The sequence below is a fragment of the Rhinopithecus roxellana genome, chromosome 6, assembly GCF_007565055.1.
Source record: "Rhinopithecus roxellana isolate Shanxi Qingling chromosome 6, ASM756505v1, whole genome shotgun sequence".
NCBI lineage: Eukaryota > Metazoa > Chordata > Mammalia > Primates > Cercopithecidae > Rhinopithecus > Rhinopithecus roxellana.
The window spans coordinates 69,575,247-69,719,425 of NC_044554.1; the positions used below are offsets into that span (position 1 = coordinate 69,575,247).

At 38.7% G+C, this 144,179-nt stretch overlaps 2 protein-coding genes across 2 annotated transcripts; both read right to left on the minus strand.

Moving 5' to 3' along the window:
- Positions 1 to 29,331: 29,331 nt before the first annotated feature.
- HYAL4 (hyaluronidase 4) lies at positions 29,332 to 70,859 on the minus strand. The gene is made up of 5 exons (XM_010367989.2): positions 70,334 to 70,859; positions 67,903 to 67,972; positions 46,592 to 47,596; positions 31,969 to 32,058; positions 29,332 to 30,060 (listed from the first exon to the last, which is right to left on the minus strand). Exons 3-5 carry the CDS (start codon positions 47,543 to 47,545, stop codon positions 29,659 to 29,661), a joined length of 1,446 nt encoding a protein of 481 aa, XP_010366291.2. The 5' UTR covers positions 47,546 to 47,596; positions 67,903 to 67,972; positions 70,334 to 70,859; the 3' UTR covers positions 29,332 to 29,658.
- Positions 70,860 to 80,095: 9,236 nt separating this feature from the next.
- LOC104666017 (hyaluronidase-4-like) lies at positions 80,096 to 100,301 on the minus strand. The gene is made up of 3 exons (XM_010367994.1): positions 99,381 to 100,301; positions 94,698 to 94,787; positions 80,096 to 80,536 (listed from the first exon to the last, which is right to left on the minus strand). The coding sequence occupies exons 1-3, from the start codon at positions 100,299 to 100,301 to the stop codon at positions 80,096 to 80,098; spliced, it is 1,452 nt and encodes a 483-aa protein (XP_010366296.1).
- Positions 100,302 to 144,179: the final 43,878 nt, after the last annotated feature.

Below are 144,179 nucleotides of genomic sequence, written 5' to 3' on the forward strand. Positions count from 1 at the left end.
GGGAGATAGCACCATCGCACTCCAGCCTGAGCGACAGAGCAAGACTCCATCTCAAAAAGCAAGACTCCGTCTCAAAAAAAAAAAAAAAAAAAAAAAAAAAAAAAAAAAAAGCACAAATGAGGAACCAGGATAACGGGCACCAGCTTTGATCTAGCTCAAGTCCTAAATCTAAAGAGAGAGTTGAATAGTCACCACCATTTTTACTTTTCTTTCTTTCCTTCCCTCTCTTATTTTTCTCTCTCTCACTCTACATATATCAACACATTTAATTCTAATACTACTCCATCAGGTAGGCACACTTATTATCCCCATTTAACAGATACCACTCAACTTTTTACCCCCAGACAAAGCAACTTTCAGTCTCATCCCTTGGATTCAGATATCAGAGCCATATCTACTCCATTGGCAAAGTCCTAGAGAGCCTTAGTTCAGCAGTTCCGGTGAGGAAAATAAACCAGTGGGGATGAGGCCATGTGAGTTCTTCAGTTCAAGACACGTGTTCCATCAAAATGCTGGCTTGAGAGATGTTTCTGGCCATCTTCAAAGATACAAAGTTTCAGAATCTGAGGAAAAGAAAATTCTAGAATGTGCCACAAGGGGTGTGGCTGGAACCAAGGACCCATACCATAGGTTTGATTAAAACCAATCTGTGCCCAGGACCCTCAGTCTCCTGTGGCGTCGCCGTCCACAGTCAAGGGCAGCCCTGGCCGCCCCTGAGAAATGGAAAACGGTGTTACCAGAAGGAACAGAGGTTGTTACCCACATCAACTCTGCCGCCTTCTATATTCCTAATGGCAACATTGGGTATATCCATTATTTTTGTCATATGCCCGTTTAAATCTGCTGCTACCTTCATTGCCTCCCTTCCTCATCCAGCAATAATGCCGTGAACTTCCCATCGTCCCTCGTGCGCCTGCGCCGCGGGGTTTGCTGGTATCCTGGTTCCTGCTGCAACCTGCTGCTTCTCAGTGCTCGGACTGCTCTGATGCCTTCAGTTCTGCTCTGTGTTTTCACTTCTCTGCTTTTTCGCTTCTCTATACTACACTTGCAAGTACTCTGCCTGCTTTGATTTTGATTCTGGTTTCGCCTCTGTGCTTAAGAATCTTAATTTTAGGAATCCTCTAGACTATAATCTCTACAACCTATTTAAGGCTCTTCACTCTATAGCCAAGGTCTAGCATCCATCCATTAAATTAAGTTGATGAATTAAATTACTTGTTAGCAATTAATTAAATTCTACCAAATTATTTGATCTTTCCTGGTCCAAAACCGCAGTTAAAATGTACTTCTCTTTTGCTCCAGTTCCTTAGCTAATTTACTTCTATGAGGATTGTCATGCTGTAATAGCTTATATTACATATTTATACTTATATAAGCATATAAATATATTTGTTATATATTACCATGATCATGTTAGTGCATTTTAATAGACTGTCTCTGTTTTCATTGATTGCCTAAGTGAGAATGTCAGACATTTTTTAGGGTCATGGAGCATCTCAAATTATGCCATAGGTGCCAACTACTTAATTTATTGATGTGGCAATTTAACAAATGTTAATGGAGCATTAATTCCATGCTAAGCCCTGGGCTTGAAGGATACTGTAATAAGCCACACGGAACTAGTCCTATTCTCATGGAGCCTGTGTTCTAGTGGGAGGACACAGACAAACAAGTAATAAACAATTTCAGGGTGACAGCTGATATTGCAGAATTTGTTTTAATGACAGAGAAAGCAATTAGGGTGGAAAAGGTATATAATGTCCATTTTATAGAGTAATAGATGATGCTGACTCTTAAAGAGATTGCATCCAGTTAGCACTTCCTTCAAAAATTGAGTACTTACTTTCCTACACTCAAGCAAACACTGTATTACAATACTTTGTAAAGTCTCTGTCAACCTGAGTAATGTAAAAATGGTATCTCATTGTCAATTTAATCATAATTTATTTTCAGAAAATTTGAGTCATTCATGTTGTCTTTGCTGATTTTTGGTCATTTTGAATTGGTTGCTTAAGAGCTCTTTACATAATAGAAGAAATTAGTACTTTGTTACAGGTTCCAAATGTGTTTTTCTAGTTTGTATTTTGATTTGCCCATGATATCATTTCCATGCAAAAGTCAACCTCCTTTATTTTTTATATACAATTTGTTTCTAAATATTTGGAGAGTAAATTGGACTTAGGTCAGTTTCCCCAAGAGCAGATCCTTCTATGAGATTTCATGTGCAAATGATTTATTATGAAAGTTTTCTCAGGAAAAAATTCAAGAGAATGAGAAAAATAGGACAGAGAAGGAGATGAAGACAAGAAAATGTGTAATTGTATGTAAAGGCCTTCAGAAGGCAGCTTTAACTTCATCATTCAGGGCATCCAATTAAGTGCTGCAGGAGGCAAAACCACACTGAATGGGAGGGAGGGAGAAAGGGAAGCACCCTGAACCTGGGGAAAGGAATTTACAACAAGCAGTAAAAGGGGACTTCGGGGATCTGCCTGGGCACTAAAGTGTCCCTTAATGAGGGGTGGGACAAGCGTCAATGTAAGGAAAGAATAGGGAAGTTCAAACTTAGCAGTTGATTTTAATGTGGAAATCTCTTCCTATTTGTTTGGGCTTTATTATTAAACTAAGCAGAAGAAGGAATCCACCCAGTTAGGAAAATTTAGTCTACCCTAACCTAGTCACTTATGATTAGTCATGTATAATTGTTTTCTTCTCTCCCTCAACTCTTTCTGGATATTCATAGTCAGGCCTGAGGGTACTAAAGTCATTGAGAAAGTCAGTTTTCAGTAAGTTGAAGGCCAAGTCAGTAACTGTAGATGTAGATCTTGGGGACCTATGAAAAGAAGTAACGGACTGAAAAGGGAACACTTGGTTTTGGTTAAGGAACACAGAATTTAGTCTTGCACTATTAACAATAAAGACTATCCTTGCCCTATTTCTGGTGTAACTAGAAAAGAATCCCTGATACTGACTTTTTAGCATTTCAGAGTATTATCTTCTTGGAGAATACACAGGTTCCACTAAATACATTTTTAATTTTATTTCTTTCTTAATCTTCTTGTGAAGTAAAATTTGTATCTAGTAAGGTAAATATCAGGCTGAAAAAAATCGATTCAATACATGTTTGCTAACACTTGAAGAGACAGTTTGCACAGGCTGTGGGCTTCTAGAATCTTCCATGAAGGGTACATGGAGCTTATCTGGTCTGGTACTAGGGCAACTAGAAGCAGTAATTGCTATGGCACTGTGGCTTCTATCAGCAGCATAAACACGTCAGGTTACCAATGTCCAATGATGAAGGGTCATTTAGTATGAAAGGTAGCTTAGCTCAGTGACTTTTGGGTTGTTGCTTTTCTTAAGTGAAGTTTATGTATGTTCATGTGACTTTCATTGGGCCTTCTTGTGGAGAAGTTTTAAGAAATGACTTGGTAAATGCCATTATCTTTCTAAGGTAGTATAGTCACCTTGAAATTGTTGTCCCCTAGGTTTGAAAAACATAAATCAAACATAAGGCATATGGCTGAACTATGTGTTCACATCAGTTGGAGATTACCACCAAATGTTCCCTGACATCATATTTGTCAGACACTTTTAAAAGTCCATGCCGGCCAGGTGCAGTGGCTCACGCCTGTAATCCCAGCACTTTGGGAGGCCGAGGCAGGTGGATCACCTGAGGTCGGGAGTACAAGATCAGCCTGACCAACATGGAGAAACCCCGTCTCTACTAAAAATACAAAATTAGCCAGGGTGGTGGCGCATGGCTGTAATCCCAAATCTCAGCTACTTGGGAGGCTGAGGCAGGAGAATCGCTTGAACCCGGGAGGCAGAGGTTGCAGTGAGCCAAGATCGGGCCATTGCACTACAGCCTGGACAAAAAGAGCGAAACTCCGTCTCAAAAAGAAAAAAGGGAAAAAAAAAAGTCCATGCCAAGTCTATATTACTTTCTGATAAATCACAACTTAGTAAATAATATACTTGTGACTGGCACCAGAAAGCAAAAAAAATATTTTGTGGTCACTAGTTTTAGTTCACCAGTGCTTGTCACTTCATTGGAATTCAACAAATATCTAGATGACACTGGATAGGAACATATTGGCAGAAGAATGGCATAATTGATTATATAATTATATGCAAAAATGTTGTTATAAAACAGACATTGGTAGACTGATGTTCTAACATTTGAATTGTCCGAAGGTAATATTCTAAGACTATATATTTCTATGTGTAATTGTCATGGGACTGTTCTATATTTTCTTTCAGGGATGTCAAATATATAAAAAAACCAAAATGAACTATCACATCGTATCTGATTATTTAACTTTAATAATAAAAATACAATCATGTAAAACTTTACATAAAAACAACATGACCTACCATGGATTTTCCCTTCCAATTCCTTTTTTTTTTTTTTTTTTTTTTTTTTGAGGCAGAATTTTGCTCTGTCACCCAGGCTGTAGTACAGCAGCATGATCATCTTGGCTCACTACAACCTCTGCCTCCTGGGTTCAAGCAATTCTCCTGCCTTAGCCTCCTGAGTAGCTGGGATTACAGGTGCACACCACCATACCAGCTAATTTTTGTATTTTTAGTAGAGATGGGATTTCACCATGTTGGTCAGGCTGGTCTCGAACTCCCGACCTTGTGATCTGCCCGCCTCAGCCTCCCAAAATGCTGAGATTACAGGCGTGAGCCACTGTGTCCAGCTCATTCCCTTCCATTTCCTATAAATCAGTTCCTAAACTTACATTAAAAAAAAATTTAATCACCCTTTCACCTCTGCTCACATAATATTTCATTCATACTTCTTTTATAGAACTTTTCATAATAATCTATTTTGAATTACCTGTCTTTTTGCATGATGATAGAATCCTTTAGAGAAGAGATGAAATCTTATTAATCTTTGTAACCTTCACAATACTAAATATATTCCACATAGTCAATTCTTCACAATGTTTGTTGAATTAAACTGATTAGTCTTCTATTACATTAAACAAATATTTATTAGAGCGTTGGTTAAGTGTAACTCTTTGGGCAGTGGGAGGCAAACAAGATGAATGACATTCTCTGCATACTTGAGTATTGTTGGGTTCTTAGAACACATATGAAAAATAGAGAACAAGACAAAATTTGATTTTTAAATAAAACTATAAAATAACATTAAGCAATATGCTAAATAAATCCCCGATTGAAGAGATGGCATACAAATCAAACAGTAAATAAATGTTTGAAGGAAAAAAAATAGCAAGTTTGATTTCAACAGAGATGGAAGTGGTGTTGGGGATTAGGAAGGGGTAGTCCTGGGAAACATTTTATTGGAGTCCAGGAAAATAGTGTAGTATTTGAATAGTGAAACATAAGGCTGGAAAGATAGCTGGAATCAAATTATGGAGGCTTTGGACAATAAGATAAAGAGTTTTTCCTTTATCTAGCATGCAAGTGGCATTATAAACCAAAAAAACACACTGAATGAAATTAACCTTTAGGGAAACTAATTTGATATCAGTATGTAGTATCTTTGGTACAGTCAAGAGCCAACCCACTCCAACAACCTGGGGTTCTTATCCCTCAAAGAGGAAGTGACAGGATTTTTAAAAACGACAACCGCAAATAATAGAGTAGAAACTCATTTTTATTTCATATATTAAGAGACATTCACTGTTACTGACTGAAATCATAAGGAGAGTTTTGAATTATAAAAATCAAATGCTGATAAAGACAGTGACTAAAAATCGAAAACAGCAAAGAAATAATGGGATCTGAAACAGAAAGGAAAAATAGAAAGCCTGCCTCACCTTTTTATAAAAAGAAGCCACATTGTACTTCTCAGAAGGTGGATCCTAATTTCATGAATGAAATGCTAATGACAAGAAATCCTAAATGACATAAAAGAGACAGTCAAATGGTAAAAGATCTATCTACAAAACAGTTTAAGTTGTAATCTATAATGACTCCAAGGAGCTACTAAATCTTACCGTTGTGTTGTTTATTTCTGTAAATGTCAAAACGTTGTGCATTAAGTGCATTTTTTCATATTATAATATTTGTGATGTGGTTAACTATGGGTAATATTCCAGCTAGGAGCAGGCTGTGAGGTAATTTATCAAACTAAATACCTAAACTCAATATTAGTGTTATCATGATTCTGGACTTCATTAATAAAGCCTATTTTTGGGGAATTGGGATCTCAGCCTAACAACTCCTCTAGTGCTCTGCCCACCCCCCACAAAAAGGTGTCTTTAGTCTGGCATTACATTTTCACTTGGATGGGCTTCAGGAGGATCTATTCATACCTTCACATTACATGCATAGATGTGCGTTTTTCTAGGAAGAGTGTGTCATATGTTAGATATGTCTGGCAGAAGAATAGTTAAGAATTCTTGACATAGAAGTAAGCTGGAAGATAGAGACATCTCACAGCCAACTCCAGTGTTAGATTACTTTAGAAAAAAATGATTTCCCTTGTATTCTTGCATTGCTTTTGAACTTCATTCCCGAACAGACTTGTTTTTCTGAAAAATAAAATACCCTGGGCTGGGCATGGTGGTTCATACCTGTAAATCCCAGCACTTTTTGAGGCTGAGGCAGGAGGATTTATTTAGCCCAGGAATTTGAGGCCAGCCTGGGTCACATGGCGAGACCTCATGTCTACTAAAAGTAAATAAAATTAGCTGGGGATGGATTGTGGCAGGCACCTGTGGTCCCAGCTACTTGGGAGGCTGAGATGGGAGGATGGCTTGAATTCAGGAGGTTGAAGCTGTAGTGAACTGTAATTGGGCCACTCTACTCCAGCCTGGGTGACAGAGGAGATTCTATCAAAGAGTGGGACATTGCTGTAAAGATACCTGAAAATGTGGAAGTGACTTTAGAACTGGGTAACAGGCAGAGGTTCGAACAGTGTGGAGGGCTCAGAAGAAGATAGGAAGATGAGGGGAAGTTTAGAACCTCCTAGAGATTTGTTGAATGGTTTTGACCAAAATGCTGATAGTGATATGAACAGTAAAGTCCAGGCTGAGGAATTCTCAGATGAAAATGAGGAACTTATTGGGAACTGGCGCAAAGATTACTTTTGTTATGTGTTAGCAGAGAACATGGTGGCATTGTGCCCCTGCTATAGGGATCTGTGAAACTTTGAACTTGACAGTGATGATTTAGGGAATCTGGTAGAAGAAATTTCTAAGCAGCAAAGCATTCAAGATGCTGTTTCTAACAACATATGTTCATATGTGTGAGCAAAGAAATAACCTGAAACTGGAAGTTATATTTAAAAGAGAAGCAGAGTGTAAAAGTTTGGAAAATTTGCAGCCTGGCCATGTGGTAGAAAAGAAAAGCCCATTTTCAGGAGAGGAAGTCAAGCAGGCTGTAGAAATCTGCATAACTAAAAGGAAGGCAAGTGCTAATTGCCAAGACAATGGGGAGAAGACCCAGAAGGCATCTCAGAGAATTTTGAGGTAGCCACTGCCATCACAGACCCAGAGGCCTAGGAGGGAAGAATGGTTTTATGGGCCAAGCCTAAGGCCCCACTACCTACCCTATGCAGGTTCAGGACACCACTCTGCATCTGGCTGCTCCAGTTCCAGCCATGGCTCAAAGGGGATCAGGTACAGTTGGGCCACTGCTTCAGAGGGTGCAAGCCGTAAACCTTGGCAGCTTCTACATGGTGTTAAGCCTGTGGGTACACAGTGCAAGAGTTAAGGCTTGGGAGCTTCTGCCTACATTTCAGAGGATGTATAAAAAAGCCTGGGTGTTCAGACAGAAGCCTGCTGCAGGGATGGAGCCCTTATGAAGAACGTCTACTAGGGTGTGTGGAGGGAAAATGAGTGGTTGGAGCTGTGAGAAGAGGGCCACCACAGCCTCGAGACCCCAGAATGTTAGATCCACTGGCAGCTTGCACCCTGTGCCCAGAAAAGCCACAGGTGCTCAACACTAGCCTTTGAGAGCAGCCATGGGGGCTGAACCCTGCAAAGCTACAGGGGCAGAGCTGCCCAAGACCTTGGAAGCCCACCCCTTGCATCTGTGTGCCCTGAATACGGGATGTGGAGTCAAAGGAAATTACTCTGAACCTTTAAAATTTAATGACTGCCCTGCTGAGTTGTGGACTTGCATGAGGCCTGTAGCCCCCTTTGTTTGGTCAGTTTCTCCCTTTTGGAATGAGATTACTTACCCAATGCCTATACCCCCATTCTATCTTGGGAGTAACTAACTTGTTTTTTATTTTACTGGCTCATCAGCAGAAGGGACTAACCTTGGCTCAGATGAAACTTTGGACTTTTGAGTTAATGCCGAAATGAGTTATGACTTTGGGGGATGTTGGGACGGCATGATTGGATTTTACAAAATGAAAAGGACATGAGATTTGGGAGCAGCCAAAGTGGAAGGATATGGTTTGGATCTGTGTCTCCACCCAAATCTCATGTGAAATTGTAATCCCCAGTGTTGGAGGTGGAACCTGGTGGGAGCTGATTAGATCATGGTGGTGCATCCTTCATGAATGGTTTAGCACCATCCCTTTGGTGCTATTCTCATGATGGAGTTCTCATGAAATCTGGTTGTTTAAAAGTGTGTGGCACCTCCCTATCTTTCCTTCCTCCTGCTCTGGCCACGTGAAGTGTGGCCTCCTTTTCACCTTTCACCATTATTGTAAGTTTGCTGAAGCCTCCTCAGAAGCCAAGCAGATGTCAGCATCATGTTTCCTGTATAGCCTGTGGAGCTGTGAGTCGATCAAACCTATTTTTCTTTATAAATTACCCAGTCTCAGGTATTTCTTTATAGCAATGCAAGAATGAACTAATAAAGCCTAACACAGAAAATTGATACTGAGGAGTGGGGAATTGTTACAAACATACCTAAAAATATGGAAGCATCTTTGAGACTGGGTAATAAATGGTGGTTGGCAGAGTTTGGAGAGCTCAGAGAAGACAGGAACATGATGGGAAGTTTGGAACTTCTTAGAGACTGGTTAAATGGTTTTGACCAAAATGCTGATGTTGATATGGACAGTAAAGTCCAGGATGACAAGGTCTCAGATGAAAATGAGGGACTTACTGGGAACTGTAGCAAAGGTCAGCCATGTTGCATCTTAGCAAAAAGTTTTGCTGCATTCTACTCATGCCTCGGGATCTGTAGAAGTTTGAACTTAAGAATGATGACTTAGGGTATCCAGTGGAAGAAATTTCCAAACAGAAAAGCATTCAAGATATGGCCTGGCTACTTCTAACAACATATGCTCAGATGCAGGAGCAAAGAAATGCCTAAAAGCTTGAATTGATATTTAAAGGGGAAGCAGAGTGTAAAAGTTTGGAAAATTTGCTGGCTGGCCATGTGGCAGAGTAAAACGAAAAGCATTATCAGGAGAGGAAATCGAGCAAGCTTTGGAGCAACCAGTTGCTAGAGATTTGCATGACTAAAAGAAGCCAAGTGTTAACAGACAAGACAATGGGAAAAAGGCCTTGAAGGTATTTCAGAGCTCTTCTAGGCAGCCCCTCCCATCACAGTCTCAGAGGCTTAGGAGGACTGAATGGTTTTGTGGGCTGGGCCTGGGGTACTACCACCCTGCACCACCCCAGCAGGCTGCTTCTTGCATCCAGTCCCCTCCAGAAGCCTTGGTTCAAAGGGTCCCAAGTATAGCATGGACCACAGCTCTGGAAGGTACAAGCTGTCAGCCTTCACAGTTTTCACATGGTGGTAATAGAAACTCAGAATACAAGAGTGAAGGAGCATTGGCAGCCTCCACTTAGATTTCAGAGGGTGTAAAAAAACAAACAAAAACAAAAAAACAAAAACAAAAAAAACCCTGGGTTTCCGGGAAGAAACCTGTTGCAGGGGCATAGCCTCCATAGAAGTACTCTACAAGGGTGGTGCCAAGGGGAAAGATGGGGTTGCAGCCCCACACAGAGTCCCCAGTGGGGCACTGGCTAGTGGAGCTATGGGAGGTGGGCTGTCATCTTCCAGACCCTAGAATAATACATCCACCAGCAGCTTGCATCCTGAACCTAAAAAAGCCAAGGGTTAGAGCTGCCCAAGGCATTGGGAGCCCACTTCTTGCACCACTGTGCACTGGATGTGAGACATGGAGTCATAGAAGGCAATTTTGGACCTTTAAGATTTAATGATTGCTCTGCTGGGTTTCAGACTTGTGTGGAGCCTGTAGCTCCTTTCTTTTGGCCAATTTCTTCCTTTTAGAATGGTAATGTTTACTCAAGGCCCATATCGCCATTGTATCTCGAAAGTAAAGTAGTCAATTTTTTTTTTTTTTTTTTTTTTACAGATTCACAGGTGGAAGGAACATGCCTTGAGTCTCAGATGAGACTTTGGACTTTAGACTTTTGAGTTAATGCTGGGATGAGTTAAGACTCTGGGGGACTATTGAGAAGGAATGATTGTATTTTAAAATGTCATAAAGACATGAGGTTTGGGGCCCCAGGCAGAATGATATAGTTTGGATGTTATCCTTTCTAAATCTCATATTGGATTATAATCACCAGTGTTGGAGGTAGAGCCTTTTGGAAAGTGATTGGATCACTGGGGCAGATTTCTCATTATTAGCTCAGCACCATCCACTTGGTTCTGTGCTTGCAGTACTGAGTGAGTTCTCATGAGATCTCGATGTTTAAAAGAGTGTGGCATCTTTCCCCTTACTCTCTTGTTCCTTCTCTTGCCCTGTGATGTGCCTGCTCCTGCTTCACCTTCTGCCATAAGTAAAAACTCCCTCAGCCTCCTCAGAAGCCAAGGAGATGCCAGTGCCTTGTACAACGTGCAACACTGTTAGCCAAATAAACCTATTTTCTTTATAAATTACCCAATCTCAGATATTCCTTTAAGCCAATGCAAAAACACTCTAGCACAAGGGAGACAATATAGAACCAGTTGAAAGAACAAATTGAAGTATATGATCTAAGATCTTGAATCAGTCTCTTAGTTCTGAGTTCTGAGAATAATTTTCTTAAACAGTTGTGTCTCATTTTAGATGATGATGTTATAGGTAGGTTTCTATTAAAGTAAGGCCTCTATATTGTCTAGGCAAACAAGTATTAAGTTCAGAGACATTTTTATAAATGCAAAAGGTAAAGATAGGTATCTGAGTGGTTTATAAGCTAGTTTTTGTTTTTGTTTTTTTTTTTTTTTTTAATCTGAAGCATTTTTAGTTAAAGTTGCAATCTGGCAGAGTTATTTAAATTGTAGTTTGAATCAGGTGTGTCAGTGAAACTCTTTAGTAGTCCATATTTTATAGGCATGAAGGCCATCTGTCTATATAGGTTACTAGAGTGATTTCTCCCAAAGTTCATATCAAGTTGTCCAGCTTTAGTTTGTAGGGCTTTAACCAAAACACATTTTTAAATTTCTAGTGATTTTAGGTCAGAAAGGTGGAAGAAAAATTGGAAATGTAGGTCTGGAGAGTCACAACCAAATATAAGAAAGAACTAAAAATCTAGAATTTAGACCAGACTGTAGGTAAATAATAAAAACTTAGAAATGACAGACAGGGCTAGAAGCTAATAACAGATGTATGATAGTTTTATTTATTTATTTATTTAATTATTTATTTATTTATTTATTTATTTATTTTGAGATGGAGTTTCGCTCTTGTCACCCAGGCTGGAGTACAATGGCACGATCTTGGCTCACTGCAACCTCCACCTCCATGATTCAAGTGATTCTCTTGCCTCAGCCTCTCCAGTAGCTGGGATTATAGGCATCCACCACCATACCCAGCTAATTTTTGTATTTTTAGTAGAGACACAGTTTCACCATGTTTTCCAGGCTGGTCTCAAACTCCTGACCTCAGGTGATCCACTCACCTTGGCCTTGTAGTTTTATTTTGAAATATAATTTTTCTCACTCTAGTTTCCCATTTCTACAAAACATAAACCATAGTAGAACCAATTTATTTGTAAAATAAATTTTAGTCTTATTACACTTGCCTTGATTATTTGCATAAAGTGTAGTAATGATAATATTTGGCAAATTGGCTCTTTGTACATTGGCTTTACTGAAACTTTCATAAAGAATCTCAGATTAGGCTGGGCGCGGTGGCTCAAGCCTGTAATCCCAGCACTTTGGGAGTCCGAGACGGGCGCATCACGAGGTCAGGAAATCGAGACCATCCTGGCTAACACGGTGAAACCCCGTCTCTACTAAAAAAATACAAAAAGTTAGCCGAGCGAGATGGCAGGCGCCTGTAGTCCCAGCTACTCGGGAGGCTGAGGCGAGAGAATGGCGTAAACCCGGGAGGCGGAGCTTGCAGTGAGCTGAGATCCGGCCACCTACACTCCAGCCTGGGCGACAGAGCGAGGCTCCGTCTCAAAAAAAAAAAAAGAATCTCAGATTAGACTTTTAAAAGCCTCTCAAGGTTATGAAGCTAAGCCAAGAATTTACCATCAGACTATGCATATAATACCTGTATCAATTGAATGAATTCCTCTCTTCTTCCAGTCTCCGAAATAGCTTGGGTTTTCTGGGCCTGTCAGAAAACATTCTTTATTCAGCAAGGATAAGAACTCTATAAAGAAACTGTGTACACAAGCTACCCGCCCAGTATTTTTCTAAGTATATAGGCTTTATAAAGTCAACCTCAATCCCTAAAAGCATTCTGATCATATCTAAAAATATGACCTTCCAGTCAAAGCCTCAGTAAAATAGCTAGTGTATTCAATGTGTCCTGTTACAAAATAAAACAAATTCTTACTGAATTTTTTTTGCCAATAACTATATTTCCACAAATAAGAGTACTCATGAATACTGAATTCTAGAAAAATCAGATAAAAAGTTAAATATTTTAACATTTCTCATAAAAGTATACTTTATTTACCCAGTTGCTGTAAGGTATAAATAGCTTAAGAGAAAAAAAGTTTTCTTGACCCTGGAAAACAAAACAAAAAGAATCAGCATGTTTTAAATAAAAGGAAGTCATCAAAATTATTTTAGTCTATCATCAGTTCATTTTCATGTTCTCTATTATTGTTCTGCTTGATGTTGAGTTAGCAATCTTCATGAACCTTTCAATCAGTATTTTTTAAATTCAAGTTTTTAAGTAGTCCAATGGTATGATTTCCAATGTTATCAGAAACCTGTAAACAAAAATACTTGTCAGGGTTCTTTCCATAAATTCCCTTGAAGAAAAAGTAAATAGTAAACTGTATCTATTTATAAACCACTTTTCTTAGAATAATCAAAGTAAGATAATAATTTCCTGTGGATTACAAAAGACCTAGTATAGCCATGGTTAAAGATACAATTGGCAAATAAATTTGATTACTTTTTCTGTGATCTACAGTAATTTAACATAGTAATCATGGTTATGACTGATAATATATAGCAAGACATATCAGACTTTTAGATATCTTATATAATTTTAGAGCACATATTAATAACACCCACTCAAAAACAAGTTAAACATCTTTTCTTGTTTGACAATGTCTCTCATATGCAACAAGTAAACCTAATATGTCTCTCTTGGACTTCCAGGGTATATTACTCCATTCTCACACTGCTATAAAGAAATACTAGAGACTGGGTAATTTGTAAAGGAAAAGGTTTTAATTGACTTACAGTTCCACATTGCTGGGCAGACCTCAGGAAATTTATAATCATGGCAGAAGGGAAAGGAGAAGCAGGAACCTTCTTCACAGTGTGGCAGGATGGAGTGAGTGCAAGCAGGGGAAATGCCAGATCCTTATAAAACCATCAGATCTCATGAGACTCACTCCTTCCCACAACAACAGCATGCAGGAAGCTGCCCCCAGGATCCAATTACCTCCACCCTGTCTGGACCTTGAAACATGTGGATTATGGGGATTAAAATTCAAGGTGAGATTTAGGTGGAGACACAGAGCCAAACCATATCATGGGGTCACCTTTTGAAATGTTCAAAAGTTGGCTCAAGGTCAAAAAGACAATATAGAATTTGAAATTTGAGTTTGAGAAACTTGTCAAATATAAAAAGTTTAATAAACTTGATGAAAAATAGGATCGCAGGTCACCGTAAAATAAGTCATTTATTGAGTTAAGTGATCATTAAAAATTTTCAAAAAGAAAAGACAAAATAAAACAAACAAACAAAAAACACTTTACTCATTGATAGGGAGGTATATTAGTCCATTCTCATGCTGCTAATAAAGACATACTCAATACTGGCTAATTTATAAAGGAAAAAGGTTTAACTGACTCACAGTTCAGCATGGCTAGGGAGGCTTCTGGAAACTTACAATCATGGTGGAAAGGGAAGCAAACATGTCCTTTTTCACACGGCTGCAGGAAGGAGAAGTGCCGAGCAAAGGGGAGAAAAGACCCTTATAAAACCATCAGCTCTCATGAGAACTCATTTACTATCACTAGAATAGCATGGGGGTAACCCATCTCATGATTCGATTACTTACCACCAGTTCCCTCCCACGATATGTGGAGATTATGGGAACTACAAGTCAAGACGAGATTTGGGTGGGGACACAGAGAAACCATATCAGGAGGAGACTCAGTTTTCCAAACAACCAATCAAAAGAATAAAGACAACATGAGGCAAACTTTCCCCACTTATTGCCATTTTTGTCTTTATAATCAAAAGGCTTCCAAAAGTAATTACTATTTTTATTACTATTACATGACAATCTTATTTAAAAGAGAAAGCCAAATTTTACCTTTTCACTAGTACATTATTAATACTAAAGCTAATTTTAACAAAACCTTATAAACAGATGTATCCTATCTGAATCATCTTGGAATCTGCATGATTTTATACACATTTTATAATTTTACAAATTTTAATTCTTTTTCTTTTATCAATTTATACACATATTCAGTTTTATCTATCGCTTTTTATTTATTTGATTTAAAACAACCTTTAAATAACCTCTAAATGAAAGAAAATTACTTTTTAAAGAAAAATCACATTTTTATATCTTTTTATAACGTTTCTTATCAAAAACATCTTACATCTTTGTGTATTTTGTATACAGAATTGTTTTCTCTATATCTAGTAATTGTAATTACATATAGTAACTTCAATGTTAACTCTTAGTAAGGCTAATTTTTATTGAAAAACCAAAGAAGTAATTTTAATTTTTTATTTATTTTTTATTTTTATTTTATTTTATCTTTTTCGAGACAGAGTATTGCTCTTGTTGCCCAGCCTGGAGTGCAATGGTGCAATCTCAGCTCGCTGCAACCTCTGCCTCCTGGGTTCGAACAATTTTCCGCCTCAGCCTCCCGAGTAGCTGGGATTACAGCCATGTTCCACCACACCCAGCTATTTTGTATTTCTAGTAGAGTCAGGGTTCCTGCATGTTGGTCAGGTTGGTCTCGAGCTTCCAACCTCAGGTGATCCACCTGCCTTGGCCTCCCAAAGTGCAGGGATTGCAAGTGTGAACAACTGTGCCTGGCTAGTAATTTTGATGTTTAAGTATCAAGTGCAGAGCTTAGAACAGAGGACAGAGCTCTAAAGACAATGCCTGGAGGATCCAATCCCTCTGAAAGTGGTCAGAAGGCACAGCTGGATCAGGAAATACAGGGCCATATTAGAGTTGGCTATGCCCTGCAGCTAGTGACCCAGGCACTGTAGACACACATATATTTCCAAGTCTAACTATAGTCTCCTGTCTATACCCCAGAATCTAAAGACTTAAAACCAAAGACATAAGCTTATAGACAAATTAAGCAAGTATCAAAAATATCTCATAAACAATAAATTTATGATGTTAAAAATCTAGCAGAGACAGAATAAATTAGTCTGACCAGTAGGCTCAGGCAAAAGTGTGTAAATTTTTAAAAACATTTTAATCTAAATAATTTAAAAACTAGCTTTATATATGAAAGATTACTAAAGTTACATGAACTTACAAAACATTTGGGTTTATTTACTTAATTTATGAGTACTGATTTATCTATGTCAATGTGGTACTATATATATACAGACAGACACGTAAACATGTATACATAGAAATAAAGACAGACAAATGTAAAAATGTTAGTGCTTCCATTTTAAATTTTTATCCATGAAACAAGTGAAACAGAGTAGGTTAAAAGGACAGTGGATTTAAACTGTACCTTTATAAATGGAACTGGTTAAAGTTGATCTGTCCTACAGGAATGAAGTCCTTACCAAGTACTGGAGAAAAACGAGTGGTAAATTTATATCTCAAAGCACACAGAGAGAATTTAAGTTGTTTTTAAGAGGGAATTTGGGTGTGTTAGAGACAATTAAAAATGGATATCAAGGTAACAAAATCATAGGAATTTACTACAGTATTTTACAAATAAATATAGATTAACCTAGAGAAAGTTTAGAAACCTTTTCAAAATAACCAGTTGAGTGGCAGGAAAGTCATATTTTGGAGACCAATCTAGTTATATAGGTGGATTTTAAGATTAGCTTCCATTTACTGACTGAATCACTAAGCTCATGAAGTCCATTAACAAATAAGACCAACAAAGCATTTGCAGTTTTTAGGGTCTAACACTTATATATGTGAAAAGCAGGTACAGCTGGAAAGCAGAACATCCAGATCTCCAGAAATCAAGAATCTCATGTTTACACTGAATCCTGGGTCCCCACAAAAAGAAAACACCACGGGACTGGACTGTGTAATGCTTCCATAGTGCACCTCAACTGGAAGGACAACTTCATGCCAGTCAGCACACTCTAATCAGCTCGTCCCTCATGGGAGTCTTATAGCTTGGTGGCAAGTGTTTCAACAGTCTTCAAGTGTACAAACCTCACTTTTCTCATCTAAATGTACAGAGAAATGAGTAGTCAGCTACAGGAATAACCACTCACTGCAGCCACTATCAGTCCACTCCAAAACTGCAGCTTTGCCAGGGACTTGCCAGCCACCACATGCCCAAAATTCAAGTGCTCTCACAATACATATTAGCCCCTGCTATGCTCAAAAGTGAAAGAGATGCTCAATGTGAGAGAGAGCACAGTTTTCAGACCTGAGAGAGACCTGCCCATAATGCTTGGAACTGCACTGAAGAAGATAAAAGACCCTGAAAAGGGGATGTGTGGTGGCTTTTACTGTGTTCTTCAAGGATCTCAGGGTCACTAAATGTAACATAGATTTATGTAATATAAATGGTGGCAAAAAAAGGAGGAGTAGAAATAAATGAGAGAACAAGTCTTAGAGGAGCCAATTTGAGAAGATATTAAGCTTTCCAGAAGACCAATGAAGCTTTACATTTTTTCTCAGTAAAAATTACATCAACAAGAAAAGAAATAAACAAGGATCAAACATAATTGAAAAGGGGTTTAGTTGACTGAAAAAAAAAGTTCCCAGGGAAGAAACGTAATCCAAAAGAGAAAGAGTAGAAAGGCATATCTAGCTAGCTGGCTATCTCCTGAATATCAGCTTTTGATTGTTCGTTTGTTTGTTTTTTCTGAGATGGAGTTTCATTCTTGTTGCCTAGGCTGGAGTGCAATGGTGTGGTCCCGGCTCACTGCAACTTCCACCTCCCGGGTTCAAGCAGTTGCCCTACCTCAGCCTTCTGAGTAGCTGGGATTACAGGCCTATGCTATCATGCCCAGCTAATTTTTTTGTATTTTTGGTAGAGACGGGGTTTCGCCATGTTGGCCAGGCTCGTCTCGAACTCCTGACCTCAGGGGATCTGCCCGCCAGGGCCTCCCAAATGCTGGGATTACAGATGTGAGCCACCACACCCAGCTGAATGTCAGCATTCAGTTACGCTGACTGACCACAGAGCTCTTAAAAAAATATTTTCAAATATCTTATCAGATTTTAGCCAGGAAAAACAGCCAATATTACTAGCTTTTGAACCTTTTTCTTTTAAACCATAGATGACTTTCCAAGTGACTCACCAAAACCAATAAGTCTTAACCAAAGTTTTAAATTAACCAAGAACCACACGGCATCTCCAAAGAGGTGCAGAACGATCCTCACAAGAGGCAGAACCACCCCAAAGACAGCTAAACAACCAAGGATATGTGAGGTGTGTCCAAGGCGGTGCAATGCCATTCTCAAAAGACCCAGACCCACCTCCAAAGACAGCTCAAATAAAGAAACTTTTTGCTGGTCACAAAGTGGGTACAAACCGCATTTTTGTCCAGCCATATTCGCTAAGGTCCTAGCTTTTCATCTGATCTACACACAAAGGCCTGGAAGTCTTATGTGCCTCATAGAGACAGAAGACAGGAAATCAAAAACTATTAATGAAAGGGAAAAGGATTAATAATAAATGGGTACCCCAAAAGTCAAGAGTAGCACAAACATCAAACCAATTTTTAAATAAATATTTCTTATCCCAAGTTAAAGCACTTACATTTCCAAGTGACAGATTCCTTTACGGGCAATCAAACCCAGGCCATTGTGGTAAAAACATAGCATTTTAACAACAAGAATACAAGATGGAATGTCCTTCACTGCAAACTTTTCAGGGAATTCAAGGAAGTCAGTTTGAGTGTGCAAAATATTTTAACTTTGTTTTAAATCTGATTTCTGCTTTGTTTCTCTTTTTTATCAACCCTGCCAAGGGAATTTTTTAGGCCATATTCCTTTTCTATCTTTTCATAGGTACCAATAGGATAACTGTTTAAGACAAGCGTCCTCTAAAATGTTTTCTCTTAAATATAGACAATTTACTTATTTCATAAGTGAGCTAGTTCTCATACTCCCTTCCCCAAACCCCACCTGTTAACCCAATTTTGGGAGAGAGAGAGACAAATACTCTTACCACCGTTGTTTAATCTGGCACCACAGGTAGCTATGTGAGATAACTTACCTGGTTTAAAAAAAAAAAAAATTCTTACCTTTCTTTTCTGGCTTTTTGTCAGTTGTTCCAAGATCCCATTCATAGCCTTCAGAATGAACAGAGTGATTTGTTACTCCGTGTACAGTACCAAACTGTAAGGATGAAAGGCAAACTCCCCCTTTGCCCTCTGAAAGTTTACTGAAAATTACCTGACAAAAGACAGGAGAAAAGGCATACACATTTTATTAACATGCAGGGGGTGGGAGGGGTGGTCAGAGTGATTACCCTAACCCCCAAATGGGGTACAGAAGTTTATTTACCTTTTTCATAAGGGAGAAAGGAAGTGGGAAATGTAGACAATTCTTTTGAGGGGTAGTACATGATAATTAGGGAGAATGAATGAACTAGGGAGACAAATTAATTTCTAATGATTCTCTTTGGAATCTGAATGAGTCCAAGAGGCAGAAATTATCTTGTGAAAAAGTCCATTCAGTTGTGGTTGCATTCCTCAGTCTTCTTTTCTGCAATAGATAATGAGATTTCAGGGAGAGGATAGAAGGTAATTGTGTTTCTTTTGGTAATAAGCTTTCTTGGTCAGATAAGGAAATTTCAGTCAAGAATTCTTCCTTGTACTTGGGGTTGGGGGAGGAACAAGACAATGTTAGAAGGATCTTAATTCTGAGGCTTATTTCTGAGGCCTTTTAATTTGCAAAAGCATTCAATATGCCCAAACACCATATTTTGAGGAATTGTTTTCTGCACCCCAATGGTAGCATGTTTCTATATGTGTCATTCCTTTTTGGGCAAACAATATTCCATTGTATGAAGATATTACATTTTCTTTATCCATTCATCAGTTGATGAGCATTTGAGTTGTTCTCACCTTTTCATTATTATGAATAATGCTACTATAAGCATTTCTTCTTCTTTTTTTTTTTTTTTTTTTTTTTTTGAGACAGAGGTGCAGTGGCGCCATCTCAGCTCACTGCAAGCTCTGCCTCCTGGGGTTTACGCCATTCTCCTGCCTCAGCCTCCGAGTAGCTGGGACTACAGGCGCCCGCCACCTCGCCCGGCTAGTTTTTTTTGTATTTTTTAGTAGAGACGGGGTTTCACTGTGGTAGCCAGGATGGTCTCGATCTCCTGACCTCGTGATCCGCCCGTCTCGGCCTCCCAAAGTGCTGGGATTACAGGCTTGAGCTACCGCGCCCGGCCTACTATAAGCATTTATGTACAAATTTCTGTATGGACATGTATTTTCATTTACCTTGGGTATATACATAAGGGTGGAAAGGCTAGTGATGCAGGATTTTTTTGCTCCTCAGTTCAGCTAAAATCCAGGCTCTTGACTCACGACCAGGAAAAATTAGACATAAAGACACGTCGAAGGGTGAGGAGGGCAGATGTATTAAGCGAACAGAAAGCCCACAGCAAAGAAAGAAGGGGTCCTGCTAACAGGCTCCCAACTTACAGAGTGAATACTAGGCCACCACCCCATTTTTCCAGGGTGCATGCAGGCCCCTAGTCTGTTGCGGGCATGCCCAGGTAAGACCCTGTGTAGGTTCCTTTAACTGCCTCTTGCATCTATCACTAGGTTATATGGCAACTCTATGTTTAACTATTAAAGGAGCTACCAGGAAGTTCAACCAAGCAGCTGTGCCATTTTACATTCAACCAGCAGCGTATGAAGATTCTCATTTCTCCATATCTTTGTCAACACTTTTTATCTGACTTTCGAATTATAGCCAATCTAGTGGATATGAAATGGTGTGTCACTGTATAATAGAAGGTTTTTTAAATTGACACATAATAGAGGTACATGTGATATTTTCCTGCATATAATGTGTAAAAATCAAATCAAAGTAATTGGGGTATCCATCATCTTGAACATTTATCTTTTCTTTATGCTGGAAACATTCGAATTCTTCTCTTCTATCTACTTTGAAATATACAATAGGTTATTGTTAACTGAAGTCTTTCTTTTTAATTCCCTAAGAACTAATGATATTTAGTATTTTTTAATGTATTTATTGGTAATTTATTTATTTTCTTTGGAAAAATGTTGATTCAACTCCTTGACCCATTTTTTAATTGGGTTTGTTTTATTGAGATTTAAGTATGCTTTATATTCTAGACACAACTCTCTTGTTAGATACAAGATTTTGCAAAAATTTTCTCCCATTCTGTGGATTGTCTTCACTTTCTTCATGGTGCCCTTTGAAGCACAAACATTTTAAATCGATGAAGTTCAGTCTATCTATTTGTAGTTGTTGTTCTTCATGGTTTTGGTGTCATGTTTATGAATCCATTGCCAAATACAAGGTCATGGAGATTTATCCCAATGTTTTATTCTAAGAGTTTTATAATTTTGCTCTTACATTTAGGTCTTTGATCTGTTTTGAGTAACTTTTTATATAAGGTGTGAGGTAGGAGTTCAAATTCCTTCTTCTGCATGTGGCTATCCAGTTCTTCCAAGACCATTTATAGAAAAGACTATGCTTTTCTTCACCTAATGGTCTTGATACTCAACAAAAATCAGTTAACCATAGACACATGGGTTTATTTCTGAACTCTCAATAGAAACTTCATAATTCTATTCCATTGATTTATATATTTATCCTTAGGCTTCACTTACTTGATTGAAGTTTCTTGGTAGTAAGTTTTGAAATTCAGAAGTTTGAGACCTCAAACTTTATTCTTTTTTGTCAAGATTGTTTCAGCTATTCTGTATTCCTTGAAATTTCATCTGAATCTTAGAGTCAGTTTGTCAATTTCTGCGGAAAATCCAGGGATGATTCTGAATAGGGATTCTGTTGAATCTCTAGGTCAATTTGAAAAGTATTGTGATCTTATCAATACTAAACCTTTAGATCCATGAACAGATGTTTTTCCATTTATTTATCTTCGTTAATTTTTTCAACAATGTTTTGTAGTTTTCACAATATAATTTTAGCATTCATTTTGCTAAATTTATTTCTAAATATTTTATTTGTTTTGATGCTATTAGAAATAAAATTGGCTTTTTAGTATTATTTCAGATGGCTCACAATTTATCTTTAAATATTGACCTTTATCCTGAAGCCCTACTATAATTGTTTATTAATTCTAATAGCTTCTAAATTCCTTAGGATTTTCTGTACATAAAATCATGTCATCTGCAAATAGAGATCGTTTTACTTCTTCCTTTTCAATCTGAATGTCATTTACTTGTTTTCCTTGCCCTGGCTAGAACTTCCAATATCATGTCAAATACAAGGGCAAAAGCAGACATCTTGGTGGGTTTTTTTCCTCCTCTTAGTGGGATGGCAACCAGTCTTTCACCACTAAATATGACACTAGCTATGGGTTTTTGTTGGTGCCTTTTATCAGATTGAGGGAGTTCTATCCTTTTTCTTGTCTTTGAGTGTTCTTATCAGGAAAGGGAGTTGGATTTTGTTAAATGCCTTTTCTGCATCTATTGAAATTATCATATCGTTTTTGTCCTTTGTTCTATTGATATGATGTACTATATTAACAATTGATTTTTAAATGACAAACCACTTGCATTCCTGTGATAAACTCCACTTGATCATGTTGTGTAATTCTTTTTAAATGTTGCTAGGTGTAGTTGGCTAGTATTTTCTTGAGGAGTATTCCATGTATATTCACAAAATATATTGGTCTATAATTATTTTGTAATGCTTGTGTCTGGTTTTTGTATTAGTGTTATATTGGTCTTACAGAATAAGTTGAAAAGTGGTCCTCCCTCATATATTTTAAAAGATTTTCTTTTTAAATGGTATTAATTTTTCTTTAAATGTTTGGTAGAATTCACCAGTGAAAACATCTGGGCATGAGCTTTTCTTTCTATACAGTTTTGTTTGTTTGTTTTGCTTTATTTTGCTTTTACATATTCAATCTCTTACTTATTCCATGTCTATGGAGATTGCCTTATTAAGTGTGTTTTATAATAATAGCTTGTGTCTTTCTAGGCATTTGTCCATTTCATCTAAGTTATCTAACTTATTAGCATACAAATATTCATAATATTCCTTCATAATTCTTTATTTTTCGGTAAGAGACGTGGTAATATCTTCTCTTTCATTTATTTTCTTTTTCTTTCCTTTTCTTTCTTTCTTTTTTTTTTTTTTTTTTTTTTTTTTCTGAAACAGGGTCTCACTCTTTCACCCAGATGGGAGTGCAGTGATGTGATCATGTTTCACTGCAGCCTCCACCTCCCAGGCTCAAGCAATCAATCCTCCCACCTCAACCTCCTAAGTAGTTCAGACTACAGATGTGCATACCATGCCTGGTTAATTTTTTTATTTTTTGTAGAGATGGGACCTCCCTATGTTACCCAGCTTCATCTTGAACTCCTGAGCTCAAGTGATCCTCACACCTCGGCCTTCCGAAATTCTGAAATTACAGGCATAAGTCACTGTGCTGGCCCTTCTTTCATTTCTAATTCTTGTAATTTGAGTCTTCTTTTTCCCATGTCAATCTGGTTAAAGGTTTCTCTGTTTTAACTTTTCAAAGAACTAGCTTTTGTTTTCCTTGATTTTCTCTATTTTTTTTTTAAATTCTCTATTTCATTAAGTTCCACTCTGATCTTTATTATTTTTTTCCTTTTATTAATACTTGCTTTAAGTTTAGCTTACTTTCCTTTTTCCATTGTCTTATAGTGAAAAGTTAGATTATTCATTTGAGATGTTGTTTATAAAATATGAATATTTATAGCTATAAATTTTCCTCTCAGCACTACTTAAGCAGCATTGCACAAGTTTTCATATGTTGTGTCTTGATTTTTATTTGTCTTGAAGTATTTTCCAATTTCTCTTGGGATATATCTTTGACCCATTGATTATTTAGGAGTGTGTTGTTCGATTTTCACATATTTGTGAGTTTCCCAAATTAATTTATGCTATTTATTTCTAACATCATTCCATTGTGACTGAACATACTTTAGATTACTTCTATACTTTTAAATTTATTGAGATTTGTTTTACAGTCTAGTATTCGGTTTGGTTTTGAGAATGTTCTATGTGTACTTGAGAAGAATGAATATTCTTTTTTTATTTTTCTATAGATGGCTGTTACATCAATATTGTTTATAATGTTGAAGTATTTTGTTTTCTAGTTATCTTCCACCTAGCCATTCTGTTCATTATTTAAGTCTCCAACTATGATTGTTGAATTGTATATTTCTCCCTTCATTTCTGTGAGTATTGCTTCATATATTCTGGTTATCTGATGTTAGGTGTACATATGCTTATAATTGTTATATCTTTCTGATAGATTGACTATTTTTGAGGACTTTGGCCTATGAGGGTATAGCAAAATTTATAGTATTATCCTGTCTGCAGTGGTCTTATTCAACTTTTTCATTATTTAGTTCCTTAAGAGGAAGTAAACATCTATTTTCATTCAAACATGCAATCTCCTTTGAAACTGAAGCCATTATAAGGAATAAATTGGCATTTTGTTCCGCAAAGAAAACTAAAAAATAAGACAATGCTTTGATCTTGAATATAGAAAGCAATAAAGTCAATTATTTTGGTATACTGATTACGATCGTTTTAGTAATAAATGAGTCTGGTTTTTCTGTGCAAATCTGTGATACATTAATATCTTATTAAATGGTAAAGTCAACTGAAAATGCTAGTTAACAATCATAACATTAGGAAAAAATAGAAGCAGAAAATCTCTGCTGATGTGGTACCATTAGACGAAGTTTTATATCTTAAAAAAAAAAAAAATATGGTTGATCAGAACTATCTCTTACATCAGGAAACAAAGTAAATGCTTGATAATATGCTCAACTCAATTATCCAGTTTTTCTAATTCCTGCACATATTTCAATAATGAACGTCACATTTATAAATCATTTTGGAAAGTACATATTCTGAGTAATGAGAAGTTGATAGTTTAAGGTTATCTCCACATATTGTCTATTGTAAATAGTACTTCAATGAACACAGGAAGACTTTTATCTCTTTGAGATCCTGATTTCAATTCTTTTAGGTAACTACTCAGAAGTAGTATTGCTAGATCATATGGTAGTTCTATTTTTAATTTTTTTAGGAACTTCCATACTGTTTACTCTAGTGGCTGCCCCGTTTTTCGTTCTCACCAACAATAAGCAAGGGCCCCAATTTCTCCACATTCTTGGCAACACTTGTTGTCTTTTCTGGATAGCAATAAATTTGACAGCAGAAAATTAATTTTCTTGGTGGATTAGTCTGCATTCTCCAGAGAAACAAAACCAATATGATGTGTGCATGTGTGTGTGTGTTTATCAGAGAGAAAGAAAGAGAGAGAGAGAAATTGACTCTAATAAATTGGTTCACAGTTATGGAGGCTGAGAAGTTCCAAGGTCTATAGTTGGAAAGCTGGAGGTTCAGGAGACTCGATTATATAGCTTAAGTCTGACTCTAACGGACTGAGGATGAGGTGGGCTGATGGCATAATTTCAGTTTGTGTCTGAGTCTGAAAACAGGAAAAGACCAACGTCCCAGCTCAAACACAGGGCATAAGTCTCCCTTACACTGCCTTTATTTGGGCCTTCAACAGATTGGATGAGGCCCACCACACTGGGGAGGACAATCTGCTTTACTCAGTCTTCTGGTTCAAATGTTAACCTCATTCCAAAATGCCCTCATAGACACACTCAGAATAAACACAGTCTATGGCTCAGTCAAGTTGACACATACAATTAACCACTATACTAGGTGTCTTAGTGGAACAGAATGCAGAATGCACTAAGTAGTCCCAATGATAACCTAGGAACTTTTATTTTCCAGAAACAGAGAACAAAATCCCCCATTTTAAGTTTGTACAATTAAAGTGATACTAGAAATAAAAGATTGATAGCTCCTGGGCCCTCAGAAGGGAACAAAGTGTCTAGTTCATATATGAATTTTCAGTAACATTCAAATTTTTCCAAGTTCTTAAGATCGGCATTAAATACAAAAGTGACAGTGTCTGTATGTATTTAGTTCTCTGGTAGGAACAAAAACCATAATACTAACATTCACTTTCATACAAAATTAATTTTTCCAGTTATTAATTCTTTATTATATAAGTTTATAATTATAATACTGTAACAGATCTGTTGTTCAAGGTTTAGAATAAGCAAAATCTCAAAAACAATGACAGTACCATATATTATTTTATATTTGTTGTGTGTGGCTTCAAATGGCATTTCCTGGTTTCCTTTACTTGATGAAATTATCATTTCCTTGAATCATTTATGGCTTTTTATCTGTAATAGAATTTCAAACTCAGTACATTCATAAGATCCTTAGAATTTCAGGCCCAGTACATGTTTAAGAAACTTTAGTTTAGCTATCTCCAGGAAGTCTTTCTAAATTGTGACCGAAAATACATTCCTAATATCTGAGATCATGAGTTTTTCTCAATATGATTAGAAGGCGGTCAAAATAAAGTCTAAACAAGATAACTTTTAGACATCTTTTGAGATCGGCATATAGATGTTATTCCTCATTTCTTTGTAAAATTGAATACTACCCCAATATGCAGATGTACTATAATTTAGCAAGCTCCATGTTGACATACATATGGATTCCTTCTCCATTTTTTTTTTCCTCTTTGTTGATAAATTCAAGTTGTTTGTCCTATGGAGTTCCCTAGGATCTAAATTTTGATGATGTCATCTCTAACTTCTTGTTTAGCATTTTCCCTTATTCTTTATGTTTCTTGAGTTAGTAGATGGATTTTTTTTCCCCAAACCATACTGAAAACGTTGGAAGTAGCTATATTTTAAAGGTCTGATCAAATTTCAGCTTGATTTCTGGAAGGATTATTCTTAGTTAATGTTTCATACTCAACTAGGTGGTTTATAATTGTCTGGTTGACTCTTTTTTGTGATTTCAGCAACTATTGAGGATCAATGCTTCTATCCATTAATTAGAAGTTACAAAATTGTTCTATTCTAATTACATCATACTTTCCCCATTTATTGGCTTGAATAAAAAGAAACTTACTCTCCTTCACTATTTGGTTATGCTCAGGTATAGATTATGTAGGAAATGCAGAATAAATGATTGATTATCAGTTTTCAGAGTAATGAGTTGTTCAAAAGTGGACAATGAAAAATTTGGGGTTTTTTTTTAGTATCATTTTGACTTCATGGATTTAAATATATCTGATGTATTTCAACTCGTTGCAGTTAATATTTCTTCAGTGATTTTTCAAATTTCACATGTTTGACAGTGGGAGGCTGTTTAAGTTGACTCAAGGGTGCTTTTGATACAATCCTAGTAATCCTTGATAGCTTCTTTGTTTTATGTTATAACAAGAGATTCCAGACTCATCTTGAGCAATTCCTGTCTTAGATAGGCCTGGAATCAGACATTTTCCTAGGAGGCCCTGGTTTCTTTATGAATAAATAAAATTTAGACACTTAGAGTATGTCAGATGGGTGCATTGCTAGTAGACCAGTTAATTTAACAGTTTTTCTTCCACAGGGTCAAAAAAAGCACTGACTGCCTGATATCAGAATCACTATATTTGTGAATTATATTTCTCTGTAAATTGGTTTTTAAAAAGTACAAATAAGTCTTCTATAGTTTCTGCTAAGATCTGATGGAAAGAAAACTAGTTGAAGTTTCAAAAGTAAAGGTTTAAAGCCTGGGAACTTCTGTGTGATATTAAGTAAGTCATTTCACTATTCTGAGTCACACATAATTTCTTGTACTTCAAAATAGAAATATTACCTATCACAGCTTTTTTGAGAACCGGTATTGAAAGTACTTCATAATAACAGCTAACATTTCCTAGAATGTTTTACATGCCAGCTTTTGTGCTATGTTACCTAGTTTATATCATTAAATCTGTATAAAAGGACAAAAATTATTTATTATTATTATTATTAGTTATCTCCCTTTTATAAGGGAGAGCACCAAAGATTACAGTGACTGGTATCTTGCTGTTTCTATAAAGGAAATTTACAATGATCCCAAGAACCCGAGGTCATCAAGCAGAGTAGGAGGTAGATTTCCTATCCAGGAGCAGTGAGCCAAATTAAATACACAGGTAATCTACAGCTGCAAAATGTGAGAAATGATTGAATATAACCAGTAGTAGCAGACTAAATTAAGAAAAATGTTTAAATGCATTAAATTTATGCTTAAAATTAGAACAAGTATATTTGGATTCAATTACAAGAAGAGGAAGACAAAGTTATGATAGAAAGAAAACTCAGCAACTGGGATAACAAACTGGGCTCTTTTACAAATTCGCCATTTGAATTTGTCAAGAGATTTATTCTCTCCAGGTCTCAATTCTTCACAGGGGAATGAGGATATATGATTGTACAAGCTAATCTGTTAGGATAAAAATAGAACAGTAATGCTTGCGGAGAACTTTGCAATAACTCACTTTTGATGTGCAGAGTTAAAAAAAATTACAACGTATTTATAGGTTCTACTGATTCAGGTTTCTGAATCACTCGTTAATTCCTTCATTTAACGATACTTGTTGAAGACCTACTGAGGTCTGAGCAGAGACTCAGAGTTGAAAAGAACGCACCTGGATTTCAAATGTTTCACAGAAAAACAGAGGTGAAGAAGGAGGTTGAATCAACTATAATTCCTTCTACAGCAGCGTCATATTTATTTTGAGTTTACCTTTCAAGTAGATTGTCTCCAGAAGAAGGAAGTCCTATCAATTAAGCATGACTCTCAAGAGAACAACACAATGTGTATAAGTGATTTTAAACAGAACATAGCATCAAGAAGTGAAAATTGCCCAAGACCCTATTTTATCCTGCACTTTTCCGTTACTTTGGTAGTCAAGAGTTGGTTGAGGCTGGGTGCAGTGGCTCACACTTACAATCCCGGAACTTGGGAGGCTGAGCAAGAGGATCTCTTGAGCCTAGAAGTCTGAGACTGGTCTGAATAACAAAACAAGACCCCATCACTACAAAAAAATAAAATAAAATAAAATCAGTTGAGGATCAACAGCAGAGTCCAAGTACATAAGGGGTATGTTATTCCATTTACTCCTCAGAATAATTAATTGAGGTAGGAGTTATATTACTGAATTTCAGATAACAAAACAGGGACTGTAGGTAACTTTCCCAAGATCACACAATCAGATACGTAGTGAAACCATGATTCAAATTAGATGCAAAATGACTCTGAATTCACTATTCAAAATCATATATGGGAAGGGGAAAGCAAAAATATCTGACATTTCGCATAGGCCTCCTTTTCAATAGCACTTCTGGGCACCTTAAATGTCACTTTTTCTACATAATGATTTTTGCTAATATGGCTCCAGCTTCCAGATCTACAGCAGTGTCAGCGTAGGTCAACATGAATATTATCACAAAGCCTTCACAGTATTCAGACTGCCACGGTCTGTGAAGGAAGGACTCAAAGTGCCATCTTAGAATTGGTGCTTTGCAAGTTGGGAGTGACTCCCCCTTACCTCAGTCTCTGGCCCCTCATGAGAAGCCATGCCAGGAATGGTTCTGCACTCAATGAGTCCAGGTGGGAAATAGAAACCTAGTGTGAACCCGAGGCTAGAATAGAAACTGCAGTTAGCCCTCCTCAGTCGACCAGTTGACCAGGTGACCCCTTCTGTTAAATCAGATGATTACTTAGTAATGTGTCCTTGAATAAATTGCCACCTTGAAAAAAAGTCTTTGAAATGAATAATTTAATATTTTGTATATAATTTTATGTATGTACATTCATGTAAAGACTAAATTATACTAGTTTTAGTTTAAATGCAACTTAAATATTCCAATAAAGAGGAAGTGTACATTGACTTTACTCCAGATCTGATTTCCTAGCCAGATTGGAGGCAAATAAAATAATACGTTTCTGTTTATGTTAAGTGACATACATAATGTCTACTTACAACACCTCTCAATAGAATTCATAAGAGAAAAAAATTGTCGTAAGTTACATCCTTCTTTAAATGACTACGCTAGAGACCACAAAATTTCCTTTAAACTCAATTGTCTCACAAATGAATGCTTCGATAACTTGCTAAAAGCAGTAGACAAAGTGTCATTAGTGAACCAGGAGAAGGGGAAACCCCAGAACAGCCATCAGCCATCTTTACTTCTCTGCAATCAGCTCCTTCATATCCCTGATAACAATGACAGGAAAATGTATCTGCCATCACTGCCAGGTCTGTATCAGATGCTCTTCCTTTCACAGTAAATTCCCCATCCTCAGAGGCCTCTATGTGGTAACTTGCGGGGTTCAAGTGAAGGTAAGTGGGTGAGTTCCACATCTTCCTTATGCACCTCCCATTGTTCCTGCAGAGGTGAAAGCTGCATACCTCAGCAGCTCTGGTCACATTGGCTATGTAGCTCCCTAAATCAGAACTCACAAACTGCTTCACCTTTGTACAGTTGGCCTAGAAATGTGGAAAGAAATTGATTTTAGTGTTTCTCCCTGATAGAAATGTAGAAAGAAATCAATTTTAGTGTTTCTCGCTGGTACTGATAGAATTAGAGCTTCTAGAACAGTTCTTTGGTCTTGATTAAAACATAATGGCTTGGTTCCAGTTGTTGAACTTGTAGGCTCCTGGGCACTATAACAAGGATCCCAAATCAGAAAGGGGAGAGGTCTGAGGGGTGGGAGATGTATACTATGTTACAGTCAGGTTAAGCAACTGGACTTGCAAATGGCCCCCAGAATCAGCACATGGGACCTTGCCTTTCTCCAATTTACATTCTTTTTCTCTTCCTTCTAGCTCCCAAGTTAATGGGTATAAAAGGAAAAGGAACAAACCCAAATTAGGAATGTACCAGAACTGCTGCCCTCAGGCTACCATTCAGGTATGTGGGGCCTTCTGTGGTTGTGTTACAGCCTGAATCACAGTCCTATCATTTATTGTCAAATCATCTTATTCCACCATTCTACCGAGTATTATAGCCTTCTGGACTTTCCTGTTAATTTCCATCAACTGTCCTGGGTTCTGTACTTCTAATACAATTCAAACACAGAAAAGTCTATATGGCTGACTAGGTAACTTTTGTGTATATGGTTCCTATTACCTGTTCTAAACAGAGGCCACCTGTGTCCGCCCACCTTCCTGATGAAGCTCTTCTGAGGAGCCACCAAGGGGCTGTGGTGGAAATATCACACCTGAGAAGTCAGGAATTAATCCTCTGGGTTTCTTTCTAATTCTCATATGTGGGCATAGGCATAAACAGTTTCATGAACATTATCTCAGTAGCAACAAACTGAGACTGTGAAATTCTAAGAATAATATCAGATCATCATGGACTTGCAAAAACCTCAATTTAGCAAAAAGTGTCAAGGGTACCAGTATTCAAGTTAAAATGCATTACACTATAGAAATATAAACAAACCACATCTGGAAATATGGAAGAAATTGTAATTAATATGGATTGGGGAAAACTAAGAATCTTTCCTGAAGTAAAAAAATATCTCAGCTGAGAGAAATTTGAAAAGCCATATAAATCTTTTTATTTTTCTTTTTTTTTTTGAAATGGAGTCTCACTCTTTCATCCAGGCTCAAGTGCGATGTCATCATCTTGGCTCACTGCAACCTCTGCCTCCCGGCTTCAAGCCATTCTCCTGCCTCAGCCTCCCAAGCAGCTGGGATTACAGGCATATGTCATCACACTCGCCTAATTTTTATATTTCTAGTAGAGCTTGGCTTTCTCCACGTCAATCAGGCTGGTCTCGAACTCCTGGCCTGAAGTGATCCCACCTCCCAAAGTGCAGGAATTACAGGTCTGAGACACCGTGCCCAGCCATAAATGTTATTTTAAATGCTGTTAATTTTTAGCTCATTTCTCTGTAGAGAAAAAATAACTTCATTGTGGAGAATTAAAAAGTTACCACCTGTTTCTACCTCTCAAAATAGTACATAACACATTTTCTATAGTCGTTAAAATGCAAGGTGTCCATCATCAAACTGTGGCTAATGCCAACTTTACCACTAACTATCCTAAATAGCTGTTAACCTAGTTGGTTTCCTCTCTAGTTTCACCATCTGTAAATGAGGACGATGGTCACTACCTCATATGACCAGGAAGTGAGCAAATCCGACTCAAAAAATCTCTTAGCACAACCTTAGTGTATCATAAATATTCATCAAATGTCAGTGTTATTATTACTATCTTTATAAAAGTTAACAATATTTTTTAGCCTTTTCTATGTATCAGGCACTGATGTGGAATATTTATTCTAAAGCTGGTTTGCTATGGAAGTCATGAGAGTAAGTTCTCCAAGAAAGCAGAGAAATACTTTTTAAAAAAACATTAAATATACCTTCAAGATACTGACTTACCTTGGATGAAGTTAAATTCATGTCTCCCCAAATAACAATGCCTGCAGCTCCCAAGGCAGCACTTTCTCCTATGGTGCTGACTAGATCTTGCTAGATTGAAGAGAGTAGAGCTCATTATTAATTTGAATGTAAAACAACCCACCGGGGGCCAGGCGCGGTGGTGCACGCCTGTAATCCCAGCACTTTGGGAGGCCGAGGCGGGTGGATCACAAGGGCAAGAGTTTGAGACCAGCATGGTCAACATGGTGAAACCCCGTCTCTACTAAAAATCAAACAAAAAAATTAGCCAGGCATGGTGGTGGGTGCCTGTAATCCCAGCTACTCAGAGGCTGAGGCAGGAGAATCGTTTGAACCCAGGAGGTGGAGGTTGCAGTGAGCCGAGATCACACCTTTGCACTCCAGCCTGGATGACAGGGCGAGACTCTGCCTCAAAAACAAAAAGCAAAAAACCCACCAGGGATTAGGATTAGAGTCTGAGTTCAGTATAATAGGTCTGGTACTGAGCTCATATACTCCTTAGATACTATTTTCTATTTTCTTAGAGTGACACAAATGCTGAATAAACCAATGCTCAAAAATCACACTCTGTAACCATATGCAAAAACATAAAAATATTTTTAAAGAAAAACATATTTTGCCATGCAGGATGTTATTTTGAAGACAATGAGTCTGTAAATGCTTATCAGAAATTATTTAATTGAAATAAATCAGGGGCACATACCCACATACCAGGTCATGTGTATGTGTTCCGGGAAAAGAATCCAGAAGTTTTCCTTCTCCAAATGGGATCCTCTTAACCAGGTTCCTTTTCCATTTTGCAACATGCCTCAGTAACACTTCATCCTCATAGTTATTTGGATGGGTTTATATCATTTCAATTCCAAGGCCAGGCAAAGAAGCAACGTTAAGGGCTTGCAGGCTCTGATTTGGTCCAGTTTTTATATTTGTCCCTGAAATTATGTGTGTTTAATTTCTAAGTATCTGGCCTAATGGGCTTTATTTATGATTCATCCAGTCATGGTAAAGTCGCTGGAATTTTCTGCAATACGGTTAAGATAGACAAAGGTAAGGTTTTAGCAGAGAGAATTTTGATTTTATAATCTTAAAGGGTTATTGTTTTAGTGTTTAAAGATTAACATGGATCTAGGCCGTTTTCTGGAGGAAATTAAGATTGGAATATATGTAGTTGGTTTCCTAGTTTGTTAAATTATAACACATTCCCCCAATCTTTAGGATACTAAGCATTCACCTTTTACTCCAAGGGTGAATTTCTACCAATTAAATGCTAGAAAATGTTATTAGGTGATTTGGTGGAAAACAAAAGCAGAACTGTAAATGCTATTTTGCCATTGGGCACTTAATATTAATACTTGAGAGATAAATCTCTTTACCTGACACTCTTATTGTCTAACACTCAAATTAAAGGTTTTACAAGATCAGTTTTTAAAGCTTTTATTTGTTTGTTTGTTTGTTTGTTTCTGGGCAATTGTCTTGTGACTTTCAACAAGGAAAGAGATTTTGGTTTAAACTAATTTCCCTTTCAGGTTAACATCCATTTTCATTTCGTACGATTATAATATCTGCTGAACAGGTCATAGCTGACATGACAGGAAGGAGAGGCTCAAATGAGATAATATAAATGAAAGAATTTTGAAAATTGTCAATGGCACGATGAACAGGGACAGAGAAGGGGCCATCCCTGCAGTACCAAGACTGAAGACTCTACTGAGTCTGTGTCCACTCCCTCTTTGGGCAAAGACATAAGGGAGCAGAACTCCTCACTCCCCTCACTTTGAAACTTCCCTGAAAATGGTGTCATACAGTCACATGGTGTGATCAGGGCAGAAACCCCCAACAGCTCTCCTTTTGATTAAGGCATTGTCATCAAAGGAGAATAAAGACATAACATTTACATTTTATATTTATAGGTTATTGATCTATAGTAAGTATGTAAGTGGCAGATGTTTCTGGTGAAAAGCCACACACACCTTCTGAGGCTGCTGTTAGTTTCTTCCAAATTAGTTTTCAAATCAGTTTCTCACCAAATTAGTTCACTGTCACCTCACAGAGAGCAGGGTGTTGAATGAATCACAAAGTAGCTATGTTTTGGGGATCAGAAAAGCAAGGGCACTACCCAGCGAGGAAAGTCACAGATAAAAGTGCTTCTGGGTGCAGATTGGGACACCTGAAAGCTTGAGCCACAGGGGTGTTGTCACATTAAGGAGAAAGAAAGGAACAAAGAAGATGAACTGAAAAGGAGCCTCCCAGGACCCACTGTGGCACAGGGTGCTTTGTGCCTACACAGGATCCTCCGACCTGAATCATGGTTTCAGAAGCAGAGGGTAGGGCTACTCAGGGGATTCACTCAACACTTCCATGTCAGTCCCTGACGCTTACCAGAGTGCATGTAAGCAAGGTGCCCACTGTGGGGAGCTGGAGCATTACTAATGAGCTGCCTTTGTGCCGTACCAGAGACAGAATGAATTAATGACAAGGATAAACATCTTTAAATCTATAGGCAAGGAAACTCCTCTTGTTAATTTTTAAAAGCATATCTCACAAATGGAACAGGAGGTCATTATCTTAAGTGAAATAACTCAGAAACAGAAAGTAAAATATCACATGTTTTTACTGGTAAGTAGGAGCTAAACGATGAGTAAATATGGACATACAGAGTACAATAATAGACATTGGAGACTCCAAAAGATAAAAGGGTGGAGGAGAGTGAGGGATAAGAAATGACCTGTCGGGTAAAATGTACACTTTTCAGGTGATGGGTACACTAGAAGCCCAGACTTCACTACCACTCAATATATCCATGTAACAAAACTGCACTTGTACCCCCTAAATGTTTACAAATGGAAAACTAATAATAAATAATAAATATTTTAAAAGCACAGCATCAGATTATATCTAGGTTGCATTCATATGTAAATAATATAGGCAATCTTCTGGGTGAAATGAGGTTTGACTGCCTCTGTATTCCCCAAGCTATAGCTACTGCCTGAGATTCCACTCTTAAATATCCCATGTGTAAGTTTAAGGCTTTGATGGCTGTTAAAAAAGTAATAGCCATACCACATAGGTTTCTGTAGAACTTCAGTTTTCATATGCATGTTCTCATTTGATTTTCATCATACTTTTGCTAGGTCAGTAGGGCAGGTAATATTGTCTCATTTTGTACATGAAGACACCAAATCCAGGGATTTTAAGAGATTTGCTACTTACTAGTGAATCTTCTTTGTAATCTTAACTGTATGTATGTGCATTTTAAAATTCAGAGACTGTTGGAAAAATCAGAAGTGGAAGCCATTAATGGTCATTAAGAGTTTGGTACAAATGAATATCAGGCTTTTTAAAAATTATAGGCAGGATTCTTCTAGGACTCGCCCTTTTCATTCAACTGTCTCTAAGATTCACACATACTGAGATATGTTGTTGTAATTCATTCATTTTTACTACTTTGTTTAATTGAATTAAATATGTAAAAGTTCAAAAAAAAGTTAAAAAATAAAAATAAATAAAAGTTAGATGTTGAACTTACAAAAAAAAAAAATTATAGGCAGGGCCAGGCGCCGTGGCTCATGCCTGTAATCCTAGCACTTTGGGAGGCCAAGGTGGGTGGATCGCTTGAGATCAGGAGTTCGAAACCAGCCTGGCCAACACGGCAAAACCCCATCTCTACTAAAAACCCCAAAATTAGCTGGGCATAGCGGTGCATGCATGTGATCCCAGCTACTCGGAGGCTGAGGCAGGAGAATCACTTAAACCCAGGAGGCAGAGATCACAGTGAGCCGAGATCATGCCACTGCACTCCAACCTGGACGACAGAGGGAAACTCAACTAAAAATAAATAAATAAATAAAAATAAAAATTATGGGCAGATTTTTAAAGTCAATAGGGTACAATGGTGGGTACACTTATAGTTTAAAACACTTGGAAATAGCTTGTCACTTGGAAAAAAAAGAGTGCAGAATGAGATGAAACCCAAACTGTTGCTCCTTTTTTCCTGAGAGGGAAAAGAGCATTTCCAAGGCTACAGCTACTAGAAAAAGAAGCTTACCCAGGTTCACAGAATGTGCAGAATGTCCCAGTAGTCTAAATTCATCTTTTGAAATGAACATTTTGTCCCATAGAGTTTATTGTTTCTTCTAAAAGTCAATTTATTATCACTAAAGAAAGGAACTTGGTTGAGTCAAATATAGAAAAGATGTTTTATAAAAGAAGCTGGTATTTAGATTTTGATTCAATTCCAGAGTCAACATTATTTTGTAAAGATTTAGATTACTTTCTTTCTTTTTTTTTTTTTTGAGATTGAGTTTCACTCTGTTGCTCAGGCTGGAGTGCAGTGGCACAATCTCAGCTCACTACAACCTCTGCCTCCCAGATTCAAGCAATTCTGTGTCTCAGACTCCCCAGTAGCTGGGATTACAGGCACCTGCCACCACACCTGGCTAATTTTTCTATTTTTAGTAGAGATGGGGTTTCAATATCTTGGTCAGGCTGGTCTTGAACTCCTGACCTCATGATCCACCCGCCTCAGCCTCCCAAAGTGCTGGGATTACAGGCATGAGCCACTGCACCCAGCCTAGGTAACTTTTTAAAACCTTTCAGACTGTACTGACTTCCTATTCTTCTTCATAAATTATTTATCACTGATTTTCTAGGTGGTATGAAGAGAAGTTCACAGTAGAGACTTTATTTCCTTCCTCCTTCACCTCATGAATGACCTCGGAGGTATGGCACTTAGCATATTTCATACATATGCATCATTCCTCCCTCTGATGAATACACTCCATTTATGTTCCAAAGATACCTGGTCACTGTAAAATACCTCACCTGGGTATTTTCTATGCCTCCTCCTTAGGATGCCTAGAAGTCAGTATCAGGCCTCTGAGCCCCAAGCTAAGCCATGTATCCCCTGTGACCTGCACATATAGGTCCAGATGGCCCAAAGCAAGTGAAGAATCACAAAAGAAGTGAAAATGGCTGGTTCTTGCCTTAACTGATGACATTCCACCACAAAAGAAGTGAAAATGGCTGGTCTCTGCCTTAACTGATGACATTACCTTGTGGAATTCCTTCTCCTGGCTCATCCTGGCTCCAAAGCTCCCCCACTGAGCACCTTGTGATCCCTACCCCTGCCCGCCAGAGAACAACCCCCTTTGACTATAATTTTCCACTACCCACCCAAATCTTATAAAATGGCCCACCCTTATCTCCCTTTGCTGACTATCTTTTCAGACTCAGCCCACCTGCACCCAGGTGATTAAAAAGCTTTATTGCTCACATAAAGCCTATTTGGTGGTCTCTTCACACAGACATGCATGAAATTTGGTGCCATGACTCGAATCAGGGGACCTCCCTTGGGAGATCAATCCCATCCTCCTGCTCTTTGCTCCACGAGAAATATCCACCTACGACCTCGGGTCCTCAGACTGACCAGCCCAAGGAACATCTCACCAATTTTAAATTGGGTAAGCGGCCTCTTTTTACTCTCTTATCCAACCTCTCTCACTATCCCTCAAACTCTTTCTCCTTTCACTCCTGGTGCCATCTTTCAATCTCTCCCTTCTCTTAATTTCAGTTCCTTTCTTTTTCTTGTAGAGACAGAGGAGACACGTTTTATCTGTGAACCCAAAACTCTGGCACCAGTCATGGACTCGGGAAGACAGTCTTCCCTTGGTGTTTAATCACTGCGGGGACCCCTGCTTGATTATTCACCCACGTTTCAGAGGTGTCCGATCACCATGGGGACGCCTGCCTTGGTCCTTCACCCTTAGTGGCAAGCACCACTTTTTTGAGAGGCAAGTACCCCCTTCCCCTTCTCTCCATGTCTCTATCCTTTCTTTTCTCTCCACTTTTCTGGGGGACAAGCACCCCCCCACCCCTTCTCTCTGTGTCTCTACCCTCTCATTTCTCTGGGCTTACCTCCTTAACTATGAGCAACCTTCCACTCTCTATTCCTCCCTCTTCTCCCTTAGCCTGTGTTCTCAAAAATTTAAAACCTCTTCAACTCACACCTGACCTAATACGTGAATGCCTTATTTTCTTCTGCAATGTCGCTTGACCCCAGTGCAAATTGGATAATGGCTCTAAATGGCCAGAAAATGGCACTTTCAATTTCTCCATCCTACAAGATCTAGATAATTTTTGTCAAAAAGTGAGCAAATGGTCTGAGGTGCCCTACATCCAGGCATTTTTCACACTTCATTCCCTCCCTAGTCTCTGTTCCCAATGTGATTCCTCCTAAATCCTTTTTCTGTCCCTTGCGCCTGTACCCTCAGTTCCAACCCCAAGTGCCGTTGAGTCTTTCCAATCTTCCTTTTCTACAGACCCATCTGACCTCTCCCCTCCTCCCCAGTCTGCTCGTCACCAGGCTGAGCTAGGTCCCAATTCTTCCTCAGCCTCTGCTCCTCCACCCTATAATCCTTCTATCACCTCCCTTCCTGACACCTGGTCCTGCTTACGGTTTAGTTCCATGACTAGCTCTCCCCCACCTGCCCAACAATTTCCTCTTAGAGAGGTGGCTGGAGCTGAAGGCATAGTCAGGGTACATGTGCCTTTTTCTCATCAGACCTCTTTCAGATATGTCAGCATTTAGGTTCTTTCTCATCAGACCCCACTAAATATATACAAGAATTCCAATATCTAACTCTGTCCTACAATTTAACCTGGAGTGACTTAAATGTCATCCTAACTTCTACCCTCTCCCCAGATGAATAGGAAAGCATTTTTTCTCTGGCCCAATCTCACACTGACAACCATTGGCTCCACGAGCCAGACCTCCAGGAAGGCATTAGAGCAGTTCCCTGAGAGGATCCCCAGTGGAACTATCAGGCAGATTCCCCAGGTATAGCTAGGAGAGATTACACGATTTCCTACCTAGTTGAAGGGCTTAAAAGGGCAGCTTACAAAGCTGTTAATTATGACAAGCTTAAACTACCCAAGGTAAAGATGAAAACCCAGCCCAGTTCATGGCTTGTTTGGCAGCAACCCTGAGCTTTACAGCCCTAGACCCTGAAGGGTCAGAATCCCATCTCATTCTAAATATGCATTTTATCACCCAGTCAGCTCCTGACATTAGAAAAAAGCTTCAAAAATTAGAATCCAGCCCTCAAACCCCACAACAGGAATTAATTAACCTAGCCTTCAAGGTGTACAATAATAGAGAGAAGGCAGCCAGATGGCAACGCATTTCTGAGTTACAATTACCTGCCTCTGCTGTGAGACAAAACCCATCCGCACCTCCAGCACACGGGAACTTCTATTGCCTAAGCTGCACATCCCTAAGCCGCAGCAGTCAAGCATTCCTACAGGACTTCCTCCATCAGGATCTTGCTTCAAGTGCCAGAAATCTGGCCACTGGGCCAAGGAATGCCCACAGCCCAGGATTCCTCCCAAGCCATGTCCCATCTGTGGAGGGACCCACTGGAAATCAGACTGCCTAGCTCGCCCAGAGCAGCCACTCCTAGAGCTCCTAAAGCTCTAGTACAAGGCTCTCTGACTGACCCTTTCCCAGATCTGCTCAGCTTGGCGGCTGAAGACTGACGCTGCCCGATCGCCTCTTAAGCCCCCTGGACCATCACGGACGCCAAGCCTCGGGTAACTCTCACAGTGGAGGGTAAGTCCATCCCCTGTGTAATCAATACAGGGGCTACCCACTCCACATTATCTTCTTTTCAAGGGCCTGTTTCCCTTGCCCCCATAACTGTTGTGGGTATTGACGGCCAAGCTTCAAAACCCCTTAAAACTCCCCTACTCTGGTGCCAACTTGGACAACATTCTTTTATGCACTCTTTTTTAGCTATCCCCACCTGCCCAGTTCCCTTATTACGCTGAGACACTTTAACCAAATTATCTGCTTCCCTGACTATTCCTGGACTACAACCACATCTCATTGCCGCCCTTCTTCCCAATCCAAAGCTTCCTTTGCATCTTCCTCTCATATCCCCCCATCTTAACCCACAAGTATGGGGCACCTCTACTCCCTCCCTGGCAACCAATCACACGCCCATTACTATCCCATTAAAACCTAATCACCCTTACCCTGCTCAACACCAATATCCCATCCCGCAGCATGCTTTAAAAGGATTAAAACCTGTTATCACTCGCCCGCTACAGCATGGGCTTCTAAAACCTATAAATTCTCCTTACAATTCCCCCATTTACCTGTCTGAAAATTGGACAAGTCTTACAGGTTAGTTCAGGATCTGCACCTTATCAACCAAATTGTTTTGCCTTTCCACCCTGTACTGTCCAACCTGTACACTCTTTTGTCCTCAATATCTTCCTCCACAACTCATTATTCCATTTTTGATCTTAAAGATGCTTTTTTCACTATTTTCCTGCACCCCTCATTCCAGCCTCTCTTTGCTTTTACCTGGACTGACCCTGACACCCATCAGTCCCAGCAGTGACTACCTGTGCTGTGCTGCCACAAGGTTTCAGGGACAGCCCTCATTACTTCAGCCAAGCTCTTTCTCATGATTTACTTTCTTTCTACCCCTCTGCTTCTCACCTTATTCAATATATTGATGATCTTCTACTTTGTAGCTCCTCCTTTGAATCTTCTCAACAAGACACCCCCCTGCTCCTTCAACATTTATTCCCCAAAGGATATCAGGTATTCCCCTCCAAAGCTCAAATTTCTTCTCCATCCGTTTCCTACCTCAGCATAATTCTTCATAAAAACACACATGCTCTCCCTGCCGATCATCTCCAACTGATCTCTCAAACCCCAACACCTTCTACAAAACAATAACTCCTTTCCTTCCTAGACATGGTTCGATACTTTTTCCTTCAGATACCTGGTTTTGCCATCCTAACAAAACCATTATATAAACTCACAAAAGGAAACCTAGCTGACCCCATAGATCCTAAATCCTTTTCCCACTCCTCTTCCCATTCCTTGAAGACAGCTTTAGAGACTGCTCCCACACTAGCTCTCCCTGACTTATCCCAACCCTTTTCATTACACACAGCTGAAGTGCAGGGCTGTGCAGTCGGAATTCTTACACAAGGACTGGAACCGTGCCCTGTAGACTTTTTGTCCAAACAACTTAACCTTACTGTTTTAGGCTGGACATCATGCCTCCGTGCAGTGGCTGCTGCCACCCTAATACTTTTAGAGGCCCTCAAAATCACAAACTATGCTCTCATAACTTCCAAAATCTATTTTCTTCCCCACACCTGATGCATATACTTTCTGCTCCCTGGCTTCTTCAGCTATATTCACCCTTTGTTGAGTCTCCTACAATTGCCATTGTTCCTGGCCCTGACTTCAATGCAGCCTCCCACATTATTCCAGATACCACACCTGACACCCATGACTGTATCTCTCTGATCCACCTGACATTCACCCCATTTTCCCATATTTCCTTCTTTCCTGTTCCTCACCCTGATCACATTTGGTTTATTGATGGCAGTTCCACCAGGCCTAATCACCACTCACCAGCAGAGGCAGGCTATGCTATAGTATCTTCCACATCTATCATTGAGGCTACCACTCTGCCCCTCTCCACTACCTCTCAGCAAGCCGAACTCATTGCCTTAACTTGGGCCCTCACTCTTGCAAAGGGACTACGCGTCAATATTTATACTGACTCTAAATATGCCTTTCATACCCTGCACCACCATGGGCAGAAAGAGGTTTCCTCACTACACAAGGGTCCTCCATCATTAATGCCTCTTTGATAAAAACTCTTGTCAGGGCCACTTTACTTCCAAAGGAAGCTGTAGTCATTCACTGCAAAGGCCATCAAAAGGTGTCAGATCCCATTGCTGTAGGCAATGCTTGTGCTGATAAGTTAGCTAAAGAAACAGCTAGCATTCCAGCTTCTGTCCCTCATGGTCAGTTTTTCTCCTTCTCATCGGTCACTCTCATGTATTCCCCCACTGAAACTTCCACCTATCAATCTCTTCCCACACAAGGCAAATGGTTCTTAGACCAAGGAAAATATCTCCTTCCAGCCTCACAGGCCCACTCTGTTCTGTCATCATTTCATAACCTCTTCCATGTAGGTTATAAGCCACTAGTCAGTCTCTTACAACCTCTCATTTCCTTTCCATCGTGGAAATCTATCCTCAAGGAAATCACTTCTCAGTGTTCTGTCTGCTATTCTACTCCCCCTCAGGGATTGTTCAGGCCTCCTCCCTTCCCTGCACATCAAGCTCGAGAATTTACCCCTGCCCAGGACTGGCAAATTGACTTTACTCACCTGCCCCGAGTCAGGAAACTAAATACCTCTTGGTCTGGGTAGACACTTTCACTGGATGGGTAGAGGCCTTTCCCACAGAGTCTGAGAAGGCCACTGTGGTCATTTCTTCCATTCTGTTAGAGATAATTCCTCAGTTTGGCCTTCCCACCTCTATACAGTCTGATAACGGACCGGCTTTTACTAGTCAAATCACTCAAGCAGTTTCTCAGGCTCTTGGTATTCTGTGGAAACTTCATATCCCTTACCATCCTCAATCTTCAGGAAAGGTAGAACAGACTAATCGTCTTTTAAAGACACACCTCACTAAGCTCAGCCTCCAACTTAAAAAGGACTGGACAGTACTTTCACCTCTTGCCCTTCTCAGAATTAGAGCCTGTCCTCGAGATGTTATAGGGTACAGTCCATTTGAAATTTTATATGGATGCACTTTCTTGCTCAGCCCAACCTTGTCCCAGACACCAGCCCTCTAGGCGACTATCTTCTCGTCCTCCAGCAGGCTAGACAGGAAATTAGCCAGGCTGCTAATCTTCTCTTGCCTACTCCAGATTCCCAGCCATATGAAGACACCCTAGCTGGACGATCAGTTCTTGTTAAGAATCTGACCCCTCAAACTCTACAACCTTGATGGACCAGACCCTACTTAGTCATCTATAGTACCCCAACTGCCGTTTGTCTGCAGGATCCTGCCCACTGGGCTCATTATTCCAGAATAAAGCTGTGTTCATCAGACAACCAGCCTAATACCTCCTCTTTCTCCTGGAAGTTGCAAGTACTCTCCCCTACTTCCCTTAAACTCACTCGCATTTCTGAAGAACAGTAATACCCTTATGAGCCTAATACATCCCTTCATTCTATTAGGTCTGTTCATCCTTACCCTACTTATTCCAACAGGGCTTTACGCAGTCACCCCCACTACTTGGACTGAGCCCCAAAAACTAGTCATCCCTGCTATCTTCTGTCTAGTCATATTCCTATTTATCGTCCTCAACTACTCATAAATGCCCTACTCTTGTTTACACTGCTGGTTTACACTGTTTCTTCAAGACATCACAGCTGATATCTCCTGGTGCTATCCCTAAACGGCCACTCTTAACTCCCTCTTAGAGTGGATAGATGATCTTTGCTGGCAGGGCACCCTCCAATACTTTCACCCTGATGAAGTTCTATTCTTTACTTTTATACTCACTCTGATTCTCATTCCCATCCTTATGCCACCCTCTACCTCTCCCCAGCTATCTCCACCACCCTATCAACGTTACTCACTCTCTCCTAGCTGTTTCTAATCCCTCCTTAGCAAACAATTGCTGGCTTTGCATTTCCCTTTCTTCCAGCACCTACACAGCTGTCCCTGCCTTACATACAGACTGGGCACCTGTCTCCCTACACCTCCGAACTTCCTTTAACAGCCCTCACCTTTATCCTCCTGAAGAACTTCTTTACTTTCTAGACAGGTCCAGCAAGATCTCCCCAGACATTTCACATCAGCAAGCTGCCACCCTCCTCTGCACTTACTCAAAAAACCTTTCTCTTTATATCAACTCTACTCCCCCCATATTTGGACCCGTCACAACACAAACTACTATTCCTGTGGCTGCTCCTTTATGTATCTCTCGGCAAAGACCCACTGGAATTCCCCTGGGTAGCCTTTCACCTTTTCGTTCATCTCCACAGCCCAACTACACACATCACTGAAAGCAATTGGAGCCTTCCAGCTCCATATTACAGACAAGCCCTCTATCAATACTGGCAAACTTAGAAACATTAGCAGTAATTATTGCTTAGGAAGACACTTACCCTGTATTTCACTCCATCCTTGTCTACCTTCCCCTTTGTCATCAGACTCTCCTCCCAGGCCCTCTTCTTGTTTACTCATACCAAGCCCCATAAATAACAGTGAAAGTTTGCTCATAGACACTCAATGTTTTCTCATACACCATGAAAATCAAATCTCCCCCTCTACACAGTTACCCCATCAGTCCCCTTTACAACCTCTGACAGCTGCCACCCTAGCTGGATCCCTAGGAGTCTGGGTAGAAGACACCACTTTCAATACTCCTTTTCATCTTTTTACTTTGCATTTCCAGCTTTGCCTCATACAAGTCTCTTCTTCCTCTGTGGCGTTCTACCTACATGTGTCTACCCACTAATTGGACAGGCACGTGCACACTAGTTTCCCTTACTCCAAAACTTCAATTTGCAAATGGGACTGAAGAGCTCCCTGTTCCCCTCATGACACCAACACGACAAAAAAGAGTTATTTCACTAATTCCTTTGCTTGTCAGTTTAGGACTTTCTGCCTCCACTATTGCTCTTGGTACTGGAACAGCAGGCATTTCAACCTCTGTCACGACATTCCATAGCCTCTCTAATGACTTCTCTGCTAGCAACACAGACATATTACAAACTTTATCAGTCCTCCAGGCCCAAGTTGACTCTTTAGCTGCAGTTGTCCTCCAGAACCGCCAAGACCTTGACTTAGTCACTGCTGAAAAAGGAGGACTCTGTATATTTTTAAGTGAATAGTGTTATTTTTACCTAAATCAATCTGACCTGGTGTATGACAACATAAAAAAACTCAAGGATAGAACCCAAAAACCCACCAATCAAGCAACTAATTACGCTGAACCCCCTTGGGCACTCTTTAATTGGATGTCCTGGGTCCTCCCAATTATTAGTCCTTTAATACCTGTTTTCTCCTTCTTTTATTCGGACCTTGTATCTTCCATTTAGTTTCTCAATTCATCCAAAATCATATCCAGGCCATCACCAATCATTCTACATGAAAAATGCTCCTTCTAACAACCCCACAGTATCACCCCTTACCACAAAATCCTCCTTCAACTTGACCTCTCCCACTCTAGGTTCCCACATGACCCCTAATCCTGCTCAAAGCAGCCCTGAGAAACATTGCCCATTATCTCTCCATGCCACCCCCCAAAACTTTTCACTGCCCCAACACTTCAATACTATTTTATGGTATTTTTCTTATTAATATAAGAAGGCAGGAATGTCAGGCCTCTGAGCCCAAGCTAAGCCATCGTATCCCCTGTGACCTGCATGTATATATACATCCAGATGGCCTGAAACAAGTAAAGAATCACAAAAGAAGTGAAAATGGCTAATTCCTGCCTTAACTGATGACATTCCACCACAAAAGAAGTGAAAATGGCTGGTCCCTGCCTTAACTGATGACATTATCTTGTGAAATTCCTTCTCCTGGCTCATCCTGGCTCAAAAGCTCCCCCACTGATCACCTTGTGACCCCCATCCCTGCCCACCAGAGAACAACCCCCTTTGACTGTAATTTTCCACTACCCACCCAAATGCTATAAAATGGCCCCACCCCATCTCCCTTTGCTGACTCTCTTTTTGGACTCAGCCCGCCTGCACCCAGGTGATTAAAAAGCTTTATTGCTCACACAAAGCATGTTTGGTGGTCTCTTCAAACAGATGCATGTGAAACTCAGAACATCTTTAACAGATATTGGTGAGTTGAGATTTGCAATGGTGCAGAAAGGAAAAATGCCTCTGTTAAAATATATTAAACCACTGGTGTCCAGCAATACCTGAAAACATCACTGCATCACACGTGAAGCCCTCCACAAGTCCCAAGGCTTCTCAATGTAGAAAAGTTACACAAAATTATCCAAATCCAAAGATTAGGCTGGGCACGGTGGCTCATGCCTGTAATCCCAGCACTTTGGGAGGCCAAGGCTGGTGGATCACCTGAAATCAGGAGTTCAAGATCAACCTGTCCAACGTGGTGAAACCCCATCTTTACTAAAAGTACAAAAATTAGCTGGGCATGGTGGTGGGTGCCTGTAAACCCAGCTACTTGGGAGACTGAGGCAGAAGAATCACTTGAACGCCAGAGGTGGAGGTTGCAGTGAGCCAAGACTGCATCATTGCACTCCAGCCTGGGTGACAAGAGCAAAAAACTCCATCTTGAAGAAAAAAAAAATTAGGATACCCACTACTTTCCCCAGAATTTTTCGTTTAAGTGGCTAGACAATTCTGCTTCCACATGTATGAGCAAACACTCCATTTCAAAACATCCTTTTTGATTATCTACCTGCTCACTGTTGATCATTTTGATAACCTTCCAAAATGCCCAATTGTGAATATAGTTAAAGTTGGTGTGCAGGAAATGTAATAGTTGCTGGTATCTACTTTAACCCTTTCTCACCTTACTTTGTTCCTTAAGAGAATAATAATGAATAAGATAATCAAAATTCAGTTGTCATAAATGAAGAGTCTAAATGCATGACTAGTCAAGGAAGAATTATGCTCCTATATAGCAGACCATTAATTGAAATCAATTCTTCAAAGAACATAATTAACAAAGAAATGTCCTTTTAGAGATAAGGAGGAGATCCCCCACCATTGGACAAGAAGTTTCTTACCTTAGAAAGAAAAAATAAAGGTTCATCTCTGTACCCTAGCCTTGTGTAGACAAATACAGGCAGAGCATAATCGTGAGATGTCATGGTAGAGATCCTCATGGATTCATGCACCCGAAATTGGGAGAAGCGCAAAATGTTTTCACTGTCTCCAAGGGATTTCCAGACACCGATAGAAGGATATAAAGCAGCACTGCTGTTCCAGAGCCAAGAGAGCTCATTGTTCCTCAAGACTTCCTCTTCCGGGCATGACCCAGTATAGTTTGGGGCATAAACATTGTAATTGTGACAATCAGGATATAAATAATAACCCCAAAGACCTTTGGGTCGACTCTTAATTCCCAATTTGAGGGTTTCCTTCATGAAAGCTTTTGCGCTTTCTTCAAAGGTCACTTTAGCTAAGTATTCAATATCCGTAGCTGATACATTCTTTCCCATATCAGAAATAAGCTTTCTTGACTTCTTTCTGTAGACATCTTTTGCGTTCCAGTTCCGGGCCCACTGTGGTCGCCAATATTCCCAATCTATAACAGCAAGTCCACTGAAATCTTCAGCAGGGATGTAATAATTAATATCTTGGTCAGCTTTTTCCAGATGTACTTGTAAACTTATGTTCTGTGGGAGACCTCCATTAATGGGGACCCCTTGTGATGTATACCACGGATAGTATCCCAATCTGTTGACATAAAATATAGTGACATTTTGCCCCCTGGCCTTGGCCAGTGGGCTTCCAATCACTGGAAACATTTTCAAATTTAGTCTTAAATTATATTTTATCAAACACTGATCTGTTGGAGCATTCCAAGCAGCTATAAAAGGTTTTCTTTGATAAATTGGAAGTCGAGCAGGTTTTAGACAAGAGATAGACTTTAGAATAAAAAATATAAGGAGCCATGAAGTGAGATGTACTGGTTGAACAACACAAAGCCTTAGCTGTCCTTCAGATAACACTTTCATGGTAAGATAAAAATCTTATGTTATCTTCTGCTTTAGTGCACTCTGGAAGACCTGTGGAGAGATTTAATTTCCTGTTAGGCATAGTTTTGAGGAACAAGACTCAAATAGGCCTATAAATAAATGGAGATATAGAAGCAGATGTAGAGACCTAGCTTCTATTCAGGGGCAGGAAATGCAATTCAACAGACATTCATGGAGCACCAGAACCTATGTCCAGAAAATAAAATAAATAAGATGTGGTCCTTGCCTTTAAGGAGTTCATGATCAGATAAAGATGTGAAGTAATATTCACTATCATTTTGGAAAACTCATCAAATCCCAGGCATTGTGCTTAAGTGCTTTGTAAATATTTTAAAAACTTGTAATAACTATGTAAGGCTTATAATTACATTTCCATTTTACAAATGGGGAAACTGAGGCTTAGAGAGATGAAAAGGCTTGCCTGATGTCACATTATATGGAAGACAAGGTGATGTAAAATTTAAATAATAAAAATGCATAATAAGTACTACATGATAATTTATTGGAGCAATTACTTCTGGGAGTAAGCAGTAGGTAGGAATGGAGAGGAAAGTGATTGAGTGGCAAGAAATTAAAACCAGCCCAACTGTTCTAAAGAATAGATGTTTTGGGTTTCTTTTGACTAAACTTAGAAATTGACCCTCCCAGGGTAAAACTTAAGAAAGTTACATTTGTCTTATCAGTGTTCCTTTCTTGGTAAACCAACCATCAAGCCTCCCAGAAAGCTTCAAGGAACTGAAACTTACCGGTTTATCACATCTAAACAATGAGACACCAGACACCTCACTGACCTAACTGACCACTTGCTTGTTGACCAACTCCTCTTTCTTACCCCTCCTTAATTCCTGTTTTCCCACACATAGTTACTTTTCTTCCCTACTTTATAGACCCCAGATTTTAGTAGCTTGAGGAGATGAATTCGAGACTGATCCTTTATTCTGCTTGGCCGCAGCACCCAAATAAGGCCTTCTTTCCAAGCAATACTCCTTGACTCAGTGATTGGCTTTCTGTGCAGCAAGCAACAGGACCTAGACCAAACCCCTGGTGTAACAGAATGTCTCAGGGAAGACACTGGGAAAGAGAAGATAGGGCCAGGCAGGGTGGCTCACACCTATAATCCCAGCACTTTGGGAGGCTGAGGTGGGTGGATCACAAGGTCAAGAGATCAAGACCATCCTGGCTAACATGGTGAAACTCCATCTCTACTAAAAATACAAAAATTAGCTTGGTGTGGTGGCATGCACCTGTAGTCCCAGCTACTCAGGAGGCTGAGGCAGGAGAGTCGCTTCAACCTAGGAAGTGGAAGTTGCAGTGAACTGAGATCACACCACTGCCCTCCAGCCTGGCAACAGAGCGAGACTCAATCTAAAAAAAAAAAAAAGAAAAAAGAGAGAGAAAGAGAAAGATAGGTAGGTGTTTGGATAGTACGAGAGGGAATAGATAGTGGCTACTTTGTCAAGTTATTTTTTAGTCATCTCTTTGTAAAACTACTACAAAATTATTTTTGTAAAAGCTCATCAAAGGGTTTGATGGCATAAAACATTTGCAGTCTTGTGTGTCATTAAAAGGGAAGTGCATTGTGATTATGCCTGATGCCTAGTGAGATTAAGGTGTCCAGTAGACATTTGTCCTTTGGCTGTGTGCTCAGGATACAGACCCCTTTCCTTAGTAGTTAATTCTGTACCATTAATACCTTGGAAGGCAAAGTCCATATTTCATTAAATAAGCCAAAATGTCCCAGCATTCCTTGCAGGTTTGGTATTCGTCTATGACTGTGGTCAGCCCAATTAGATGCATCCTAATCTAGGCTTTGAATTGGGATATTGAGATTCAAGGAGGCTGAGGTGACATTGACAGTGGTGACATAAATTCCAGTGTCAAGGAGCAGCAAGCTGGGGCATCCAGAACCTGAACCTGATGCCCATAATGTTACTGTTAAGTGGAGACATTGTCCTCATGAGACACCGCCTTTCTGCTCAAGTAAGCAAGGTTTGTTTTGGTTACTTACCACCAGGAACTCTGACTGATGGAGAAGTGATATGGTTTGGCTGTGTCTCCACCAAAATCTCATCTTGAATTGCAGCTCCCATAATCTCCCTGTCATAGGAGGGACGTGGTGGGAGGTAATTGAATCATGGGGGCAGATTTCCCTTGCTGTTCTTGTGATAATGAATAAGTCTCACGAGATCTGATGGTTTTATAAAGGGTCCTTCCCCTGCGCATGCTCTCTTGCCTGCCTCCATGTAAGACGTGACTTTGCTCCTCCTTCGCTTACTGCCATGATTGTGAGGGATCCCCAACCATGTGAAACTGTGAGTCCATTAACTCTCTTTTTCTTTATAAATTACCCAGTCTCGGGTATGTTTTCATTAACAGTGTGAGAACGGACCAATACAAGGCGCTTCTGTGCTTGGTAGTAAAGCCTGTGCTACATGTTGTGTGTAATTATCATGTTTAACCACCAGGTGTCACCAGCCAAACTTTATAGTATTTCTCAGGCCTCAGACACTGCTGTAAAAAAATGTTTAAGTAGGCCCAGAGCGGTGGCTCAAGCCTGTAATCCCAGCACTTTGGGAGGCCGAGACGGGTGGATCACGAGGTCAGGAGATCGAGACCATCCTGGCTAACACCGTGAAACCCCGTCTCTACTAAAAAATACAAAAAACTAGCCGGGCGAGGTGGCGGGCGCCTGTAGTCCCAGCTACTCGGGAGGCTGAGGCAGGAGAATGGCGTAAACCCGGGAGGCGGAGCTTGCAGTGAGCTGAGATCCGGCCACTGCACTCCAGCCTGGTCGATAGAGCGAGACTCCGTCTCAAAAAAAAAAAAAAAAATGTTTAAGTCATTCACAAAACTTCCTCCAAAGACATTTAAGAAGTCCTAAGTAAATGGATAAACACAAAACACCAGTTTTTAAGAGCTATAGAGGTAGATATTTTCATTTATTGAATAAATATACTCCTCCATGCACAAAACTGAATAAAATTACCCCACTTAGCATGAAATATATCCTACTGCAGCTCTAAATTATGATTTGAAGAGAATAATATTTTCAAGGGAATCTAATTTTATGAGTAAGAAAAATTGTGGTACTCAAAACTTCTCCTTTTCTTTGATTTTTTTTATTATATTTTGCCTCCAGGTAAGAAAAATAGATTTGCATATGCAGTCATTAATAGAAGGGGGAAGAAGCTTTCCTTTAAAATTAAAATTCATTTCTATTAGAAAGGACTATATTTGTGTACCAAAAAAAGAAAAAATCTACTCTGCCAGACACTTCCTGCTTTGGTCTCGTACAAAACATAGTTTTCCACTGACTATTGTTTCTCCTTTGGTCGGCTCCCTCATCACCACTATAGAACATCCTGGTTCATTTATGACAAAGTTACCAAGTGATTCTCTTCTCCTATCCTGGAATGTTATTATTCTCTTTGTTCTGGTGAACTGAAGGTGCACCTTACATGGCAGATGGCAGACATAGCTCCTGATAAAATGTGTGGGTACACGACCAAAGAAGGAAAATATAAGTAAAATCCTGTGCCCGTGTCTTCTGCTTGCTATATGTCAGGTTTCTGCTTCCTTTGCAGCCAGGTCAGGGCACCGGTGTGCCCTCCTCGTTAAATATGGCTTGTTGGGAGGAGATCCCCTCACGTGATCCCTCTCAGACACTGTTTTCCCTTCCCTGTCCCACCATGCAATCTCTGTTTCTCCTGTCCTTCCTTCACCAAGGAAACTCCCTGAACCTGCCCTTCCAAAAGCGCCCTTTGCTTCAGAGCTTCTCTAGACCTTATTCCCTCACCCCACCTATGCCATTAAAATCCCTACCGCTGAGCTCTGCCTTATCTTGACTAGTTCGTGTAGCATAGCAACCTGTGTCATTATCCACAGTTAACCATGTGTCACCAGCGATAGCAACCTTCCTTTTCTTTCTCCCTTCCCCCTTCCATAATCTGCCTAGGAAAATGTGCTCCTGTAAACAAACCTCTAAATGACAGAATGTTTAGAAAGAGTTAGCAAGATATTGGAGGTAGAGGTGAATGAGGAATTTAACCTGGACTTGGCTGTTAAATTGTATCGCCCAGTTTTCTCTTCTTAGAAGTAAGGTCTGTTCTGGGAACATATATGAAGGACTAATTCCCTTCCTTCAACAAGGAAACTTCTGTGAAGACATTTTAAAGGCCCCTGGACAAATGATTTTCAGTGAAAATGACATACTCATTAAAGCCATAAGTAAAGGGAAGTAGCTTTCTCCTGACTCCTCCTCTGGTGAAAGAAAGTGAGGAAGGTTAAGCTGCTACTAGGTTGACCTTGGCTTCATAGTTCTAATCTTCTTGCCCTGACCAGAGACAAATGTGGCAAAAGCAGCAAACAGACAGGGCCTATTTCAAGTCGGCTCAAGGACCTCACCTCATCACTGCCCCTTCCTCCTGACAGTGAATGAGACAGTGAAGAAGGTGGCAGGAGTGGTGTTCTTGTGGGAAGACAGGACCACCACGTACAGCTACAAGAGTCTGTGAAAAAGCCTCTAACCCCTGTCCCCTGCTTATTCCTAAGTCCCTTCTCACTCCTTCCCCAAAGAAGCTTACTTGCTTGTGATAAATTAAAAGAAAAAAAAGAGCAACCCCTGGCATTCAGAAACTGTGAGTACTGCACTCACAGCTAGGCTGCATAATGCTTCTCTTAAACACTGTCACAGAATACCAGTCTGGACACGTTTACTCTCAGACCACAACAAAATGAGACAAAGCCAGGCCACTTTTAAATTTTTTCTAAGATCAGAAAAGAAGGTCACTGTGCAACCCACAAAATACCAAACATCCCTCTCTCTTGCTGAATGAATGACTGCTATTCTTTACCCAGTCACAGGAACGCCTCTGCTTTCTGACAACATCTAATCTAGAGAAAATCCCTGCCTTCTTAGACTCTCCCCCAAATCACCCAACCAAAACCTAAATAATATGATAGTTTCCTCCTAATACCCTCTTACTGAGACACCCCATGGTTTCCCATGGTGTGCACCCTTTCTTCCCACAATAAGTAAGACAGCCAACTAATTTAACTGCAGGTGTGTTCCTGGTGGTCTTTGGAGCACTGACACTGTATGAAGGCAGAGGCACTTAGAGTTTATTCTTATAAGAATTCAGAAAATTTTTATTGAGTATTTTCTATGTACCAGGCTTCCGTCTAAGTACCAACAATAAAATAGTGAGCAAAACAAACAAAAGCCTCTGCCCTCACTGAGTTTAAATTCTTGTAGAGGAGGGAGATAATAAATAAGAAGAGGAAATAAAATATTCAGTATGTTGCATAGTGATGATAACAAAGAAAAATAAATAAGGCAGGGATTTGTTTCTAGATGGTAACAAGCCTCACTGATCCCAAGGATAAGAGGAGTCAACCTGGAGGATGTCGGGGGAAGTATGAGGGAAAGCAGGTGCAAAGGCCCTGTGGCAGAGCATGCCTGCTGTCTCCAAAGACCTTTGAAGAGGTCAGCGACTAGGTAAAAGGAGCCAGAGAGGAACGAGTGAGGGTCTTGTGGGGGCTTATAGGTACTCAGGCTTTTACTCTAAATGAGATGGGAAAGACGTGGTAGGCTTTGAAAGAAGAATGACATTATCTGCCTTGGGCTTAACTGGATTCCTCTGGCTGCTGTGTTGAGGCAAGCCTGAAAGGGAAAAGACACAAGAGAGAAGCAGGAAGAGTGTAAGAAGCTCTTGCAATAATCTAAGACAGAAATGAGAGCAGTTCAGACCAGTTATTTATGAGACCATAATATTTTAAACAATCACCGCAAAGGAAAAGGATGTTATAAATCAATAAATTAATTGCACTAATTTGTTTTCATTTTGATTGCAACTCTAAGTGCTTGTTCTCAAACACCCAGTGCAATGTTTTTTAACTTCACACAGCGTGATGATCCATACTGATCTTTACAATCAGAGTGAATGCTCTGGAAAAGTTTTTCAAAGCATATACTCCTTTCTTAATATTCATGTATTAGTGAAACGAATTGATTTTCCGAATCTACAAGTCTTCTATTTCTTTTTTCATGATATTGGGGTTCTGTTTTAAAAACCTATAAGATGCCAAGTGTCTGCTCCTAAAACCATGAGAGTTTGAAAAGATATCCTGAAGGTCATGGTCCCTAAGGAATTTAATAAATGCACTGTTTTATTTCCAAGCCCCTAAGGAAAGTACTGACCAAAGTGATATTTTGTTGCCAATGAGGAAAAATATATATACTCATATACATTTATCAGCCTGAGAGACAGAGCAGAACTATCAAGTTCAAAGCTATGTGCTCAATTTTGCAGAACTAATTGCTAACCTATTTTCTAATAAAAGCTTATTAGAGCAGCAGTCAATAATAGGCTTCTATTTTTTTCTCTGATGAAGTTTTTCTCTTTTGAAACATCAATGCTCTGCAAGCTGACTCTTTAGTATTCCAGCAGAAAAAGCAAAATATTTTAATGTTAGAGGTTTCTCAATTAAGTATTTTTCACTACATTTTTCTTAAAAACTTGTTGCCTATGGGTTTACAATATAATCAACTTTATAACAGTATTTCTTAAGGCACATAATTCATCATTAGACACTGAGTTTTATGATAACTCTATTTTATGTTATTATCAAAGAACACAGTGTCCCTCCATCTGAACAAATTTTAGAACTCCTATACTATCTTGATTGTATAAAATTGTTTCCTTTCCAGTCTTCTTAAATATAGGCTTAAGTTTTGTAAATATGTGAAAATGACTATTTCAGTGTCACTTTTGCTAATGGCAAATTCACTATATTATTCAATCTCAAAGGCCTTGTTTTTTTATGAAGCAAGCAAATTTTGCAGTTTTAAGAAATACAACCCAAAAGAGATTAAAATTGTCTTTGTATAAAAGTACACACTTAGTCTTTGTCTAAAAGTATTACTTCTCTTTTAGGACTTGAAATTTCTTACAGCCAAGATCAACAGATTTCTCGGAAAAGCACACTGAGTCTTAGATCACATTTTGAATAAAATGTTCCCTCTGTCAACCTGTTTTTAACCAAGTTCCTTAAGATAACATTAAGTTGATTTATGTCTTCAGGTTTTTAATTAAAGTTGTTGAACTAAAAAGTCATCCAGTGGTCTGTGAAATGTTATTTAAGTCTTTCCAATGTCCATAGTCAAGATTACAACTTAAAATACTTCCCTCCCCATAAAAATGACCCAAGTCATTGATTAGGAGTGCTGAGATACGAGTCAGGGTTATCAGACAGAAACTAGGGATGGGGAGCTGAGGCCCCAACCTCAGGCCTGAGGACCAGAACAATATTTAAACAGGAAAGTGCTGGATCCCAGTTCCTCAGATCCTAGCTCTCAGTGTTAAGAGTACAAGACTGGAGAGGAAAGGCAAACATTTGAGAGGTGAAAAACTATAGCCATATCCATTGTCTTGTCTCTGGTAAACATGGCTTAATTTCAAATTTTGCTTCAGTCCTGACTGGAGTGGCTTGAAAACTAGGGTTCCCCTGGCTTTACAAATGGCAACCCATCATCTATCTCTCTGTACAAGCATATATATTTCAGCAGGATAAGAAATTTGAGCAAGGTGAAATGTGCAGAGATTGACTCCAACCTGAATGAAGAAAGAGTACATTCCTAGTGAAAACAGAAGACTGGAAATTTCTATCTGAATTATCAATGAATAAAATATTTCACCAAGAAATTCTGCTTCTATGTAATTCATTGTAGCACTTCTTATAATTAGGAAGACAAAATTAATGTCTTCCTAATTCTTATAATTAGGACAACAAAATAAATGTCTACCATAAGGCAAAGGCCACATAAGGGATGGCCTTGTATACAGTGGAATGCTATGAACCTACAACAAAGAATGAGGTTTCTTCTATATATTGATAAGGACATTCACTAGATATTAAAATATTCTTTAAAATATATATTTGTTTTGCACGTGTGTCTGTACACAAGCTACACATTCTAATAAAGTGTGTATAGACTGTTGCCATTTTTCAAAGAAAGGAATGTATACATATATAATATATACACACATACACATACACCACAAATTACATATGTACACAGTATAATAATTTGTGTACTGAGGAATATCTCTGGAGCTGTATTTGTCCGTTCTCACACTGCTATAAAGAAATACCTGAGACTGGGTAATTTATAAAGGAAAGAGGTTTAATTTACTCACAGTTCCCTATGGCAGGGGAAGCCTCAGGAAACTTACAATCATGGCAGAAGGCAAAGGGGAAGTAAGTGCCTTCTTCACAAGGTGGCAGGAAAGGAAAGTGCTATGAAGGAGGAAGTTCCAAACACTTAAAAAGCCATCAGATCTCACGAGAACTCACGCACTATCAGGAGAGCAGCATGGGGGAAACCACCTGCATAATCCTATCACTTCCCTCACTCCACACATGGGGATTACGGGTCCCTCCCGCAACATATGGAATGATAATTTGAGATGAGATTTGGGTGGGGATACAGAGCCAAACCATATCAGGAGGGATACTCATGAAAGGTTACGTTGTTTGCTTCCAGGGAGGAAAACAGTGTGGCTAAGTGAGAGAAGTGAGCAGGGGCGAGATTTATTTGAGAAGGAAGTTCTGTTGGGATTTTGTACTACGTTTTTGTAACAGCTAATTCAAAACCATCAATCTGATTTTAAAAACTCAAAGTTCTTTGGATATATAAGAGAAGATTCAAATTGATTCTGACTATAGTATAAGGAATCCAGTTTTCCTAAAGAAAGTTACATCTCACTTGGATTTTGTTATGAAGATGATTTTTATAATTTTATTTGAGAAATTGTATGTTTATCCGCAATCTGACAAGAACATCCCTTTTCAGGAAATAATAATGATTTTTTTTAACTGAAGTGAACACTATCAGCCAAAGCTTTAAGTTAAGGCTCTATTCTGACATGTGATTATTAAAAGCTAATTGTTGATTGGTTACTATCTATGGTAAAAGAAAACTAACAGTGGTTAATGGTTTAGGAAATGGTTTAGGAGGTGTTTGGTGGGAACACTGATTATAAGCTTGAAGAAACTGATTAGTATTATTATTCTCCACAAAATGTAATGCACAATACCAGTGAATTATTTAATACTAGTGGAAAATATACTTTAGAGTAATAGGCTTTCTCTGATTGTAAACAAGGCAAAACTCTGGTTACAACAGATAAACGTATGCAGAGAAACTGGGTATGAAAAAATGATTGTTCTTTCTTATTTCTTTGACTATATATTAGTTTTGGTGATTTATTCATCATAATGTTAAATAACTCAGGAAGCTAGATTGTTTGTTACTTCTTCAGCATCAGATAACTTTCTTCCTTGGAGTTTCTTAAAGACTTCAATTCAATTTTATTTCATCACCCATACCTTTTTGATGAAGACTAACTTCTGATATTATTTTTTATTCTTCAATGTCTATGGCATTATTCTTATTTCTTTTTATTCTTCCCCACACTTTTCTTTTCTAAATCCTTCTCAAATCTGATTGCTTTATTTGAATTACGTCCAGCTACCCTGGTGTGTTTACAACACAAAATATCTCAGTGCAATTTAACAGAAGCCAGTAAAGAGTGCAGGTTAAAATCTTACACTCTGGAGCCAGTTACCATAAACAGCACACTAGAAAAGGTTTCATTGTTTTTCCTATTCAATTTTTATTTCTATTGTTTTAACTTGCCTTCCCAGCATATCACAATACTGTCTTTTTGGGCAGAGAAGTGCAATGATAATAGCAATGGCCTTTTATTTATCTAAATATAGTATTGATGTCTATTCTCTTCTTATAAACTAAAGTCTCAACTTTTGAAAATTATATTTCTGAACTAGAACTTAAATTCTAATTTATAAATATGGGACAGGATCTTGCACACTCCCTTTTCCCCATGCGTCTCTGCACCCTTGCCTTTCTCTGGTTGACATTTTCACATAAGACAGATCTTCTAACCTAGACAGCAATCCCACTATACGGCTCAATGGACGTAAGATGTCCATATGTGGCGCTGACTGCCACATAGTTGATTAAGTCATGCCTGAGTTTGCAATGTCTTTTGGCATTGCACTTAATGTTTTCTACCTAAAATATCTCTGTCAATCTTCATTAAACTTGACTATGAGATTTCAAGCCCATCAAATTAAGCAATCTGAGAAGATTTTGGCTTATAAAGAGCTGGTTGGATTATGTCTGTATATAATTTTCTTCACTTTTTGGTTTACATCTTACATGATTAGCTACATATACATTTCTTTTCTTTTCTTTTCTTTTCCTTTTGAGACAGAAATAGGCTGAAGTGTAGTGGCACAATATCAGCTCACTACAGCCTCGACCTCCTGGGCTCAAGCAATTCTCCCACCTCAGCCGCCTGAGTAGCTGGGACTACAGGTCTGTGCCACCATGCCAAAGCTAACTTTTATATTTTTGCAGAGACAGGATTTCACCATGTTGCTCAGGCTGGTCTCGAACTCCTGAGTTCAAGTGATTCACCTGCCTCACCCTCCCAAAGTTCTGGGATTACAGGAGTGAGCCACCACACCCGATCTATATAGACATTCTATATCTCCATTTAAGAGCCTAGTCTTCCACTTCAGGTACACCCTCTGGATAAATGATGATGTTCTTGATGTTGCAACTGAATGTGCTAATTAGCCTGATCATTACCAAGTTTTAATAACAAATAGTATATGTTTTCATGTGACCAACTGAATTCTGTTTTGTTTCTATGAAAGAAAGAAAGAAAAAAGAAAGAAAGAAAGAAAGAAAGAAAGAAAGAAAGAAAGAAAGAAAGAAAGAAAGAAAGAAAGAAAGAAAGAAAGAAAGAAAGAAAGGAAAGAAAGGAAGGAAGGCAGCTGGCAAGATGGCCCAATAGGAATAGCTCTGGTCTGCGGCTCCCAGTGAGATCAATGCAGAAGGAGGGTGATTTCTGCATTTCCAACTGAGGTACCTGGCTCATCTCATTGGGACTTGTTAGACAGGGGTTCAGCCCATAGAGGGCAAGCAGAAGCAGGGTAGAGCATCACCTCACTCAGGAAGCACAACGGGTTAGGGAATCCCCTCCCCTAGCCAGGAGAAGCCATGAGGGACTATGCAGTGAGAGACAGTGCTATCCGGCCCAGATACTATACTTTTCCCATGGTCTTCACAACCTGCAGACCAGGAGATTCCCTCAGGTGCCTACACCACCAGGGCCCTGGGTTTCAAGCACAAAACTGGGCAGCCATTTCAGCAGACACCAAGCTAGCTCCAGGATATTTTTTTTTTGTACCCCAGTGGCACGTGGAACACCAACGAGACAGAACCATTCACTCCCCTGGAAAAAGGGCTGAAGCCAGGGAGCCAAGTGTTCTAACTCAATGGATCCCACCTCCATGGAGCCCAGCAAGCTAAGATTCACTGGCTTGAAATTCTTGCTGCCAGCACAGCAATCTGAAGTCAACCTGGGATGCCCGAGCTTGGTAGGGGAAAGGGCGTCTACCATTACCCAGGCTTGAGTAGGCGGTTTTCCCCTCAAAGTGTAAACAAAGCCACTGGGAATTTTGAACTGGGTGGAACCCACCACAGCTTGGCAAAGCCACTGTAGCCAGACTGCCTCTCTAGATTCCTCCTCTCTGGGCAGGACATCACTGAAAGAAAGGCAGCAGTCCCAGTCAGGGGCTTATAGATAAAACTCCCATTGCCCTAGGACAGAGCAACTGAGGGAAGGGGTGGCTGTGGGTGCAGCTTCAGCAGATTTAAATGTTCCTGCCTGCTGGCTCTGAAGAGAGCAATGGATCTCCCAGCACAGTGCTCAAGCTCTGCTAAGGGACTGACTGCCTCCTCAAATGGGTCCCTGACCCCTGTGCCTCCTAACAGGGACACCTCCCAGCAAGGTTCAGCAGACATCTCATACAGGAGAGCTCTGGCTGGCATCTGGCAGGTGCCCTCTGGGATGAAATTTCCAGAGGAAGGAGCAGGCAGCAATCTTTGCTGTTATGCAGCCTCCTGGTGATACAAGGCTAACAGGGTCTGGAATGGACCTCCAGGAAGCTCCAGCAGACCTGCAGAAGAGAGGCCTGACTGTTAGAAGGAAAACTAAAAAACAGAAAACAATAACATCAACATCAACAAAAAGGACGCCCATGCAAAAACCCCATCCAAAGGTCACCAACATCAAAGATCAAAGGTAGATAAATCCATTAAGATGAGGAAAAAACAGTGCAAAAGTGCTGAAAATTACAAAAAACAAAATGCCTCTTCTACCCCAAAGTATAACAACTCCACACCAGCAAGGGAACAAAACTGGAAGGAGAGGGAGTCTGATGAATTGACAGAAGTAGGCTTCAGAAAGTGGGTAATAACTAACTCCTCTGAGCTAAAGGAGCATGTTCTAATCTAATGCAAGGAACCTAAGAACCTTAATAAAAGGTTAAGGAACTGCTAAATAGAATAACGAGTTTACAGAAGAACATAAATGACTTGATGGAGCTGAAAAACACAGCATAAGAACTTCATGAAGCATACACAAGTATCAATAGTCAAATCAATCAAGCGAAAGAAAGGATATCAGAGATTGAAGATCAACTTAATGAAATAAAGTGTGAAGACAAGATTAGAGAAAAAAGAATGAAAAGAAACAAACAAAGCCTCCAACAAATATGGGACTATGTGAAAAGACCAAACCTATGTTTGATTGGTGTACCTGAAAGTGATGGACAGAAGGGAACCAAGCTGGAAAACATATTCAGGATATTATCCAGGAGAAATTCCCCAACCTAGCAAGGCAGGCCAACATCCCAATTCAGGAAATATGGAGAACGCCACAAAGATACTTCTCGAGAAGAGCAATCCCAAGACACATAATTGTCAGGTTACCCAAGGTTAAAATGAAGGAAAAAATGTTAAGGGCAGCCAGAGAGAAAGGTCAGGTTACCTACATGGGGAAGCCCATCAGACTAACAGCAGATCTCTCTGCAGAAACTCTGCAAGCCAGAAGACAGTGGGGGCAATATCAACATTCTTAAGAAAAGAATTTTCAACCCAGAATTTTATATCCAGCCAAACTAAGCTTCATAGAGAAGGAGAAATAAAATCCTTTAAAGACAGGCAAATGCTGAGGGATTTTGTTACCATCAGGCCTGCCTTACAAGAGCTCCTGAAGGAAGCAAAATACATGGAAAGGAAAAATGGTACTAGCCATTGCAAAAACATACCAAAATGTAAAGACCATCAACACTATGAAGAAACCACATTGATCAACAGGCAAAATAACCAGCTATCATCATAATAATGGAATCAAATTCACACATAACAATATTAACCTTAAATGTAAATGGGCTAAATGCCCCAATTGAAAAACACAGTCTGGCAAATTGGATAAAGAGTCAAGACCCATCGGTGTGCTGTGCTGTATTCAGGAGACATATCACACATGCAAAGACACACATAAGTTCAAAATAAAGGGATGGAGGAATAAACAAAAAAGGCAGGGGTTGCATTCCTAGTCTCTGATAAAACAGACTCTGATAAAACCAACAAAAATCAAAAGAGACAAAGAAGGCCATTACATAATGGTAAAGGGATCAATTCAACAAGAAGAGCTAACTGTCCTAAATATATATGCACCCAATACTGGAGCACCTAGATTCATAAAGCAAGTTCTTAGAGACTTACAAAGAGACATGGACTCCCACACAATAATAGTGGGATACTTTAACACCCCAATGTCAATATTAGACAGATCAGCGAGATAGAAAATTAACAAGGATATTCAGGACTTAAATGCAGCTCTGGACCAAGTAGACCTAATAGACATCTATAAAACTCTCCACCCAAAATCAACAGAATATACATTCTTCTCAGTACCACATAGCACTTATTCTTAAATTGACCACATAATTGGAAGTAAAACACTCCTCAGCAAATGCAAAAGAACATAAATCATAAGAAACAGTCTCTCAGACCACAGTTCAATCAAATTAGAACTCAGGATTAAGAAACGCATTCAAAATCACACAACTACGTGAGAACTGAACAACCTCCTCCTGAATGAATACTGGGTAAATAACGAAATTAAGGCAGAAATAAATAAGTTCTTTGAAACCAATGAGAACAAAGATACAATGTACCAGATCTCTGGGACACAGAGAAAGCAGTGTTTGGAGGGAAATTTATAGCACTAAATGTCCACATCAGAAAGCAGTAAGGATCTAAAATCAACACCCTAACATCACAATTAAAAGAACTAGAGAAACAAGAACAAACAAATTCAAAAGCTAGAAGAAGACAAGAAATAATTAAGATTAGAACAGAACTGATGGAAATAGAGACATGAAAAACCTTTCAAAAACTCAATGAATCCAGGAGTTGGTTTTTTGAAAAAGTTAGCAAAATAGACCACTAGCCAGACTAATAAAGAAGAAAAGAGAGAAGAATCAAATAGACACAATAAAAAATGATAAAGGGGATATCACCACTGATCCCACAGAAATACAAACTACCATCAGAAAATACTATAAACACTTCTACGCAAATAAAATAGAAAATCTAGAAGAAACAGCTACATTCCTGGACACATACACCCTCCCAAGACTAAACCTGGAAGAAGTCAAATCCCTGAATACACCAATAACAAGGTCTGAAATGGAGGCAGAAATTACTAGCCTACCAACCAAAAAAGCCTAGGACCAAAAGGATTCACAGTCGAATTCTACCAGAGGTACAAAGAGGAGCTGGTACCATTCCTTCAGAAATTATTCCAAACAATAGAAAAGGAGGGAATCCTCCCTAACTCATTTTATGAGGCCAGCATCATCCTGATATGAAAACCTGGCAGAGACACAGCAACAACAACAAATTTCAGGCCAATATCCCTGATGAGCATTAATGCAAAAACTCTCAGTAAAATATTTCCAAACCGAATCCAGCAGCACATCAAAAAAACCTATCTACCACAATCAAGTTGGCTTCATCCCTGAGATGCAAGAGTGGTTCAACATATGCAAATCAGTAAATGTAACCCATCACATAAACAGAACCAATGACAAAAACCACATGATTATCTCAATAGATGCAGAAAAGGCCTTTGACAAACTTCAACAGCCTTTCATGTTAAAATTCTCAATAAACTAGGTATTGATGGAATGTATCTCAAAATAACAAAAGCTATTTATGACAAACCCACAGCCAGTATCTTACTAAATGGGCAAAAACTGGAAGCATTCCCTTTGAAAACTGCCACAAGACAATGATGACCTCTCTCACCACTTCTATTCAACATAGTATTGGAAGTTCTGGACAGGGAAATCAGGCAAGAGAAAGAAATAAAGGATATTCAATTAGGAAAAGAGGAAGTCAAATTGTCCCTGTTTGTAGATGACATGATTGTATATTTAGAAAACCCCATCGTCTCATCCCCAAATATCCTTAAGTTGATAAGTAACTTCAGCAAAGTCTCAGGATACAAAATCAATGTGCAAAAATCACAAGCATTCCTATACACCAATAATAGATCAACGGAGAGCCAAATCATGAATGAGCTCCTATTCACAATTGCTACAAAGAGAATAAAATACCTAGGAATCCAACTTACAAGAGATGTGAAGGACCTCTTCAAGGAGAGCTACAAACCACTGCTCAACGAAATAATGGAGGACACAAACTAATGGAAAAATATTCCATGCTCGTGGATAAGAAGAATCAATATCGTGAAAATGGCCATACTGCCCGAGGTAATTGATAGATTCAAGGCCATCCCCATCAAGCTACCATTGACTTTCTTCACAGAATTAGAAAAAACTACTTTAAATTTCTTATGGAACCAAAAAAGAGCCTGTATAGCCAAGACAATCCTAAGCAAAAAGAACAAAGCTGGAAGCATCACACTACCTGACTTCAAACTATACTACAAGGCTACAGTAACCAAAACAGCATGGTACTGGTACCAAAACAAATATATAGACCAATGGAACAGAACAGAGGCCTCAGAAATAACACCATATGTACAACCATCTGATCTTTGACAACCCTGACAAAAACAATCAATGAGGAAAGGATTCCCTATTTAATGAATGGTACTGGGAAAACTGGCTAGCCATACACAGAAAACTGAAACTAGACCCCTTCCTTACACCTTATACAAAAAAATAACTCAAGATGAATTAAAAACTTAAACCTAAGACCTAAAACCATAAAAACCCTAGAAGAAACCCTAGGCAATACCATTCAGGACATAGGCATGAGCAAAGACTTCATGGCTAAAACACCAAAAGCAATGGCAACAAAAACCAAAATTGACAAATGAGACCTAACTAAACTAAAGAGCTTCTGCACAGCAAAAGAAACTACCATCAGAGTGAACAGGCAACCTACAGAATGAGAGAAAATTTTTGCAATCTATCCATCTGACAAAGGGCTAATATCCAGAATCTACAAAGAACTCAAACAAATGTATAAGATAAAAAGAAACAACCCCATCAAAAAGTGGGCAAAGGATATAAACAGAAACTTCTCAAAAGGTGACATTTATGCGGTCAACAAACATGAAAAAAAGCTCATCATCACCGGTCATTAGAGAAATGTAAATCAAAACCACAATGAATTACCATCTCACACCAGTTAGAATGGCAATCATTAAAAAGTCAGGAAACAACAGATGCTGCATAGAATGTGGGGAAATAGGAACACTTTTACACTGTTGGTGGGAGCGTAAATTAGTTTAATCATTGTGGAAGACAGTGTGGAGATTCCTCAAGGATCTAGAACCAGAAACACCAATTGACCCAGCAATCCCATTACTGGGTATATACCCAAAGGATTATAAATCATTCTACTATAAAGACACATCAACATGTATTTATTGCAGCACTATTCACAACCGTGAAGACTTGGAACCAACCCAAATGCCTATCAATGATAGACTGGATAAAGAAAATGTGGCACATATACACCATGGAATACTATGCAGCCATAAAAAGGAATGAGTTCATGTCCTTTGCAGGGACATGAATGAAGTTGGAAACCATCATTCTCAGCAAACTAACACAGGAAGAGAAAACCAAACACCGCATGTTCTCACTCCCAAGTGGGAGTCAAACAATGAGAACACATAGACACAGGGAGGGGAACATCACACACAGGGGCCTGTAAGGGGGCAGAGGGCTGGGGGAGGTACAGCATTGGGAGAAATACCTAATGTAGATGACGGGTTGATTGGTGCAGCATACCACCATGACACATGTACACCTATGTAACAAATCCGCACATTCTGCAGACGTATCTGCAGAACTTAAAATATAATTTTAAAAAACTTTGTTGAAACATCAAATGTAGTATTTAACTAATCATTAATTTGCATGTATTTTTTAAAAGATCATTAGATAATTTGTTGTCTGCTTTGTTTTTCTATTCACATGGTGTGAGAACTGTGTTGCACTTGGATCTTAGTAAAGTAAGTTGAGTTCCTGCATTAATTCATAGCAACATATGTTAACCATAAATGTGAAGAAATACTTTTTCATACAAATACTTTTTAATTCTTTAAAAATAAGTTTATTTGTCCAAGACTGCTAATTGCATGCAGTCTAATTACACAAACCTTGTAACTTCAAAATGTTTCACAATAGGTTTTAATTTCCAGATGTAATCTTGAGAGAATTTCCTAATACAATAAGGAAATTTGGAAATGTTCCAATCATAGATTTTGGGTTAGACTAAGGATGCAATAAGGTCGTTCTGGAATTCTCTTGACAAAGGCAGAGGAACTCCAGCCTAGGATTGTAGCCAGTTCTTGAACCACCCAGTATATTGTATCAGAGAAATATTGCTCCTTGGAGAATGAGATTTAGATTTTTCACATATTCATGAAAAGACAGAGCACGGGATTCATGCATTTGGGCCTATCATGAACATTAGGCCCATGCTTAGTACTTAGGTAAAGAGACTTCAGTCTATGAACAAGACAACTAGAGGTTGTTCTTGTTAGAAGTTCATAGTATCTGTAATTCTATTATAAGTAGAGTGGCGCGGTGGCTCACGCCTGTAATCCCAGTACTTTGGAAGGCCGAGGCCGAGGACTGCTTGATTCCAGGAGTTAGAGACCAGCTTGAGCAACATGGCAAAAACCTGTCTTTACAAAAAAATTAGCCAGTGGGTGGTGCGTTCCTGTGGTTCCAGATACTTGGGAGGCTGAAGTGGGAGGATCATCTGAGCCCACAAGTTCAAGGCTGCATTGAGCAGTGATCGTGCCACTGCACTCCATCCTGAGTGACAGAGTGAGACCCTGTCTCAACAACAACAACAAAAATCTAAGTATTCATATTTCAACAAGAGCTCTTCTTTCCATCATCAAACTAATTCTAATTTACAAGCAAGGCTGAAATAAATCATGTGACTAAGCTCTCTTAGATATTACTACAATTGTATTGCATTTATCAGTACAATAAGTATCTCAAGTAACAATGATTCTAACATGTGTCACATCCGTTGGAAGAATTCCCAAAGCTTTGAAACAAACGGGTAAATCCAGTGTCACTCTAATTCTACCTGACTGGTATGTAAGAGGGTTGCATGCTACTACGTAAGATAAAACGTATGAGAAATATAGAAAGGAAAGTTTTGTATAAACAGGTGAAATAGAGAATCAAGTTTTTTGTCTGTTTGTTTGTTTATTTGTGATAGAGTCTGGCTCCATCGCCCAGATTGGAATGCAGTAGCAAGATCTCAGTCCACTGCAGTCTCCGCCTCCTGTGTTCAAGCAATTCTCCTGCCTCAGCCTCCTGAGTAGCTGGGACTACAAGAACGTTCCACCACACCCTGCAGCAAACCAAGTATTATGAAGATGATTCAAGTCAGCATGTCTATGAAGGAACAAAAGTTTTGTCTTAAAAGGTTTCCCTTTTGTTTTGTTTATGTACATTGTTTTAAAAAAGAAAGCCTGGACCAGTTGCCATGGCTCACACCTGTAATCCCAGCACTTTGGGAGGCCAAAACGGGCCAATCACTTGAGGCCAGGAGTTCAAGACCAGGCTGGCCAACATGGTGAAACCCTGTTTGTACCAAAAAATACAAAAATTAGCCTGGCGTGGTAGTGGGTGCCTGTAATCCCAGCTACTTAGGAGCTAAGACAGGAGAATCACTTGAACCCGGGAGGCAGAAGTTGCAGTGAGCCAAGATCATGCCACTGCACTCCAGCTTGGGTGACAGAGAGACCCTGTCTCAAAGAGAGAGAGAAAGAGAGAGAGAGAGAGAGACTGTACATTAGTTATTCAGGTACTCAGGATCTAGAGATAACAAGTTTTATTAGCTCATAATTTTTCAAATTTTCACTTTATATACCTACATACAGTCATATACATAGTCACTAAACAGCATTTTCCGCATCATTATTACATTTCTCAACTTTAAGATTTCTCTTTAATAGGTTGAATGATTTAAGATTTACCTTTCTTGTACTGTTTTGGTACTTGTTCTTTCTTTTCTGGAAAATCTAAATCTATCCATATGTACATATATGTATATGTTTATTTATCTTCTCTCCAATTACTAAGATCTTTTTTGAAATGCCAGATGATTGTTATCTCTAAATATTCAGTCACTTTAACAATATTTGGAAAGAAAATGTACAACCCAGTTTTACAATAAAAAATCATCCACTTTTTGAGCCCTTTTAAATGTTGCATGCTTCCTAAAATCTGCAATACTTATTCCAACAAACAGTCCTCTTGTATTGACCATCATGGTACATACAACTATAAAATTAGGTATGAAAAACATGCTTCATTAAAGATGTTGTGAAAGTAAAATCTTTGTCAAAATATGCACTTATACTTTAATGGAAAACATTTATGTTTATACAGTTAGCTTGAGGAATGCTTCACATCTATTGATTCAAAAAAATATTAAAGTTGTGGCTCTCTCATAAAGTCATGTGTTCTTATGGCTTATTTGTAGTTAATTGACTAACCTGCTTCAAGGAATACATTTTGATGTGATCACAAGTTCAGGTTAGTAATGCAATCACAGAAACTATGCACACACAAAAAAAATGAAGAAAGCCTTGAGTAGTCATTAAAGTGGGAATTATCTTCAAAGGTAGATTTATAATAAATAAAAAGTTAACTGAAATTTAGCTCATAACTATCAGTGACAAATGTGTATTTTAGGCTGCTTGGTTCATAGAAACAAACTCACATTTCAAAAGGTACTGCATTTGAAAATTAAGTAAAGTTAGGTTACAAAAGAAATTGAGCATTCCAAGAAATTAATATTGGCTTTTTTCTAACTCTTCAAATTTCTAAAAACAATTAAAAAAATTTTTACAAACAGGAAAAAAAGTCTATTTTACCTTTGCTTTTGTTTGTTGCTGGTCCTTTAGTCACCTTGTGCAAATCAGAGGTTGAATGGCAAAGGATGCCCTGTCCGCGGTTCAAACATGTTATTACAGGGGTGACTCAGTCCTCCAAGTTAAACTGGAGGCTTGCATTAAATCTCTTTATAACCAAAGTCAGTTCTCTTAAAAGCATCTTGGTATACATGCCCATTGCTTTCTGAAAATACCCAGTTTAAATTCACTAACTTAAGACGTAAGAAAAAAACTTTGACTCTTTAGTTCGAAAATAAGGAAGAAAAGAAAACTGTATACGTAAGACTTCCAGAATAAAGAGAAAAAAGGGGGTCAAGTGCTTTGTGTACTAAAGCATGTATTATCATTATCATTATTATTTTTTAGACAAAGTCTCACTCTGTCGCCTAGGTGGAGTGGAGTTGTGCAATCTCAGCTCACTGCAACCTCCATCTGCCGGGTTCAAGCGATTCTCCTGCCTCAGCCTCCCGAGTGGGACTACAGGCGCGTGCCACCATACCCGGCTAATTTTTTTGTATTTTTAATAGAGACAGGGTTTCACCATGTTATCCAGGATGGTCTTGATCTCCTGATCTTGTGATCTGCCTGCCTTGGCCTCCCAAAGTGCGGGGATTACAGGCGTGATGATAATGGAATCATTGACTCTTATTAGAGTATTAGGTATCATCCTGAGTAAATACAACATGAATTTACTAGACCTAATGGCTCAAGATGGTGAACTGAACATGTGCATTTATTTACTGTGTCATTTTCAGCACCTATGATTAGAAAAAAGTACACTATAAAGCTGAAAATGAAAAGGGAACATGACTCAAAGACTGAAAACAACTAGAAGTATACCTCAGAAATTTTTTTAAAAGTAGAAAGACAAAAACAAACAAAACTCATAGTAGAAATTTATTCTAGGAGATCATGGCAGACAAGAGGCAGGACTAGACTGCAGCTCTCACTTGGACAGATAGAGCAGTGTGTGGAGACTTGCATCGTGAACCTTTGCTCCAGAACAACTGCAGAAATTAACCAGGAAAGCTGAGAGACCCCACAGACCCTCTGAAGGAAGCAGATTGCTCCTGGAGGACCCAGGAGACACCCCAAATACAGCCCAAGCTGTGGAAGTATGAAATGGAGATTGTCCGCCCCCAAACACACACCCTCAGTGGGGAACCTTAAGGTCTAGATCACGGGAGAAGATTCTGACCTTACCTGGAGCTGGGTCAATTTAGAGAGCTGAGTGAAATACAGAGGTAGAGGAAGCAGCAGGAAAAGTCCTATGGGCTCTCTGAGTCCCCTGGAAAGCTAGTTCTGCCTTGTCTCATAGGGGTCCTTAGGGAGAGCTGCCAGAGGTATTTGGAACAGACTACAGGGAAAAGTAAACTTCCAGCTGAACTTTGTAACAATTCCAATGAAATGTGAAGTCTTCTGTCCAGACCTAGGGAGAGAGTGTGAATCTGGTGTGCAGACTCCACAGACAGGGAGGCACGAAAGTCCGGTTTGCTTTCACAGCTATGAGGCTGGTAGTCTGGGGCAAGTTCTCAGCCCTGCTTGCCCACTGCTTGGAAACAGACTCGGTGCTGTTTGAGAGGGCAAGGTGGGAGTGAGACTGGCCTTTTGGGTTATGTGAGAGCTGGGTGAGGCCTATGACTGCCAGTTTTCCCCCACTCCCCTGACAACCTGCATGACACAGCAGAGGCCAGCCTAATCCTCCTGGGACTATAACACCATTGGCCTGGGAACCATAACCCCATCCCCCACAGCAGCTGCCATAAGACCCACCCAAGGAGAGTCTGAGCTCACACACGCCTAGCCCTGCCCCCACCTGATGGTCCTTCCCTACCCACCCTGGCAGCTGAAGACAAAGGGCATATACTCTTGGGAGTTCTAGGGCCCTGCCCACTGCCTGATGCCCCTATGCTACTACAGCTGATATTCTCTTCAAAGTGCCACCTCCCGGCAGGAGGCCAATACAAAAATAGTGCATTAAGCAACCAAAACTAAGAACCCTCACAGAGTCCATTTCACCCCTCTGCCACCTCCACCAGAGCAGGTGCTGGTATCCACGGCTCAGAGACCTGCAGATGGTTTACATCACAGGACTCTGTGCAGACAACCCTCAGTGCCAGCCTGAAGCCTGGTAGACCACCTAGGTGGCTATATCCAGAAGAGGGATAACAATCACTACTATAACAATCACTACTAGCTCTCTGGAAACCACATCCACAGGAAAAGGGGGAGAATACTACAGCAAGAGAACATGCCATGCATCAAAAAAATCTGAACAGCAGCCTTGAGCCTTATACCATCCCTCTGACATAGCCAACCCAAGTGAGAAGGAACCAGAAAAACAATTCTGCTAATATGACAAAACAACTTTCTTTAACACCCCCTCCCCCAAAAAAAAATTACACTAGCTCACCAGCAATGGCTCCAAACCAAGAAGAAATTCCTGATTTTCCTGAAAAAGAATTCAGAAGGTCAGCTAATCAAGGAGGCATCAGAGAAAGGTGAAGTCCAATGTAAGGAAATTTTAAAAAATGATACAAGAAATGATGGGAGAAATCTTCAGTGAAATAGATGGCATAAATAGCCAGGCACGGTGGCTCACCCCTGTAATCCCAAAACTTTGGGAGACTGAGGCAGGCGGATCACTTGAGGTCAGGAATGCAAAACCAGTCTGGCCAATATGATGAAATCCCATCTCTACTAAAATTATAAAAATTAGCTGGGCGTGATGGCATGCTCCTATAGTCCCAGCTTCACAGGAAGTTGAGGCAGGAGAATCACTTGAACCCAGGAGGTAGAGGTTGCAGTGAGCTGAGATCACACCACTATACTCTAGCCTGGGCAACAGAGCAAGACTTCATCTCAAAAAAGCAAAACAAAACAAAACAAAGCAAAACAAAAAGGAGGGGGGAAGAAATAGATAGCATAAATAAAATAAAAAACTATCGAAACTGGAAGATGGCCAAATAGGAACAGCTCCAGTCTGCAGCTCCCAGCGTGATTGACACAGAAGATAGGTGATTTCTGCATTTCCAACTGAGGTACCTGGTTCATCTCACTGGGACTGGTTGGACAGTGGGTGCAGTCCACAAAGGGTGAGCTGAAGCAGGGTAAGGCTTTGCCTCACCAGGAAAGCACAAAGGATTGGGGGATTTCCCTTTCCTAGCCAAGGGAAGCTGTGACATCTGGAAAAACAGGCCACTCCTGCCCAAATACTGTGCTTTTCCCAAGGTCTTAGCTGTTAGGCCTCTGAGTCCAAGCTAAGCCATCATATCCCCCATATCCCCTGTGACCTGCACGTATACATCTAGATGGCCTGAAGCAATTGAAGATCCACAAAGGAAGTGAAAATAGCCTTAACTGATGACATTCCACCATTGTGATTTGTTTCTGCCCCAGGTTAACTGATAAATGTACTTTGTAATCTCCCGCATCCTTAAGAAGCTTTTTGAAATTCTCCCCACCCTTGAGAATGTACTTTGTGGGATCCACCCCCTGCCCACAAAACATTGCTCCTAACTCCACCGCCTATCCCAAAACCTGTAAGAACTAATGATAATCCCACCACCCTTTGCAGACTCTCTTTTCGGACTCAGCCTGCCTGCACCCTGGTGAAACAAACAGCCTTGTTGCTCACACAGAGCCTGTTTGGTGGTCTCTTCACATGGACGCATGAGACATTAGCAACCTGCAGACAAGGTGATTCTCTCCCATGCCTGGCTCAGTGTGTCCAACGTCCACAGAGCCTTGCTCACTGCTAGTGCAGCAGTCTGAGATTGACCTGTGAGAAGGCAGCCTGGCTGGGGGAGGGGCATCTGCCACTGCTGAGGCTTGAGTAGGTAAACAAAGCAGCCAGGAAACATGAACTGGGTGGAGCCCACTGCAGCGCAACAAGGCCTGCTGCCTCTAGACTCCGCCTCTGTGGGCAGGACATAGCTCAAAAAAAGGCAGCAGACAACTTCCGCAGACTTAAATGTCCCTATCTGACAGCTCTGAAGAGAGCAGTGGTTCTCCCAGCACTGTGTTTGAGCTCTGAACACAGATTGCCTCCTCAAGTGGGTCCCTGACCCCCGTGTAGCCTATCTGGGAGACACCTCCCAGTAGAAGTGGACAGACACCTCATATAGGCAGCTGCCCCTCTGGGACGAAGCTTCCAGAGAAAGGATCAGGCAGCAATATTTGCTGTTCTGCAGCCCCTGCTGGTAATATCCAGGCAAACAAGGTCTGGAGTGAAACTTCAGCAAACTCCAACAGACCTGCAGCTGAGGGACCTGTTAGAAGGAAAACAAACAGAAAGGAATAACATCAACATCAAGAAAAAGGTCATCTACACCAAAACCCCATCTGTAGGTCACCAACATCAAAGACCAAAGGTAGATAAAACCACAAAGATGGGGAGAAACCAGAGCAGAAAAGCTGAAAATTCTAAAAATCAGAGCACCTCTTCTCCTCTAAAGGATCGCAGCTCCTCGCCAGCAACGGAACAAAGCTGGATGGAGAATAACTTTGGCGAGTTGACAAAAGTAGGCGTCAGAAGGTCAGTAATAACAAACGTCTCCGAGCTAAAGGAGGGTGTTCGAACCCATCGCAAGGAAGCTAAAAACCTTGAAAAAAGACTAGATGAATGGCTAACTACAATAAACAGTGTGGAGAAGACCTTAAATGACCTGATGGAGCTGAAAACCATGGCACGAGAACTTTGCAACACATGCACAAGCTTCGATAGCCAATTTGATCAAGTGAAAGAAAGGGTATCAGTAATTGAAGATCAAATTAGTGAAATAAAGTGAGAAGACAAGGTTAGAGAAAAAAGAATAAAAAGAAATGAACAAAGCCTCCAATAAATATGGAACTATGTGAAAAAAAACAAACCTAAGTTTATTTGGTGTACCTGAAAGTGATGGGGAGAATGGAACCAAGCTGGAAAACAGTCTTCAGGATATTATCCAGGAGAACTTCCCCAACCTAGCAAGGCAGGCCAATATTCAAATTCAGGAAATACAGAGAACAGCACAAAGATACTCCTCGAGAAGAGCAATCCCAAGACACATAATTGTCAGATTCACCAAGGTTGAAATGAAGGAAAAAGTGTTAAGGACAGCCAGAGAGAAAGGTCGAGTTTCCAACAAAGGGAAGCCCATCAGACTAACAGTGGATCTCTCAGCAGAAACGCTACAAGCCAGAAGAGAGTGGGGGCCAATAGTCAACATTCTTAAAGAAAAGAATTTTCAACCCAGAATTTCATATCCAGCCAAACTAAGCTTCATAAGTGAAGGAGAAATAAAATCCTTTACAGACAAGCAAATGTTAAAAGATTTTGTCACAACCAGCCTGCCTTACAAGAGCTCTTGAAGGAAGCACTAAACATGAAAAGAAACAAGTACCAGCCACTGCAAAAACACGCCAAATTGTAAAGACCATTGATGCTATGAAGAAACTGCATCAATCAATGGGCAAAATAACCAGCTAACATCATAATGACAGGCTCAAATTCACTCATAACAATATTAACCTTAAATGTAAATGGGCTAAATGGTCCAATTAAAAGACACAGACTGGCAAATTTGATAAAGAGTCAAAACCCAACCGTATGCTGTATTCAGGAGATCCATCTCATGTGCAAAGATGCACATAAGCTCAAAATAAAGGGATGGAGGAAGATCTACCAAACAAATGAAAAGCAAAAAAAAAAAAAAAGTAGGGGTTTCAATCCTAGTCTCTGATAAAACAGACTTTAAACCAACAAAGATCAAAAGAGACAAAGAATGCCATTACATAGTAGTAAAGGGATCAATTCAACAATAAGAGCTAACTATCCTAAATATATATGCATCCAATAAAGGAGCACCCAGATTCATAAAGCAAGTCCTTAGAGACCTACAAAGAGACTTAGACTCCCACACAATAATAATGGTATGATTGCATGCCTAGAAAACCCTAAAGAATCCTCCAAAAAGCTCCTAGAGCTGTTAAAAGAATTCAGCAAAGTTTCTGGATACAAAATTAATGTACACAAATCAGTAGCTCTCCTATAAACCAACAGCAACCAAGCTGAGAATCAAATCAAGAACTCAACCCCTTTTAAAATAGCTGCAAAAAAAAAAAAATTAAAATACTTAGAAATATACCTAAGGAGGTGAAAGACCTCTACAAGGAAAATTACAGAACACTGCTGAAAGAAATCATAGATGCCACAAACAAAAAGAAACGCATTCCGTGCTCATGGATGGGTAGAATCAATATTGTGGAAATGACCACACTGCCAAAAGCAATCTACAAATTCAATGCAATTCCCATCAAAATACCACCATCATTCTTCATAGAACTATAAAAAAGAATCCTAAAATTCATACGGAACCAAAAAAGAGCCCACATAGCCAAAGAAAGACTAAGCAAAAAGAATGAACCTGGAGCATTACATTACCTGATTTCAAACTATACTATAAGGCCATAGTCACCAAAACAGCATAATACTGATATAAAAATAGGCACATAGACCAATGAAACAGAATAGAGAACTCAGAAATAAACCCAAATACTTATAGTCAGTTTATATTTGACAAAGCAAACAAAAACATGAAGTGGGGAAAGGACACCCTTTTCAACAAATGATCCTGGGAAAATTGGCAAGTCACAAGTAGGAAAATAAAACTGTATCCTCATCTCTCACTTTATACAAAAATCAACTCAAGATGAATCAAGGACTTAAATCTAAGATGTGAAACTATCAAAATTCCAGAAGATAACATTGGAAAAATCCTCCTAGACATTGACTTAAGCAAGGATTTCATGACCAAGAACCCAAAAGCAAATGCATGAAAAAAACAAAGATAAATAGGTGGAACTTAATTAAACTAAAGATCTTTTGCGTGGCAAAAGGAACAGTCAGCAGAGTAAACAGACAACCCACAGAGTGGGAGAAAATCTTAAAAATCTATACGTCAGAGAAAGGACTAATATCCAGAATCTACAACAAACACAAAAAAATTAGCAAGAAAAAAAATCTCATCAAAAAGTGGACTAACGACATGAATAAACAATTATCAAAAGAAGATATACACGGGCCATCAAACATATGAAAAAATGTTCAATATCACTAATGATGAGGGAAATGCAAATCAAACCCACTATGTGATACCACCTTACTCCTGCAAGAATGGCCAAAATCAAAAAATAATGGAGGTCCGTGTGAATGTGGTGAAAGGGAACACTTCTACCCTGCTGATGGGAATGTAACCTAGTATAACCACTATGGAAAGCAGTGTGGAGATTCCTTAAAGAACAAAAGTAGAACTACCATTTGATCCAGCAACCCCAACACTGGGGATCTACCCAGAGGAAAAGAAGTCATTGCACGTGTATACTTACAGGAGCACAATTCACAGTTGCAAATATGTGGAACCAACTCAAAAGCCCATCAATCAACAAGTGTATAAAGAAATTGTGGTATTTATATATGATGGAATACTCAGTCTTGAAAAGGAATGAACTAATGGCATTCGCAACAACCTGGATGGGATTAGAGACTATTACTCTAAGTGAAATAACTCAGGAATGGAAAGACAAACATGTATGTTCTCATTCATAAGTGGGAACTGAGCTATGAGTATGCAAAGGTATAAGAATGACATAATAGGCTTGGTGCGGTGGCTCACACCTGTAATCCCAGCACTTTGGGAGGCCGAGGCAGTCAGATCACCAGGTCAGTAGATTGAGACCATCCTGGCTAACACGATGAAACCCCATCTCTACTAAAACTACAAAAAAATTAGCTGGGCACTGTGGCGGGCGCCCGTAGTCCCAGCTACTCCGGAGGCTGAGGCAAGAGAATGATGTGATCCCGGGAGGTGAGCTTGCAGTGAGCCTAGATGGTGCCACTGCACTCCAGCCTGAGAGACAGAGCCAGACTCCGTCTCAAAAAAAAAAAAAAAAAAAAAAAAAAGAATACAAATTGGGTTCAGTGATTACAGCTCGGGTGATGGGAGCACCAAAATCTCACAAATCACCACTAAAGAACTTAACTCATGTAACCAAATACCACCTGTTCCTCAAAAACATATGGAAATTTTAAAAAAATAAGAAAGAAAAAGAAAGTTACTTTAGATGTATGAGCTGCTCCCTCCATTAGAAAGAGAAACTCTAATATTCAAAAAATGGAAATGGGTGGAGGCCAAATTATCAGATCAAGGAAAATATTTATTTCAACATAGCAGAACCAGTTCGACCATTTAACTTACCAGAACATGTAGAGTGGCAAGCAGTAGAGACATTTGACCCCAAGACATTTAAGTAAAGAGAAAGTTCTTCCTATACAGGTTCAGAGTTTGTATGTTGAACCAAATATAAAAGCAGACCTAAATGAATATATCTGGATCTTTCCAGTGGGCATGGAAGGGAAAAAAAAAAAAGGATAGGCTGCTCAACCCAGGAAAGAATTACACTCCTTTTCCATGATAATTTTCTACTTATTTTGATCATAATTACGGGGGGGTTCTACTAACCTGCCTGGTTTCTACTCATCTGCTACAGATGCACTCTTACTTGTCAGTATGTCCCAACCACTTTCAGAATCTACAGTCCATCCTTTCATTCAATGAAATAATCTGTTGAGTAAATATGCCCAACAAATGTATGGGTGGTGGGGGTTGCAAAAATCCCTGTGACAGATTTTTCAATTACTCTGGTCCTTTATAAATATAAACAGATGACCAAAGATCACAAACATTTGATACAGACCAAAAGTATAAAGGAAATTAACAAAGGGAACATTCTATTCTCAAAGGAAATGGAATAGAATAAAATGTAAAACAATAGAAACAATTTTCAAAAATCTAATTAATAGCCTCAGAGAGATTTAAGAAGCTGTTGAACCAAACCAAAATAAGAGTACTGTAACAAAGGAGCAATCATATTACACACACAAAAAAGGGTTCTTTGAAATTAAAACAAATATCAAAATATGGTGGTGTCTCAGTTCATTTAGCATTGCTACAGTCAAATACCCGAGGCTGGGTAATTTATAAAGAAAAGATGCAGGCTGGGAAGTTCAAGATCATGGCCCTGGTTTCTGGTGAGGGCTTTCATGCTGCATTATAACATGGCAGAGAAGGTCAAAGGGGAAGCAGACATGTATGAAGAGGCAAAACTCAAGGGGTAGCCTGGCTTTAAAACAACCCATAGTCAAGGGAACTCATTCACTCCCATGAGAACTAATCCAGTCTTGCCAGAGCAAGAACTCAGTACCACAACAATGCCACTAAGCCCTTTATGAGGGATCCATTTCCATGATCCAAACACCTCCCATTAGGCGTCACCTCCCAATACCACCACATTTGGGATCAAATTTCAACGTGAGTTTTGGTGGGGACTAATAAACCATAGCCAAACCATTGCAAGTGCAGAACAAACTAGTATTCTAGAAAAAGAGGTGAGCAAATCCATACTACAAGGCAGAAGAGACAAAGACTTAGAAATGTGAGAGAAAAGCAACACAGGGTTCAGATGTAGAAAATCCAAGGTCTATCTAATAGTAATCTTATAACTGAACAGTGAAAATTAGCTAACTAGTTGAAAAAAAAAATTGAAAGCAAACTATCTTGAGACAAAGATGAGAGTCTAAATTGGAGGATATAGTCAAAAGACTTTGTAAAGAGTGTCTCCAATATAAAAATAGCCATGACATGAATCTACTAAAGACCAGAAAGACTGATTATAACATACTGCTTGTGAAATGAAGACATAAGTTCCTTCTGATTCAAAAAATTGTGGGTTGTATGGAACAGTAAGAGACTGGGAAAAATTAGTGTCCCATGAAAAAGTTTACGTCCAGATAAAGAGTGCTGTGTTTTTTTGTTTTTTGTTTTTTAACAATAAAGGGAGATAAGAAACAATACTGCCCTAAAGAGCAGTCAAAAGTGCCATTTTTCAGGTAATTCGGGACAGAAATAAGCCCTCTTTGGGTTTGTAACAGATATTACCTATCATCTTAGAATATAAGTTTTATTTGCTAAAGCAAGTTGTGGTATTTATAAGATGATATTTTGCTTACAGGTGTACCTTTTACTAATTTCTCTTGAAAAATTATCATAGGCATAGGAAGAGTTTAAATTTTGATTTTTATTTTAGAAAAAAAATTTGTCTTAGCATAAGACATAATTGATGACACTCATTTTTATGAGACCATTGACAAAGTATTATGGTCTGGAAATCCAAAATTATTCAAGTTAAAATAAGCTACAACAAAACCTGAATGCTTTTCATGATCCGTTTTTAACTTGAGAAGATTTTTTTTTTTTTACAAATTAAAATTTTGAAGACTCCATCACAATAAGTGTGGCAGTTCCTTTGGTTTTAGTTTCTTTCACTTGCTATTAAAATTCAGTGAAATACAATTCAATAATCTTTTCTTATTTAGAAAAAGTTAAGTGATTACGGGTAATAGGATTGCAGTGTTTCCTAATTTTTTCTATGTATTTATGTATATTTTCTCTTTTTCTTTCATCTACCTTGAATCTTCTTATGCCCTGATTATTTTGAAGGCACTGTAAGGTTAAACAGTGGCCTGATATGTATCCTGTCTTTGAGGTATTCGTTGACTGTTGGACAAAATTGGCCATGCCTCTCATTCTTTTCTTATTTTCTTCATCTTCAAGATGTTAATAATATTATTAATATTGCCCGCTTTATTTAGAGTTCATTGAATATCAAAACCCTGACATAATAATTGTTGAAGAACTTATCATCACTGTAAGGATAAAAGCAACCATTTTTTTTTTTTTTCTCTTATAGAGTCTTAATACCAACTTTACTCATTGTAAAAACATGTCATGCCTGGGCACAATAATCTAATTACTCAAAGTACAGCCTTACTGGAGCAGGACACCAATAAAATAGGAAAAAGTATCAAATAGCCCACAATTTAGTTTACTATATTTCACTGCCCCTTAAACTTTAACTTCTCCCCAAAAATGAGTGAATAATGAATTAACGCACCAGCAAATGAATCAAAATAGGAGTTGAAGTGTGATCTGTCTATCAAAGCTCTATATGTATGCCAGCATGAAATATATGTGGATGTGCAATATTTGGAAGGCCTCAGACTGGGAAATATCTTCCCTAAACCAAGGGGAGAAATAGCATTGAGGACATTATAGTATCTTTTGAGTCTTTATGATAGAAGATGATCTAGATTACAACCAGATCAGTTAAGTGACCACGTGAACTACATGCATTGAAAACTGATGAACTACTTAGATACAGTACTTAGATACAGACCAACAAGTATCACATAAAAGGATTTCTCATATAAACTCTATTTTATGGGAGTCTAATACAATTTATCTTCTGATATTGATGATTGCTAAATGAATTCCCAAGGGTGCTGGTGATACCTGGGTAAAGTTGAATCCCCACAGCATTCATATAGATTCGCTTTCACCCACATAACTTAGCATCCTGTGACCACTTATAATATTTAGGGATCCCCAATTACTGGAGCGTAAACAGTGATTTGCTTTTGCATTTGCTATTCCCTATTCCGAGAATGTATTTCCTAGGACATATTTGTGACTGCTCCTGCCTTCAAGACATCTCATCAGAGAGGCTTTGACTCTCTTATATTTCCAGTGTTCCCTCAAACTCCCTAATCCTTTTACCCCTCATTATTATTCTCCAGAGCACTTGCAACCACCAAATATATGTGTGTTTGTTAGTGTATTGGGTTAAAAAAAATTTTTTTTTGAGACAGAGTCTCACTTTGTCACTCAGACTAGAGTGCAGTCACACAATCGTTGTTCCCCACAGCTTTGAACTCCTGGGCTCAATGATCCTCCCACTTCAGCCTGCAAAGTAGCTGGGACTACAGTCTACACCACCACACTCAGCTATTTTTTACATTTTTTGTAGAAATGGGATATTGCTATGTTGTCCAGACTTGTTTATTGCTTATTTATCATTGTTCATTTTCCCACAAGTATTTAAGCTCCCCAAGAGCCGGTCTATTCACTTTCTTTTCCCTATTGCCTTGCATGAGGTAAAAACCCAGTAAATAATTGCTGTATCAATGAATGGCATCAATGACTACCTTTTTTATTTTTATTTTTTACTTTAAAGTCAATACATATTTTGGGAGAGGCTTGAGGTTGAAAAAAATCAACACTTGCTACTGTTTAGTATTTCAAGGAAAAGCTGGCATTGTAGTAAGGGCTAAAAAATTTTTTAGCAGAATCACAGGAAAAGTCATACTGAGAAAAACTAACAAATTGAAGTTAACAGTAGGAGCCTTATTCATCTCTCTTAGGAGATCTGAAGAGTGATCCTGACAAGATGGTCCATGCCAGCCGTAATAGCAGTGACACACAAATCCATTCTTCATGTCTGTTATTGTCTTCTGTTTATTGTGTTCAGAAATGATGAATCTGAAACTCTTGTTTAGAACATATTTCTTACCACTGCTTTCAGGCATATGCAGATAGAAGGAGGACTCAGGTGTTTTTCGAATACATCTTCCATGATTGTTACATAGACTCTGACTACAGAGCTTGGCTGCAGAGGTCACATTCACAGCATAATGGCCCAAAGGCCCTTGGATAGATTGTTGCATAGATAAGCAGTTCTCCTGTAGGAAAAACAGAAACCTACTTAAAGCACTCTCAAAGTGTGATTCCATTATCCAGGCAGTATTAATGCCTGAAGTTTTGTATTTGGTAAGGCTGAGGAGGAAGAGCATTTCTGTGGATTAACTATTTAAAGGAGGGACTAAGCCTTTATAGGGTCATTTGAGTATGAGCCATGCCTTTAATTGGGAAGACTATGAACCAACCAAATTCATATCATTTCCAGGTGAAGATGATCTCACAGTGTCCCAGTAGAGACTAGTCCTTGATGTAAAGATATATTTGTAGTAATACTTTTAAAAGAAATCATTAATATGGGAATGGCTTGTTAAAATTTAACTTTACTTGTAAAACATTTTCAATGCTGATACTTAATATATTTTAACATTAGGTCAGATTTTTCAAAAACTACCAAGTCATCCTATTCTTCTCTCTACCTCTGATGAGAGAACAATTCTCCTAAAGTTGATGAGTTCTCATCCACATTTTTATAATTTTACTAGGGGTGTGTGTGTGTATGTGTGTGTGTGTGTGTGTGTGTAATTATGAACAAGAGGGGGTATTATTTTGTGCTTTTTAATCATTTACATACATATATCATGTAGGATATTTTTGCAATTCGCCTTTTGAACTTAACCTTTTTCCATTTTTTATGTTGATACATGTAGCATTTTTTCATTTTAATTGTTGTTCAGTATTTCATAATATAAATATAACATACTTTACTTGTCCATCAGTCAGTTTTTAGGAGGTAGAATATAAAAGATCATTATTTACACGAAATGCTAGTGTTACTTGTACATTGTATATAGGGTCCAATGATAGTAGGTAAGAATGTCTTCCCACAAGTCTACCATTGGGTATTTCATTGATGTGTCCATAGCATTGAGCTTTAACTTTAGGACACATTTCTGTACATTAATGATCATATTGTACAGTTAGGATGGGCAAACCTAATTGAAATGATATTATCAGCTAACCCAGAAGAGCCTGACTGGAATCTTGATAAATGCCTGCCTTGATCCACACAGGTAGGACCATGGAAAAATTCTAGTAAATTAATTAGTAACATAAATTGAGTTTTCTACTAGCATTTAATTATTTATTTTATCAATATTTAAACTAATGCATAATTAAAAACCAATTAAGCTTAGAACAGTGGGATATTTTCTCAGTGAGAGGAGGCCCCAGAACTGTGACTCCATCTGGTAAAGATTTGGGAGATTCAAATTGAAAGTCATAAGGCAGAATAAAGCTCTTAATTGACAGGCAGTTGAACAAGGCCAGCACTTTGGCAATAGTAAATTCTGAAGATCATGTAAGCAATATTATTTGTTACAGACACATTCAATCTGGGGCAGTCTCATACTATATTTAGAAACACACGCTGTTTTTAGTCAGGACAAGACTCCTTGTCTGAGGCATCTGAGGAGGTTTCTAAGAAAGACACAGTAAAATAAAACAGGCAAACAATTGAAGCAAAGGAAAGAAGAGAAAAGGACGGCTGGGAAGGAAAAAAGAGGAAGGACGAAAAAGCAACCAAGAAAGACAAAGGTCGGGAGGAGTCAAATGAAGACAACATAGAACACTGGCAAATAAAATCAACTTGAACTTGGGCATTCCCTGTTCTGCCACAGCCGTCCTCCTTGAAATACCTTCTTCACTTAGCTTCCAGAACATCACATCCCTGTTTTGTCCCCAACCTCACTAGATGTTCCTTCTCAGTCTTCTTTATTGACTCCTGTTCATCTTTCCTACATTTAACACTGGAGTGCCCCGGCTTAAATCTTAGACCTCTTCTCTTCTATAGCTGTACTATTTCACTGAATAAACTCATCCCATCTCATTACTTTAAATACAATCCCCAAGTGTGTATCACCCAGACCTTATCCCTGAATTGATTATATACCCACCTATTTACTTGACATCTCTACCTGGATGTCTTACAAGCATTTCAAACTTAACGTACTCCAACATAATCTACTGACCCTCTTCCCAGAGTTCCCCATCTCAGCATAAGCCAACTTCCTCTTTCCAGTGCCTTAGGAGCAAAACCTTGGAGTTATTCATCACTCCTTTCCCCCCTTACAGTTAATCCATCAGCAAGTCCTTTTCAGTCTACCTTCAAAATATATCCAGAATTCAACCCTTGCTACCACTCTGTTTCAGGTCACTAACAGCTCTCACCTGGATGATTGCCTCCCAACTAGTCTCACACAATCTGTTCTAAATACAGTAAGCATACATATGTTTCTTTCTATAATTAAGTAAAATAGGAATTAATAATAAAAGTAGACACAAAAATCCTAGTTTTTTACAGATTAAAAATACCCTCCCAAGTAGCAATTTGGTCCAAAAGGAAATTTTTTAAATTACAATTTCAAATTAATTAGAAAAATAAAAACAACTGGAATACTACATGTTAAAATGTGTTAATACATCCAAAGTAATTTTCAATGTCAATGCCTAGTCATAGGTGCTTTTGTTTACTGGGCGATCCAATTATCAAAGCAGAAACAAGGCATTTTGGCATTGGCTTTCACCTGGACTCCCATTCAGCTATACAGCAGTGTGCACTAGTAGCTGATGGGGTGCTGAGTGGCACGCTTTCCACTTAAGCTTTTTTCTATACTTCCTGTTCCCCCAACTCTCTGCATCTTCTCAGTCACTTTTCCACTCTTAGAAGCTCTACCTTAGTGGCTACCTGCTTCATTGAATCAGTGCATTTCCTATCTCTGTCTCATTATCAGAAGCTGGTCACCAATTTCCTAGAACCCAGCAAATGATATTCTACCTATTATGGCAAACTTTCTTGACTTTCAGTGTATCTGGAGCATTCACTAAATTTCTAAAATTAGCTTCTAATTTTAAATCTTTATCCAAAGAAATGTGTACCTTTTTGTGGAAGTTTATCTTCTACTCTGTCTTTGGATCTGAATGAAATCTCCTAACATTTTAAAGCATGCTAATACTAGATGCAAAAATAACACTTTTTATTGCAACAGCTTTGATTATTTAACATAGAGGAATAAAATAATAAATTAAACAACCATTCAATTCAAGAAGTTCGAAAAATAATTTTTTAGAAAGCAATCTCATGAAAAGAAATAATAAAGTTAAAAGTATAAATTTATGAATTAGAAAATTGAATTGATAAAGAGTAGGTCTTCAAAAAAAGAAAACCATCAAACATTCATATCTGACAAGCCTAACTAATCAAAAAAGGAAGAGTCATGATTGATTGATTGATTAAGTGGTTGAACTCAGTCTCCAATTCATTGATAACGCATAGCTTGAAGCATCTACCCATTGTTTCACCCTTTGTGAAATGGTTGGTTCTTGAGGCACAGTCAGCCCTCATCATAAAACTATTACGGGTGACTATGTCCACCCTAAACAAAGATACTCCCAGATTACCACCCAGAAACCAAGGACAAAGGCCAGATCTCTCTTTGGGAAAAGCCAGATTCTTTATAACCCATTATCTCTCCATCTCACTACCTCCTCTTCTATTTTACTATGAAAGTTTTGATTATATCAACCTTAATTATTGCTTCTAGAGTTGGATTTATCAGCCTTTTGGATGTGATTCCATGACTATTTCAGCTGCTCTAAGGAAAGATGATCTGTATTTAAAGATTTATATCAGTAATCTAAAAGAAAATTTTGTCTATGTGACAGCTTGGATTTAATCAGACCATCCCAAATACATGTTTTGATCAGGGGAAACTTGTTAAACCATTTATATGTAATGTGGTCAAAAAAAGACAGGAACTTTACATATAACTTATAAAAATGTGATATACCACATAAACAGAATGAAAAATAAAAATCATGTGATCATCTTACTAGATACAGAAAAAGCATTTTTTAAAAATTTAACACCCCTTCACAGTAAAAACTCTTACAACAATAGGTATAGAAAGAATGTATCACAACATATAAAGGCCATATATGACAAGCCCATAGCTAACATCATAGTCAATGATGACAAGTTGAAAGCTTTTCCTCTAAGATCAGAAATAACACAAGGATACTCACTCTAATCATTTCTCTTTTATTCATTTTAGTTTAATTATTTTTCTTTAAGAGATGGAGTCTGTCACCCAGGCTGAAGTGCAGTAGAACAATCATAGTCCATTACAGCTTTGAAATCCTGGGTTCAAGTCATTCACCTGCTGTAGCCTCCTGAGAAGCTAGGACTACAAGCACACACCAACACACCTGGCTAGCTTTTTCTTTTTTACTTTTTGTAGAGATGGGGTCTCATTATGTTGTCCAGGCTGGGTTTGAACTCATGGCCTCAAGCAATCCTCCTGCCTCAGCTTCCCAAAGTACTGGGATTATAGGCATGAGCCATCTTATCCAGCCAACTCTGACCACTTCTATTCAACATAATACTAGAAGTCCCAGCTAGAGCAATTAGCAAGAAATAAAAATGAATCTGAATTTAAAATTATCTCTGTTGCAGATGATATAATTCTCTATATAGAAAACCCTAAAAACTACAAAAAGAGAGGGGCAGAGCAAGATGGCCGAATAGGAACAGCTCCAGTCTCCAACTCCCGGCGCGAGCGACACAGAAGACCGGTGATTTCTGCATTTTCAACTGAGGTACTGGGGTCATCTCACTGGGGAGTGCCGGACAATCGGTGCTGGTCAGCTGCTGCAGCCCGACCAGCGAGAGCTGAAGCAGGGCGAGGCATTGCCTCACCTGGGAAGCGCAAGGGGGAAGGGAATTCCTTTTCCTAGCCAGGGGAACTGAGACACACAACACCTGAAAAATCGGGTAATTCCCACCCCAATACTGTGCTTTAAGCAAACGGGCACGCCAGGAGAATATATCCCACACCTGGCCAGGAGGGTCCCACGGCCACGGAGCCTCCCTCATTGCTAGCACAGCAGTCTGCGATCTAACCACAAGGCAGCAGCGAGGCTGGGGGAGGGGCGCCCGCCATTGCTGAGGCTTAAGTAGGTAAACAAAGCCGCTGGGAAGCTCGAACTGGGTGGAGCTCACAGCAACTCAAGGAAACCTGCCTGTCTCTGTAGACTCCACCTCTGGGGACAGGGCACAGCTAAAAAACAACAGGGGAAGCAGCAGAGGCCTGTGCAGACCTGAACGACTCTGTCTGACAGCTTTGAAGAGAGCAGTGGATCTCCCAACACAGAGGTTGAGATCTGAGAATGGACAGACTGCCTGCTCAAGTGGGTCCCTGACCCCTGAGTAGCCTAACTGGGAGACATCCCCCACTAGGGGCAGTCTGACACCCCACACCTCACAGGGTGGAGTACACCCCTGAGAGGAAGCTTCCAAAATAAGAATCAGACAGGTACACTTGCTGTTCAGCAATATTCTATCTTCTGCAACCTCTGCTGCTGATACGCAGGCAAACAGGGTCTGGAGTGGACCTCAAGCAATCTCCAACAGACCTACAGCTGAGGGTCCTGACTATTAGAAGGAAAACTATCAAACAGGAAGAACACCTATACCAAAACCCCATCAGTACGTCACCATCATCAAAGACCAGAGGCAGATAAAACCACGAAGATGGGGAAGAAGCAGGGCAGAAAAGCTGGAAATTCAAAAAATAAGAGTGCATCTCCCCCTGCAAAGGAGCGCAGCTCATCGCCAGCAACGGATCGAAGCTGGTCAGAGAATGACTTTGACGAGATGAGAGAAGAAGGCTTCAGTCCATCAAACTTCTCAGAGCTAAAGGAGGAATTACGTACCCGGCGCAAAGAAACTAAAAATCTTGAAAAAAGAGTGGAAGAATTGATAGCTAGAATAATTAATGCAGAGAAGGTCATAAATGAAATGACAGAGATGAAAATCATGACACGAGAAATATGTGACAAATCCACAAGCTTCAGTAACCGACTTGATCAACTGGAAGAAAGAGTATCAGCGATGGAGGATCAAATGAATGAAATGAAGCAAGAAGAGAAACCAAAAGAAAAAAGAAGAAAAAGAAATGAACAAAGCCTGCAAGAAGTATGGGATTATGTAAAAAGACCAAATCTACGTCTGATTGGGGTGCCTGAAAGTGAGGGGGAACATGGAACCAAGTTGGAAAACACTCTTCAGGATATCATCCAGGAGAACTTCCCCAACCTAGTAGCGCAGGCCAACATTCAAATTCAGGAAATACAGAGAACACCACAAAGATACTCCTCGAGAAGAGCAACTCCAAGACACATAATTGCCAGATTCACCAAAGTTGAAATGAAGGAAAAAATCTTAAGGGCAGCCAGAGAGAAAGGTCGGGTTACCCACAAAGGGAAGCCCATCAGACTAGCAGCAGACCTCTCGGCAGAAACTCTACAAGCCAGAAGAGAGTGGGGGCCAATATTCAACATTCTTAAAGAAAAGAATTTTAAACCCAGAATTTCATATCCAGCCAAACTAAGTTTCATCAGTGAAGGAGAAATAAAATCCTTTACAGATAAGCAAATGCTTAGAGATTTTGTCACCACCAGGCCTGCCTTACAAGAGACCCTGAAGGAAGCCCTAAACATGGAAAGGAACAACCGGTACCAGCCATTGCAAAAACATGCCAAAATGTAAAGACCATCGAAGCTAGGAAGAAACTGCATCAACTAACGAGCAAAAAAACCAGTTAATAACATAATGGCAGGATCCAGTTCACACATAACAATATTAACCTTAAATGTTAATGGACTAAATGCTCCAATTAAAAGACACAGACTGGCAAACTGGATAAAGAGTCAAGACCCATCAGTCTGCTGTATTCAGGAGACCCATCTCACATGCAGAGACATACATAGGCTCAAAATAAAGGGATGGAGGAAGATCTACCAAGCAAATGGAGAACAAAAAAAGGCAGGGGTTGCAATCCTAGTCTCTGATAAAATAGACTTTAAGCCATCAAAGATCAAAAGAGACAAAGAAGGCCATTACATAATGGTAAAGGGATCAATTCAACAGGAAGAGCTAACTATCCTAAATATATATGCACCCAATACAGGCGCACCCAAATTCATAAAGCAAGTTCTTAGAGACTTACAAAGAGACTTAGACTCCCATACAATAATGGGAGACTTCAACACTCCACTGTCAACATGAGACAGATCAATGAGACAGAAAGTTAACAAGGATATCCAGGAATTGAACTCATCTCTGCACCAAGTGGACCTAATAGACATCTATAGAACTCTCCACCCCAAATCAACAGAATATACATTCTTCTCAGCACCACATTCCACTTATTCCAAAATTGACCACATAATTGGAAGTAAAGCACTCCTTAGCAAATGTAAAAGAACAGAAATTGTAACAACCTGTCTCTCAGACCACAGTGCAATCAAACTAGAACTCAGGACTAAGAAACTCAATCAAAACCGCTCAACTACATGGAAACTGAACAACCTGCTCCTGAATGACTACTGGGTACATAACGAAATGAGGCAGAAATAAAGATGTTCTTTGAAACCAATGAGAACAAAGATACAACATACCAGAATCTCTGAGACACATTTAGAGCAGTGTGTAGAGGGAAATTTATAGCACTAAATGCCCACAAGAGAAAGCTGGAAAGATCTAAAATTGACACTCTAACATCACAATTAAAAGAACTGGAGAAGCAAGAGCAAACACATTCAAAAGCTAGCAGAAGGCAAGAAATAACTAAGATCAGAGCAGAACTGAAGGAGATAGAGACACAAAAAACCCTCCAAAAAATCAATGAATCCAGGAGTTGGTTTTTTGAAAAGATCAACAAAATTGACAGACCGCTAGCAAGACTAATAAAGAAGAAAAGAGAGAAGAATCAAATACACACAATAAAAAATGATAAAGGGGATATCACCACGGACCCCACAGAAATACAAACTACCATCAGAGAATACTATAAACACCTCTACGCAAATCAACTAGAAAATCTAGAAGAAATGGATAATTTCCTGGACACTTACACTCTTCCAAGACTAAACCAGGAAGAAGTTGAATCCCTGAATAGACCAATAGCAGGCTCTGAAATTGAGGCAATAATTAATAGCCTACCAACCAAAAAAAGTCCAGGACCAGATGGATTCACAGCTGAATTCTACCAGAGGTACAAGGAGGAGCTGGTACCGTTCCTTCTGAAACTATTCCAATCAATAGAAAAAGAGGGAATCCTCCCTAACTCATTTTATGAAGCCAACATCATCCTGATACCAAAGCCTGGCAGAGACACAACAAAAAAAGAAAATTTTAGACCAATATCCCTGATGAACATCGATGCAAAAGTCCTCAATAAAATACTGGCAAACCGGATTCAGCAGCACATCAAAAAGCTTGTCCACCATGATCAAGTGGGCTTCATCCCTGGGATGCAAGGCTGGTTCAACATTCGCAAATCAATAAACGTAATCCAGCATATAAACAGAACCAAAGACAAGAACCACATGATTATCTCAATAGATGCAGAAAAGGCTTTTGACAAAATTCAACAGCCCTTCATGCTAAAAACGCTCAATAAATTTGGTATTGATGGAATGCACCTCAAAATAATAAGAGCTATTTATGACAAACCCACAGCCAATATCATACTGAATGGGCAAAAACTGGAAAAATTCCCTTTGAAAACTGGCACAAGACAGGGATGTCCTCTCTCACCACTCCTATTCAACATAGTGTTGGAAGTTCTGGCTAGGGCAATCAGGCAAGAGAAAGAAATAAAGGGTATTCAATTAGGAAAAGAAGAAGTCAAATTGTCCCTGTTTGCAGATGACATGATTGTATATTTAGAAAACCCCATTGTCTCAGCCCAAAATCTCCTGAAGCTGATAAGCAACTTCAGCAAAGTCTCAGGATACAAAATCAATGTGCAAAAATCACAAGCATCCTTATACACCAGTAACAGACAAACAGAGAGCCAAATCATGAATGAACTTCCATTCACAATTGCTTCAAAGAGAATAAAATACCTAGGAATCCAACTTACAAGGGATGTAAAGGACCTCTTCAAGGAGAACTACAAACCACTGCTCAGTGAAATAAAAGAGGACACTAACAAATGGAAGAACATACCATGCTCATGGATAGGAAGAATCAATATCGTGAAAATGGCCATACTGCCGAAGGTTATTTATAGATTCAATGCCATCCCCATCAAGCTACCAATGAGTTTCTTCACAGAACTGGAAAAAACGGCTTTAAAGTTCATATGGAACCAAAAAAGAGCCTGCATTGCCAAGACAATCCTAAGTCAAAAGAACAAAGCCGGAGGCATCACGCTACCTGACTTCAAACTATACTACAAGGCTACAGTAACCAAAACAGCATGGTACTGGTACCAAAACAGAGATATACACCAATGGAACAGAACAGAGTCCTCAGAAATAATACCACACATCTACAGCCATCTGATCTTTGACAAACCTGAGAGAAACAAGAAATGAGGAAAGGACTCCCTATTTAATAAATGGTGCTGGGAAAATTGGCTAGCCATAAGTAGAAAGCTGAAACTGGATCCTTTCCTTACTCCTTATACGAAAATTCATTCAAGATGGATTAGAGACTTAAATGTTAGGCCTAATACCATAAAAACCCTAGAAGAAAACCTAGGTAGTACCATTCAGGACATAGGCATGGGCAAGGACTTCATGTCTAAAACACCAAAAGCAACGGCAGCAAAAGCCAAAATTGACAAATGGGATATGATTAAACTAAAGAGCTTCTGCACAGCAAAAGAAACTACCATCAGAGTGAACAGGCAACCTACAGAATGGGAGAAAATTTTTGCAATCTACTCATCTGACAAAGGGCTGATATCCAGAACCTACAAAGAACTCAAACAAATTTACAAGAAAAAAACAAACAACCCCATCAAAAAGTGGGCAAAGGATATGAACAGACATTTCTCAAAAGAAGACATTCATACAGCCAACAGACACATGAAAAAATGCTCATCATCACTCGCCATCAGAGAAATGCAAATCAAAACCACAATGAGATACCATCTCACACCAGTTAGAATGGCAATCATTAAAAAGTCAGGAAACAACAGGTGCTGGAGAGGATGTGGAGAAATAGGAACACTTTTACACTGTTGGTGGGATTGTAAACTAGTTCAACCATTGTGGAAAACAGTATGGCGATTCCTCAAGGATCTAGAACTAGATGTACCTTATGACCCAGCCATCCCACTACTGGGTATATACCCAAAGGATTATAAATCATGCTGCTATAAAGACACATGCACATGTATGTTTATTGCGGCACTATTCACAATAGCAAAGACTTGGAATCAACCCAAATGTCCATCTGTGACAGACTGGATTAAGAAAATGTGGCACATATACACCATGGAATACTATGCAGCCATAAAAAAGGATGAGTTTGCATCCTTTGTAGGGACATGGATGCAGCTGGAAACCATCATTCTGAGCAAACTATCACAAGAACAGAAAACCAAACACCGCATGTTCTCACTCATAGGTGGGAACTGAACAATGAGATCACTTGGACTCGGGAAGGGGAACATCACACATCGGGGCCTATCATTGGGAGATTGGAGGGGCGAGGGATTGCATTGGGAGTTATACCTGATATAAATGACGAATTTATGGGTGCTGACGAGTTGATGGGTGCAGCACACCAACATGGCACAAGTATACATATGTAACAAACCTGCACGTTACGCACATGTACCCTAGAACTTAAAGTATAATACAAAAAAAAAAGTTAAAAAAAAAAGAAAAGAAAAAAAAAACTACAAAAAATGTCATAAGTAATAAAGAAATTCAGTAAGGTTGCAGTATACAAAATCAACCTATACAAATTAATTGAATTTCTATTCATTAATAGTGAGCCATCTGAAAAGGAAACTAAGAAAACAATTCCATTTACAATACCATTAAAAATAATAAAATCCTTAGGAATAAACTTAACCAAAAAAGTGAAAGACTTATACATCAAAAACTACATAATATTGATAAAAGGCATTAAAGTAGACATAAATAAAAGATAACCTACATTTATGGACAGAAAAACTTAATATTGTTAAAATGTCCACACTGCCCAAAGTGATCTGCAGGTTCAATGCTATCCCCATCAAAATCCCAATGGCAATTTTTACAGAAATAGAAAACAAAAAACTAAACTTTATATGGAACCACAAAAGACCCAGAAGAGCCAAAGTAACTTTCAGAAAGAACAAAACTGGAGGCTTCGGCCGGGCGCGGTGGCTCAAGCCTGTAATCCCAGCACTTTGGGAGGCCGAGACGGGCGGATCACGAGGTCAGGAGATCGAGACCATCCTGGTCTACACGGTGAAACCCCGTCTCTACTAAAAAATACAAAAAAACTAGCCGGGCGAGATGGCGGGCGCCTGTAGTCCCAGCTACTCGGGAGGCTGAGGCAGGAGAATGGCGTAAACCCGGGAGGTGGAGCTTGCAGTGAGCTGAGATCCGGCCACTGCACTCCAGCCCGGGCAACAGAGCGAGACTCCGTCTCAAAAAAAAAAAAAAAAAAAAAAAAAAAAAAAAAAAAACTGGAGGCTTCACATTTCCTCATTTAAAAATACATTACAATTCTACAATAAATAAAACACTATGTTACTGGTATAAAGGAAGATATACAAGTCACAGGAACAGAATAGAGAGGCCAGAAGTAAACCCACACATATATGATCAACTGATGTTTGACAAGAGTGCCAAGGACACAACAGAGAAAGGATAGTCTCTTCAACAGATGGAGCTGGGAAAACTAGATATCCATATGCCCAGAAACGAAATTAGATCCCTATCTTACACCACACACAAAAGTCAATTCAAACTGGACTAAAGACTTACTTAACATTAGACCGAATACTCTAAAATGCCTAAAAGAAAACACACGGGGAATGCTTCTTGACACTGGTCTTGGCAATTATTTCTTAGACATGACACCAAAAGGACAGGCAACAAAAACAAACATGGACGAATGGGACGCATCAAACTGAAAAGCTTTTGCACAGCAAAAGAAACAGCAGTGTGAAGAGATAACCTATAGAATAGTAGAAATATTTCCAAACCATATATCTGATAGAGGTCAATATCCAAAATATATAAGGAACTTCTATGACTCAGCAAAAAATCCAAATAACCCAATCAAAAATTAAGCAAAGGACCTGAACAAACATTTCTCCAAAGAAGACATACAAAGGGCGAATATGTATATGAAAAGATGTTCAAAATCGTTAATTATCGGGGAAATGTAAATCAAAACAATGAGCTGTCACCTCACACCTGTTAGGATGGGTATAATTTAAAAAATAAAAGATAACAAGTGTTGAATTTGTAGAGAAATGGGAACCCCCAAATCCTGTTGATGGGAATGTTAAATGGTACAACAGCTATGGAAAACATTATGGAAATTCCTCAAAACATTCTAACTGTAACTACTATGTGATTCAGTATATATGCATATACACTTCTGGATATATAAAAGAAGTGAAATTGCAATCTCAAAGAGATGTCTGCATTCCCATGTATATTGCAGCACTATTCACCATAGCCAAGGAATGGAAACAATCCAAGTGTCTGTTGACAGATAAATGAATAAAGATAATTCACTATATACATACGATGAAATATTAGCCTTTTAAAAGAAGGAAATAATGTCATTTATAACAACCAGATGAACCTGGGGGGGCATTATTTTATGTGAACTAAGGCAGTCACAGGACAAATGCTACATGATTGTACTTACGAGGTATCTAAAATAGTAAACTCGTAGAAGCAGAGAATACAGTAATAATTGTAAGGGGCTGAGGGTGGGAAAAATAGGAAGTTGTTTTTTAAAAGTTGCAACATTTCAGTTATGCTAGATAAATAAGTTAGGGATATGCTAGTTCAGTTACGCTAGATAAATAAGTTCGAGAGATCTCCTGTACAACATAGCGTCTATAGTTAATAATGTATTAAGCAATCCAAAATTTAAGAGGGTAGATTTCATATTAAGTGTTCTTATAAGAAAAGAACAGAATAGATTGTTAATTTTCTTTTTTTTTTTTTTTTTTTTGACATGGAGTTTCACTCTTGTTGCCCAAGCTGGGGATGCAATGGTGTGATCTCGGCTCACGGCAACCTCTGCCTCCCAGGTTCAAGCGATTCTCCTGCCTCAGCCTCCTGAGTAGCTGGGATTACAGGCATGCCCCACTACACCCAGCTAATTTTGTATATTTAGTAGAGACGGGGTTTCTCCATGTTAGTCAGGCTAGTTTCAAACTCCCTACCTCAGGTGATCCACCCGCCTCGGCCTCCCAAAGTGCTGGGATTACAGGTGTGAGCCACCGCGCCCAGCCAGAACAGAGTAGATTGTTAATAAACCTTTATATACAAATAGATTTTTCTCCCACATGCATTTCTATAATAGGTAATCAGCAAAGTAAATAATCATTTTGGGGCTAGGTACAGTGGCTCACGCCTGTAATCCCAAGACTTTAGGAGGCCGAGGTGGGCTGATAGCTTGAGGCCAGGAGTTTGAGACCAGCCTGGCCAACATAACGAAACCCTGTCTCTACAAAAAATACAAAAAATAAGCCAGGCATGGTGGCACATGCCTGTAGTCCCAGCTAGTCAAGAGGCTGAGTCACGAGAATCCCTTGTACCTGGGAGACAGGGGTTGCAGTGAGCTGAGATTGCGCGACTGCACTCCAGCCTGGGTGACAGAGTGAGACTGCCTCACCAAAAAAAAAAAAAAAAAAAAAAAAAAAGGAAGAAAGAATTATTTATCATTTTTGGAGCATCTGCCCTCCTTAGTGCAAATGAAATAATTTTTCATTTTTAAAATTTTTATTTTTTGTTTGTCACATATGTATTATGCCATGTAATCTACCAAAATCCTGCAGAGGAGGTTTTATTTTAGTCTAGTTTTTTAGTTGGAGAAGCTGAGACTCAGAAATGTTAATTAACATGCTCAAAATTACACCCCTAGGACATAAACATCAGTTTCTCACTTAGCTGTCTGATTAGAATGATTGCGCTCTTTCTACCCTTCTACTAACAACAATGGCTGGTATGGAGTAGGTGCTCAGTGTTAGACCCTGTACTTTTTGAATTTCACTAAGGTCAAGCAAGCAGATAATCAGCAACCATTTGACTCTGATGCGAAAAAAAATTTTTTTAAACCAATCTCAAAAGTGTATTCAAGTTGCTGACAGAGAAATCATTGCTTACCTTTGAAGCAGAATATTCATATCCTCCCCACAATATTACTCCCGCTGCCCCCAATGCAGCACTTTCGCCAATTGTATGTACTAAGTCCTCCTAGAAAAGAGAGGTATCAGGAGTAGTTTCCACCAAGTCAAATTTTGTCACTGATAATGCAATAATAAGACTCAACCCCTCAACTGTGGTAAGGAACACATTAATAACGATATCTTTGTTTCTAAAACAAAGGACTATACCACAGGGTAAATACTGCATGATCTCAGACAGAATCTGAAAAAGTTGATCTCACGGACGTAGAGAATAGAATGGTGATTACCCGAGGCTGAGGTGGTTAGGAGGGAGAGGGGATTGAGGAGATGTTGGTTAAATAACATATAATTACAATTGGATAGGAGGAAAAAGTTCAAGAAATCTATTGTATAGCATGGTGTCTATAGGTAATGACAATATATTGTATTCTTGAAAAATGCTAAGAGAGTGGATATGAAGTGCTTTTAAAAATAGCTGTGAGGTCATGAATTTGTTAATTAGCTAGATTTAACCATTCTACAATGTATATGTACCTCAAAACATTATGTTGTATATGATAAATACACACTACAATTGTATATGTTGACTAAAATATAAATTTTAATACACAGAAAGAAAGCATTTCTTTTAAATAAAGCTATCATACAAAAAAATAAAACAAAAGACTAGAGCAGAATTGGAAAAGGTGATACTGCCTTGGATTCTTACATTTACTTGAGAAATATTTGCAATGTTCCAGGCAATATTCTAAACACTAAGAATATAAAAATGAAATAGATTTCAATTCCTGTTCTTGAAGGAATGCTTTTTAGTCTAATGGTTGAGACAGACATATAAACAAGTGACTATAATATAATAAGATAATTTTTATATTAGTACTCACAAGGCATATATAAATTAGAAGTGCTTAATACTTCATGGAAGAGTCTGGGAAGGCTTCCTTGAACAGGTTAAATTTCAGATGACTCTTGGGAATGAGAATCAGTAGACTCTTGAGAATGAGTATGAATTCACAAGACAGTCTAGAGAGAGCAGAGTTTTATATCCACAAGGAAGAATAAGAGCAGAGACTCAGATCCAGGCAAAATCACAGTTCATCCGGAGAACTCCCAGCACTTCCTTGTGGTAAAGCGTACAGAATTTCGTAAGAACATATGAATTTCTATGTATAAACAGAATCCAAATACAAACATAAAAATGCTGTTTTAAAGTGTTAAGACAACTGGCCAGGCGCAGTGGCTCACGCCTGTAATCTCAGCACTTTGGAAGCCCAAGGCAGACAGATCACTTGAGGTGAGTAGTTCGAGACCAGGCTGGCCAACATGGTGAAACCCTATCTCTACTAAAAATAAAAAAATAGCCAGTCATGGTGGTGCCTGCCTGTAATCCCAGCTACTTGGGAGGCTGAGGCAGGAGAGTCTCTTGAATTCAGGAGGCAGAGGCTGCAGTGAGCCAAGATCCTGCCACTGAACTCCAGCCTGGGTGACAGGGTGAGACTCCATCTCAAATAAATAAATAATGCAAAAATTTAGTGCTGGAAAGACATAAATTTGCAACTTTGATTCTTTTTTCTTTTTGCGTATAAAGAATGCATTGGAGGCCAGGCATGGTGGGTAATCCCAACACTTTGGGAGGCTGAGGTGGGTGGATCACCTGAGGTCAGGAGTTCGAGACCAGCCTGATCAACATCGTGAAACCCCATCTCTACTAAAAATACAAAAATTAGCCAGCATGGTGGCACATGCCTATAATCCCATCTACTTGGGAGGCTGAGGCAGGAGAATCACTTGAACCAGGGAGGTGGAGTTTGCAGTGAGCCGAGATCGCACCATTGCACTCCAGCCTGAGCGACAGAGCGAGACTCCATCTCAAAAAAAAAGAAAGGAATGCATTGGAGGGGAAAGTCAAGATAGTACAGGCAGGAACACCAATTAGGAGGTGATAGAAATTGTTTGGTGAGAAATGATGATGCCTCAACAAAGGCAGTGTCAGTCCTTGTAAAGCAGAGGGAACAGATTGAAGAGTTATTTGGAAATAAAGATGGGTAAGTTTTAGTTACCTATTGGATAATGGAAAGAGGAGAAGGGAGGCAGCCAAGTGACTTTCAGATTGGGTGACTATGTAGATTACAGTTCACCAAGATAAGAAACTGAGGATGTTATGCTAATGAATATAGGCCAAGAGCAAAGAAGTAGGAAATAGGGAGAGATGGGAGATAAAGGGGATGACAGATGGAGCAATCTGCATTCTTTTCTCCCCTGCAAGGTATGGAGAGTCAGAGATCCAGTGCAAAAGTGGAGTGCTCACAGACTGCAGTGAGTAAATTGTCACGCCACTGTAAGCTTTCCTGCATGGTAGGAAGGTTTCAGCAATACTGGTATGTATGTTCTGCAATTTGTCTAAGTAATACAACAAGAAATGAAATCATTCTTCCATTATACTGACTAGTATCACATTCCTTAAACCTAAATGTAGTCATTTATTTTAATTGAGACACTCCTGAAGGCAAATACCAACCAGAACTGGTTTTTAAAAAATGCATTGGAAAGTTATGTTACTTAGACCAAAGGTGAGAAAAACCTGTACTGTTTTTTGATATGTGATACATGGAAGGCAATAGGAAAGCATTAAAACAATTCAATATAATGCTCAGGTGATTCTATATATTTTGGTGAGTAAAGAATGCAGTCTATTGATTTCCAAAGTAGAGCTCAGAGGTGATACATAACCTATAATTTACTTTAAAAGTCTAATGTACCCACAAAAATTAAAAATAAAAAAGATTAAAAAGCCTAATAGCACAAAAAATAGGAAAGCAATGAAAAGCTTTTATGAAAATGTGGCTCATCTCATTCTCCCATTTTCTCTCAAGGTGAACTCTTTGACTGAATGAATTATTATTATTTTCTACTGTTATTACTAATAACATGTAATTCCTGACACAATGTAGGTGCTCAAGAATTTCTGAATGAATAAATGTAACTCAGGTTTTTTCTGAAAAGGATTTAAGAAAGTAAGACGATTTGAGAAAGCTGGCATCACTTGAGGAATATCTTAGCAAGAAGACTTTGGTAGGCATGACTGATATCCTAAAATACCTGGACAACTGGCTTTTGAAAGAAGGATTTGATATATTCTATGTTGCACCAGAAGAATTAGAACTAGTGGTATGAAGTTAGTAGGAGGCAAAGTAGATTAAATATACTCAAAAACTTTCTAGGAACTAATATTTCCCCCAGACGGCAGTTTTCCTTCTAATGTAAGAAGTGCCCCATCAAAAAGTGTTAAAGTAGAGGCAGGATGAGAAAGGGTTTTTATTTGGGTAGGAGATGGGTTAAGTGCCCATGAGATTCTTCCAAATTTTTGTCATAATGCTATGATTCTTTTCCTTCTAAACTTATTGAATGATACTGAGTAATCCTGCAAGGTCAAGTCTAATTAATATTTGGATTTTATTCTGAAATATTTAGGAAGAATTGCTACTGCTTTTCAATGGTTTTAAATGGCCTTATCTCAAACCTAAATGGTCTACGTGAGCTGTGTATTGTCTATACAACAGCTTTGCTTCTGTGTTGGGTACTGCCATAAAGAATTGTTGGCTGTCAGGTGTGGATGGAGATTTGAGGGTTTTCTTATCTAGCCACCCATCCAATGATTGAATGCTTAGGATAATGTCCTATGTGACAATCTAGTTAAAGTTTGAACACTTGCCACGTCTTCAAACTTATTATCTTCTAAACAAGCTCATCCCCACATCTGTAGGCTTCCGGCTTTGTGTTCAGTCTAAAGACAGTATCTGTCTCCTTATATAAACCAGTTTTAATGCCTTGACAATAACCACTAGATTGCACTGTAGACTCTTAAAGACAAAATCAAGAGAATCTATGTAATTTTTTCAGTTAGCCTAGCTAATTAAAACATACAAATACAATATAATGAGAAATGTAGCTGGTTAATAATTCACCCCAAGCTCTATCTTGTACGTTTTTGATTTGGAAAATTGCCTTTTCATATTAAGAAGTTCATTCTAGGCCGGCTGTGGTGGCTCACGCCTGTAATCCCGGCACTTTGGGAGGCCTAGGCGGGCAGATCACGGGATCAGGAGATGGAGACCGTCCTGGCTAATATGGTGAAACCCCGTCTCTACTAAAAATACAAAAAAAATTAGCCAGGCGTGGTGGCGGGCGCCTGAAGTCCCAGCTACTCGGGAGGCTGAGGCAGGAGAATGGCTGAACCCAGCAGGCGGAGCTTGCAGCAAGCCGAGATCGCGCCACTGCACTCCAGGCTGGGCGACAGAGCGAGACTCCTTCTCAAAAACAAAATAAAAAATAAGTTAGTTCTAAAATTTCTCTCTGGTTAAAATTACTCTATCTGTTACATTATTTAAATCAAGTTTAACATCTGTTCTGTAGGAAACTCTTGTGAATGCTAAGCTGGTAAGAACCATTATCCAAAAGTGTTAAGTGCACATCTAATTGTCAGTGACATTTTTCAGCGCCGAGTTGACATTTGAATAAATATACATGCTTAATAAAAGAATAGCATTGTATTGCTAAGGGAAAATAAATATCCTAAAACACTTGTGTGGAGGTTTTATATAGTTATTCTACAAAATTTCCATTAAAAAAAAAAAAAATGTGAGTGACTGCTTTTCCTTACCTGTGACAGAGCTTCAGTACTACGCAAATAAAATGGTCTGGAAAAAATAAAAACTGGCAAAACATAGTCATGTCTAGCCATTTCAGCAATCCTCATGGCTTCTCTCACCCGATAGTGAACAAATTTCAAAGCATTTAAGCTTGACTTCAGTATTTTATCCAAATATATTGAAGGATAAAGCGCGGCGCTTTTTTCCCACAGCCACAAGAGTTGGTCATTGCGGAGAATTTCATCATTCGGACAATTACCTGTGTACGTCTCTGGATTTATTCTGTAATCATAATTGTAGCAGTCTGGGTAGAGATAAAAGCCCCATAAACATTTTGGTCTCATTTCTAAAGCCAATGTGAGAGTAATGTTCATGACATTTTTTCCAGCATTTTCAAATTCCTCTCGGGCAACTGTTTCCACTTTCATTTCCGACCAATAAGGATGATGGTTTCTAGTGAAGGCTAAAGAGTGGTTTTTATATATTATTCTGCTGACCCGATTTCTATCCCATTGGGGTTTCCAACTTTCCCAGTCAATAACAACAAGTCCTTCTGATCTCCACCAAGGGACAGCTTCTCCAATGTCATCAGCAGCTTTCCTAAGATGTTCAGAAAGGTTCACGTTCTGCGGTATTCCTCCATTAAAGGATTTTCCATCTTGAGAGAAGTAAGGGTAATACCCTAATTCATTTGGATAAATTATGGCAATTTTTGACCCACTCTGAGTCTCTAAAGGATTTGATATAATGTTAAATACTTGAAGATTTATATTCACGTTGAAGAAAGGCATACAGTACATTGTCGGGGCTGCCCAGAAAATGCTGAAAGGCTGGCTCTGTATCACCGGAGGCATTGCTGGTTTGAGGGCTGCCTGAGTTAACAGGATAAAGAGTGGCAGCACTCCTAACCACGCCACCCATGGGTTACACATGGCTTGAGGTTTTCAGCATTACAGCAGTCTCCTTAAAAATAATAAGCAAAATATCATACATAATGGAGTCAAATGTCCCTTAAGTTTTGTGGTATATAGTGAATAGACCAAATATTTTAAAATATCTTTCAGGTTTAATAATATGTAGGCCAATATAGATATTATAGTCTATATATGGATATTATAGGCCAATGTAGTTTCATCTGAACAAGGGAGGATGAGTGAAGCTTTTTTTTCACTTGAAATGTGAAAAAAAAAAAATCTAGTCAATAAAAACTATAAAAAGTTTCACACATTCATCAGCTATGCAAACTCTAGCTGCTAGCCATTCTGGTTTTAATTTCCTACGATTCTGAATACGCTAACCCAAACCTTCTTATACTGACAAGCCTTCGCTGGCTGTAAGAGGAACTAGAAAAGAAAGTCTGAATGGATTGTCATATCTCCTTATTGATTACTCGCAAAGTGACTCCAAGAACATGTCCACTTGAAAATTAACAAATATTGGAATTTTAACTAATATTAAATAGAACAAAAAGAAATAACTAACTGTACTAACAGTAATACTTTACATGCAATTTGAAATGCACTGGCCTCAAATGTTTGTTTTTAAAACAGAGAGCAGTTACCCTTGGAACCAGCGTAGGCTGAAATAAAAAAAAAACAAGTAGAAATTTAATTACCCTTTGTTGATTATGGATTTTGGTGCCATCATCTTCTCTTAGGTATATAAACAAGCCTAAAATCCTATTAGTTCTTGAACTCCAGTGGTTTTCCTATAAAGAAACTGGATTGTATATTCAGCAGTTAAACCCTAAATAAACCTTGTCTCTTTAGGCCCCTCTAACTAGTCCGTTGGGACAAAAACTGCCAAAGAATCTTCCCAGAATATAAGGACTATCTAATAGTTGATGCATTCCAGCCAACAAGATCTCATCCTGAAAGCAATATGGTTGCAGTTACATATCAAAATTATCTTATCATATGGATTTTTTTAAATAAAGGAATTTATTTTAAACAGATGTTTCTCTGATATAATTAAACTCAGTTTCTTTTTAAGAGTCATACATTGTTTCTCATGTAGTTCTTGGTGTCTTCATTTAATGTACTGAATTCAGGAAAGACACCAACTAAAATTGTATGCTAACTCTCACAACATAGCACCCCAAATTTGTAAAGAAACTTGAGTAAGTCGTAGGCTTTCTGTACACTGAATTTTTAAGTTAACAAATGTGAATGATAATTTACTTTTTAAAATAAACTGGATATTACTGAGACAATCGCCTTCAGTGGAGTGTGTATTATAGCACCAGATGAATCTCCAAGCTACCAGAGATGGTTTCTCTCCCATCACGCTTCTCCAATCATGGGATCTTAATTTGACTCCCATTCACCCACAAAAATATAAAAGCAAATCTTCTTCATTCTTTATTTGTTGTTCAGGGAAAATGTAAGAATATCTACTCTCCATAAATATTATTCTTTACCTCCCTCTGGTCATGACTGCACATTGGGTATATATGCCTAATAAACTGACATCCTTGGGGAAAAAACACCTTTTTAAAGCATTTTTTAAACACCTATTTTTGTAGCTAGCCTATGGAAAAATTATTTTGGCATTATTTTGGTCCCTAGTCTACATTTTATAACAAACTTCTACTACAGTAACAAACATATGCATTATAATTATATGCATTTTTAAATATAATGAATTCTTTCTACATGCTACTTACTGAGATTTTATGTTTTTCTAGTCATTTCCATTATTCAAGGTATAAAACTAGATCTACATTTTTCCACTTATAAAATATACATACTAATACATACATATACATATATACATACATACACTTGAATGTTTATTCAACAAATCTGATATGTTTCAGGCAAGTAGCCAGGTCTAGCGAAGCAGTGGGGAAAGCAACATAATTTTACACATTGTAAAAAGGTATAGATACCAGCCAGATGCAGTGGCTCATACATGTATTCTCAGCACTTAGGGAGGCCGAGGCAGGCAGATCATGAGGTCAGGAGTTTGAGACCAGCCTGGCCAACATGGTGAAACCCCGTCTCTTCTAAAAATACAAAAATTAGCCACTTGTGGTGGTGTGTGCCTGTAATCACAGCTACTCAGGAGGTTGAGGCAGGAGAATCGCTTGAACCTGGCAGGCAGAGGTTGCAGTGAGCAGAGATTGTGCCACTGCACTCCAGCCTGGGTGACAGAGTGAGACTCTTTGTCTCCAACTATATATGACATTCTGGAAAAGAAAAAAATATGGAGACAATAAAAAAAAATTAGTGGTTGCCAAGGGTTAGGGAGAAGGACAGATGAATAGGTGGAACACAGTGGATTTGGAGAGCAGTGAAACTATTTTGTGTAATACTTTAAAGGTAGATACATGCCATTATACATTTGTCAAAAGCCATACAATGCACAACACGGAGAGTGAACCCTAATGTAAACTATAGACATTGGATAATAAGAACATGTCCATGTATCAGTTATAACAAACGTCCAGATCATCAGCTATAACAAATGTACCACTCTGGTGGGGATGTCAATAGCAGGGAAGGTTGTGATGTCAGGGAGAAGGGCGTATATGACAAGTGTCTCTGCTTTCTGCACAATTTTGCTAGGAACCTAGAAGTGCTCTAAAAAGTAAAGTCTATATGAATGAAAAAGTTATAGATCCAATTGCATTCACTGCTACTATGTTTGTAATAGAAAATCCTAGAAACAACATCTATGTGACCAACAAGGAGTTTCTTAAATATACTGTGAACTATATTATGATAATTCCACCAAATACTATAATATGAAGTAAAGTGGTTTTTTTTTTTTCCAGTTTCTTGTTGTCTTTCAACTTTTTCATTCATTTTGCTATGAAACCCCTCACAAGAAGAAAGTCAGCTTTAAAGAGCCAATTTCAGATTGACACCTGTCAAGTAAACATTTTCTGCTTCTCTTGCAGCCACTGATACCCACACTTCAACCATGCAGGAACCAGAAGCAACCTAGTATTTGGGAAAAAGTACTTGGCAAGGGATAGAGAGGTGAAACACACCTTGTCTTTTCTCCTGGCAGATTTTCTTCCATCAGATTTAATCCAGAAGAACGAAAAAAGAGTTAACTTTTACTAAACTTTGAATTTAACTTTATAAACTTAATTAGTGACCAAAGTGCTAAAATCTGGTTGTTGAGACTAAGGATCTGTAGATGACATAACTTTGAGGGCTTTGGTCTGCTGTTCAGTTTGATCTGATGACATATGCTTCAATAAACTGGGGTTGTTCAATAACTTGTTAACGGGAGGGACACTTGCTCCCTCCCTGTCCGGTGGGATGTGACAGGTGAAAGAGAACACAACTAGCAGGTAAGAGAGATGCAGAAGAAAAGGTCCTAGAGATGGATGGTGGTGATGGCTGCAATGGTATGAATGTACTTAATGCAAGAAAGAATGTTGCAAATGCTGGGTGCAGTGGCTCACACATGTAATACCAGCACTTTAGGAGGCCGAAGGGGGCAGATTGCTGGAGGCCAGGAATTCTAAACCAATCTGGGCAATAAAGAAAACCTTGTCTCTACAAAAAAAGTACAAAAATTAGCCAGGCATGATGGTGCGTGCCTGTAGTCCCAGCTACTCGGGAGGCTGAGGTAGGAAGATCACTTGAGCCCAGGAGATGGAGGTTGCAGTGAGCCGAGATCATGCCACAGTACTACAGCCTGGAAAATGGAGTGAGACCCTGTCTCAAAAAGAAAGAAAGAAAGAATACTGCAAGGGAAGCAGTGCACTTGGAGGACAACCAGTTTTCTATTATAGCGAGGAAATACAGAGAAAACTCAGAGAAGATGTATTTGATCTCGGGGATTCTCTTGACAGGAGATTTTAAGTTACAAAGAATATAATGAACAGGTTTTCAGGGTCAGGGGGTGGCATGATCTTGGCTCCATTAGAGGGTGTAAAGAAGAGCACACAAAAGACAAATAATAACCTGGGAATTTGGGCTTCATGTGTAAAAGGCATGATGGAATGAGTTCTGATGGATTCCTCAAGGGAGATGAATAATCGGTTTCAATTATATCCTCCTTCTTGTCAGTGGTACTATGGTCTTAATGTTGGTGTACCCTCAAAATCATATGTTGAACCTAATCTCCAATGTGATTATATTAACAAGTGGGCCTTTGGGAGATGATTTGGAAAGCTCTGCCCTCATGAATAGGATTAGTTCCCTTATTACAAAGGCCCCAGAGAATGGCCTTACCCCTTCCACCATGTAAGGAAACAATGAAAAGGTGCCATTTATGAACCGAGGAGCAGGCCCTCACCAGATACCAAACCTATTGGGACCTTGACTGTGGACTTCCTAGCCTTCTGAACTGTGAGAAATACATTTCTGTTGTTTAAGACACCCAGTTTAAGATATTTTTGTTATAGCAGCCTGAACAGACTATGATCATGGGTATCTTAGACATTCTGTAGTAGGAAGATCTAGAGAGAAAGGGCATCAACTTTCTCTCTAGATCTTTCAGAGCTCTATGAGGTCTCTTTTCAGTTCTGCCAAGGACAGTGTCCAAAATGAGCCTGAGGTTTTATCATGCTTTCTTTTCTTTATACATTTTCTGCAACTGAAATGTGAACCTATTGAGATGGTCTAAACCAGAAAATACACACACACACACACACACACACACACGTGATAATAATATAAAATATGTGTGCTTGCATGCATGTGTGTGTGTGTCCATATTCCTATGCAATTGGGAACTTCATTCTTTCCACTCAAGAATAGGAAGTTTTATCAGGGAAATATATTCTTACACACTATGAAATCATCAATCACTAAGTTCATTATGATAAAGCATTGTTAAACCTAGGACCCAATAAAAAAAATCACATTGGAGTTTGCAACATCTTTTAATCAACAAAAGTATATATATATACACACACATATATATACACACACATATATACACACACACATATATACACACACACACATATATATATGTATACCATAAAACCCTTTGTAATGTATTATGGGGCATTCCAGGCAAAGACGAGAATTTCTTTCATGGAGGGTCTTGTTTGCGTGAAAGCTTGAGCCCTGGCCAGTCATAATAGCTCATGCCTGTAATCACACCACTTTAGGGGGCCGAGGTGGGAGGATTGCTTGAGCCCAAGAGGTTGAGACCATCTTGGGAAACACAGTGGGAGCCTGTCTCTACAAAAAAACTTATTAATAATAATAATAATTAGCTGGATGTGGTGGCATGCACTTGTAGTCTCAGCTACTCAGAAGGCTAAGGCAGGAGGATCACTTGAGTCTGGGAGTTTGAGGCTACAGTGAACTATGATTATGTCATAGCATTCCAGCCTGGATGACAGAATGAGACCCTGTCTTTAAAAATATATAAAAAAATAAGCCAGGTGCAGTGGCTCACGCCTATAATCCCCGCACCTTGAGAAGCCGAGGCAGGTGGATCACCTAAGGTCAGGAGTTCAAGACCAGCCTGACCAACATGGTGAAAACCCGTCTCTACTAAAATACAAAAATTAACTGGGTGTGGGGGCACACACCTGTAATCCCAGCTACTCAGGAGGCTGAGGCAGGAGAGTCGCTTGAACCAGGGAGGCAGAGGTTGCAGTAAGTTGAGACTGTGCCACTGCACTCTAGCCTGGGCAACAGAGTGAGACTCCATCTCAAAAAAAAAAAAAAAAAAAAAAAAAAAAAAAAAAAAAAAAAAGTAAAAATAAAATTAAGTTAATTTTTTTTAAAAAATAGGAATGTTGAGCTCTAATGATGATATCCAGCATCAATCAATTTTTTTCAGACCTGCAGATTATTTATGGTTTTAGTTTTCTCAAAGAATAGTAGTAGCTTTCATGAAAAGAAAAAGAAGAGAACTATTGGTTAAAGCAGACTTGATACAGAAAAGCATTTTGCTCAAGTTTGCCTGTATTTTAAATTTCTGATGAGGTGACAAGCCAGGTCAATTCAGATTATTTATATTCTTTTCGAAGAAATAAATTATTCTCTAAAAAGCCTATGAGGTTTATAACTCCTTCAGAAATAAGCATGGAATTTGCCATATATCATATAAGCTTTAAATCTGGGGAAAAGGAATTGTATGCAGTAATGTGATTTTCCTCCAAAATATCCAGGAGCTGGGGTAACTGTAGGACATCCATAAGGATCAACTGAAGGACTTCCTGTGGAATAACTAGGCCAATCTGTCCCTTCCCATTCCCTAAGTACTAGGAGTACCTGGCTGAGTGAAGCTTTTTCACTAGCCTGAAGACTTGAGCACTGTTTTCTAAAAAGTGGTATGTCCATCTGGAGACAGCTAGTAGCCTGGCCACTGAGGTGAAAGGGAGAGAGAGGAGACGGAAGGAGTACAAGAGAAAGGGAAAGCAAGGGTCAGGCGTGGTGGCTCACGTCTGTAATTCCAGCACTTTGGGAGGCAGAGGCAGGCGGATCACCTGAGGTTGGGAGTTTGAGACCAGTCTGACCAACATGGAGAAATCTCGTTCTACTAAAAAAAAAATACAAAATTAGCTGGGTGTGGTGACGCATGCTTGTAATCCCAGCTACTTGGGAGGCTGAGGCAGGAGAATCGCTTGAACCCGGGAGGTGGACGTTGTGGTAAGCCGAGATCACGCCAAAGCAAGATTATGGTTACATCAGACTGCCACACTAAGGAGTAAGGGGGAAATTGGCAGTATTTCCCAAGAATGAGATACACTAAATACACTAAAGCATCCACCGGAAAGGAAAACCTTCATTACTTTGGCAAGGTTGGGGCCTCCTTCCTGCCTACCTGAAGCCCACCTATGGAACTTACTTTGGTTTCAGCACCCTCCTTTCCCCTCCATGTTCCCAGGCCAACTGCTCCCAGTGCAACACTCTCATCTTATCAATAATTTGATTGATCTCTGTATGTACTATTATGCCCGCCTCGTCTTCATTATTTCAGTTTTGTTGATGAGTCTTGAAATCAGATAGTATAAATCTTTCAACTTAATGTTTCTTTTGCAAAATTGTTTTGGATACTCTAGATCCTTTGCATTTCCATACACATTTTATTTTATTTATTTATTTATTTATTTATTTATTTATTTATTTATTTTTTCGGATTGAGTCTCACTCTTGTCACCCAGGCTGGAGTGCAACGGTGCAATCTTGCCTCACTGCAACCTTCACCTCCCAGGTTCAAGTGATTCTCCTGCCTCACTCTCCCAAGTAGCTGGGATTACAGGTGTCTGCCACCATGCCCGGCCTATATTTTAAAATAGACTAGTCATTTCTACCAAAAAGCCTGCTGATTATTTTACTGCAATATCTGTCTTTTAACTGGTGTGTTTATGTAATATAATAATTCTATTACATAATGTAACAATTAGTACAGTGGATTTTGAGTCTATGATCTTACTACTTATTTCCATTTTGTGTCTTCTCTTTTTTATAAAAAATCATGCCTTTCTTGCTCTTTCATTTTGTCTACTGCCTCCATCGTTCTATTTCTTTTTTATTATGCTGTTAGTAGTTGTTCTGGGACTGATAATGTAACTTAAATCATCAATGTCTACCTAGCTTCAGTATTATTGTTATTCACACTTTACATTACATACCTATCACTTTCCACTTCCCACTTTTCAATTCTCACTTCCCCCTTCACATTTTACACTCCACATTTCAAAAATGTAATAACTTTACATTAATATAATTCCATTTATACCTTCCTTCATTTAAAGACATAAGAATTGGAAAGGAAAAGAATAAAATTCATATCCAACAACATTATTGCTTATGCAAAAATTCAAAAGAATCTACAAATCATATGAAATAATAGGAGAGGTGAACAGATTGTTGGATATAAGAGTAATATATGAAAGTCAGAAGTATTTCTACTCACCAGAATAATTGAAGAGAAGAAAAAAGAAGATTCAAAACTTGTGCAAGACCTCTACAGGGGAAAATTATTCATCTTTATTGAGATTATATTATAGGAGACCTAAATAAATGGATTTACAACTTTTTCACCCTTACCCTTCACTACATAGCATAATCTCTTGATTTACACTAATTTAACCTTTCCAAATACCCTGGGGAAGACAGACTAGTAATTAAGGAAGGGCTTATCTCTGAGATCCTGCTTAGGAGACCCCACCTCCACATCTGGAAGTGAGAATAGGTTACATTTACAACCTGTGGAATCATTGTGCTTAAGATGAAAAATTTTAAATGTTCAATGAGAATTCATTGATATAAAGAGATCTACTGAAGGACTTCCTGTGAAATAACTGTGGAATAATGTCTAATCTATAGCCAAGGTTTGTAGAGAACCTAACATTCAGATTCAACTCACTAAGTATCAGCAAAGTTCACCACCACATTCGTGGCACAGAGTTTGATGCTAAAGATGGACACAAAATCCTGCCCAAGAAGTTCACGGTCTAATGTGTGGGGGCCATGTGTGGGGGCCATGTGTGTGTGCACACATGGAATGTATGTGTGGGAATGTATGTGATGGGAACGGGAAGGAAGGAAACATATACGTCCTATTTAGAATACCAAGGAGAATAGCATGAGTGCTAACTTTTTCTTTTTTAAAATTAGCTGTTACAAAATTAATGATCATTGCACAAAATACTGAAAAATATAGACAAAATTAAGATTAATTTTATTCTTATTACTCAAAAAGTAATATTTTTCCTGTATACCCTAAAGTGCTGATTAAATGAGAATCTTTTCCCTCCCTTCCTCTAGGACTCTTCAAGATGAAAACTGAAGAGGACAATCAGGGCAAAAGGCCAGACTTCCATATGAGGGGTCTCAGAGCACTGGAATTTGTAGTGTTGTTACACCTGTGAATCAGTAATCCCCAATGGTGGGTAAAGTCAAGAAATATATGTGCATAACCACACTCACCATATACTTCATTACAAAAACAGTGTCACACTATATATGCCATTTGCTACTGTGTTTATTCACATAGGTTGGGTGGTGGCTTGTGAGAATAATCAGCTTTGTTAGAGAGGGGAGAAAAGCTACATTTTCTTAGCATATATAGTATTGGAGTAAATTGCGAACTCTAGTATGAGGATAAGACAATTACATAGACAACTTATATATTATGCGGAGTAAAATCCATTCCATAAGCTAGACATACCCAGAATGCCATATGAGTTCAAAACGTGGAGCTATCAAATGTGGTTTAAAAGATCTGGATAAACTTCAAGCTGGAGGTGGTATTTAAGGTTTGAAACACAAGCAGAATTTCAACAAGCTGAAATTGCAAAGGGACTACAGATGGAGGAAATGGCAAGAGGAAAGATGCAGAAGAAGAAAGACAAAGGGCATGTACAAATGATAACAGACACTGATTTGCGGGTATACATATCTTCACATGGAGATCTGCTGCAGGCAGTTAGGAATTTTTCTAGAAGTATAAAATTGGGCATCTTCTGTGTTGAAGTGATGGTTGATGCAAAGGAGGAAAATATCTACAGAGCAGAGATGAGATAGAATTTTGAGAATCACCTACATTTAAATTGAAAAAGGAAAATATCCAATAATAAAAGGAAAAACAGTCTTGAGAGAATTGGAAGGACAATACAGTGTACCTAAAGATAAGGAACACAAACATTTAAGGAAGGCAAGCTATGGAAGATGAAAACCAAGAAAAGGCAACTTTGCTGAAGCAATTAGATGCTAATTAAAGATATCAGTATGCAAGTATTAAAACATTGAAGGGGTTTATGAGTAAATCAGTCTAGTGAAGGTGGCATTCTTTTTTACACTCAAATGATATCTCTGTGGCCCCCTTTTTAAAAATTTTTTAAAATTTTATTTTACTTTTTAGAGACATTGCCCAAGCTGGCCTCAAACTCCTGGACTAAAACAATCCTCCTATCTCAGCCTTCCAAGTAGCTAGGACTAGAGATGCATGCCACCATGCCCATGGAGTCTGTGGCCTCTTTATCTCTCCCTAGAGATCCTTCAGCTAGAGTAGAGAGAGGATTATTTCTCAAGAAGGGAATGCTTGGATGGTACAGCCTCTCAACTTTGTGGTACTTAACTGAATTTACTCCTGAAAGGCTAAGGGAACAGAACGACACCAGATTTAGAGTTGTAGTAAATAATCAGGTGTATGGAGCCTAGTGTCTTTCAGTCCTGAGACACCAGCAAGGTCAGTCATGACAGATTTTAAGACATAAGGTTGACCTTACACAGTAGTGTAATATAGTAGTATACAATTGCATATATTTCATAATCTTAAAATATGTATCCTATTTGAAATGGTACTATATCTATTAAAAATTATTTATTAAGCATCTTATTTTTACAGGCAGTTGAAAGTATTTGTTAATACTTAGCTTTTCCTTTAGTATCTTTTGTTTCTGTCTTGAAAATTAAAGATTCAGTGCCATAAAAAGATGTATAGGGTGTTAAAAAGTAACATATATCCAAGCTGTATTCTTTTGTAGGGAAGTCTTCAAAAGAAAAAAACAAAAAACAAAAATTTCCCAACTTGGGATCTACAATGTGGGTTAGATATTTAAATTCATATTAATAATAAATGTAGCCAAAGAATACACAAGACAAAGTAAATGGAACTTCATTTGTCGTCTAATACAAGCACTGGTGATGTGTGCCAAAAGGCATAAGTTCCATTTAAATCAAATTATCTTGATTTGTTAAAAGTTGAACAGAGGATTGTCAGGAACAGAGAAGTCATCCTTGATATGGAAAAATGAGATGAAAGCTCTCCTTTAAAAAGATCATTCTATCTGAAGATTATTAAAAGATTTACAGTAGAGGGGACTATGGTGAGGAAAGGGGTACGTTTAAATTTAATTTTCCAAAAGTCCAAATGGACATTTAAATTAGAATATGAAGCAAAAACAAAAAACCCTTTTTATATAATATCAGAAACTTCTGCAACAAGTATCTGGGGAAATCTTTCTTTTTGGAAGCATCAGGCATTACATTGGTTACTTTGGCAATAGTTGTACTTGGAGATTATATGCTCAGTTTCTTCTCACAAACTCATCAATCAGAAAAGTCACTCCTCCTCCCCTGGAGAGGAATAAGAGAAAAGACAAGAAAAGATAAAAGTGTTTTCCATACTATTCTAGAAATTCTTTACCCTCTAGGACCAAAAATCATGGGGGAAAAAAATGCACTCCCCTCACACCTGTTTATAGGTGACCAGGCAGTCTAGTTTGCTGGGGAGAATCACAATTTACACCTGTTGCCCTCGTGTGATAATTAGTAGTGCACATTTCAATCCCCAAACTGTCCCAATTTAGACAAAAAATTATATGAGCAGCCTAAATATGTAGCAACTGTAGACTCAAGAGATGTATAATACTGAAAATAGAAGTTTCATAATAACTCCTACTTAGCCTACAAAATGGAGGATGAGGATACTGAAAAAAGATTATAAAATCAAACATGAAATAAAATTGATGAAATCAAATAAATAAGATACATTTACTTACCTTATTTTTTGTAGAGAACATTTTAACTGCTTAGAAATAAGAGTAGGTTTTTGTATTTTTAAATTTAACTTTAGAATTTAAGTCATCTTCAATAAGTCAATTTTCACTTTTTCATCCGTTCTCCTCATGAGAGAAAAAGCCTCAGGCAATTTACGGTTTAAGCTAATGAGTACCTTAAAATAGTTTACCTATTTTTGAGTGAATATTAAAGCACATGGATAGAAAACAGATCAGTATTCCTTTTCTGGATTAATAACTCAGTGCTATTCCTACTCCCACTCAATTCTATATAAATTTAAAAGACAATCATTTTTAGTAGATTTAACAAGATTTATTTAAGTGACTCCATAAGAAAACCAAAAGTGAATGAGAAATAATATGAATAATGCCTAAATTGGCCATATTCTCATTGGCTAATTCTTTGTATTTTTAGTAGAGACAGGGTTTCACCATGTTGCCCAGGTGGTTCTCGAACTCCTCCGCTCAAGCAATCAGCCCACCTCAGTCTCCAAAAGTGCTGGGATTATAGAGGTGAGCCACCAAGGCTGGGCAAAACTTCCATTTTTAATTAATAGTGATTTCATGTACCAAATAAAATAAATTTTATTTTGAAATTATATTGAGGCTGGGCACAGTGATTCATGCCTGTAATCCCAGCACTTTGGGAGGCCAAGGCAGGTGGCTTTCCCGAGGTCAGGAGCTCAAGACCAACTTGGGCAACACAGTAAAACCCCATCTCTGCTAAAAATACAAAAAAAATTAGCCAGCTTGGGGATGCGCGCCTGTAGTCCCAGCTACTCGGGAGGCTGAGGCACGAGAATCGCTTGAACCCGGGAGGCAGAGGTTGCAGTGAGCCAAGATCAGACCACTGCACTCCAGACTGGGCGACAGAGCTAGACTGCTTCTAAAAACAAAACCAAAAAACAAAAAACAAAAACAAAAAAAGAGAGAGAGAGAGAAATAAATTACATTGAGATTTTAAATGGCTATTACACTAGATAGAATTGTTAAAGATGCAAGAAAATGAAGTGATTGCATTCCAATTAAATCATAGATGATATACTTATTTGATATTTTAGCTACCAAAAGAAAAACTTCTATTTTTTTATTTTTATTTATTTTTTTAAATTTTGAGACAGAGTCTCTGTTGCCCAAGCTGGAGTGCAGTGGCGCGATCTCGGCTCACTGAAACCTCTACTTACCCAGTTAAAGCGATCCTTCCACCTCAGCCCCACCTCCAATAGCTGAAACTGCAGGCGCGTCACTATGCCTGATTGATTCTTTGCATTTTTAGTAGAGACAGGGTTTCACCATGTTGCCCAGGTGGGTCTCAAACTCCTGCGCTCCAGCAATCGGCCCACCTCAGCAAACGTGCTGGAATTATAGGTGTGAGTCACCAAGCCCAGGCAAGACTTCTATTTTTAATTAATAGTGATTTCATGCACCAAATAATGTATTCAAACAAAAATTCACATTGGAATTGAAGTAAATAAGAGACCTTGTTTAAAACGCAGTCATTCCTTGGTAGAAAAACATGTGTGATAAAAAGAACAAAAGAACAAAAAACATGGAATCAAAATGAGTAAATGAAAAATTATTAACAAAAATGTTAGCAAAATGTTGCTAACATTTAAATTTATATTTTTGTATGTTTAGTAGAGAGATGGGGTTTTACCATATTGCCCAGGCTGGTCTTGAACTCCTGACCTCAGGCGACTCACATGCCTCAGCTTTCCAAAGTGCTGGGAATACAGGTATGTGCCACTGTGCCCAGCCTCAATATAATATAAATTATTTATATATAATATAAATTATGTATATATAATATATAAATTAATATATATAAAAATTTAGAAATAAGAATAGGTTTTTGTATTTTTAAATTTTAATTTAATTTAATTTATATAAATTTATACACAATATAAATTCTTATAAATTTATAATTTATATAATTTTAATTTATAATTTTATAAATTTATAAATTACTTTTATAAAATACCGTCCATAGTATTATATTTTCAAAAAGGTTAGAAAAATGAGCCTACGGATAAAAGAGTAGGGAACTGAAAATATTGGCTTAAGAGGAGCTATGAAATTAATTTTTTTCTGATTGCCTTTTAACCAGAAAATTAAAGGGAAATCTACAATGAAGAAATAATAATGTCTTTACATAAGGCTATGAGGAGAAGAAAGACAGGAAAATATATTAAATGTGAATCAGTCAGAGAGAAATGACATTACTTTATCAATACTAAAAGAGTTTGTAATGATCTACTGATATATACAGTTAACTCTGATAAATGTGGATGCCCTGAATTATTTAATAACCTCTTACAAGTTTCCCTGCCTATATGATTGCCCCCTTCAGTCTAGTTGCAAGCGTAGTGTTCTCTTAAAAACTTAAGTCAGATCATGGCACTCCTTTGCTCAAAGCTCTTCAATGGCTCTCCATTTCCTTCAAGGTCCTATCTAATCTGGTCACAGTTACTTCTCTGACTTCCTTTCCTGTTTCCCTCCCCTAGACCATACTCTAGAGTAATAGAATTTTCTGTTCCACACAGTCACTCAGAGACTCAGGCTGCTGGAGCTGCCACCATCTTGTAGCTGCTTAATCCTAAACATGCTGCTTCCTTGGGTATTCTATTAAAGGAAAGAGAAACTTGAGAAATCTGCATGGACTTTTCACTACTTCAGTCTGGAAAGGACACACTTACATCCACAAACATTCTATTAGTCAGAACTTGCCCTATCCACTCATTTAATTGCAAGAGTGCCAGGAAGGGAGCAAATGGCATGTTTGACCTGTTTCTGTCAGCCCTTTGAATGTGATTCAGACACCCAACTACCCGACCCACTCCTAGTTTCAGCTTTGTCTTTCCTAAGGTTGCTTTTAAGTTCGTGATAATATGATTATCCCTTTTTAGAGATAGCTTTACATTTTGTGGTTTGAAAAGGATAGTGCAAGATCTTTATAAGTCTTTATTTAGGACTAAATTATGGTTCTAAGATCATTGTAGGTAATCTCTCTCTCTCTTTAAATGAAGCAGTGTTTATGGGATGAAGGAACACACCTACTCTTTCCCTCATTAAGAATAAAGTACTAAGCAAGTAGAAGGGTGGAGGCTCTGATAATTGCATAGCTTCTATAACCACAACTGACCTGTAATCACTTGACCTTACTTCTGGCTTAAATACACAAGAGTGACTTAAAAGTTAAACATCTGACTGTGTTGCAACTAGCTCAATAACTACCACTGAAAGGTGTCCAATAACAAGATTCCTATTGCATTACAGAGTCTTGAATAACAGAAACTTGCCAATTTGAATATCAACACAGGGTACTTAAAACAATTTAAAAATTTCCTTCAGAAGCCAGGCCACATCTTTAGGAAATGTAAGGAAGTAGCACCCTCTGGTGGGTAAAATAAAAGGAAAATTTGTGGAATTGCTTATTGAGTAATGTGTACTTGTGGGCACTTTTTAAAATTATTATTATTGCCATAGGTGTAATTAAGTTTTCAAATATAAGCTTTTTGAGAATTTGGAATTGAGACCTGGGGAACAAACTGCTTTTCTTAGAAAACATTGATAAATAGAAAGTGTATGACTTTGCAAATTGCCATTTTTGATTGATAGCTACTCATATGAATTCCAGGTGAGTTAAAGCAGAGTGTGGTAATGATTAGAAGGTTATTTATAACCTGAGACTATTATCATCAAGGAGCCACATGCCTTAGTAATTTTAAAAAGTTTACATATGCTAGGCCCCAGCCTTAGTGTGGAACTCCAGTCTCCAATTTACTTAGTACTTATGATAAGCAGAGGCCAACAGGGGGCCCTTTTCATACCTACTTGATCTATTTGTTAGCCAGTTTCAGAAATAATAGTCTTTATTTTTGTTTTGTTCTTGCAAAGGCAAGAAAAGTAAGTTTTTGGCTTCTCAGTTTTCAAGTATCTGGGCCCCATTTACTTAGCTGACATTTTTCTCAGAACTTTAATATTGCTTCCCTGAGCAATTAAGTTTGGAGTTTTATTTGACTAAAAGGTTACTTAGTTCAACAGAGCAGCAGTGTGATGGACCTGTTCTGGAATTTTACCCTGACACTTTATTATAGCTTTTTCTGTGACGTTCAGTAGCAATGAGAGAACAGAAGACCTTTTCCATAAAAAGAGAAGGGTACACGAATAGTCATAGCAAATACATGCTAAAACTTCATAGAACCTGTTACTCATCCATTTATAATTGAGTCTCATTAAGCCAGGCTTCTTTTTAACCTTTTACCTTAAGGATACTTTTTACCTGACTTTGCCCCCATATGAATACCAAAACCATGTGTATTTTATGGTATGTGAATATATACAGCAAGAAGTCATAGTCAGTAGGCTTCTGTGATCAAGAAAGATGAGCATAGCCCAGAGATGGAGAGCACAGACTCTTGATCCAGATCCTGACTTTTTTTTGAGATCTTGTTGCCCCCTTAGTTATCACCTCCCCACTTCCAAGAAACCACTGATCTATTTTCTGTCTTTATAGATTTGCCTATCTTGGACATCATATATGAATGGAATCATACAATATGTGGTCTTTTCTGACTGGCTTCTTTCACTTGATATAATATTTTCAAGGCTCATCCATGCTGTAGTATGTAGTATGTATTGGCACTTCATTCTTTTTCATGGCTGAGTAATATTCCATTGCATGTATATACTACATTCTGTTTATCCATTCATCTGTTGGTAGACATTTGGGTTCTTTCTACCTTTTGGCTATTATGAATAGTACTGCTATAAACATTAGCGTACAAGTTTTTATGTGGACACATGTTTTCACTTATCTTGGACATATACCTAGAAGTGGAAATACTAGGTCATATGGTAATTCTATGTTTAAACAGACTACCTGATTTTTAGGCCTGGTTCTGTTGGTGTTTGCTCTGTTGTCTTGGGCAAATTATGCCTCAGTTTTTTAATCTATAAATGGAATTGACAGCATCTCATATAGTTGATTTAAAGATTAAATAATTATAACGTGAAAGGTTCATAGTATACTTATAAATACCATATAAGTGTTTCTTTTAAAAAATAGTTTTTTACAGATTCTCTTCTTTAAAGATTTTGTGAGAATCCCTAAATCCAAGTGACAGAAGGAATTGTCTCGGGTTTGGCCAGGTCTGGATGACTCTTCTTGTGAGGCTCCACAGTTTTCTGTTCCCATGATGTCTAATCCACACTGTTCTGTGTTTGAATTGTTGCTTGCTGCCTTCAGTGCCTTCTGGGGATTTGCAAATAGTGCTTATTCTTTGCATTGGCAAAAGTTCAAAGTTCACCTAAATACAAGCTTTACAGAGGCTTCATTTCCTGCAATATAGTTTGCAAACAATTGGCTTCCTGCTTTCTCATAAACCCTGAGGAAGGTTTTTATTTATTTGGTTGACCCTATACTCTTAAACCAAGCATCCTATCCTATGTGCCTCTGTCAAACAGTGCTCAAGGAACCAGTTTTATTCTGCTCCATTGGGGTAAGAATCTTTCACATGTTGGGCCCAAGCTATATGGATCCCACCATGATGCAGTACTGTGACTATTCCTTGGTAACTAAACACTCCACTAATAGCATTTCTGATCAAGTCAGTCATACTTACAACTGCATAGGTTTCACTGATAGGGTATCAGTCTGTTTTCATGCTGCTACTAAAGACATACCCAAGACTGGGTAATTTATAAAGGAAAGAGGTTCAATTGACTTAAGTTCAGCATGGCTGCGGAGGCCTCAGGAAACTTACAATCATGGCAGAAGGGAAAGCAAACACATCCTTCTTCACAGGGCGGCAACAAGAAGTGTCGAGCAAAAGGGAGGAAAGCCCCTTATAAAACCATCAGATCTCATAAGAACTCACTATCATGAGAAGAACTTGAGGGTAACTGCCCCATGACTAAATTATCTCCCAACAGGCCCCTCCCATGACACATGGTGATTATGGGAACTACAATTCAACATGAGATTTGGATGGGGACACAGCCAAACCATATTATTCCACCCCGGCGCCTCCCAAATCTCATGCCCTTGCATTTTAAAACACAATCATGCCCTTCCAACAGTCCCCCAAAGTCTTAACTCATTCTAGCAATAACTCAAAAGTCCAAGTCCAAAGTCTCATCTGAGACAAACAAGTCCCTTCTGCTTAAGAGCCTGTAAAATCAAAAGTAAGTTAGTTACTTCCTAGATACAATGGGGGTACAAGTATTGGGTAAATACACCCATTCCAAATGGAAGAAATTGGTGAAAACAAAGGGGCTACAGGCTGCGTGCAAGTCCAAAATTCAGTAGGGCAGTTATTAAACCTTAAAGTTCCAAAATGATCTCCTTTGACTCCATGTCTCACATCCAGGGCATGCTGATGCAACAGGTGGGTTCCCACTGCCTTGGGCAGTTCAGCCCCTGTGGCTTTGCAGGGTACAGCTCCACTCTTGAGTGCCTTCAGGGCTGGCATTGAGTCTCTGTGGCCTTTCCAGGCACACAGTGCAAGCTATCAGTGGGTTTATCATTCTGGGGTCAGGAGGACAGTGGCCCTCTTCTCACAGCTCCACCAGGCAGAACCCCAGTAGGGACTATGTGTGGGAGCTCTGACCCCACATTTCCCTTTTGCACTGCCCTAGCAGAGGTTCTGCATGAGGGCTTCATCCCTGCAGCAAACTTCTGCCTGGACATCCAGGTGTTTCCATACATCCTCTGACATCTAGGCAGAGGTTTCCAAATCTCAGTTCTTGGCTTCTTTGCACCCACAAGCTCAAAACCACATGTAAGCTGCCAAGGCTTGGGGCTTATGTCCTCTGAAGCAATAGCCTGAGCTGTACATTGGCCCCTCTTAGACACGACTGGAGCTAAAGCAGCTGGGACTCAGGGCACCATGTCTCAAGGCTGCATAGAGCAGAATGGGCCTGGTCCAGGAGACCATTTTTCCCTCCTAGGCCTCCAGTCCTGTGATGGGAGGGGCTGCCACAAAGTTCTCCAACATGCCCTGAAGACATTTTCCCCATTGTCTTGGTGATTATCATTCACCTTCTGTTACTTATGCCAATTTCTACAGCTGGCTTGAATTTCTCCCCAGAAAATAGGTTTTTCTTTTCTATCACATTGTCAGGCTGCAAATTTTTCAAACTTTTATGCTCTGCTTTCTCTTGAACACTTTGCCACTTAGATGGTCCTTCCACCAGATACCCTAAATCATCTCTCTCAAGTTCAAAGATCCACAGATCTCTAGGGCAGGGGTAAAGTGCCACCAGTCTCTTTGCTAAAGTCACCTTTGCTCCAGTTCCCAGAAGGTTCCTCATCTCCATCTGAGACCACCTCAGCCTGGACTTTGTTGTCCACATCACTATCAGCAGTTTGGTCAAAGCTACTCAACAAGTCTGTAGGAAATTCCAAACCTTCTCACATCTTCCTGCCTTCTGAGCCCTCCAAGTCTCTAGGAAGTTCCAAACTTTTCCAAATTTTCCTGTCTTCTTCTGAGCCCTCCAAATGGTTCCAACCTCTGCCTGTTACCCAGTTCCAAAGTTGCTTCCACATTTTGGGGTATCTTTACAGCAGCACCCCACTCTCTGTGGTGCTAATTTACTGTATTAGTCCATTCTTGTGTTGCTAATAAAGACATATCTGAGACTGGGTAATTTATAAAGAAAAGAGGTTTAATTGATTCACAGTTCAGCATGGCTGGGGAAGCCTCAGGAAACTTACAATCATGGGGGAAGGGGAAATAAACACATCCTTCTTCACAGGGTAGCAACAAGAAGTGCTGAGCAAAACGGGGGAAAGCCCCTTATAAAACCATCAGATCTCATGAGCACTCACTATCATGAGAAGAGCATGAGGGTAATGCCCCCCATGATTAAATTGTTTTCCACCAGTTCCCTCCCATGATACCTAGGGATTATGGAAATTACAATTCAAGATAAGATTTGGGTGGGAACACAACCAAACCATATCAGATAGTAATCACCCAAGTCCTGAGCTGTTCTATGTGATAACATGACCCAAACAACTTTGGGTCTCAGATTTTATCACTGTAAAAACAGTTAGGCATAAGGGCAAAATATTTAGAGACACCTTTCTAGCAAATACTTCAAACAGTTCTTAAGCAAAGAAGGCAAAATGGGTAGCTTATTGTGTGGCAAGCACTAGTTGCTTTAAGGAATATTTTGAACCAGGTCAAGTTTGGAGCATGGCATGAGGCCCTCTGTACATCCTGGATAGGACAGCTTACTGTTATACAAAGTTCCAGAGCTTCTTGACCATCATAGAATGCTTTGAAACATCACAACAAATGCCCAGACACATACCTTGTTTTGCATGGTCTTAGGATAGCTGTAGAAGAGAGGTCAGTCTAGGTCCACCAACTGTGTTAAGGCATCCACACACCAGTCTAGGGGACTGGGATCCTCTGAAAAAGGCTGGCCTGAAGGGACCTCAGAGCCTATGAGAGGAGGTCTGGAAGAGCAGGCCTGAGCTGATAGCCTGCTCAAATGTCAGAGGAGCAGTGGACCATGGTAGGAGGAAGCTTGACCTTACCTGATATTACTCCCTTCTCCCTGAGCATCAGTGTGTTATGACAGTAGAAGGCTAGGATGTCAGTTACATCTGTTTCTAGGGCCCTAACCGTTCTTCTATGAGAAACATCTCTGAGCATGAGACTCTAAGGGAGTTTTCCTACTAGCCAGAGAGGGAGAAAAGCAAGAGATCAGCAGTCTCAGGATGAGACAGGACATGAAAATAAAGTAACTTGTGCGCAAACCTCACTCATGGGACCTCCCAGACAGAATAAATTAACAGGAGGGGCTTCTACCAAAAGTCCAACAGGAGGGGCTTCTACCAAAAGTCCAAGTCAAGCAGGTGTGAACTCCAAGCCTTGAGATTTGGACTATTATTATATATGTGACTATTTGTATGCCCTGGCAGGTAAGGCCTACAGCTATCTGTGTTCGGTGCATTTAACCTTCACAATTAATTTTACAGAGAAAAAGGTGAGGCTCAGCAAGGTAATTTACCTAAGTGCAAAGAGATTTGAGGCAAAGTCAGGAATCAAAACCAGAGCTGTCTGACTCCAAAAGCCAGGCTCTTACTTCCACACCTTAAAGCACCTCAAGAGGTGGAAGATTCAGTGGAGCATAACCAATAAACAGGTACAGGGTTCTAAATAATGATAAAAAGCAACCTAAAGTGAGCAATTTCTATGTGCTATGTGATCTGCCTGTAAAAGTGTGACTTCCTGAGGAATTTGTTGGTATCTTGATTTTTGCCCTCTATTTTCTTCTCATTCGTGAAACAATGAGGTGAGGGCTCTACGCCCTTGAGGTCTAGAGTTCCCTTGTCCTCAGAGTGAGAATTCATAGGACTCATTTCAAAACTCTCAGCCAATGAAGAAATTAAACTGGACTGTCCCAAAGAAGATGAGAATAGAGGCTTTGGGAGAGTGGCCCAACCCTGCAGTTGATTTCATAGATGGAAACATTGGGAGAATTGTGAATTTCTTCATGTGCTTGGACTTGGCATTCTGGAAGTTACAAGTCCTTGTATGGGAACAGGTATTTGGAATAGATGAGAATTGGCCATTAAATTCTATGTCTTGAGCATCTTTTTAAGACATTTGTGACTAAACAGTCAGCAGAGAGGAATTTTGAGGAAGTTTTGGGTCAGCTCACCCAAGGAGGCCGTCACCAGTGCATGGCAAAGAAACCGTGCTCAACTACTGTTGAACACTTGGAAGACTGAGCTGCCATCCATGTCTGTGAAGGTTGTATACAGAATGTCCCTGTGCATAGCACCCATAAGCCAAGGGGTAAATGGCTGTCCCTGTGGACCAAGAACCAGGCCCTTCCCCATTTTCCTGGGAACATGTAAGCCCCAGGGGTTTTGTAAGTTCCAGTGAGGATAACTCCAGTTAATCACTGATAGTGGGCTTATCATTGACCCTGATAAGTTATGATTTAGAGATGGCTTTATCTAGAAAATAAAGAAGCTACCATCTCTTGTATCTGGAGTGTCAAGAAGCTATTCATAACTTTACAGACAATAAATCATTTTCTATTTACATGATGCATTACTGAAGTTCTATTATCATCCTCTTTTTACAGATAAAGAAATTAGACCTTAAAGTTGAACAACTTGCCCATGTTGACATGACTCATAAGCCCTTTTAAATATAAGGAATTCAGGCCTTTCAGACTTCCCAGCTTTATGAAAAACACTGTGGCACTGCTCCACATGCTGTGAAAACTAATTCAAGGAGCCTGTCACCACAAGCTGCATAAACAAATTGTTATCAGCATAAACAGAACATACAGCAGAATTTATTCTTTGAAAAAAATACTGACTGATATTCTGGTCAGGTGCAGTGGCTCATGTCTGTAATCCTAGCACGTTGGGAGGCCGAGGCAGGTGGATCACCTGAGGTCAAGAGTTCCAGACTGGCCAACATGGCAAAACCCTGTCTCTACTAAAAATACAAAAGTCAGCCAGGTGTGGTGGCAGGTGCCTATAATCCCAGCTACTTGGGAGGCTGAGGCAGGAGAATGGCTTGAACTCGGGGAGCAGAGGTTGCAGTGAACCAAGGTCATGCCACTTCACTCCAGCCTGGGTGAAAGAGCAAAACTGCATCTCAAAAAAAAAAAATTACTGATATTGAATTATATGTAGTATATAATATGGTTGGCCATAAACAGGCATGTCTTTGAATTTAGTTGGATAGATAGAATATATATCAATAAAGGTACTTTGCACTAAGTTTCAAGAGAGGGTTACAGAAAATGAATGCTATGGAAATTTGGGTTGGAATTAGTAGATGGTGCAACAGAAAGATCACCAAATAATGAATCTGAAGACATCAGTTCTAACTCTGATGTCAGCTGTGCCACTTCTAGTGCCCTAAACTTCCAGATTATTAATTTCCCTGTGCCTCAGATTTGTCATTTAGAAACTGTTTATAATAATATACTCCCTTCTTTTTTCATGGGATTTTTAATGATTATATATGCAAAAACATTTACAAAACATAATGAGCTGTGTAAGCAAAGGAGACTTTACTGCTTTCCCGTTTTCATTACTGCCATTGTCTTCATGATTCATGACAGCTCTGATGGTCAATTTCATGTGTCAACTTGAATTGGCTAATATGGGTAGGCCTCAGCCCATCAGTAGAAGGCCTTAAGGGAAAAGACTGAGGTTTCCCCCACCTCAAAGAATTTCTGCCTCCAAACTGCATCAGACTCAAGACTGTGAGATAAACGCCTGCCAGAATTTTCAGCCTACCTAACAGCCCTTCAAATTTCAGACTTGCCAGCCCCCATAATCGTGTGATTAAATTCCTTAAAATCTCTCTCTCTGGCTCACTCATTCTTGCTCTGGCTCTGGCTCTGGCTCTCAATCTGTCTGTGCAACCAATAGGATATATATATACACACACCGACACACACACACATACATATATGTGTTTGTACTTATGTGTATATGGATATATACACATACATATATGTATTCATGTATATGTCCTATTGGTTCTACTTCTCAGGAGAACCCTGACTAATCCAGTAGCTGAGCTAACAGCTTACTTTGACAAGAAAAATGTGAAAAGCAATTAAAAGGACTTCAGAAAGTACTATTTTACTCTCAATATATTTTTGTTGGTCATTTTTGAGTATTTATGAGGTAGCAAATAACAGAACATATGTTCCATAATTATACCTTTCATTATTTCAATAAAATATGCCAATTTTATATACCCAAGCAGGAAATACAATGACATATGACTATTCACTATTTTTGGAGCAGCTGATTTGCCTGTCCTGGTCGGAGTGTATGTCATTGTTCAAGGTGTTCCTTGTATCATGTTAACTCCCTCCCCAGTTACCCCTTGTCCAAATGGATTATAGTCCATTCTCTAAGGCATAGTTCAATGACCCTTCTAAACTGAAATGCTTAATTCCTCTAGCTGAAAGTGGTCACTACCTCTCCTAAACTCCATTTCTCTTATACTATTTATCACTTCAGGTTCTAAATTATAGTTATTTGTGTGTTTGTGTTGTTTCCACCTCTAGAAATAATAATCTTCTTGAGAGTAGCATTTCCTGATAAATCATAGCTTTTATCAGAGCCCACTATGGCTCCTGGTGAAGATGTCTTCATAAATATGTGCTGAATAAATACACCTTCATGGGTCATTTCAGTCTCCAGAATTCAATCTCTTCTCTCTAACTTGTGCCATAAAAAGTCTTATAAGTAATTTCTATCAGAGTGACTGTAATCTTTAATGTATGGGGGTGGTCGTGTGGTACATATTTATTAGTTAGTGAAAGGATGAAAAGCAGTAGCATGGGGCTTTAGCTATCTAAAGAACAAGCTTGAAAATTGGCTTAAAATTACATTTTTAATGAAGGAATTTTTTTGAACAGAGGTAGTAAAATAGCACAGACTTTGAAGTATGCACTGATAACTGCACAGTAACCAAGGTACTTCCTTGTTCTCACATGAAATGTTCTTGATATTTGTCAGTGATATAAACTAACTGCTAAATATGTAACAAAAGCAAAGTACAAGTGTCTGTGTACCCATCAAATATTTTACTTTCACAATATTCCTGTACCCTCCATGAACAGTGTGTACTTTTCATCTAAATTCAGAACACTTTAGTAACTTCACAATATGTGAAGAGACACAGTGGCACAAAGAGATAGAATGACTTCTCAGGGGTTAAAAACAGAGCTGAGATCTATTTTAGATCTCAGAATTTTAAAATTTTAATTTAGCATGTTTGATAACCAATACTCCTTGTTCATTTGGGAGCAAATTTATCAAAATGTTATGGTTGGAGAACAGAGATTTGTTCTTGAGTTCTATTCAACTAATTTCGTATTTCAATGCATCTAAAAGTTTCTAAGACTAGAATTATTCTAGAAGACACAAATAATACATTCAGTCCATTGAGCTTTTTTTTTTTTTTTGAGACAAGATCTCACTATGTTGTCCGAGCTGGGCTCAACCTTTCCTCCCAGCTCAGCCTCCCAAGTAGCTCAGACTATAGGTGTACGCCACCATGCCCAGCTTGATTTTTACAATTTTATTTTAGTAGAGATGAGGTCTCACTGTGTTGCCAGGGCTAGTCTCGAACTCCAGGGCTCAAGTGATCCTCCTGCCTTGGCTGCACAAAGTGCTGGGATTACAGACATGAGTCACGTCTCCTGGCCATTGAGCCACTATTTATTGGCTGATAACATGTACTATGTTGAGTGCTGAAGACCCATTTATAAAGAAACAAAGCTCTTACCCTTAACACCCGTGTCTGTTGAGAGGGGGTGGACACACACACCAAACCAACTGGAAAGTTGTATTTGTTGCTTAATGGTATTTTTGGATTTCCCTGCTGTTGACTCACCATGGTTAAAAAAATTATCTCTTTTTCTGTCTTTCATCCAAAGAGGCAAAGTTTGCTGTCATTGCAGTTGCCCCTCCTCCACTCAATAAACATACACTGAACTCTTTAGAGACAAAGTTAAACTGTTTGGGATTCAGGTCCATTGAGAAAGATTATGCTTCCTCAATCCACTACTCAGAAAGGGAAGTTATTGTTTGAAATTGATGATGGGGTTGACTGGGCCATAGAGAGGATTTCCTAAGGTGGGTAGGGACTTGGGCTTATTCCCACTCAGAATCCCAATAGGTGGTAGGACTGCTGATAAGAAATGCTTATAAATGGCTGGTGACTCAATATTGCCATGGTCTTGCAAGCTTTGGAGAAGGCTGCTAGGGCTGAGTTGGGCATGGAGGAGGGCAGCCTACCTTCAAACAGGCCACATGGGCTTGAGCAATGGGCATGACATTATGCAACTAGAGTGAACTCAAGAATCCTTTCCTCTCCTCAGTCGACCTGTCACAGAAAAAAAAAAAATAAAATAAAGAATCTTTTCTTTCATGATAACATGGAATGAACTATGTCATGCCGCAGGGAATCTTAAGCAATGCTAAGGAAGGGTCCTCTAGTAAATCATAAGCATATTGCCAAGGAAGTTCAGAGTGAGATACATTTTGATTTTTCAAAATAAAACAATGTAGCTTTTTTTTTTTTTTTTTTTTTTTAGACGGAGTTTTGCTCCTGTTGCCCAGGCTGGAGAGCCATGGTGCAATCTCGGCTCACTACGACCTCCACCTCCTGGGTTCAAGCAATTCTCCTGCCTCAGCCTCCCAAGTAGTGGGGATTACAGGTGCCCTCCACCATGCCCAGCTAATTTTTGTATTTTTAGTAGAGATGGGTTTTTGCCACATAGGCCAGGCTGGTCTTGAACTCCTTATCTCAGGTTATCTGCCCACCTCAGCCTCTCAAAGTGCTGGGAATACAGGCATGAGCCACAGCGCCCAGCCAATAATGCAGCCTTTATTCACCCAAGTCTCATGAACTAAATTCATACCCCTTACAGTTTAGATAGATAGATGAAAGATAAATAGATAGATAGAGTGTGATACACACCAAAATAGAGAATGTATTATGTGCTAGCGTTGCAACACAACAATCGTGGCAGACAAAGCAACTACCCCATTTACTAGATTTTAAAACTTGTTTGATTACTTTAGTGTTTCCCCATTGGAACATGTCTTAAAACTGATGCATACTTTTAATATTCTATTTGTTTTGCTTTGATTTTCAAAAAAAAATAAAGCTGATGTTTTGGAATCAAGGAGTCATTGTAATTCCCCATAGGGAAATAACAGAGAAAAGAAGGTATCATAGATGAATTGATTTTTCAAATGGCTCAAAAGATAAGTAGTGAACAAAGTGGAGTAAGGATAGTGTGTGTGGAGGTGGAAATATGTAGAAAAATCATAGTGAGTGCAAGAGAACCTCAGCATCATTGGCAACCAAGTGATTTGACACCTCTTTCACCCATAGAGTATGAAAAATTATATTAATAAAAAGTTGTATACGTATGTAACAAACCTGCACGTTATGCACATGTACCCTAGAACTTAAAATATAATAATAAAAAAAAAGAAGAAGAAGAAAAAAGTTTTACATAGAAACAAATTTCTTTGCTGATTGACTTCTGCTTAAAGCGCAGTCTGTATTTTGAAAAAATATGACTACTTAGTTGGAAGAATATTCAGAGATCAAAATTTTAAATTAAAAGGTGCATCAAGTCCCTATTAAGCAGTATTATGGCCTGCATTTTGGACCTTGGGATTTTGGCTATTTGTAACTGCTTGTGTGCAAGAAAGCTCAGAAAAGAGAGGTGATTCTAGCAAGGAGTTGTTGTTTTTTGTTTGTTTGTTTGTTTTGTTTCCTTATTTCTACTGAAGGGCTTGCTTCTTTTGCCAGGAAAGGAACTGTACATTTATATTTTGCCTAGGATAGCAAATCAAAGCCTGCATTATCTGGCAACATATTTTCAATGGAATCCAGGGCTGGGTAGCATTTTTATAGGTTGGCACTCAGCTGAGGCTGTCCATGTGTCCCATGCCTTGATCCAGCTCGGAGTTCAAAGAACTTAAAGAAGCAAAAGGGAAGTAAAAATGTGTTTGTGGAAGGGTTGGGAGATGAAGGAGTACAGCAGAATGCAGCACATTACTATTTTCATGAAATACGTGGCACATACAATCTCTTTTGATAACTTCTTTACATTGTAAGTATCATCATCCCCATTCTTAAAGATGGTGAAACTGGGACTAAGAAGTTAACTTGCCTTAGACAAGGTTAATCAAGTAGTAAATAAGTAGAACATTGAGTGCAGCCCTTCTGAATCTCAACTCATGGACTGCCCACTGCCTCATATAACAGGCGGAGTGGCTAGCTAGCCACGTGAGACATGTTTTATTTGCTTAAAGAAATCCATATACTTAGGCCCAGCACAGTGGCTCATGCCGGTAATCCCAGCACTTTAGGAAGCCAAAGTGGGAGAATCACTTGAGCCCAAAAGTTTGAGACCAACCTGGGCAACATAGGGAGACATTTTCTCTACAGATAATCAAAAAAATTAGCCAGGCATGGTGGCGTGCACCTGTAGTCCCAGCTACTTGGGAGGCTGAGGCCAGAGGATCATTTAAAGACAGGATGTAGAGGCTGCAGCCTGGAAAGTGGAGGCTGCAGTGAACCGTGATCATGCCACTGCACTCTAGCCCCGGTGACAGAGCAAGACCCTGTCTCAAAAAATATATATGTACTTAATTTTTCAATAATTGTTTACGGTACAAGTATTAAGGCAAATGGAAGAATGAAAATAAATTATTCAACTGGTTTCGATCAGAAAAACACCACTTCTCCCTCTGTTACACTCAGCATACAAATCCCTAATGCAGTAGCAGGATTCTAGTTGCTAGTTCTAGAGGTCACACAACTTGATATCTGACCTACTCTAAGATATGTACAGTAACAAAAACAACAACCACATAATCCAACTTGTGACTGCAAAGGTCCTTCCCACATCCTGGAAGGCTCCTTATTTTCAGTGGAATTGGTAGTGGTGGTGAAAACTAGCAAATTCAAATAAAAGCAAATGTGGTTTGTAGAGTTCTTTATAGAGTTAAGGTAAGCAAAGTTATTTGTAGCAAAACACATGCAATGAAAGTCCTTTGAGATAAACATTGCTAAATAAAGTTACTGAAACACTGTGGATTTTTAACCACAAAGTAATTCCCTGGTAATCAGTTTTGAATGCTGACAAGCTTGTTTTCTTCCTGGTTTCCTATTTCTGACCTTCTAATTCCTTTCTTTAGCAACAGTAAGAATATTCCAAAATAATTCTTTCCAAGGACTCTGTGTCAGCAGCTGTGAAGCCTCTAAACTTCTGTTTTCCTTTTGCTGGTCATTAAGTGAGGTCAGTGTGAGGCTTATGTCACATTTTCTAGTTGGATTAAGCAACTTCTCAACTGGAGAAAAATGTAAAGTTCTAGATTATCAATATCTCAAGAGTTTTGAAAAGGAATTATATTGCTATTATGTAGTATACAAAAAGTCTGTGCTAAATTTCTGACTAATATGTTTGTTCGACATAGTTTGAACTTACTTATCTAACATCTTATTTTAACAAATATACTGAAATTAAGGAGTTTCTTTTTAAATCAAGACTAGATGTACTTTAAAATACCAGGAAAAATATTTACTATACAGATGGGAAACTAAAGCATATTCAAACGACAGGATGAAGCTCTCTTTTACAAATATACTGTGTTGCTATTACATGAACACACACACACACGTACACAGTGACTAAGTACTTTCTGGAGGAAGTTCTTGCTGAAATAGTACGATTAGATTACAAACACATTTTATGACAATTATTTTATCGAAAGGGAGTGGCCAAAAGCTATTTTATGTGGTGGTAACTTAGCATACTTTTTATTTCTTTGGTAGACATTTAACACGCCTATGAAAGTTTCTCATCAGGCTCTTAAAGAGTTGGCTGTCCAATATTGAAGGGTATTCACCAAAGTCATAAAGTCTAGTCATTAAAATCATAGGTCATTTCTTTATTCTCCTTAAATCATATTTAAAGAGACTTTACATTTGGTTCCCAATTATTTTTTTAAACTTATATTTGCCCCCCAGCCATCACCCTAACCTATTCCCAGCAGCACGGAACATGGGCTTACATGGTCTCTAATGGAATTGTTTTGAATTATGCAAAAAACTCTCTTGGCCTGGAAATATTTATACTCTCTCTGTGTCTGTCAGCATTTTAATTTTTTTCAAGGCTCTACTCACATAGGACTTCCTCAGTGAAATTCTTTTCAGTGATTCTGGGGAGAACTGAGTAATTCCTTCTCTATGTTTCAATATTATTTCATTTATGTCTTGTTAGATCACTTAACTATTCATTCTTAACACAATCATGTGTGTTCTACCACTAGATTAATTCTACTAACCTTCATAGACTGTTGGTAATATGATGAGAAGTAGAAATGCAATTATGAAAACAACCAATCAACACAAAATAGGGAAAAAAGTCCCAACATAGAGAAGGCAAACTAATCCATATTTTCTATGCAAATTAATCCATAAAGGATCATGTCTGATTCATCTTTGCATTATCAGTACTAGCCCAGGGCTTGATGTGTAGGAAGCATGGGATGAATATTTATTGAAATTAACTGAAATTAGCTGAAACTCGGATTTCCTGATCATGAATTAAAGGAAAAAATTTCCTTAAGCAGATACCTGCTCATATCAATGCTACACTTTAGAAAAAGTCAAAGGCTTATTATACAAAAATTATATATTTATTTACATAATGATAAAAAATTGTTATTCCTCCTATGGTAGAAAACTGTTAGTTAAAAACCTGGCATTGAAAAATTCTGAATATGGTTAAACTAATTTTAAGTGTGTTCCATGGGATGTTATATGTGTCACAGGAAAAAAAGGAGTTTCATAATGAAATAAATTTAGGAAACATTGAGTTACACTAAGTTAAAAACATTTATTATATGACTTCTCAGAAGCTAGTATGTGCTGTAAATTTCTAAGAGGGAGGTGGAATATGATTTATTTTCCAAGTTTATTGAACCAAGAAATCCTACCATCAATGAGGATGTTATGAAAGGTGAACCATTTCTGAACACTGAAACACTTTTGAAAGTGAAAGGGAAGCTAGTTAATAATTATGCCAGGACAACAGGTACAAACTGGGATCCTGCCAGGCAAATCAGGATGTATGGTCACCCTACTTTTACAGGATTTTTTTAATACACTTTGAAAAAAAACTAAATTATTATGGCCGAGAGATAAAACTATTTTATGTCAATACATGTCTGCTATTAGTATATGTGTTAATGATATCCAGAGGAAGATCACTTGCATTTTAAAAATAATGATACGTTTTCATTTTTTCTAGCTCAAGGATTCTCACCACTCTTACAGTTTTTTTCCTGAAACTATAATTTGAATGATAAGGTTGTATGGTTGGGGAAGAATAATACACAGTGGAATTTCTCACTTAGCAGTTAGGAAGATAATTGAAGAATGCTGGCTTCCTGCCTAGAGTCCACCCCACCAAAAATACTAAGATCATATATGTCAACAACCTCTTTTTTCCTTTGTATTATTGATATTGACCACACTGTAAATGATTTCAGCTATGGAAAGGCAGCAGTATCTCAGGCTTTAAAGTAAGGGGGGAAAAAAGCGTCATATTAGCCCAGGGTGGCGGCGTGCCTTAGTCTTAGCTACTCAGGAGGTTGAGGTGGGAGGATTTCTTGAACCTCACGAGTCCAAGACTACAGTGAGCCAGGAACGTGCCACTGCACTCCAGCCTGGGATACCGAGTGAAACCCTACCCCAAAGAAAAAGCTTCATAAAGGAATTACCATTTATTAAGTAGCCCAGGTTCTAGACTAGCACTGTCCATAGAAACATGACAGTCACAATTTGATTTTACAGGTTCTAACAGCCACTTAAAATTTTTTTAATAACAGGTAGAATTAATTTTAATAGTATTTTAACTCAAAATATCCATATATTATTATTTCAACATACATGCAATATAAAAATATTAAAGAGATACTTTTCTTTTTCATACTAAATATTTGAAGTCTGGTGTGTATTTTATACATACAGCCCATCATAATTCTGACTAGCCACATTTCAAGTGCATATGTGACCAGTGTCAACCATATTGGAGGGAGAGTTCTGAAACTCCTCTTAGATACTTTGTATTTGGCTGTGCAGATGATTTCATATATTCTTAGGTGATGATTCTAAGGGAGCTATACTACTTGGTAAAGAAAAATGAATAATAAAAATAATCTTAACTGTCATTCCTTATATTCTTATGGGCCAGCCAATGTGTCAAGTCTTTTCTGTACATTATCTGAGGTAATCCTTGTGCCTATGAAGTGGATACTTTTTTTATCCCTATTTTATTAAATAGGGAATTAAGGCTGATAAAGATTAAATAACTTAGGCAAAGCACTTAGCTGATAAAGCAATGTAGTGCAGTGGGTAAGAGCAAGGATGATGATCTGGCACCCTGGTTTTGAAATCCTGATGAAATTCTTAGCGAATATATGATTTTAGGCAACTTATTTACTCACCAAAAGTAACTTACAGTATGACTTAGCACAAAACCTGTCACATTTCCACATCAACAAATACTGGATTTGTTAGTATTTCTATTATTATTACTGTTATTACAGGTGTTATAAAGTAGGAGAGCCAGAAATCAAACTCAAATTTAACTGATTTTAGGGCCTACAGTCTTAATGAGAATTACACGATTTGCATCCAAGCAACATATACTGTATTACAGCTAATTCCAAAAATGCAATAATTTTACTTGTCATTGTATGATAGCTTTTTTATGTATATTTGATGTGTTTATTTTTTTTCTTTGCAAACTTTCCTAAGATGTTTCAAAAGACCAAATAGATGAGTACTCATGTTTTAAAAGTCAGCCAAGATGAATCAGTTTGAACTCTACAGAAGAATGGTATATGTAAATCCAAGAACCCATAATTAACAAAATTTTTAAATAATTATAACATTTGGGAAAATTAAGCTTGATCTCTCCTAAATTTATACTATTAAAAAGTTTACCTAGAGATGAAACCTTTAAAAAAATTTTTAATTTGAAAATGTTCAAACATACTCAAAATTGAGAGAATTTTATAATGAATCCCCATGAACCAATCATGTAGCTTCAATAATTAACAGCACAATCTTATTCCATCTATACCCTTGCCACCACCATCGCCATTATTTTCATTATACTATTTTAAAACAAATTTCAGGCATCATATTTTTTCACCTCTAAATATTACATTATGTACATTATTAAAGATGTTCTATGGAAAATCTCAGGCCTTTGCTAAAGATGCTTTTGTCCAAAGGACAAGCACTCTGGAAATCTCAGTTTCAATTCTCCTTTATTGTAACTGCCCCGAGAAATGTCTAGGTTGTAGCACTCATACCAGCATTTCATTTGGTCTTAGACAGTAGTTTTCAACCTTTTCCTTCTCAAGCCCCTTTTTTATTCTCAAACTTGTTGAGGACTTTAGAGAGCTTTGGTTTATGTGGGCTATATCTATTGATGTTTACCATATTAGAAATTAATACTAAGAAATTTTTTAAAATCTTTATTAATTCATTTTAAAATAACAATAAAGTTTAGTTGAAATGTGGAATCTGGAATCTTATATAAGTTTCTTACATATTAACATGGGTAACATATTTGTATGTAAATAGATTTATTTTTCCAAAACAAACAAACAAAAAAGCTAGTGAGAAGAGTGGCATTGTTTTACATTTTTACAAATCTCTTCAATGTCTGCTTAATAGAATTCATTTGGATTCTCATATCTACTTTGGCATTTAAACTGTTGCATTATATTGCTTTGGCTAAAGAGTATGAGGAAGTATAATCAATTCACGCAGGATTCATCATCTGGGCTAAAAATATAGGTAAAAATTTGAAGAGGAATATTTAGATATTTAGATTGTCAAAGTATCTCTCTACTGACTATTTATGAATTATAAAGGGAAAACCTGAAATTTTGCAGTACAAAAAAATCTGTGGACACCATCTTAATCAAGCTGGCATCACCAAAATGGGAAGCTAACATCATGTGCTCCTGATATGGCGCCTGAGATCACAGCTTCACTTATGTTGTGCTCCTGCCAAAAGATTCATAACCTGCATCTCGTCACTAGGGAACTCACATCAAAAGACATTGTACAAAACAAATGAAAAATTATTTAAATTTAAGAGGTCCGCACTCTTAAAAATATTACTGTCATGAAAGACAAAAGAGGAAAAAAAAGGCTGGAAACTGTTCTTGATTAAAGGAAACTAAAAAAGACATGGCAATTACATGCAAGACATGATCTTGAATTGAACCCCTGTCAATTGGCAAAATTTAGATATGTATTGTATAATGGATACTTGCATTGAATTAGTGTTAAATGTCATGAAATCGATCGTTTTATTATGCTTTTATAAAAGAATACACTTAGTCTTAGGAAATGTTCATTGATATATTTTGGAGTAAAGAATAATAATGGCTGCTCTCTAATAACTGTCTCTCAAATGACTCATGAAATAATACGAATAGGTAATAAGTAGATAGGTAGGTAGATGGATGGATGGATAGATAGATAGATAGATAGATAGATAGATAGATAGATAGATGGATATGGAATGATAAAGCAAATGTGGCAAAAAAATGATAAATCTGCTTGAAAGGTATACAGGAGTTGTCTTGTGCTGTTCTTACAAGTCTTCTATAAGAAAATTATTTCAAAATAAGTAGTTAGGCCGGGCGCGGTGGCTCAAGCCTGTAATCCCAGCACTTTGGGAGGCCGAGGTGGGTGGATCACGAGGTCAGGAGATCGAGACCCTCCTGGCTAACACGGTGAAACCCCGTCTCTACTAAAAATACAAAAAAACTAGCCGGGCGCGGTGGCGGGCGCCTGTAGTCCCAGCTACTCGGAGGCTGAGGCGGGAGAATGGCGGGAACCCGGGAGGCGGAGCTTGCAGTGAGCCGAGATCGCGCCACTGCACTCCAGCCTGGGCGACACAGCGAGACTCCGTCTCAAAAAAAAAAAAAAAAAAGTAGTTAAAAAGAATAATTTAGAATTTTAGAACTTCAGTTAATATTTCTCTCAATTATAAATTAATAAAACCTTATAGAAATAAGCAAAAAAAAAAATTAACAAAGAAATTTGCCCTGACTTCTTTCTTAAATATCTTATTTTAGAAGTACAAAACAAGGAGATGGAAAAATAAGTTCATAGTGGAATTAAAATAATTCTGTTATTCATTAGTACATTTTCTGAATTGAATGCTTTTTATAACAATACAAAATTCTGTTTATAATCAAAATGCACTTATCTAGGACACCATCTAAAAGTGGTTCACAGTTTTATGGAAATAAAAAAAAATTTTTAAATTAATTCAAATCAACGAGTACATAGTGAAATCAGGTGCTAACAGTGCTCAAGCATCTGGAATAATGAAAACTAGAAACACAGAACCTATCCTCAAGGAGTTTGTAATTTCGTCAAGCCAAAACTTTTTGCACATGTGAATTAAACAGTAAAATAAGCAGTAAATGATTTAGCGCTTAAATGTTAAATATCAGTCATCTCTGTCTAACAAAAGTATAATGCAAGCCACATGTATAATTTTTAATTTTCTATTAGCTACATTAAAATGAAGTAAAAAGAATCATATGAATAATTTGTTATATGTTTTATTTAACCAAATATATCCAAGACATTGTTATTTCAATATGTAATCAATACAAAAATGAATATTTTACATTCTTTTTTATACTGTTTCAGAAATCCAGTATATATTTTACATTTATAGCATATCTCAATTCAAATCAGCCACATTTCAAGCAGTCAACAGACACATGTGGCTAGTGGCTATCATTCAGCACAGAGCAAGAATAAATAATGCTAAGAGAATTTCTTCCATAAAAATGGCACAATGGTGGTGGCGTATGGCTTCAAAATGGTCTCATTATCTGGGAGTGCCAAGGAGTTTTATTAACTCTAATTACTTGAATTTGGTGAGCTTCTTACTCTCCTATGTTATTTCCCAGGATAATGGTCCGTTGCAAAATTCCCCTTCACCATAATAATTTTTTGAGAGTTTTCAGGGGTATTTTGCCTGTAGACACAATCAATCAATCCTTTCACCAACCTTGGTTGAGAAGCCACTTGAAGGGAAGCATCATCACTGTCAAAAGACATGTTTCCTAATACATCCCAAATCTGCAGTGTAAAGATGAAAAGAGCACCTCACAACTCTTTGTGCCAGTGCTGTAGTGTGTGCTGTCCCAAAATGTAGGACATGTCCCTCTCCAAAACTTCATCTTCCCTCATGAAAATGGTGCCTTCAGCCAGGCACGGTGGTTCACACCTACAATCACAGCACTTTGGGAGGCCAACGTGGGAGGACAGCTTGAGGCCAGGAGTTCGCGAGCAGCCTACTGCAACATAGCAAAACAACATCTCTACAAAATATAAAAATAAAAATTAGCCAGGTATGGTGATGCCCACCTGTAGTCCCAACTACTTGGGAAACTGAGGCAGAAAGATCACTTGAGTCCGGAAGTTTGAGGTTACAGTGAGCTATGATCACACCACTGCACTCCAGCTTGTGCAGTGATTCCCCATCTCAAAAAAAAAAAAAAAAAAAAAAACACACACCTACAGCTTTCACCTAACAAGCCTCTCCCCAAAGGGCCTTGATTTAATACAAGATCAAGAAAGAGACAGCATGTCGCCCTTTATTGCATTGATTTCTAGCTTCCAGGCTCCAATGCATAAAGCTTCCTCAGATTTCATGCAGCCAGAAAGTCTTCATCTCAATCAATCCATAGAAATCATGCTCTTCTTAGGCTTGTCCTACCAGTTCTCAAATGCCACCCAGTCATGCTGAGTCCCAGCAGTAGGCACCATACAATTTAAAGCTGAGATCTTTGCTGTATAAGCAGAAGCATACAGAAAGATATCTTACTTTATGTAGTAGACATTTTCTTGAAACTTTTATATAAATTGAAACTATCTAAATTAATTCCTATTTAAAATGGATTATAGATGGCAAGTGTTAGGTGTGCCTGAGAAAATCTTCTCTAATCCAATTCCTCTGATTTTCCAGATAGCTAAAGTGTTCAGGCGAGTTTGAGCTTGCAAACTTGAAATACACATGGTCTGCTCTGTATTTCCAGGTAGCTGCAGGTCTTCCAACTTCTGGTTTAGGGGGCTTCCTGTTACACCAGTTGCCAAGGGTAGTGTGTCATTTTAAAGATTCATCTAGAGAATGATAAAAAAAAAAAAAAAAAAAAAAAAGTAGGGAACTCTTTAGGTGTGTCATTTAATGCAGAGGACAAAAAAAGATAAAACCAAATTGAGAGATCAGAATGAAGAAAGCTACATCAAGTCCATCAAGTCCTTGTCACAAATGGACTGCCCTCAGCATTTTATACATGGCACAAAGCAGAGTGACTTTGCTGTAGTTTTTGTCTTATTCCAGATGTGGTTGAAATCGTTTCTGATTTTAAATGTATATAGCTTTAGTATGGAATATAAAATAGGCACTCTCATGGCATTTTTTTAATTTTAATTTTTATCTTTATTTTATTTTTTTAAGAGACAGGATCTGGCTCTGTCTCCCAGTATGAAGTGCCATGGTGTAATCACAGCTCACTGCAGCCTCAAACTCCTAGGCTTAAGCAATCCTGTTGCCTCAGCCTCTTGAGTAGCTAGTACTATAAGCATGTGCCACCATGCCTAATTTTTAATTTTTTTTGTAGAGATGAGGTCTTGCGATGTTGCCCAGGCTGGTCTCAAACTTCTGGCCTCAAGCAGTCCTCCTGCTTTGACCACCCAAAGTGCTGGGATTACAGGCGTGAGCCACCATGCCTGACCTCTCCAGGCATTTTTAAAAGACATACAAGTATTCTCTTAAAACATTTCATGAGTGGTCTCATTCAATCAAGTGCTTATTTAGCACCTACGATGCAACAAACTAGACTCCAGGTATCCAGAGTGGAAAGGATATTTTCCCTGCTCTCAAGTTTCTTGTGGAGGGACGTAGAACAAGAAAAGAAGAAATTTTAGTACTGTCTGTGGTAAAGGAACACATAGAAGAAATACTTAACCCAGAGAAAGCATCCTGGAAGTAGTGAGCGCAAAACTGAGACTTAAATTTGGTTGGAATTACCTAGGAAAACATGGCAAAGAAGGTGAGAGATAAAGTATATCGACATGAAGAGTCAGAAGGGAAAGCGTCTCCAAAGACCCAGAGGTGAGAGAACACATGTTCAAGGAACTGAACAGGCAGGTGAGATCTTCGTGAGCCAGATCAGAAAAAGCCTTGAAGAACGTTAGTAATCTGGACTTTATAGTTATGGAAATGAAAAAATACTGAAGGGTTTTTGAGTGGTTTGAGACAAAGTCTGCTTTGCATTTCAAGGAGATCCTATGACTGCAGCTTTGACCATGAATTAGGGGAAAAAAAGAGATCCATTAATTAGCAGTTGCCGCTATCCCAATTATAGTAGATATCTGATCTAGGATGGTAAGAGGCTGCTAAGAACAGCAAGGGACAGATTTCACAGGAAAAAAAGGGACAGGTTTCACAGGAAAAAAAGGGAAAGGTTTCACAGGGAAAAAAGGGACAAGTTTCACAGGAAAAAAAAAAGCAGAATTGACAAGATTTTGTGAGAAATTGAAGGTCAAGGCAAGGGAGCATACCACATCCAGTGAGCAAAACATAGGAGCAAGAATTAAGCATGTGACCAGGCGCGGTGGCTCATGCCTATAATCCCAGCACTTTGGGAGGCCTAGGTGGGAGGACTGCTTGAAGCCAGGAGTTTAAGACCAGCCTGGGGAACACAGCAAAACCCCATGTCTCTAGAAAGTTTTTAAAAAATTAGCTGGGCATGGTCGTATGCACCTATAGTCTCAGCTACTTGGGAGGCTGAAGTGGGAGGATCCCTTGAACCCAGGAGTCAAACCTAGGAGTTTGAAGCTGCAGTGAGCTTATGATCAAGCCACCGCACTCCAGCCTGGGCAACAGAACAAGATTCTAACTCTAAATAAACAAAAATAAAAAATTAAATTAAATTAAACATTCAAGACCATGTCTCACTCACCATTGACCCCCCACTGCCTAGCAGACTGCCATGCATAACAGAGTGTAAAACAAATGTTTGATGAATGGATGGATGAATATGGAATTCTTGACTAATTGACTAAATAAATTCATTAAGGAGCAGGAAACTTGAGGGAGAGGTGAAAACAAAGAATGAGCATTGCCTAAGAAGAAGAAAGTTCAATTTGAAAAATTTAAAAATTCCCATCTAGATTGAGCTATTTTTTGAATTCTGAATCATGAGCTTGAGGAATTTAATTAAGCAAACAGTAAAGGTCTGACTCAATGAGTTGGTTGCTGTACAGAAAATGCACACAAACGTACATGCACATGCACACATACACCCACCCCAAGGTGAAACTGAATTGTTAACAGCTAATACCATGTAAAAAATGTACATTATGTAAAAATATTCTGTGGGATTAACATCTATCCCTAAAGTATGTAAGTACCCTGTAGTTATTCTTGTTTGAACTAGATTAAATTGAGCTAGTATAAATTAATAGGAAATTTTAAAACCAATAATGTAATTTCAGGTGGTAATTAATTTATTCTTAACTTAATCTTCCATAAAAAAGAGGAAATAGTTAAGGAAAATAACAAAGCACACTTATTATTCATAAATAGATAAGTATTAAATAAATGAAATAGTAAATATTTACTTTTTTAAAATGTAGAAATAGGTTAAATCTGACAAACCACAGTTTGTATGTTTTTTCCCATATAAGAGCACAAACAGGAACTCATACAAGACTATTTGTTGCACTAACAGTGAAAACTCCTTAATTAACTATAAAATATAAAGAAGCAAAAACTAAGTGTGAATAAGAATCAGGGAAAAGCAAAGACTTCCAGTAGCTTTCATAGGCAAGATTAGACTTAAACCATCAGAAAAATATTCTTATGGAATACAAGTTCCAATGACACAGGAAAAAAAGAGGAAACAAATCAAGGCCACCACTGAATCTTAGGAGAGACAGTGTGGTGTGCCATGAATAGCTGGCACTATCAGTTCTTTTTCATGGGTGTAGTCTGGTGTGACATCAGAATCTGTTTTTTAACTGTAACATCTGCTAACAGTGTCCTTGTTCCTCACTAGGTGGATGGCCCTCTGCAGTCTTTGATCTTTCAGTGCCACCCCACTTCCTTCTGACTTGAGACAAAAGGCACAGAAACCGCTTTCATCAGGAAGAGCTTGGCTTTAAGACAATTTTCTATAACTCCATTTCGAAGATGCTTCACTTTCCACAGGTTTCATCTATTATTCCACAAGTCACAATTTCTACACCACATGCATCAGATAATTGGATCGCTGCTTTGTCCCTAATTCTTAGTTTCAGTCTCAGTTTTTTGTGTACTTACTCATTCCTACCACTAAGATGAAGCACCTTTTTGTCTATTTTAACTTTAGCCTCTGCGTTTGAAATTTTGTACCAGAAACATTGTTTTCAATGGTTGGAAATTCTGTTATTTGTGCACAAACCTCTCAAATGACAAGTCCCATGTGCCACGTGTCTAGATGCCAGAGTGTCACATGCCTCAGATACATGGGCATTAGATTATGCTCTTGCCACCCACTGAGATGCCCACTATTGCCTGAACCACGACTGGATCTTGCTGTTGCCCAGGGAATCTATCCACCAATCACTCTGCTTCCAGCCTTGGTGACTTCTATCCAAATTCAATTATATAAGTCAAAGTTCTCCAGAGAAACAGAACCAGTAGGAAATATATACACATATCAGAGCTTTGAACTTCCTGGGTCTCCACCTTTTGATATATAAAAAAGGAGATTTATTATGAGGAATTGGCTCACATGATTACGGAGGCTGAGAAGTCGCATGATCTGCCATCTGCAAGCTGGAGACTCAGAAAAGCCGATTCAGTCAGTCTGAGTTCAAAGGCCTGAGACCCAGGGGAGTTGATAGTGTAAATCCCAGTCTGAGGGCTGGAGAAGACGATGTGATGTGTCCCAGCTCAAACAGACAGGCAGGAAGCAAAAGTGGTTAATTTCTCTTCCCTTTCCCTTTTGTTCTACTCAGGCCAGCAACAGATTATATGATGCCCTCCATCTTGGGCAATGTACTTTACTGAGTCCATTAGTTCAAATGCTAATCTCTACATGGATGGGTAAGTTAAAAAAAAAAAAAAAAAGACAACAACAACAACAACAAAACACACAACAAAGAAAACCCTCAAACCAAACAAACAAAAAACAAGTAAAGAAAACAAATGCTAATCTCATCCAGAAACACCTTCACAGACACTCTCAGAAATAATGTTTAACCTAGGCACCCTGTGGCCAGTCAAGTTGACACACCAACCAACAAGTCAAATAATTGGTGTTATGTACAAACTACCAATAACAAAAATGCCAAAATATCATAACAACTAAAAGGTTTTAAATTGCAACAAGGTATTAGTAAGGAGATGAAACACTGTGGAAAAAATATATAAGATTCCCAATGTATGTGAACGATGAGCTGAAGAGAATAACAAGCTGGGTAACTGAAATAAGATACTAGATGCTACTGGCATCTATGGGTAGAAGCTAGAGAGGTTGCTAAACATCCAATGCACAGACAGTCCCACAACAAAGAATTATGCAGTCTGAAATATCATTTGTGCTAAGATACAGCAACCCGGCCGGGCGCGGTGGCTCACGCCTGTAATCCCAGCACGTTGGGAGGCCGAGGCGGGCGGATCATGAGGTGAGGAGATCGCGACCATCCTGGCTAACACGGTGAAATCCCATCTCTACTAAAAATACAAAAAATTAGCCGGGTGTGTGGTGGGAGCCTGTAATCCCAGCTGCTCGGGAGGCTGAGGCGGAAGAATGGCGTGAACCCGGAAGGCGGAGTTTGCAGTGAGCTGAGATAGCGCCACTGCACTCCAGCCCGGGCGACAGAGCGAGACTCCGTCTCAAAAAAAAAAAAAAAAAAAAAAAAAAAAGATACAGCAACTCATACATGTAGTTTTTGAAATCTGTATCCCTCATTTTGCATGATACCATGTTGACTGAAATTTGGAATTGGTGAATAGTGAGGAAATAATTTCAATATATATGAGATTCAGTTAACATCGTACCAAGCAAGATGAGGACTGCCTTTATTTATTTGTCAGTTGAAACTCAACTATCCATGATGTTATAGCAGGAAAGGAAAGGTATTTTTAGAAATAGATCTTCTCTTCAGCCTGCTCTTTCCAGGGCAGATTATTTCAAGTTAGGATGCTTAGCACTAACTGGACATTTTATCTTCTTCTAAAACCTATCTCTTCCTCACTTTCTTTTTCTGTTAATGAAACTACCATTATTTTTTCTCTTTCTTCTCTTTAAGCCCTCCAGTAAATTGCCAAACTCTGGTTCTATTCTTACCGTATTTACATTCATTTCCTCCTTCTTATTCTCAGTACCCCATCTCTAATTCACAGACTACGACAATTGCTTCCTTTTGCCTCTCACAGGCTACAACAATTGCTTCATAATGAGACACAGAATCTTGGCCATGTAATCCATTTTAAGCATATGTCATACATAAAACCTTTTTATTGATAAATTACTTTTCTTAAAGCACAACTCGGATTATGTAAATTCTTTGCCCCAAAATCTCTACTACTTCCTATTGTCTGCTGAATAATCTGACCCCAATGTACTCTAGTTTCATTTCTCAACACTCCTCTCCATGACTAATGCTCCCCTGAGCAGAATTACTACACTTCATTGTGTGATTACGCCCTGCTCTTCCGCATCTCTGAGCCTTTGTTCACACTGTCCACTCAGCTAGAAACCTCCTCCCTGACTCATCTTGTTACCTATCTTTCCAGGTTTAATGTTACCTTTTCTCCCAGGTCTTCCCTGGAACTTCCAGGACAGGAATTTTTTTTTTTTTTTTTTTTTTTTGAGACGGAGTCTCTGTCGCCCAGGCTGGAGTGCAGTGGCATGATCTCGGCTCACTGCAAGCTCCGCCTCCCGCGTTCACGCCATTCTCCTCCCTCAGTCTCCCGAGAAGCTGGGACTACAGGCACGCGCCACCGGGCCCGGGTATTTTTTTATATTTTTAGTAGAGACGGGGCTTCACGGTGTTAGCCAGGGTGGTCTCTATCTCCTGACCTTGTGATCCGCCGGCCTCTGCCTCCCAAAGGGGCTTTTTTTTTTTTTAATAGCCCACTTACGGTAATAATTTCCAAAAGCTGGTTCACAAACAAACCATCAGGGACAAACTTTTCTCCTGTCCATGATGAAATGAAGAACAATGTAGGTGAACGTTTTATAAAGGAATATTTATTTAGTTTAAATTTTATTCTGATGTTATGCCCAGCCTTTTATTATTAAAATATCCTCTCTTTTTAAATATTGTTTAAAAAAAAAAAAAAAAACTTTACTTGGCAAAAATAAAAGCTGATAACCACATGTTTGTTATTTCAGTTGTTGAGAGAAATTTCACTGGTCTTTGAAATCCAAGAGTCCTATATCACATTTTACCCAGGATTAGTAAGTGGTCAACTTTTGGTTTCGTGGTTTTTTATTTTTATTTTTTCCAAGTCTCTTTCACTTACAGATTTGAGGCAGCTATTATTACTCTATGAGGTTATTTACAAAAGGACTGTTTAAACTGTAGAGCAGACAGATGTTTGCATTGTGTAGTCTCTTGCATTTGATGGTGAATTGCAGTGGACACTGTGATGCATCACCCAGATCCTCCTTCCAGGAGGACTTGTTTACTCCATGCTGGAAGGGCTGTTGGCAGAAGCCATCAGCTGCCAGCCTTTTCAGGATTGCTCCAATTGCAGAGAACCACCTCAGTCAAGGTCATGCCCCTTTCTTGGCAGCTCATACCCAATGACTAATTCACACAATGTCAGGAATACTCTGAAGGGTCATTCTAACCCCAGAGGTTTTCCTTGGATCAGCAAAACTGTTGCTGAGTCTGCTCCAAATTTAACTTTTCCTTCTGCCTACTCCTGCTTCCTCCTTCCCCTCTCTCTAACAGGTACAAGTCCCATAAACACTCCTATACACAGCCTAACTGCTAAACTCCATCCCAAAGTTAGCTTCCTATGAAACCCAACCTTCTTTATTAACTCATTGAAATCCAAAACTATGCTTTTAATCTTTACACCTTCCCAAGAGCCTTACGTTGTATCTTGAACATGTACTTGACACAATTAGAAAGGTTAATTAAGATAGATCCTCTTGCTTGAACCCATAATTCTACTTAGGAAAAAAAAAGAAGACTAAACCTACATAGGTAACGAACTCGCTTGTGTTTCTCTCCCTGTGACGATATCATTAAAATTCTACTTCAGTATTGGTAGATTCTTATGTTGAATTTATAAGCTGACATGAGAAACACAATTTAAAATATCAAAATAATGTTACCTTTACTTAGAAATGCTCATGGGTCTCTGAAAACAGAAACAGACTCTGGCATACAAAAAGGAAATTATTAAAAGGCTCATACAAATCTTAGGACAGAAACAGGGGCAACGTCATTTGCCCAGAATCATAGCAAAAAAAGGAACCAATGGACAATCTCCTCAGCTAGCTCATCAGAATGAATCAGCTCCTTTTTTGACTCCAAAGTAATTCCTGTTGAAACTCAAAATTCAGGGAGAAATTGTTTGCTTGGCCTGAGTTGTGTCACATGTTCACCTGGTCAAAGATGGCAGGACACTGGACTGACAATACTACCAAGATTACTTGCAACAGGAGATGTACCTCCTCAAATGGCAG

Coding starts and splice junctions, on each gene's coding strand:
- HYAL4 (XM_010367989.2), bottom strand. CDS start 47,545: ATGAAAGTGTTATCTGAAGGACAGCTAAGGCTTTGTGTTGTTCAACCA. Junction 32,059..46,591: donor CTTTATTTTTTCTTTCTAAG/GTAAGAAACTTC, acceptor TCTTCAATCTAG/CAAGATCTAGTCAGCACCAT. Junction 30,061..31,968: donor TGAATTTAACTTCATCCAAG/GTAAGTCAGTAT, acceptor CCACATTTCTAG/GCCAACTGTACAAAGGTGAA.
- LOC104666017 (XM_010367994.1), bottom strand. CDS start 100,301: ATGTGTAACCCATGGGTGGCGTGGTTAGGAGTGCTGCCACTCTTTATC. Junction 94,788..99,380: donor GTACTGAAGCTCTGTCACAG/GTAAGGAAAAGC, acceptor TCTCTTTTCTAG/GAGGACTTAGTACATACAAT. Junction 80,537..94,697: donor ATGAATATTCTGCTTCAAAG/GTAAGCAATGAT, acceptor TTTTTCCTACAG/GAGAACTGCTTATCTATGCA.